Source organism: Myripristis murdjan, chromosome 20 (genome assembly GCF_902150065.1).
Source record: "Myripristis murdjan chromosome 20, fMyrMur1.1, whole genome shotgun sequence".
Classification (NCBI taxonomy): domain Eukaryota; kingdom Metazoa; phylum Chordata; class Actinopteri; order Holocentriformes; family Holocentridae; genus Myripristis; species Myripristis murdjan.
The window spans coordinates 26,900,359-27,044,537 of record NC_043999.1 but is presented as its reverse complement, the minus strand read 5'-3'; the positions used below and the strand labels follow the sequence as shown (position 1 = coordinate 27,044,537).

The 144,179-nt window shown below is 40.2% G+C and overlaps 2 protein-coding genes across 3 annotated transcripts; one reads left to right on the top strand and one right to left on the bottom strand.

Moving 5' to 3' along the window:
• Positions 1 to 15,388: 15,388 nt before the first annotated feature.
• hccsb (holocytochrome c synthase b) lies at positions 15,389 to 28,693 on the bottom strand. Of its 2 annotated transcripts, none has more exons than XM_030079485.1 (8): positions 28,556 to 28,693; positions 26,060 to 26,180; positions 25,903 to 25,950; positions 22,612 to 22,745; positions 20,524 to 20,672; positions 19,451 to 19,570; positions 18,731 to 18,817; positions 15,389 to 17,673 (listed from the first exon to the last, which is right to left on the bottom strand). In XM_030079485.1, exons 2-8 carry the CDS (start codon positions 26,166 to 26,168, stop codon positions 17,475 to 17,477), a joined length of 846 nt encoding a protein of 281 aa, XP_029935345.1. In that variant the 5' UTR covers positions 26,169 to 26,180; positions 28,556 to 28,693; the 3' UTR covers positions 15,389 to 17,474. The 2 variants fall into 2 exon arrangements, with proteins under 2 accessions (XP_029935345.1, XP_029935347.1); XM_030079487.1 differs by having other exon boundaries at positions 28,425 to 28,561.
• Positions 28,694 to 50,339: 21,646 nt separating this feature from the next.
• reck (reversion-inducing-cysteine-rich protein with kazal motifs) lies at positions 50,340 to 137,755 on the top strand. Its single transcript, XM_030079847.1, has 21 exons — positions 50,340 to 50,522; positions 75,668 to 75,726; positions 84,065 to 84,139; positions 89,674 to 89,710; positions 93,475 to 93,560; positions 94,270 to 94,317; positions 95,484 to 95,517; positions 96,746 to 96,943; positions 98,863 to 99,127; positions 100,670 to 100,843; positions 108,275 to 108,487; positions 109,050 to 109,186; positions 110,601 to 110,744; positions 111,699 to 111,887; positions 116,312 to 116,434; positions 118,301 to 118,472; positions 121,399 to 121,588; positions 122,369 to 122,579; positions 123,210 to 123,283; positions 129,075 to 129,230; positions 135,785 to 137,755. The coding sequence occupies exons 1-21, from the start codon at positions 50,450 to 50,452 to the stop codon at positions 135,998 to 136,000; spliced, it is 2,874 nt and encodes a 957-aa protein (XP_029935707.1). The 5' UTR covers positions 50,340 to 50,449; the 3' UTR covers positions 136,001 to 137,755.
• The last annotated feature ends 6,424 nt before the right edge of the window (positions 137,756 to 144,179 follow it).

Sequence of the window (144,179 nt, the reverse complement as noted above, 5' to 3'; positions counted from 1 at the left end):
ATATATATATATATATATATATATATATATATATATACATAAATGTGGCAAAGCTGCAGACTTTCAGCAGTTGCACGACTGACCTGCGATTTGGATACACTGATGTGCAGAATGGGTGGTTTCAGAGACACTTTAAGTGAAGCTGAAGCAGTGAGGGCATGAGCGGAGGGCAGAGGAGGAGCCTATCCAGACCCATACGGAAATTTAGAAAGTTAAACACAGAAAATAACAAAAAGGCTGGCTATAAATTGTATGGTGGAAAGAAGTGCAAACAGTGATGACTCTCACATTGCAAGGGGCCATTGGACTGCAATGAAATTCATGTAATATTGTTCAATGTAGCTGTAAAACTGCAGCAGAAAAGCCTGTTCTTCCATTACCTTCAATATGAAAGAAAACAGCAGAAAAACGGCAGCCAACACAGGTCAAGGAATTAGTAAAGAAAGAAAGGACATTGCATCATTTAGTGATTTACTGGAAAAAATGCCACTATAAACCACTACATCTATACCCAGGGTGGCAAATTAGCACCCAACAAATGTGTGGAAATTACCTGCAAGGTCAGATCATTTTTGTAATCCACCAGCCACAGTGGAAGGCTACATAAAAAATGACGTGGTGACACACACACGGCATGAAAATGTCTGCGGACAGCAAAGAATGAAAACAAAGCAGCAACACTAAGAAAGATTATTTAATCACAGGTGATGAAAGGATGAGAGAGGAAAAGATCAGGGATGGCTGGTGTTTAAAAAAAAAAAAAAAAAAAAAAAAAAGATTTACTGTTTACTGAATTTATGCCTCAGATAAGGGGCAATCAAATTTGTTTTCCATGGAGATAAAAAAAAAAAAATGTTGCCTGTTGTAAATGAAAATGTAATTAAATCTAGCAGACACTGTGGCACGTGGAACAACGGGTTAATTGCCATCCTGTCTATACTGAATTTATATTGATCTTTACAGGACAGAAATTCAACAATATAACAAAACAGACTAAACATCCAATATCTGATATTTACGTCCAAAATTTATTCTATTTTATTAGCTGCATGCACTGCAAAAACTCAAAATCTTACCAAGATTATTTGGCTTATTTCAAAATTTGTTTCTTGTTTCTAGCTAATTTTCACTTATTTCAAGTGAATTTTCACTTTTTCCACTGGCAAATTTTGCCAATGAAACAAGCAAATTTTCACTTGTTTCAAGCAAATTTTCACTTGAAACGAGACAATTGTCTAAAAACAAGTTACTTCTGAAGTGATCATGTCTTATTTTAAGTGTAATGAGATATTTTGACTAGGAATAAAACATTTTTGACTTGAAATAAGACAAATAATCTTGGTAAGACTTTGAGTTTTCGCAGTGTGTAGCCTAGCATACAGCACAGCACTAGCTAATGTTAAACAACACGACATGTCACTCATATCCAAAAGTAAATTTACATATACCACTCTGTAGTATGTGACCTGGTTAGCAATATAATCATAATTACCAATAATTCTAATACGTTTCTGGATAATAACCTGCTCAAAAAGCTGGACTAGAAAACTAGCAAACCGTTCAGAGTGGTGAAGGTTTGCTAGCTTTAGTTTTAGCATCGTGTGAGGGCTGAATGCTCTTCCACCATAACCACGATAAACATCTGGTGCAAACATGAAATCCTTGTGTTATCGATTGATTCATTCATTTATTTATTGTCACAAACATGATCATATTTAAAAAAATGTGACGTATAGGCGCAAAATCTGATAAACACCCGTGTCGCCATCTGTTTTCAAAATGGTTGAGCGCTAATTTCTGGCGGCTACAATGAACGTCTTTGAATTAACTGCAAGGCTGTGCTTATTTGTCACCAAACGACCATACTGGCTTAATCACAGTAGTGTTGTGTATTTCTCTGCCTTTATTCCTGAGTGCATGGTGTAGCATGCTAATGAGCTAATGCAGTCCCGCTGTTACTGCAATTAGGAGTGTGTACAGGCGCTAATGTGGGGAAGTGGTGGCTAGCATCAGGGATAATAGAGACAGGTGTTTGCCAGCTCTGTTCTCTGTCTGCACAGGGCCGAGAGGACACACACTGCCTCGGCAATCTCCGAGGTGCTAAGCCATGTGAAGAAGTGAAACAACAACAACAACAAAAATGTTCTCATTCATTCAGTTTCTTTCCCTGCTTCCTCAGTTCATATCCCAGCACACACTGCACGGAGAGCAGGGCCACACCGCGGACATGTGGCCCCTCCATCACAGTTCTGATTCTCTGTTTCATGAAATTTAACAACCAGAAGGAATGTTTTTATGTACTGTATCTCCTTCATTCTCTCTCTTTTGTCCTAATGTTGTCGTTTTCTTCCTCTGATTCTCCTCTCTCTCTCTCTCTCTCTCTCTCTCTCTCTCTCCACGGGCCCCTCCATCCCCCCCTCACCATGTTCTCAGTGCTGTGACATGCCAGTCTATCACAGCAAATGGTCTGTTTTTATTTCAATTTCACAAAATTGGATTTTAATGAATTCCGCAATGAATAACCAACCAGGAAATTATTTTCCAATATCCTCCCATGATATTCTGCCATCCCACTGTATTAGTGGAATTAATACTTGGAGCGTGCTGGAGATGCTGCATCAGGTGATGCAGGATTTGATTAGGAGTTAAGTTTTCAGCGAATCAGGTGTGGGACACAATCATGTTTTCTTTCTTTAATCTAGGAAAAAGTCCCTCAAGCAGCAGCAGGGAATACTAAATCACTAGATTTCGATTAGCATACCGGGCAAGTGCCTTTGCCGTTTTCTCTCATGTCTTGAAGCGTTTTTAAGGGCACGTGCTTCCGTATGTGTCTTTGACGGTGTGGTGAACATCCAAGAGTTCCAGCATGCTGAAGTGAACGGGGGCTCGCTATTGTTCGTGGCCCTTTCAAGACCTTTTTCTAAAGGTATTGCTCCCTGATTGTGCGGCAGCCTAGCCTGACAAGATAAAGGGCCAAGTGTTCTGCATACCAATGCCTCACAAAGTGGAAATGCAAGTATCTGTATTGGCTGAGGTATATTTGTAGCTCCATGCAGGAGGACAAAATGCATGCATGTATGAAGGTACAGGTATATGGGTATCTATCTACTGTATGTATCTGTTGTATGTATGTATGTATGTATACAGTGGCATCTTGCTCAGTGCAGCATAATGTGGCTTCAGAATAAACCATGGATGTATGACTGCAGGGGGGCCATTTATCTGCTCCCTAGTTACAATCAAGATGCTCACACACAACATACACACACATACAGAGAGAGAGAGAGAGAGAGAGTTATACACACTATGCAAAGAGAAATTCACTCAGCTGGCCACATCTAAGCACAGCAAGTATGCAGCATATGGTCAAAAACAGACAGAGCAAACCAGCTAGAGTGACAGCAATGCTATATGGTCATAGACAGGTGGGCAAACAGACAAATATTCTCTCTCTCTCTCTTTCACACACACACACACACACATACACACATGTCAAGAGTGAGTATCCGTCTACCTCCAGACAAAGAGGGAAGGGTTAGGGTTAGCTAGCCTATCTCTCACCGAGTGCTCTATTTCTTTCATTGCTTTTCCTACTAATCAAGGATGTAATTAGTGCTTTCCAGACAAGTGGTTTCTGGTTGAGCAGAAACAATGGCTAACGGTGATGTGAATGGACGTTTGGTGAATGCAGCGCTCATCATGCATGCATGGGTAGAGAATAGGGGTCATAGTGACAACAAATTGGAATATGAAGAAAAATACAGTACATTTATGAACAGGCAAGAGTGCGTTTGTGTGCCTCTCGGTGTGCGCAGGGAGGTCTACACATTGTTAGGTGTTGTCTAAGAGCGCTGGTACAATGCTGGAACATTGCTGTCTAATTGCTGAACACCGCACCATCACATGTTGGGATTTTCTCTCCGATGAGTTGAACTGCACGTGTGAAAAAATCAGCAGGTTGTGTCAGGCCGGGTGTCCATTCAGACATAATAGAGCTGCAGTGTTTCTGTCCAGCCATGTCTTGGACTTGTGGTTTCAGGCCTGTTCACACTTGGAATGCCAATTCTTACTTGGACTTGCCTCGGTTTCTGCTAGAGATGGATGTTGACTCACAAGGCAGCATCTGTTTTTGTCTGCCTCATCTGACATAATAGTTTTGGCTTTGTGCAGTCCATGAGACAGTCTTAGGTTTGGGCCTGCCACCAGAGCACTGACAAGTTTTTGACAATTCTTTGAAACATGCAAAGCAACCAGGTGTCCTGTGATTTTATTCAACCTGCCACATTTCAACACAGCAGCCAGTACCTCCTTTAACTGTCTCAAAAAAGTGCAGTAAATGAATTTGTATGTAGAATGTGAAAAAGATCATAATATCATATATATTAATTAAACAATTAAATACCACAAGGAACCTCAAATGTAAATGCTATGCAAGGATTACACATTTATTTAGTGTTCACATTTAAGGAACCAAACCAGTGATTTTGCATGTTTAGTGCACTGCAAAAACTCAAAATCTTACCAAGATTATTTGTCTTATTTCAAGTCAAAAATGTCTTATTACTAGTCAAAATATCTCATTACACTTAAAATAAGACATGATCACCTCAGAAGGAACTTGTTTTTGACAATTGTCTCTCATTTCAAGTGAAAATTTGCTTGAAACAAGTGAAAATTTGCTTGTTTCATTGGCAAAATTTGTTTCTTGTTTCTAGCTAATTTTCACTTATTTCAAGTGAATTTTCACTTTTTCCACTGGCAAATTTTGCCAATGTCTTATTTTAAGTGTAATGAGATATTTTGACTAGAAATAAGACATTTTTGACTTGAAATAAGACAAATAATCTTGGTAAGATTTTGCATTTTTGCAGTGTGTGATAACTACAGAATGTATAAACTGTAGTTCATGTTTCTGCTAATCCACCCAAAATAAGCAGTCATAAGAACTGTAATACCATTTTCCTTCCTTTTCTCCAGCCATTAGTTTCCATTCATTCTACTACGATATGAAAGTTTAATTCACAGACTTTAAACTTTCCTCACACCAGTTTTCCATCACTGTCATAAAGCCTTCCGCATTAGTTTTCCTAACAGCAGCAGCACTGTTGTGTTTTGATTTGACTGGAATCGCTTAAAATTGGATGAAGGACTATTTTCTGCCAGCACATAGCATTAACACAGCAACTTATCAGTTCCATGGCTTATGAAAGACAACAGCTTTGTGAGCCACAGAGGCAGAACATTGTAGGCTCGCTGTTTCAAGCAAAAATTCATGTTTGAAAATGGATTTTGATTGCATGTTGTTCAATCTTTAGTAGCCCCACATGATTTGCAAATAGGTTTGTTGCAGTGTCAAATGTGGGTAAACTGTAGTAAATGGGGCAAACATTCAAAATCACTGGTGTGCTCCTGTAGATGGGACTCGATGTGCTCCGGTCTCTTGCTTGACTTGATCTGTAGAGCTTTTGACTTGAATTGGACTGGACCTGGTCTTCATCCCTTCTTGTCTTCCTTCCCTTGTTCCGCTCTTCTCCACTGCCTCCCTTTATATAAAAAGCCTCCTCCCCTCCTCCCTCCTCGCTCACTAAAGGCGGTATCAGGTGAGATTAAGCGACTTTGTAAGTCATCAAGGGCCATGTCTTGTAATATTGATCTGCTATAGAGGGTGAAATAGGGTGATCATTGGAGAAGTAATTATAAAATGGCCCAGCCACTATCCTCCTCCTCGCTGTTTATCGGCGCGCTCATTAAAAGACATTGGCAGGCGGACCGGGCCTATCTCTCCATTTGCCAGTCGACCACACCGTAAAAGTCGGTGGGTCATGGCTCCCGGTAGTGCGATAAGCGGAGAGCGCCAAATTGGAGGAGGACTGATTACGTCCCGAAGGAGATGTGTGATGAAGCTCTCGGCCCTGTCTGCGCTGTCTACTCCCATTTCATCTGGCACTCCATCTCTTTTAGCCTCACTCTGTCACTGCTCAGTTAACTCTGCCTTCACTCTATTGGTCTGCTGGCCTGTGTGGCTGGATGTCTGTCTTGTTTCTCCACCTCACACTGATTAATTTCCCCTTTTGTCCTTTTGACCAGCCATGTAATGGAGGGTAAACACACCTAAACCCAGTCCACCAGTGGTTTTACTGGTGGAATAGAGTTTACCACCTTTTTAGAACGGCATTAATCTTTCACTGATTCTTGGGAATTTGGATAAAACAGGTTTTAATTTTGAAAAAAAAAAGTGCATTAAATTACCAAATCTGAAGGTTTATCATTATAGGCCAAGGTCTTGGCTGTTCAGCAATGTACCAGTGCAACCTCCTCATTTTGCATTTTTTTCATAAAATAGGTTTTTCCAGTTATTAGGCTACTTTGTTTTTGTCAACACCGTCACCGTAATGTTTTTTTTTTTTTAATTTGAAAAACATATTTTTGTATTAAAGAGACTATTACTTTAATAACTCAACAGCACCAAAGAAACATATTGTAAGCATATTCATTTAAAACCAATATAACTGCCTCTGACGGTGGTGACACTAATCTGACGGTGGTGACAGTGGCCTCATTAAAACATACATTTCCAAAATTTATACCACTCAAGTCAATGGCTTCTTGCTTAACACCTTTTTTAACTGTTTGGTACAAAAAAATAACAATCTTGAGCACTCAAGACATTTTCCAGACTTCAGTCATCACCGTCACACAGAAAACCTGACGGTGGTGACGTCTGACGGTGGTGACAAAAACCTGCTCTTTCACATGATAAGCATGAGTTGTTCACATTAGCCAGCTTGTTTTCGCCCTGTTGCTACCTGCATCAGACCTCTTCTTAAAAAGTATACATTTATTCCATAATCTAATTCAATATTTTTTATACAGAAGTGACGGTGTTGACGATTTATGGTTGTGACAGTAGCAGTGTCCAAAAATATGAAGAGATTTAAGAGAAAATAGAAAACTTCCAGGAGCCTGAGCGGTCTTGAAGCATGCAGTAGAGCTGAAGGTTTGAAAAGGGCTCCTCAGGAATGTAATTGACCTTGTAGTTTTTTTATTATTATTTTTTAAATATATATCTGACGGTGGTGATGAATATGTGGGACACATTTTGAGCAACCACAAAATAATAGTAAAAATTGTTCAAAACCCATCGTTTGTAGTTTTTAATACATATTATGATGTACTCTTTCATGTGGTAAAGATATTATTCAGTGAAATTATTACTTTTTGTTGTTTTAATCAAGTTGAAATGATTATCTCCTATCCGAGGACAACTGGTTTTGTAGGGCATGGGCCAACATATAATCATTAAATTAATAAAAATGAAAAATAAACCTATGAAAAAACCTTACAAATGTGCAAAGGACCCCCTGATTATGCCCTTGATTCTTTTTATTCATTAAAATGTTGTAAATTTCCAACAGAAATAGCATTTTTCTTAGTGGGACATGATTTATCCAAATTCTCAAGAATCAGTGCTTTATGACATAAATTTATACGGCATTTAGTGGCATAGTAGCCAATATAGTGATAATAAGTGGAATAAGCGTTAGCTAATTTAGTTAAAGTTGGTGGTTCTTTGACTTATGAAACTTATTCCCACCCTAGAGGTATTACAAAGGACAGGAAAACAGAGGTAAACTCGAGTTTTTCCATAACACCTTTAAAATAGGCCCAGGCAACACAAAATCATCCTTTGGTATGACTGAGATAACACGCACCTGGAACACCTGATGCTGACCCACAGAGTTAGCTCGTGCGAGCAGCCAGGTTCACACACTGATCTGCAAAACACATGTGACAGAACTGAGAGTCACACTTTGTGAGCTGTGTGTGTGTGTGTGCTTGCCTCAGCACTTGAGCTGGTTGAAGCGGTTACTGTCAGGCCGACATCATCTGTCACTTTTTATGCATCTTCGTTGAGTTTAACTGGAACTTGCACTGTGCAGTAACTTACACAGTGCATCATCCCTTACAAACTATAAAATTTGTTAATTATCCCTCTAGTTTTAGCAGAATATTTGTCATTTATTACTACATAACATTAATTGATAACAATAATGGAAAATTAATCATGTGTCAGGTGTAGGCGATCTACTGGATATGATTATTATTTCAATTTAATCTCAAACAGATGAAAAAGTAAGGAAAATGTAAGTCTTAAGCTTTTTAATGTTTTTAATCTCTTTAGATGTTTTAATTTGCTCGTATTAGCTTTTGTGAGTAGCCAGGGGCTCTGCGCTGGTGGCTCAGCCGGAAAGAAAGTGTGTGAGGGCTGCAGGCGGGGCGAGGAGACTGGAGCTCACAACCACTGTAAAATCTTAACTTGATGAGCAGACCGCGCACCGGCAGTGACGATGACCAGCTGTAGCTACCATGGTGGCAAAAAACATGTAAATGCTGTCAGTGGTTAGAAATGTACAAGACTGAAAAGTGTCTGCGTGCAAGTGAATGTGGCACACTGCAAAAACTCAAAATCTTACCAAGATTATTTGTCTTATTTCAAGTCAAAAATGTCTTATTTCTAGTCAAAATATCTCATTACACTTAAAATAAGACATGATCACCTCAGAAGTAACTTATTTTTGGACAATTTGGACGATTGTGCTTTCACGTGTTTCAAGCAAATTTTCACTTGAAACAAGAGACAATTGTCTAAAAACAAGTTACTTCTGAGGTGATCATGTCTTATTTTAAGTGTAATGAGATATTTTGACTAGAAATAAGACATTTTTGACTTGAAATAAGACAAATAATCTTGGTAAGATTTTGAGTTTTTGCAGTGCATAAGATGAGGATAGGATAGGATAGGATCATTTGGCTGTATATCTTACATTTTTGTCTATATATCAGAGTCAGAGTTTGCCTGTGTTTCTGATGTTGCGCTGCTTTCTGAGTGCTGTAATGTAAACTAGATATGGCTGCCATGTGAGTAACAAATTGCTCTGTCTTTCTTTCTGTCCCTGCGTCCATATCTTTGTCTTTCCTCCACATTTCTCCTCTCATCCCCCCGTCTCTCTCACACACACACATCACCATCTGTCATGACGTACAGCCACGAATACATGAGGGTGATGAAGCGAGGGAGCGGCGGCTCTCCGGCGGCCGGCTGAGAGAGCGGAGCCTGAGCCCACATCAGAGCTGACAGAGCCTCCACCCCAGCAGTCCTGCCGTCAAACCCGCTCCTTAAAAAGAAACCCACACCAACACCAGCAGCGGAGTACAGTGCAATGCGGGGCCCAACTCCTTGGCTGGCCAAACGCCTCGGGCCACTCGGAGAGAGCGCATCAATTAAACAAGGTGGATGAATTCTCTTGGCTTTTGTAGCCAAGCTTTAATACAGTCATGTTTACCTTCATGGCAAAATATGGCCGCAGGGCATGAGGCTGCGATATCAGACTCGCCTGCTAATGTTCAGAGAGGCGGAGAGGTGGAGCGGACTGCAGGCGGGGCTGGGAAGCAGGACATGACAGCAGTGCTAACCCAGGTGGCAGCATGTTGCTGATACATGTCAGACTGCTGTGTTTCATCCGGTCTGAGGTGAAACAACACTCCCTTTCATAAAACTTCTCATCTGTGTGTACAGTATGTTCCTATGTTTTTGCAGAGATCTGTTTAGATTTCCACCCCAGGATATGTAGTTGTCTTCCTTTTGTGTTATGTTTCAGTTTGTTCCTGTCTTGCAGTCTTGATGGGCGATTTCTCACTTGATTGTTAAATAACGTGTTTTCATTTTCATCTTTGTCCTTTTATTTAATTTAGTCTAGCACGACGGGCTCACTTGAGGGGCCAGCTGTCTTGCTGATAAAAGCAATGGAAGCTACACAAGACAACTTTACTCTTTGGCTGCTCTGAATGGCTGTGAGAGGCAGCTGAGAAATATGAACTTCAATAAGTATAATTCCTGTGAGCTGACGTCAATAACACACCTCACTTTGTGATTAGGCTTTAAATAAAATAATTTAAAGCCTAATAAAAGAATAAAATCGGACCAGGCGCATTTTTTTTTTTTTTTTTTTTTTTTTTTTTTGCATGTTAACCAATATACCTACAAAATGTATATGCTTCACGTTTCTGATAATATTTTCCCAAAGCAAGCAGTCATATTTCAGAACCCTGATATGATTTTTCCTCCCTTTTATCCAGCCATTGATTTATATTCATTCCACTATTATATGAAAATGAACTTTAAGAGAAACTTAAAGTTTCTTCACACCAGTATTCCATCAATATAATGTGGTTTATGAATGTCAACTTTGTCAGCCACAGAACCAGAACATTGGCGGCTGTTTTAAACGAAAATTCATATTCAGAAATCAAGGGATTTGGATTATATGTTGTGAAATGTTTAGTGATTTGCAGAATGGTTTGCTGCAGTGTGAAATGTGGGAGAACTGTAGTGGGCCAAAGTAACATTCCAAATCACTGGTGTGTCCTTTAACATCATGACAGAATCATCTGAATATTACCATGAGAATTTACAGATGGGAACCACCAGCAGGGCACAGGATAAGGTGTTTATTTTTTATTGATAGTATCTTGGCTATCAGTCAGCCATGATATCAGTTACAGATTTCTCACAACTTTCAAGAGCTATGAAAAACATAAGTGCTCCAAATAATATCTTTATCACTAATAATGATAATGTTCATAAAAAAGATTATGATTGGCAATTGGGTTATTTACGTTATTTGCACAAAAATTCACCTCAGCTTAACTTCCTTCTCCCCATTACAAAAAGAAAGAAGAAAAGAAAGAAGAAAACAAAACAAAAGGAAAGTCCAAGGATGCACAGACAAAGCTGTTTCTTTTGTTTGCTACCATAAGTGGAGGCTAATTAGCCCACCAAATTCAACTGTCATCCACTGAGTTCAGTGAATTCCTGGGAGACTGGCCTCCCACAGAGCTTTCCGCTGCTGTTTTTCCCCCTACCCCAAGTGCTTTATTTCAGCTAATGAGCAAAGTGCCAGACAATAATCAGCTACACTCATTCTCCTCTGATAATATTTGTGAAAGCTACATTTTTCCCCCCTTAGCATGTCAGTAAAAGCGGGTTCAGTGTAAGAAGAGAATGTACTCATGTCAAAGAAAGCTTCCAGGTGGTTAGGAGAGAAGCTGCTGTGGATGTACATATGTCCTGCTTAAGACATGAGAGGGACAGGTAGTAAATATGGACTTTGATTAGCCACTTGTCAGTATCCTGATGACGTGTCGGAGCGATCAGCTGCTTTTCTGCCCTTCTGGTTTCTAGCAGTTCTTTAGCTCGCTGCAGCTGCACCGAGCAGGGTACCACCGCCTACCTTTAGCCGTGCATTTTTGGAACGATTATTTCAAATCCCATATCACTATTGCAAAACTGTCATTGCCATCCAAACCTTAGTAAACATCTTTCACGACAGGAAGACAAAAAAGATGCATTTGTTTTTCCTTCACAGTAGCTGCTGCACCATGAATGAAGAATGAAGAATAATAACCACAATGCAGAAGTGAAACAGGTAGTATCTGCTCACAGGAGTGAAAGAAGAGCTGAGAGGGTTCTGGCAGGATATGTCACGTGCAAACACCAGCTCATAAACTGTACAGCACTGAGCATGTCAAATATTAAAGGAGCACTCAGTGGCTCCCAGCAAAGTTTCCTCTTTGCATTCTAGCCCATCACCATGTGTGGACCTGGGGGTCAGTACTGCCCTCAACTCATGTGAGCTGAATATTATTTCAGGAAATATAAGTTTTTTTTTTATGTGATCTATTTTTGAGGTCTAAAACTCAATTATTTTTTGAGAGATTGTATTAAGTACAGCCAGTCAGGAGGACAGTAGTGGTGCTATCTTCCTCTCATTGTTACTGAGTGCTGGATACTGGCTGGATGCTCCAAATGCTAACTGGTAGCCTCCTACCATTGAGCTGGACTTCCCCCCAGCTAACAGTTACTGGTCCCAGTCATGCTCACCTGCCATAAGTAAAGAGCACAGGCTGCATTTAAAGGAGACTTTCCACCTCTGTTATGCTGTTGTCTGTGTGTTAATGAGACCCTACTGTGGACATAACATAACAACAGATGTGTGGTTTGCTAAGTACATGGGCTATGCCTTTCCAGAGTATATAATAAATAATATTCTGAAGCATAATTAACCTTTTGGTTTCTTCAGTTTCCCCTCAGACTCCAGTTCCACTTCTCCCGAGCTACATTCTTAAAAATAACTGCGCTAATACACTAAAACTGGTAAACAAACAGAGTTTGAGTTTGATGGTGTGTGGAAGAACTTTTACCGTCTGGAATGGGGTAAAAAATGTGGACTGTTTTTTTTTTTTTTTTTTTTTTGCTCTCCAGTAAATATCAATAACAAAATCTATCAATAATGGAACTATTTTCTTGGTCTAAGCTCTCTGCGCTGGTGCTCAGTCACAACGGTGGGAGAAATGTTTGTGACATGTGTGATAGAGGAGAGCGGAGGAAAAGAAGAAGCGAGCCACAACACTATTACCAGCTATCTTTTACAATCTGTAAGAAAGTTGACATTTACATATGTCCTCCAATATGTGTAATTGCAAACTCAAGCACCTCCATGTCTGTGGTGGCTATCACTCCTCTGGTGCGGAGTGATACAGGAGGTGCAGAAGTTACCGGATCTTTCTGGATGTTGCCAACAGGAAAAATATACACTGAGCGGTCACTTTCTCAGGTCCACCTGTACAGTCTAATGCAGTTCAGGTCAGCAGCTCTGCCGTAAATTCTACCTTTTAACAAAGTTTATAATGTTCAGTTTTTGTTGGTATTGTGTGTAAATGTGTACATTTAATTCTGTGTCTATTAATGAGGTTGTAGTTTGCAGAGGTCTTGGACTGGACTACATTATATTGAGAGGTGTTTCTAATTTTTTGTCCTCCCTATTTGTAAACATGTGGAGGACAGAATAGTGGAAACAGCTGTCAGTAAAATGCAGTCCAGTCCAACAGCAGCACTAACTATGAGCTCAATGCCAAACACAGAAGTGAATGAACACCTCTGTTACTGTGACAACAAGACAAGCTGAGCATTATCGGCAGCAGGAAAGCAAACTTCATGGCACAACAGCTGGACTGGATTGTATTAGATTGTGCAGGTGGAACTAATAAAGTGGCCACTGAGTGTTGGACAGTTATTTGAACAAATTAATCTGTCTGCACTTGAATTGTATGTGCATTTTAGTTTCAGAAAGCGATACTTGCAAACTGATGTTAAACCTACTTGGAGTGCGTTAGTTCTTTTTTTTTTTTTTTTTTAAGAATGTTAGCTGGGGGGAAGTCTACCTCAATGGCAGGAGGCTAACAGTTAGCATGTGGAGCATCCAGCCATTATCCAGCACTCAGTAACAATGAGGGGAAGATAGCACCACAGAACAGCTGGGAGGGGAAGTTAAGTAACATCACATTCTTCTATATGGGTGAACTATCCTTATAAGCTGATTTTGTGCAAGTCAGTGATAGTGATTCCTGATATTTTACAGTGCGGTCGGACATGGCCACATGACCACCTATGTTTGCTTCACTGCATCAGGCTTCTTATAGTGCGTTTTCCCCGGTCTCTCCATGCAGGACATTATCAGCTTTGTGATTCGCCTTAATGGCTTTACTTAAACGAACATGTCAAAATCATAATAACTGAGATAAACCTGAAAGCAAATGTATTCCCATCCACTTTTCCATTAGCTTGGTTTGATCGATACGACGCCAGAATAATAGCTTAGAGTTAAACATTTGAGAATTGACATTGCGCCCCCCCCCACCCTCCACGCCCTCCCCCACCCTACTTCCCCACCCAGCAGAAAGATGTCTGAATGATGGGGTGCTGGTATTGATTAGCTGATAAGCCAGCAAACACGCCTCATTGACATAAATGACCAAATACCGCAGTTTCTCTCTCTCTAACAAGATGATTGCCCCCCCTCCCCCCAGTACTGATAGTAAGCAGACAAGTGGACAAAGCTGGATAATCATGAATTAGCGGGTGGCCTGTGGCAGACAGAACGCTAGAAAGGCCTTTCTTTGGTATGTAAATAGGGACTGCAGAGAGCAGATATGATAAAATATCTGACTTTCACAGAGAATGCCAGGGGCTGTTTGGACATCTGCTGTGTGCTGTGGAGCTATCTGGCCTCACTGAAACACATGGGGAATCAACATGCACACATTATTTCAGACAACATACACATGGGGGGAGTATATATCTGCGGTCTATCCACATATTGGTACATTTAGTAGAACAATCCACTCTAAAATACCTAAATGGCTGTTGGTGTACTTGAATTTCTGGAGCTATTTTGTCGTTTGCTGCTGTTCTTCTTATTCTTGTGAGTAACTGGCCAAATGTGGATAGCATGCTGTCATGCAGAGATCTTTCCATACAGTATTTGTTATTTTTGACAAAAATGTCTGTTTATGCTGTCACAAACGGCAAAGGCTTCTTTTCTGAGCAACCATTTTGCACCAACTTTGATCAGGTGGTTCGACACCCTGATATGAGCTGTTCAGAGGCAATGCAGGAAAGCATAAATTGAATGAGGCAAGTTGAGACATTGAAAAGCAAAATCACAAGCTGATTATGTATAACGGCATAGTAGTGTCCTAGGTGGATTATTCCTTTAAAACCAGAATGTCAGTGTGCTTCTAAAATACTCCAGCAGCCTCTCTTGAGCCATTCTCTACAGATCGGATAGGGATGGATGGGTGTAAAGGACGAGGTGCAGCCTAACATGTTTCCAGCTGCTGTTAACTGCTTTGGAAACCAACAAACAAAACATGAGAGGCCTGGTCTTCACTATCCAAGCGGCAGTATGTACCACTGGGAACATAGTAGTTATCCTGCATGAAACACATGCTCAACATACTGCAAGTCACAGAAGGAAAATGTAGTTTGTTCATGTTGCATGTGTGTGTGTGTGTGTGTCTGCATGTTGTTGCTTACAAATAGATCAAAGATACCAATTCTAGTGATATGTCTCCCTCTGCTGTCAAACCTTAAAACTGCATCAGCGGTGCTGGGTAAGTATAGTTCTGGTTTCTCCACATTATAAAAAGGGCCTTCACTTAGAGCAGACTCAGACCGGGAAACCTGGCTGGCCAAAAGTGCTGTCAGGTTGATTAATACAATCAACCTGAAGGTACTTCATATGCTCACATGTTGTGTACAGCTGACTGCATTTGGTCCAGCAGATGGTGCTAAAAATATCTGAAGACAATATTATATTTAAAATAAAATTACAAGGCCATTACGCTAAACAAAAAATTAAGAAAAATCAGAAAAACTCCCAAAAATAAATAACAAAAACAAATACAAAATAGAAAAAGAAATAATAAATTTGGTTAAGAGGGCAAAATTAAAGTCTGCCATGGGCAGAGTGAAGGACAGAGAAACTCATTCCAGAGGCAGAAGGAGCAGCTTTATTGTTCATTTCACTGTTTCTAAAACACAAAAACTTTCTGGGGACTGGAGCATCAAGGTATTGTACACACAGAAGTCTGGAGTCACCAAAAAATAAATAAAAATTAGCATGTATTTCTGACAAAATAATGCACTACAAGTGAAGCAAAGAGTTTTGATACCAATGTAAAATTTCATATAGCTTCAAGGAAGAATCATTGTATTCTGATACAGACCCTGTCTCTGGAGAATCAGTCTGTGGATCACAAAACAAAGTGAAAAATGAGTAAGTGAGCAAAATGAAAATATTAATATTGTCTGAGTTTGACAATTCAGGTTCATGTGTAATGTTATGTTACACAGTGAATAACCGTTGAATAAAAATGTGTTTGGATTTTGCATGTTTTTAATTTAAAAGGTTTAGTCAAATACTAGCTAATGATGTCTTGGCGACTGGTGAGTGAAGTGAGCATGATGTATTCAGCAGTTATGAGGGGCCTATTCTAACTGTCATATGTGCAGTCATGTACAGTGAAGAGGCAGTTTCACAGACTGATATGAGCTTACCTAACCTCAATCCAAACCACTGACCTCTGCACCTAATGTTCATCAGAAGACAACACAGGGCACACGAACCAATACAGGGAGGAGGGGAAGATGGAAGAGTTCAAATATCTCAAAATCACAAGGCTGAAATCCACTCTAATCTTAAAAAAATAAAACTATATCTTGCACTTCTCCCTCAAAACCTAGACTAAAGCAGCCCTAACCCTCACACATTCAACACAGTTTTTTGTCAAACCCACTTTAAGAGTGAGAATAATGATGGAACGTTAATACAGAACTCTTCTCGCCAACAATTTACAAACCATACCACTGCCAGAAGATGGTAAAGTGGGTTTGACTAGAATCTAATTACGTTCTTTACAGTCATAACATACACAGTACAAAGGCTGAGAGATTCATGAATGGCAAAACCCCTTTTGAAGAGAGCCAGTTAGCCAGACCAGGTCACAGCACAGAGGTGGACAGCCTAGTGCTCAAACTGCCACGAGAATCATTAAAACCAGTTTTCCTGCAGCTACCTCCCACTATGACACTCTCCCAGAAAAGCAAAAGTGCATAAAATTGGACAAAATGGGTACAAGCAGGCTGCAAGTGTTTAGAGTGACCCTGTTGGTGTACTGGTTCAACAACCAGTTAAATATAATGCAATGTCATGTGTTCAGTGTATGCAAAGTAACATCTGTTTTCCAACATGTTTTATTGCATTTATACCACAAGGAAACAACTATATCTACAAACTGCCTGTTGGATTCCTGAATTATGACCCAAAATGAAACACCAGTGGTCAAGAGGAGGGAATGATAGACTCATTAAAAAAAGAAACAAACATAAAACAGAAATCCACATCTGTGTGACGCCTGACCTCTGATGGTGAGAAGTCTTTGGTGGCAGGTGATGTCATCACATGTAGAGGACCATGAGCCCTGCTTTTCACCATAAGAGGTCAGGCTTCACAGAAATTTGGGCTTGGGCTGTATTTTTAAACTGTGAAAACAACAACTGGCCAGGAGGTATTTAGTCTACTGAAAACCTGAGGGATTTCAACCAGTGTGAATGTGTGAATTTTCAAGTTGCTTCTGGCCAGCAAGCCATTCTGACGGTTATCCTCATGTGAAATGAAGGCAGCTTTACACAGCTTAACAAGACTGACCCATCTACCCCAGAGGGCAGTTAGACTGATTCCAAATGGCAGTTTGAGACGGACATGCTGAGTAACTCTGTGCTACTTAGACACACAGACTTGCTAACTGCACTGCAAACCTGAAATTACATCTCCCACTGATGATTACTAGATGAAGCTCAATACAGCCCAGCTGACTGAAGCTCTGCTGAAACTACCGATAGATTAGTTCATCTGGATTTTCTTCGTGGGTCTTGTTTATAGTTTCTTTTCACGGCACAACACATTCCGCAAAACTAAAATGAAGAACTCCTTTCATTTTCAAACTCCGCAAATGTGTTCGAACTTCACACAGAGACCATGTATCTGTGTGATGTCTGTGTGTGTCAGAGTCCTTTAGGAGGTCCAGCGCCACCAGGCCACCTTCATGCGATCCCAGACAGCCTCTATAGAGTCAAAGGCCGGACGCACGTCCAGGATGGAGAACTCGTAGGTCTCTTTGTTGATTTCACCGTCGTAGTAGTCGATGACATAGCGCACCTCCTTCCCACAGCGGTCGACGATCCAGTCGTGGCGGTCAAAAGGCAGCTCGTAGCTGGTGGGGGGGCACGTGGAGATAAGTGTTACTTTCTTGATTTGACTTGAAATTGGGTGGAGTGAAACTGTCTCTTACAAAACAGTCCCTGGGGCAACACTGACAGTACAGTCAATTATCAGTTCCGTGGTTTATTGATGTTGACGACTTTGTTAGCCACAGAAGGAGGGCATTATAGGGTGGTTGTTTCAACCATAAATTCAAATTTGAAAATCAAGGGATTTGGATTATACGTTGGGAAATCTTTACTATCCAAGCATGATTTGCAAAGTGGTATGATGTGAAGTAAAATGTGGGTAAATAGTAAGTGGGTCACACACTGGTACGGTCCTTGTTTGAAATTTGATTTAAAGAGAAGGATCAAGTCTACATGGTATTAGGGCTGCCTTACAGTTGCCAAGCTATGAACAATTTGTTTACTTCCATAGCTTACCTCCCTGTCTTCATGCATGTTCTGCATCACTCCAAATGGAATCAAGCCTCGTTTGACTTTAACTGAATTATGCACCGAAAAGAGGAGTGACGGCCACCTTTAGCTCTAGTATGAATGGGACCTGAAAAAAGTTGGCCACTGCTGAACTTTTCTGTCACTGAGCATCATCTGCCAAATCACATTTCTATGCTTCATTGTTTCCCCACTGATGTGGTTGTTTCATGAATCGTAGTTCCAGCTGACAAAACGTTCATGTTCAGCTTTTCAAAGCTCTCCAGCTGTCTACAACTTTTATATCGAAGACTATGTAGCTGCAGATCATTATGTGGAGCCTCCTGCACTGTAGCAAATGGAGTGTTCTGCACTTTCCAAACTGGTCAGAATCCAGCCACACAGGTAAGCACTTAGAAATGCCTTAAATTAGGGCCAGGCTTAGGCCAAGTCTGCCATATCAACACACATTATTAAAACATAATGCTGACTTTTTGCCAGAAGTGCAATGGCAAATGCATTTGATTTGTGAGATGACATTTCAATTAAGGAATAATAATAATAAAAAAATTTGTATTAAATGTGAATGGATAAACAAACAACCAAACAAATAAAGACTCTAAATTAGCTCACCCCATCCAGTGGCGAAGGCGTGCTCTGGGAGAGTATTCTTTGGCTTTACCACCAAACCTTTTCAAAGATGGACCACACGGGCATTCACTGGAGGGAGACACAGGTGTAAAATCAAAAATCACCACACAAAAACTGGCCATTATTTAATGATATGGCAATGTACAGGATGCCATCAATTTTCAGTGAGGAAGAGCAGCTGGATAATGTCAAGTAAATAGAGATGCATTTTTTCTTGCAGTCAAATTCTGCTGGGATACTGTCACAAAACAGACTTGAATCTCCACAAAACATTTTATTTTCTGGTGAACTGAGCTTCATTTCACTGGGTAATGTCCTTGTTCAGGTTTCCAATAACATCTGGAGGGCAAGTACAAGCTCCTGCACTTGTTCCTCTTGAGGGATTTTCGGTACGTTAAGTGCTTTCAAAGGTTTCTACATTCCCAGTGAGTGAACTGGCGCTATTCATCTCCTCCAATGATTTCAGCAGTGGAGCAATAAATATTAAACTTTCTAACATTGTCAACGGGGTTGATTTTGACAGCCAATTCTGATTTAAGTCTTGTTTTTGTTTTGCTCTTTTTTCCTGTAAATTCCTCATTAAATTGTTAGCTGTTTTTATACTCTAACTGATCTATATTCCTCAGTGCAGCTTCTTGTATTTTGTACCCATAATCAGTTAAATGCAAAGTGGAAGGCCAGCTGCACAGAGTGTTGACTCACTGTGCATGGAGCGCCTCCCATTTCAGGATCTCCTGCCAGGCCTGCTCGTTGTTCTGATTGTGTATCTTAATAATGTTGGTCATATCTTGAGGCTCAAGAGCATCATCACGCCAGCGCCACCTGCAGTATAAGAGGAGACAACAACAACAGCTTACCCCTGCCAATGAGCACTTCATACATAGGGTCGGAGTTTGTTTTGTTTGTTTGTAGGTGCTGCTGACATGGACTTCAGCTGATAACTGTCTTTTGAAAGTTGGCGTCATGAGAGGCCTACTAGGCCTACTGCTTGTGAAGTTTCTCAGAGTAACACAGATGGACACGCTTTTAGGTAGTTTATTTCTCCCTGCTTTGCTGTGAAATTCAAGATGCACAGACACACACCTGCCTGATCCACAGTTACTGCACAAATTTTAAAGTCACATTCAAAGCTCTTAATACCTTTTAAAACATCAACAAAGCAACTGAACTTGAAATTCATTTGAAATTAAGAATCAGCTTGGACAACTGTTGTGGGTATGTTAAACCCACAACAGTTCACTCCTTAGTTCTTAACTAACAGTGTTAACTGAAGTAGAACAAAGAGTTATCCCAAGTACTAAAATTCTAAACAGAAGCCTGCTATCACTCACAAACTTAAAAGGTGTCAAAATACCAACAACTAAATCTTCTGTCTCTAAAAACTGCTAACTATCATGATACCCATGATAAATACATTACTTATTTGTATTATACATTAGCTTCCCTTTCAATCATTTCTATCTGGGAAATCCTGACAGCACTGTAATAATTCTTTCTTCCATCTTCCAGTCAATGACAAAATGCAATTAGAAACAAAAATTTTAATGACTGGGAGAACATGACGAGATTTTTGCCCAAATTTGACTGCCCATTACATTCTAATTACAGTTTTCAAAAAATGGACTTTTTTCAGCTTTTGCTTATTGCACTGTGGGGCTGATTCACACAGCCACCAAACCTGTCCTGCTATGTACACAGGTCCTCAGTTTTCACACACAATGAATGGAGGGAAATTATTGGAAATTGCATGGCATAGCGACGTAAGATGAACTGACCCCTTCCGTAGCATGGCATTCCAGAACATCTGTTCAGAGGGATAAACCCAGTTTTTATCAGTGCCGTGTCGGGGAATTTTGGACTCCTCTCTGTTTAGTGGCAGGGAGAAAGGCTGGTCTGGAGCTGGAGTCTGGTTTGGAGGAGGCATCTGAGCATACACAGAAAGAGGAAACAATTCAACAGCACAGGGTTATTTTAATTCAGGACTCATTTATGACATTTAATACTGTCCAGAGTGGCCATGTCAGTATTTAATTCAGCTCCAATTACCTACTGTTTTTTCAGCACGCCCATGGGTCGTCTGATAATTCTAGTCCCTCTGTGCTTCAACTCGTTTGCAGATGATTTAGATGCTATTTGTGATACTTCCTAATTGCCAGTGAGCACACAAATTTATTATCTGTAAGCAGTGCAGATGGGTCAATATGGAAGCATCTGATGAGGTTTTTGCCAGTTTTGCCAGTACAAGCCCACTTAGAGATGTCAAGTTTGAAATGGAAAATCTAACTTTTTCCACACGTGATGTCACCTCCTGTAACATGACTGATGTTTTACTCTATGTGGCAACAAAGAAGAGGGGGGGAAGCGCACACCTGAATTGGTGAGGTGTTGACTAACTGGATACATACAAAGAGGAGGGATGCTGGTATTATCTAAACAATAAATACTTTTGCATCAGAGTTTTGAGTTGGAGGCTTTCCTCTCCTCCTCTACTCTGTGTGGCACACAAGCTGGCAAAACCAAAAGCTTCACAGAATTGGTGGAAGATCACAAATCTGGGACGATCAAAATTATAAACAAATGAGTGGATTTGTCAGCAAAAGAAAAAAGGAGAGGCTGTACGCTGAATGTATAAATAATATCTTTGTTGCTGAATGCTGCATATTAAAATTTGCTAAAGCTCTCATTCAAAACAGTTCAAGTTTTAAGCATCGTGACCACAGGAGACTTTTGTTCTGACTCAGACAGTGGATGCTGCCCGCCTTAATGATTACTGTAACTTTCATCAGATCCTGTTTAAGCCACAAAGCAGTGGTGTTGCTTTTCTGTTTAACTGGCTCACAGTAATAAAAATGCGATTCATGTGACTGCATAGCTTTGTGTTTCACTATTAAAAAGGGAAACAAAAGAAAATAATCGCAAATTGAACTGAGTGAGAATATGCTCTTCCGTTTTGCTGGTCCACAGTGGAAAAACAATTTTATAGCTTTTTGTTTTACAGCTGGCACAGAGAGAAATGATTGATCCAAAGGAACACGCATTAGGAGGAAGTATTCAATGTTTAAAACAAGAACAAAGACAACAAACAAGGCAGGACCATCATCATCATATGACTGTGGAAATGTTTGAAAACACTGATTTCTCCAAACTATTTGAAACATTTCAAAAGTTTCAAACTTGACATCTTTACCAACTACACCAACACCATACACTCGCTGGAGGCTCCAGGAGTCCGCTGACAGAGCTGGGTCCTGCTAGCTGCTAGGACAGTCTAATGTGATGACCACTACAGAACAGGCAGGTTGAACATGGAGAATGTTCAAGCACTCTTTGCATGACAATCAACCTGTAGGATTTGTACCTACTTGTGTGCATCAGGAAATGTGACTAAACACGTCTTGTTTGCCTCTGTGATTTGGCATTGGCCGAAAAATTACGTTTTTCTGGCACAAGTGAATTTTTAAAAAGCTCTCTTTCAGGCTTTACCGGGCAAGCCGTCCACTACAACATCCACAGTCTTCTTTGTGACTTCATTAGCTCAGTGTGGGTTGATACCACCTCCACCACACACACACACACACACACACACACACACACACACACACTCTAACACACATGTTGCTGTGTGGTGCTAGCAGAGTTAGCCTAACATTGCCTGGTGATGAAGAGTGAAGAGTGCCCTCCTCTCTGTCCTAATCTTAATAGTGCACAAATGAGGCTTTAGAGACTGCCTCATGAGCCCTTTATTCATGTCTCTCTTTCACAGACACTCCCCCCCCCCCCCCCCCCCCCCCCCCCCCCCCCTCCCTCCACACACTTTCCCACTCAGTACTATGGTCTTCCAAGGGAGCAAGTGCAGCAGTTACCATGTTTGCAGGGTCGATGTCACTCTTCATGCCCGTTGCAGCTCTCATGGGACACTCCACAAACTCATAGGCCCGGTCCTGGTGAACTGGACCTGCTGCTGCTTGGTGCATGGGGCACTCCGACGGAGGAGACGCTAAAGGAGGCAAGAGAGGCTGATGTGACTCCACTGTTACAACACACAGCATCCACCTGGAGAGTGATGCACGCATGTGTCTGCATTGTGTGTGTGTGTGTGTGTGTGTGTGTGTGTGTGTGTGTGTGTGTGTAAGTGAGACAGAAAACAGGCTTGGGATAAAAATCTAAAATATAATATTAAAACATATTTTAAAAGTGTGAAAGTTTAGCTCAAAATATAAAGTTGACAGCGTAATGAAATCTGAGAGATGCCTGGTACTTGTGTGAGAATGTTTGAGGAAGAGGAGAGATAGAAAATTATGAATCATAAAAAGTTTAAACAAAATCTTGTAACGGCTAAACAACTTAGAACATCCCCCAGGTACTTTTTCAATAAAACACAGTTTTTTGCATTATGCAATCTTAAGCCAATTTGTTTCTGGTATGATTACTTGGAACACTCAGAACAGTGATGTTTCATTCTCAGTGGAACAGACTACATCAGAGTTTTAAAGGAAAATGTTGACATTGTGCATGTGGATGTCTGATCACTGCTGATGGAAAATGTAAACAACTGAAGCAATAACCTCCTCGCTGTGTGCATACTGTATACTTCAGCTGTATTCTGGTATTAATCATTTAAAAAGACCAAAACAATTCACATTGGGTAGTAAAATACTGTGTTGATAAATGTGTCAATATGTGAATGAAATATAAAAGACCCTTTTCACAGCAGCCATTTTGACATAAACAGCAGGGAAACATGGGTGTTACTGATGACATTACTGAGGGTTCTGTTGTGTTTCAGTCTAACAGAACCAGGGCCTGCTATTGTTCATGCTGCCTCACTGGACACACTCCGCTACACTGACATGAACCTTTATTAATGTCATTAGGAACAGCTGTGGTTACCTGCTATTTCATGTCAGAATTGGCTGCTGTGAAAAACTCTCTCTTTTGGTGGGACAATATGAGAAAACCTCACACTATGTGATTTTGGCCTTGTAAACACTGTGTAACTCCTGATTACAAGAAATAATCCACTGGGTCGCTGCCTTTTTGTCTTGTAGCTATTAGCCTTCAAACTCGGCCTGAACAAATCAGTGAATCAGAGGTCATCCTGGGGTCGTCACACACTGTCTAACTGCAGTCCCTGACTGCCACCTTGTGGCCATAGCAGCACACTGAGCACACAGCAACCTGTTCTGCCAGCTGAACACTGAGCTGTGGCCAGACCCAGGACAAGTCAAATCAACAATCACAAGTCCAACAAAGGACCAAACATGTACCTGCTCACTATTTCTTTTGTGCCAAACAGAATTTACACACCTAACCTCACATATACTTCAGGGTTTATATATTTTTTAATGTGGATAACAATAAATCAAGTCCTTTAAAATATATACTATAGTATATGGCCTAGTTTCAATGTGAATGGGCTAAATAATATGAAATGTTAATAGTAATACTAAATATTACATCGCAAAAAGACTCTGGGCCCTATCTTGTGCCACCCGCTACCCGCTGCCACTACCCGCTACCTGTGAATTGTGGATTTAGGAACTTCCGCTATCCCTAAACAGTATCTTGCGCCACCCGCTACCCGCTATCCCTTATGCCGACTCCGTCATTTGCGCCTGGAGGTGTGTCCGTGGGCGTGTTTCATTTCAAATAAATCTTTAAATTATTGTCCGAAATCCACACATCTTTCCGTTTTGCTCTCTACCTGCACTTGGCATAAAGACAATAGCCTACATTTGAATAGCAAAAAAACTTGAAAGCACTCACTATGAGTGTAACACTTTTAATTAATAAAACTGCACAGCGTTGACGCTGAGGAAAACGCTGCCGCGGCAGTTTGCTTAATGACTACTGTGGATTTGACAGCTACAGCAAGAACGTCGGGAGAGATCCATTTACGGTTGCAGTAGCCGCCGCACAATCCGCCTTTGCTTAAACTCCCTAATGCACGCCCCGACGGAGCCTCGCCACGCACACGGTCGGACTGATACCGGGACGCCGCCGGAATGGACTGAGTATATTACTCATATAGACTGTTTAGAGGAAAGACTGTTTTAATTGGACACTTACGCCAGCACGTTTTATTGTTTTATCATAAGCCAGCAGCTGTGCTATATTTTTATTTTTAATATTTTATTTGCCCAATCTACCTTGTCAATAAATTAGTTTACACATAGTTCCACCTCTGCCTCTTGTGTGTGTGTGTGGTGTGGCCCGGGGATTTTACTCAATCAGTACAACCTTGTGACACGTCCACTTGGACACATGTGGCTCCACCTCCCGAATTAACTCGCCTATAATATAATATATAATATGTATATAAAGCCAACTTGCTTTAGCCTCAGTAGAAGCCCTGAGAAAATCTACCTCCCTCTCTCCATCGCGGGTTTAGGATTTAGGATTTAGGATAGCGCAGCCTGCCCTTAAAGGCAATGGCACCTGGCACACTGATTGGTTTAACTGGCGTAACGCCCAAAACACGCCTATCCATAATATAGCGGGTAGCGGAGGTGTTTTGCGGATAACGGGAGGTGCGCAAGATAGCAACTTTTGCGGGGGGGAATGCCTCTTGCGCAATGCTAAATCCTTAAATAACGGGTTTAGGGACTTTGGCGCAAGATAGGGCCCCCTGTGTTCAACATAACATTGGTTACTATGGAAACAGAAAGCCTAAGTAATGGATTTTTATTTGAGTTTACAATTTCACAAGCAAGGTAGCTGTTCCTTTGTCTTAGCTACAACGTGCTGCTGAAAATCCTGTGTGTTTCCCAGAGCTATACTTCCATGTACTAAGAATCAAGGCACTTCAAATAAATTATAATAAAAATAATCATAAAGGGAATGAGAAGAATAATAATATAACTAATAATGATAATTGGAAATTCCCACTGGCAAAGGATTCATTCTGCCACTATTGCCAAATAGATATGTCTTATTGCCAGATGCGTTATAGCCAAAATGAAAGTGAGGCCATTTATTTTGCTGGCACGAATAGTTGCTCTTCCTGATGAAGAAAGCTGGATTAATTGTGTTTGAGAAATGATTCCAGACAAACTAGCTAAGTATGTACTAAACATGGTAGACCAGAATAAGTTACTTCAACAATATTACAGGCTGTGAGAAAGTGCTGGAACTGACTGTGATCTCACACCTACCACTGACAGGCTGGGCTTGGTGCATGGGACACTCTGATGGTGGCGACACTAGAAGGAGGGAGACAGAAACACATTAGGATGTAGTGACTATACACAAACAAATATATTACGCAATCCTATCCTAAGTGAAAAGAATAAAAGCCACCACCACACACACCTTTAACAGGCTGGGCTTCCTGGTGCATGGGACAGCCCTGAGGTGGGGCAACCATTACGGCCTCGGCCTTCACAGTTGGAGTTGCAGGTGTGGACACTGAGGCTCCCATCCTGCCCACAGTCTTGTGGAAACACAAACACAGAATGCATCAAGACAAAAACAAAAAACATGATGTAGGCCTATAACATGGCACTGTGATCACATTCATGAGGATGCATGGATTAGAGGTGAATACTGTGATATTTTTCAATCATTTCTACAATATCACTACAATATCATGTACTTCCGTATTGATTCCGAATGCTATCAGTGCACCAAACTGGAAGGAATACCGAAGAAATCCAAATAACTAAGGTTGTCAGCATCAAGTGCAAAGCAAGTGTCATATATAGTGATATTATTGCATGCCTCCAACGAGGTAGAATATAAAGTGTTTCATGAAGAGAATGTCTAAATTCTGTTGAAATTAATGGTAGTTTAACATTACCTGCCTTACTGTTAGACATTAACACCATACAGAGAAATGTACAAAAAAACTCTTCACTGGTTTTCAACCTCGTCATTATGTATTTGTGTTGGTATCACAGGCCTATATACTTGCAAGAGCAAGACCAAGCAACAGCCACAAAAAAAGACTAATTTCAACCCACAGATGTCTATTCATTTTCTTAACCAGATAAATACTACCAGGCTGAAAGCAGGCAAGTGAAGCTGTAGTATGACTTGCCACTGCCCCTACTTGCATCATCAGGTCTAACAAGGATTTGATTTGATTTGATTTGGAACAGAAGCTGCCAACACAACACACAGAGACAAGTTTGGACATGTGTAATGATGTATGTAATGCCATACTATGCCATACTATGTTTTGTATATAGACATAAGGTTGAAAGGCTCTGAAATTCCCTTTTAAAAGCTTTTATGAATCTGTTAGGAACCATTTTTCAATTGAACATATACCAAAGGCAACAGGCACTTGTTTCAGTCAATTGAAACTGTTACTTTTATAAGTGGTTCCCTCCCACAGCCTGGCACCTAGCAGTGTCAGCCAAGTTTAAAATGTGCAACAGTACTGAAATTAAGTGCTGCTTCTCCCTAACTTTTGTGCACCATCATCAGTCCTGTTCTATCAATTAATGTACTGTATGTTTACTGGTAAGTTCCCAGTGTTTCATGGCTTTTTGAAGGTTAGCAGGGTATGGAAGGTGCTGGCAAACCAAGTAAGTAAATAGTAGGATTTAAAGTATTGATATGGTATGATATCGTATGAAACTAGACGACCTAAGGAACCAAGGTACCAAGCATGTCATGCTAGGTTGTCGGCAAGGGAGCTAAATACTGTTTCAAAGTTAGGCTACATTTTGATGAGGGAAAATCTGGCATGGCCATACATATCGAATTGGCAGCCAAATACTGTGATAGCATAGAGTCAGGAGATGTGCATATCATCCCAGCCCTGGTAAATACGTGAACAGATTTTTAAATTTGGGTCTGGCATGCACTTCACTCCATATCGTAGATTGATAGATTTATATGACTAAGCCAGGCAAACCAGACAAGTGCAAATACAATATCCATTCAATCACATGACAGAAATACAACAATATAATATAAATGGACATCTGAGACTATTTGCTAGCCATTTCCTCCTCGCCTGCTCAAAACTTCCTCCTGCTTCAGTGGTTTTCAGTGCTACTGGAAGTTGATTCCCTTGGAATGCAGCAGTCTATAAAAGGTAGCTTTGCCCATTGAACTCTTCAACCTAAAAAGAATCAAATATGTTGAGCTGCCTCTTGTTGCACTGAAGGGCTGAGTGATGTATTGCTATCTTATCAATACTGGGATGTGAAACTAGATGTCCTGCATTACAATAAAGGGATGCAGTTTCCTGAAGTTATTAGACTGTTTTTATTATTTGCCTCTTCACGGCTGGTCATCATATTCACATTACTGATGACTCTTTAACAAACATGTGATGTAAATATCTTATGAAAGCGTCAACAGTCATCCATACAATATCGTCGCAATATTGATATCGAGGTATTTGATCAAAACTATCGCGATGACAACAGTGATGACTGTCTCTGCAGTGATGAAAGCGGCTGGACAGACGATATGCTGTCTGACAGTCCAATGAGACCCAGGCTACAGTTCATGTCGCCCACCGGGCACACAGCTAGCATGTTATCTAACAGTGACTGCGGATGGTTACCTTACCAGTTGAAGTTTAGTACGTTTTCTGAAATGTAAAGTCCTATGCGTAAATCGACATTCACAACAGACTGGCACTGGATAACCCTAACGTTATAAACTGTCACAAACTAAGTAAAGGTTAGCTAGTAGCAACTCCTGCCGTCTACCTTACCGTAACGTTAGCAGCCCTGCTAGCTTTGCCTTTCCAAGCGACTTAGCGTCTCCTAGGACAGCTCGTCTTGTTTCTCAGGCAGACCCACGGAGAAAAGCTCACCTGGCTCACAAGACTGGAGAGGAACTGACCTGTTCAGATAGTGCCGCTGTGCACAGGACTGAGGTTGAATAACGTTGTCAGCCTACACTCCCAATGTCAACGTGCAGGGCACTTCAGCTGTTACCCACAAGGACTTGCGCAACTATGGGTTACGTAGCGCACTGACGTCACCGGCTACGTAACCAGTTTACAGGTGGTGGACAAAATAACGGAAACACCCAATACATAACAATAAAATATGTGTACCACACGTCTTTAGCCCAAAACATACGCCTTGAAGGTCTTGATAATGATCTTTCATAAATCTCCCCCTTCTATCAGAGAGAAGAAGAAGAAGAAGAAGAAGAAGAAGAAGAAGAAGAAGAAGAATTTAGATTGTTGTCCAAGTAGCTCTTTTTGGCTTGTTTTACAGAATCATTTCTCAAAAAATTTAGGCAACGATTTCATTTAAACAATGAATAATGCATTAGTCGTGTTTAACAATCCCAGAGATGAACATAATATAATTAACTTGATTATCATTTTGAGATTATTTAGAGACTGAAAGCATCAGAAATGCTGATTCTGATACAGAAGAACTTGTTTTTTTTTTTTTTTTTTTTTTTTAAATGGATGGATAAATCAAATTAGAAAAAAATGCTATGCTGACATTAAGAAGTCAAAAATTCAAACCAATACTAATATTTAAAGCCTAATATTTGTAAAATTAAATGATCATAATTTCTTTGGACCTGCAGAGACCCTGTTTACGTGAAAAATCATGATTTGATTTACAACACAACACTTGCTTGATGGCATGGCAATGCTGTGTTTTGCATGGCAGAGTTTAGAAATAAAAGAAGTCAAAAAAGAATGTCACTGAAATACACAAACAGAGGTCAGACGATGTGCAAGTCATCTTGTAGATGCTGGTGGCACAAGTAACCCTGTCAGGTAATAATGAAGTACAAATCAGAATTACACACAAGTCTGTGTTGTCTGGCATAGGCCTGTTGTTTTTTTGACTGCTTCAGTGCCGCATGCCCTGCCTTTGACAGCCGCAAGACCCCCTCCCCACCCGCCCAGCAACAAGGACACAACAGCAGGCACCCCATCCATGGCAGACGTTTTTCTGCTAATGGACGCAAATGGAAAATACCTCCAGAAGAAAAGAATTTTTTCTTGAGCATACGGTTGTGTCCAAATACAAAGGCAGTCTTGGACATGCTGACCTGGACTTGCCTTGGCTCACCAACCACATTGTGATCCACACAGGTACAAATGACCTGTGGAGACAAAAGCTGGAAGTGGCATCATCTCTATTAGAGGACATGGAGAAGGCTCGTCACACTTTTCTTATCCCTCACATCGTGATGTCCACCACATTGCTCAGGGTGTACATGTTGTCAGTCACCCCATCTTCTGATGAGTGATCTCTATGACCATGTGCACCTCCAGAAGACAGCTGAGTCTGTCTTTGCAAAGTCACTGAAAGATGTCACACTGAGGTGCAGTAGAGCAGCTAAGAAGAACATTGCTCAGGAGGACAGACTCTACAAGAAGAGCCAGGCTGCAGACAGGCGTAAAGAGCTCCAGGCTGACCTGCAGAAAGCTCCCTCTCAGCTGAAGCACAGTGAAACAGCTGAGAAGGTGAACGTCACTCAGGAGGACAGAGTGTGCCAGAAGAGCCAGGCTGGAGAGAAGTGCATTGAAGAGCTCCAGGTTGAGCTGCAGAGAGCTTTCAGTCCTGTCAACCAGTAAGCCATGAAGTTCAGGGCATGTGAGGAGGAGACAGGAGGTCTTCATCAAAAAATGAGAGCGCTTAAGGAGGCAGTCATCAAGCAGTGGGCCTCCAATACCAATGATAAAAAAAAAAAAAAGTGGTGACTTGGAACTATTTTGGCAGCTGCAGGATGCAGCAGTATTATTGTACACTGGAGCCTCACTGCAAAAACTCAAAATCTTACCAAGATTATTTGTCTTATTTCAAGTCAAAAATGTCTTATTCCTAGTAAAAATATCTCATTACACTTAAAATAAGACATGATCACCTCAGAAGTAACTTGTTTTTAGACAATTGTCTCTTGTTTCAAGTGAAAATTTGCTTGAAACAAGTGAAAATTTGCTTGTTTCATTGGTAAAATTTGTTTCTTGTTTCTAGCTAATTTTCACTTATTTCAAGTGAATTTTCACTTTTTCCACTGGCAAATTTTGCCAATGAAACAAGCAAATTTTCACTTGTTTCAAGTGAATTTTCACTTGAAACAAGTGAAAATTGTCTAAAAACAAGTTACTTCTGAGGTGATCATGTCTTATTTTAATTGTAATTAGATATTTTGACTAGAAATAAGACATTTTTGACTTGAAATAAGACAAATAATCTTGGTAAGATTCTGCGTTTTTGCAGTGCTGTTAGCAGATCATGATACCATGTGTATAAGCTGATAAGAGCTGAACCAGGACTTTAACCCTGCATGTTCTACCCAAAGCCACTGGCACTCTTTTGAAAACTTCAAGACTACTGACATTAGTGGGACATACACCCACAGTCATGATAGCAGGCTACCACAGATCAGAGGTGCTCAACCTTGTCCTGCGTGTTTTGCCTGCAGCTCTTAGCACACCTGATCTAATTACGGGCCACACACTTCGATACACACCCTGTTTAGGCTGATCTGTTTCAACACAGCATTAAGCCTGTAATTGGTTCTGCAGTGCGGGTTTGAGGGCCATTTGTTTATTCCACTAGAGGACGCTATGCACCAACATTTACCATTATGCCACACAGCAGGTCCACAATACCTGATTCTTTACTGCCTGAACAGCATGTTAACAGGCTTGTTTTTCTGTGTTTGTGTGTGCGTGGGTCTGCATGTGTGTGTGTATGTGTGTGTGTGTGTGCGCGTGCGCGTGCGCGTGCTTGCAAAGGAAATTTCCCAAAGTGACCAAAACATTGCGTGGTTCCAAATCATTGCAAAAAGTAATTGCATTAATGCAATTTACTGAGAGCAATTCATCTAACAATGACATTATTTGGTTGCCTTTTATATTGCCTTGGATTAGGCTCTGTCGTTTGAGGAGGAATCTGTGTAATTACTTTGAGTTCACGCTGTGCCTGGAATGAGAACACAAAACTCCACACACAGCACTGATCTCTTTCAAGCAGCGCGGCACAAAGCGTTGAATTGGTCTGTCGTGTCCCAGATGCAGCGAGGTCAGCTGATGCCCTGTGAGTCACTCATCTCAGTTCCAGTGAATGCTTATATTGCTCTTTATGTGTGGCTTTGTTCAATACTCCGGTCAAATAAGGCATTCTGCGGTCGGTTATTCCTGAATAGAAGAAAAACTGCGGCCTCCTCACAGTACGTCTTTCAATCACGCTTCATGAAGCTTTACTGCCGCTCCAAGGCTCCAACCAGCACAGATGGGGACAAGTTGAACAAGCTTCTTTCCTCCAATCAGGTGACAGCATCAGATCTCCTCACTGCCTAAATGAGCAGGTATGGTGATGAGGCCACAGCTTGACAACAGTGTATTCACAAGAAATAACCCAAATTGGATGGTACATGACAACTTTTCCAGGCAAAGAACGACCATGTGTTGAACTATATTTTGTTCTTTTTCTTCCACACTGTAATAGTAATAATAACAATAATAATAAAACTTTATTTGTATAGCACCTTTCATACAAGAATTGCAGCTCAAAGTGCTTCACAATAAAAAGAAGAACACATTGAATAAAACATTAAAAAGAATAAAACACAGCACAGGGTGGAATTAAAAAGAAAAGGCTAAAAATTGAAATAAAATTTGAAATAAAACAAATAAAACAATAAAAGACAACAGTGTGGAATAAAATAGGAAAACAAACGCTGTAATGGGGAGGACGACCAATACAACTTGACTTGACGTTTGTGATTCATCATACTTGTGATTTTTTTGTTTTTGTTTTCTTTTGTTTTCTTTTTTTTTTTTTTGGATTTAGACAATGACCTCTATTATATTTAGGCAGCACATCATCTGCCCTTGGTTTTAAAAATGTGTCTTTGTTGTCAGCTAGCTAAGAAAGCTGCTCCCATGCATCATCACTTTTGCAGGGCGTCATGGGTAATGGCGCTTTAGGTCAGATGATGAGTGTAGAAATCGCATTGCACTGCATAATTGAACATTTTCCATCTTCTGTCGATGACAAAAGAATGCACTGATGCAGCCCTCGGACAGCACACGTGTCTCCACGCTGAGACACACCAGTGTATCAGGACCAGCTGTTAGAAAATCAATGAATAACCTGTTGCAAGATTGCTTTAACTAAAATTAGAATCTCATATTCAACATAGGCACGTCATAAAGGGCTTTAATGCACAATGTTGAGTCAAAGAACCATGCAAAGCAAAGCAAAGCCTCTGTGGGATGCATTAAAACCCTTCATGCACACCTCAAAGCGGATCATCCCACTTGTACCATGGTCACATGGCAACAATAAAAAAACGGGAATGATAAATATTCATTTTAATAAACATTTTCTACGCACACTATTTCCATCGGCTACATGGCAGACAGCCTAGCAACAGAGATGATTTGGCTATTTAGCTTGACTGTACTGTAGACATTGTGGATTTGCAAAAATTGATTAAACACAGCACATATCTACACAAAAATGGCTTGGCTGAGGGTTTAGAGTTAACTTTTACCGATGCTGTAGAAAAATTCTTTCTCTGCCTTTGACCCATCCTAGCTATTAGGAGCAGCAGGCAGCCTACCTGCAGCGCCCAGGAACCAAGCCTGTTCTATACCAGTTCTATACCAGTTCTATACCAGCGGTCAGAGGCACTGACAGGACAGTGAACCCAGCCTACATGTTTTTGATGGTGGGGGGAACCAGAGCAAAAGCACACAAGCACAGGGAGAATATGCAAACCCCACACAGAGAAGCCCTGCGCTGACTAGGATTTGAACCCCAGACCTTCCTGCATGAGGTAACAGCACTAACCACTGAGCCATCATGGCAGCACAAGGACTTGGTGGCTAGCTCAGTGCTGATGTTAATTTCACACCAACGTTAATTGGTAGAAAACAATCCCAATAGTTTTGAGGTAATCTGTATTTAAAGCACAAAATAGGGGCTGGTGGCTAAGAGATAACCTATATTAATTATATTATATTTCTATCACAGAACTTGAATGGAGTAGAACGCCCTTTCCCATTCAAATCAACCACTGCCATGGTACCAGGCAAACTTCCATATAAATCAATTTCAGGTGAGCTGCTGACTTTCTCATTGGCATTTCTGTTAGCCATTCAAAGTTAGCAAACACTTTTATACTTTGTATAAACTTGTTTGCTATATCTTGTTACCAATGTCAGATTTCACTTGACTTTTGACTGTTGTCTGAGCACATATGTAACACAGCAAGAAAAACTGATTCAAATGTTCACTATTCTTTTAGTAATGTCTGTTTTTATGAATGAATGAATGAATGAATGAATGAATGAAGGCTTTATTTCGAACATGCGCAAGTTGTCCAAAAAGAAAAAAAAAAAAACAGCAAAACAGCAAAAGAACAGTTGAAAACAATACTAACTTAACATGTTCGAAAAGGAGTAGGAAGAAGCACAATGCTTATTGAATCCTACCCCCTCTCCACTTAGTAATTAATCAGTTTACCTCCTGTGTATCCTGTTTTTTTTTTTTTTTTTTTTTTTTTTTTTTTTTCTGATCACATACTCACAATCATAAATAACTCAACATATTTACCGGTGCCAACAAAAAAATAAATAAAATAAATAACAAGTAAATAAACAATATGTGAGAACCCTAGTGTTCGTCACAGCCTTCCTCTTCCCTATACCTTGTGAATACCATGTGTTTGTACCACTGTTTGAACTTGCTCATGCTTGGACATTGCCTTAGCTCCCCCGTCAATCTGTTCCACAGTTTCACTCCACATATCGAAATGCAAAATGTTTTTAAAGTTGTTCGAGCATAAAGATGTTTTAAATTTAGTTCCCCCCTGTTACACGTAACAGCACATCTACACATTTCTCAAGCAAGTGTGATGCACTTTACGGGCCTTCTTGCCACTGTAGCAAAGAACTTCAAATCACCATTTTATTCTGTACCAGCCAAAAGGCCATAGCAAACTCAGCAGTGACCTTTCTTCTCCGTTCAAGTTGTGTGGCTTTAACACACCGCCTCTGGCCAGTCTGAAATGAGTTTTCACCCAGACAGCGGTATAATGCTGTGCAAGCGGAATAATCTACTCGGAGGTGGTCTGCTATTGAAAAATAATGACCTTCGTGTTGTCTCGTGTTCGTGTTGCCTCTACTGATGTTGCAGAGCTTAGTCCACCAAATATAACCTGTAAAATTTCCCTGCCAAGCATTTTCTCAGACTGGAATTTTAGTTAATTGAGTTCATTTTAGAGCTGCTCTGAATACAGAAATAATCTCGTTGGTTGAATTAAACCTAACAAGTTGGGATACATATTTGCTTCAGAATTCACCTGCAGTGTTGGCTGCTTGACTAAAACTCAAGCTGCTGTATTTTCACTCCACAAGGTGTCAGAGGACAGTTCAGCACACAGTGCATGAGAAGCTGTATACATGTAACAGCCACCATCCCCAGGCAACATTTAGAGCCAATGCACATGGGGAATTTCACTCGCGATTGTAGTTCCCGTCTCTGCTGCGAGGCAATTTTCCATCTGCATTGCTTCATAATGTCGCCCATGCATCATAGCCATGTTACAGTTGTCATGGCCTTAAAAGGATTCATCTGTGCAAGGATGGGGAATTAGATTTATGGATATCATAGACGTTTTCTTAACTCTCTGCATTTCAGTTTTCAACAGCGTGGTTCCCATTGACTTCTTCTACTCTCTTCCTTGGACTAGAGAGAAAGAACAAGAGACCCAGAGGTTAGGATGGAAGAAGAAAGTCATGAGCAAAGTAATGTTTCTATGGAGTGATTTTTCTTTCTTTATCATGCAATAAAACAAAAGAGGTTTGCAATGAAAAAACGGATTTGAGAGCAAAACTATCGACACTGCAATCAAAAATTATTTTATTGCAAGTAAAATAAATTTGTAATTAAAATGGAAATCAAAAACTTTTGTTTGCAAATCCAAATGTTTTGCTTGCAAATCCAAAGTTTGCTTGCTGTTGAGTTCAATCTTGTGAGCAGGACCTACCCTGAAAGATGTAAGACATGCCTTTATTGGTCAGTCTCGACTTGAGTGACAGCTTGCCAACATCCACAGTTCCAATGTACTCATATTACTCCCACCATGTGGACAGGAGTGTCCAAATGGCCACTGTACTATTATATTTTTACTGGGGCTCTTGCCAAGCTGTTTGATCTCTGATCGAGCTTGGCCAATAGAAATGTGTCTTACACCTTTCAGTGTAGGCCCCGCCCATAAGATTCAGCTCAACAGCAAGCAAAACTTTTGGATTTGCAGGCAAAAGTTTTTGATCCAAATTTTATTACAAATTTATTTTACTTGCAATTGCACTTTTTTCGAAGTTGATAGTTTTTCACTCAAATGAATTTTTGATTGCAAACCTAGTCTGTTTGTTTGCCTAATAACGATGCAAAAATCATTCCGTAGTCCATGCTACAGCCAAAACATGTACAGTGATTGCAAATTGCAAAAAAAATAATTTAATAGCAATAAAGCACAATATTTTTTCAAGTTTGTTTCACATTTTAATTGCATCAGATGATTTAAGTGTCAGACTGAAAACTTACATTAGTGGTGGCAGCACTCTGATTTGGTTATTCAAAAACATCGAACTTCATATGACATGATAGGTGAAGGATTTGGATTAATATTTCAATGGAATAATGCAACATGATAAAAAAAAAAAATTTGCAAGTGTGTTTTGATGTATGAGTTTGCATGTGTGTGTTAGCCATTTACTTTATGACCTAAGCCCCATCCCCCATCCCCTTCAACGCTGTGGTCCTCCTCCAGTGTTAAAGTGTTCCGGGGCATACCATTACACAACTCCAGTTGGGGCTGTTAGTCTTGTGAGGGTCTGACTGAGCATGGAATCACACCAGCCAAAAGCCCCAAACCCTTCAAACCACAATCAATTAAAAGTGGGTGAAACTGAGCGGCGGCTTCACTGATTAAAACCTTGCCAGATGCTCTTGGACAGGTTGCTTCATTCTTATTGAACATATTGAAGTGGAAGAGTTTCCTAATGTCTTCCAGAAGTCTGAAATATACAACACACACACACACACACACACACACACACACACACACACACACACACACACACACACACATCACATCAAGTCAAGTCATAGCCAAGAATGAGACTGTAATCTAATGTCCTTTTCCTTTGGAGAGACACTTAACGTTTCTGTGTGTGTGTGTGTGTGTGTGTGTGTGTGTGTGTGTGTGTGTGTGTGCATGTGTGTGTGTAAGCAATTATATGTTTTTTGTGCATATCATGTGGTTCCAAGAGTGTTTGCGATCTCTCCCCATATGTGAAGTTACTACAATGCTTTGCAGTAATTCTTTTATAATTACCCCACACACACCCCTCCCCCACACCACACCACCACAAACGCATACAGGCACACAGACACACACACACACACATACATACGGACCCTCACACAACCGCCATCTGCTTTTTGTTGTGTCGCTCCAGGTGCTTTCATTCAGAATGTTTTGAAGCATTATGCAAGACACACACACACACACACACACACACACACACACACACACACACACAAATGCATACACACAACTTGCCATTTACACAAGTGAAATCAAATGGACTATAATGCACCTGCCACAAGAGAAATACAGTAAAGCTAAGCCACTCCAGCAGTCAGTAAACATAAGGACACAGGGGATAAGCTGTGGCTTGTGTCTATAGGCTGATTTATTTCAGCACATAAAGCATACAGCTAAACACAAAGCACATCAAGCAATACTAACCCACATCCAACCTAGCCCTAACCCATAAGCACTACTAACCCTAACTCCCAAATCAGACCCAAGCCATACCTTTAACCAACCTCAGCCATAAATATTAGCCATTTGTATCATATATGATACGCATTTTCAATTCCGTTTTTCGTTTTCAGTTTAATCAATACTGTTGTATACCTTTGAACACTTCCCCTGTTCACCCTGGACCATACCATTGGCACTTCAATACATATCATATATCATACACCAGAAAGGTCGTGTAATAACATATTTTTTAATTTTTTTATTTTTTTGTATATTTTGTTATAGGACTAAATAAAGGGTTCAGTTTCAAAAAATTGGAATTTTCTGCCAATTCTTTCATAGTTCAGGCTTTATAGGGTTAATTTGTAAAGAGAAATATCACCATTCCTGTTCTTTTCCCCTACTATAACTGCCAGTTTGTTTTAAACTAACCTTAACCTTTACAAAACAAAGCCATAATCAACCTTAAACTGATTCTCATCCATTGTTAACTCATGCAAGTGTAATACATCCACCCAATCAGGTGAAACTCTTTCCCTGGTGCAAGAACAGGAGCTTCACAGGGAGTGTGCTGATCCCAAATCAATGACAGAGATACAGACCAGAAAACAACTCCATTTTGAGTGGAAAAAGTGTTCTGAAAGATGTGCAGCATATTCAACCAACAGGGTGACATAGCTGAGCAAAACTGTTGTCCTTGTGCACTCAGTAGTGATATGTGCACTTTAGTTTGGGAAAGTGACTCTTGTAAAGTGATGTTGAGCTTTTGAGAGGGTCAAGCCTGTTATTTTTCAGAATGTTAGCTGGGGGGAAGTCCAGCTCAGTGGCAGGAGGCTAACAGTTAGCATGTGGAGCATCCAGCCAGTATCCAACACTCAGTGACAATGAGAGGAAGATAGAGCCACTACTGTCCTACAGAACAGCTGGGGGGAAGATGAGATAACTTCAACTTTTTCAAAACAGATGAACTCCCTTTTTAAAAGGGGCTCAGTGGAAATGGGGGCTACAGTATGTCTTATGTAGAAATGCGTTGTGATTCCAATGTAATGTAAATGTAACACGAGGGTTTGGTGCACCCCTGCTCTCACCCATCACCCAGCAAGCTAGGTTGCCACTAGACGCAAACCCAGTGTGTGTTATTAAAGGATACCTAGCTCCATCAGATCCAGCGTGATGGTGTATGAAAGCAGCCCATAAACAATATGGTATTTTGTAGAAGTTTAACAAGCGTTCTTTGGCTCACATCAGAGAACCTTGTTTCTGCTTCACTTTGTAGTCAGGATTAATTCCAGTGCATCCACAGCTGTTACTGAGATTATAATGAATGTTATTTTCAGCTCGCTGTTTTTGAGATGGTTCTTTCGTTCACTCTGTCCCTATGTCTGTTTTCTGTTTCCCTCACTCTGGCTTTCATCAAACACATGAGGGGACAGGCATGTCTCATCTGCCCCCTTTCTCCGGGAAAAACACAACAAGAGGTTGTAGTTCCACAGAATGGCCTATAGAGGAGGATAAAGTACTTTGAGTTCAACAGAGAGAAAAGGAGTGTAACTGAATGGCATTGCTTTGTAGCATTATGATAAGAAGGTGGCCCTAAAGGGATGTGATCTGGACTAATATGCATATTCACTGAGCACATAAAGCGCTGGGACAAATACATACATTAAATACCATTAAATCTGCTGGGTGCACTCATCTCAAACATGTCCCAAGGGTTGTCTGACTGTGTTACTGAACTGTTATTACTTTGAAAGTAAAATGATGACAGCTTTTGAATTTTTCCCTCAGTGCAGTTGAGACTACATTCATCTGAAAGTTGACAGCCTGTGCTCAGACCTCACTGTGCTGTTTCAAATTCAAAACATCACATGAATATTGAGCCAAAATATTAAACCATGCGTTGCAATTCAAATGCAAATGCTTTTCACTGTATATTTCACTGGAAAATAACAGGGTCAGGGTTTCTATATTTGCCTGCTCTTTCCAAAACTTGCTGACTTTTGCCTGACCCAGACAAAGAACAGAAAAGAATAGAATATATATAACCGCAAGTGGCCTTTAGAGGGAACAAAGTTTACAGGGCAAATGTTCTGACAACAATAATATGGACTCATCATAAGAGAAAAGGTCTGCCTCCACAATAAACAATGAAATTTGATACAGTACGACACACCAGAACATTTCAGGGACTGTCCTGCAGCTGCAGGCGAAATGCTGCCCAACATCTTACTATTGGAAAAAATTGTGCTCATGCTTATGCTTGTATATACTTTTATATGTGACAACATGTTGGCACATATAAAAGGCGTTCATTCATTTCTATGTTTGGCACTGAGCTCATAGTTAGTGCTGCTGTTGTTCTGGACTGAATTTTACTGAGGAGTGTTTCTAATATTCTGTCCCCCTCATGTATATAAATAGGGAGGACCAAAAAATATAAACACCAGTGTAATGTAGTCCAGTACAAGACCTCTGCAAACTACAACCTCAATAATAAACATAGAATTAAATTGACACATTCTGCACAATATCAACAAAAACTGAACATTATAAAATTTGTTAAAAGGTAGAATTTATGGCAGAGCTGCTGACCTGAACTGCATTAGACTGTACAGGTGGACCTGAGAAAGTGGCCTCTGAGTGTATGTGTACATACAGTATATATGTGTATACAGAATCAGTTAATGGAGATTAGTCTTTGCCATCAACTTGTTTTTGTGAGCCAGGGCCAAATGGTACAAGTATCAAATTTTGTGAGACAAAGATGATGTAAGCAGTTGAAATGTGCTGCATATAAAATTTGGTGGCAATGAAGGCAAGCTTGTAGGAGAAACTTAAAAATAGATTAAAAAAAAAAATAAATAAAACACAGTAATACAGCTATTGCAAAGCATGGCGCTGAGACGAAGTGGACATCTGCATGTCCAGTGGATTTAAGTTTAGCCAAGGAATCTGAGGTTAAACTATTGATTTTAGATCTGACAGCTCAGGAGTCAGTAAGTTGACTGTTACAGCACCACCATCTGGCCGATTGGGGTAAATCTTGTTGCCTGAGAGGTGGAGAGATTTTGGTCTGTGAGTGATGGTGTGTGTACGGATTGTTTTAGGGCAGAAGAATTCTAACAAAAATAATGGAGTTTCAGACCTATGGGATTGAACTCCCCAAAGATGCAAAGTAAATAAAATCTTCACCCTAAAATTGAATATTTGGGTTATTTCTGGGTTGAGGCAGTCTGGCTACAATCACACACCACAAAATGAGCCTTGGTTCAATATGTGATTTTTGCTGTGGCTTGGAGCATCCCAGTTTTAGACTTAAATTACTGCTCATGTGCTGTCAGTGGAGGGCAGCCCTGAAAACGAGGGTTTGGCTTGGAGGCAGTGGTGGGGCATCACAGGTCCACTGCTGACTGTGTGCTGTTTTTTTTTTTACAGCAGTATGGATGGGGCTGTCCACTAGCCTTGTTATCTTTTAAATCAAATTAAGGAAAAAAGAAAGGGAATCAAGGACCCTCAGACGTTGACTGTGAAAGATTTTTAATGCTGTGATTTCAATATGAACATCTTCATTAAAGGGAAACAAAAAAAAAAAAAAAATGAGACAAAAACTGAACTTCACTTGTCCGTTTCAACAGCCACAATTCACTTTTTTTTTTTTTTTTTTTACTCTAGGTTAGAATGTTTTCCAAAAGGACATTTAGCCAGCTGTATCTGCCCTATTTATACAACACTGGGTTAAATATAGCCACACAGTGAGTAGGGAACTGGCAATTGTGGCTGTAAAAGTGTCTTTTTATAGATGTTTTTAAACAGAGGTTTGAGACGATGTGGCAAGATGTATTATTTGGGACACTGAATGGATGTAACAGGCAGAGGCTTCTGAGAGGGCAGCTGATGTCATTTGTTATGCTAAAGCTTGAATCTGTGGGCATCAAAAACCAACACAGCAGCAGCCTGATGCATTAGTTCAAACATAGGCTGAGGGCACAGGCGTACAACATCAATTTCAAGTTTATTCATGACTAAAATTATCAGCTGCACCAACTTAAGTAACTGATGAAGAACAGAGACGTTTTGGCGGGGCGGTTTAGGGGGTGGTGGAGCCGTCAGGGCTCCTTCATGTGCACTAGTTTAATTTACTTTGATTGGAGGTGCAACAATAATAATAATAATTACCAAACCAGAACCAGGAGCTGCTGCTATATTGGTCATACAATGTGCACTGCAAAGCTATCTTCTTAACAGCAGATCTCCTACAAATCATTCATTTTTATAAATGATCATTTTTTCCTCTGGTTATGCAGCCAGTCAGCAGCAGATAGCCTCAGTGCTCGTGGAAATCTTCTGAAATGTTCATAATTTTATGACCATGGATTTCACGTCAGCCTGTAACCCTGTCTTCATTATAAATATCGGGGCTGTGTAACAATGTCAGCAATCGTCTAGTTAGTAGTAAGTATTTAGAATCAAATATACTGGTCATTTTATAGCATTCAGCCTCACTGACCGCAACATATTTTACTATGTTGAGCAAGCACTCAATACTGCAATCGACAAAAAACTGTACTGCACTCATTAGTTATTTATTTATTTATTTATTTATCTTTCTCTGTCTCACAGCAATGACTTTGGCTGGGTTCTCTCTCTCTCATGCTCTCTGTAGAGAGATCATGTCTGTCCTGTGTTCCATTCTAATGATAGAATGTATATGTTCAATCAATCAATCAAACTTTATTTGTAGAGCACTTTTCATACATGGAATGTAGCACAAAGTGCTTTACATGTTAAAAACACAATGTAAATGTAAAGCCTACAGTACTATAGAGAGAAAGCCCGACTGAGGCCTCTGACTGCTGTGAGACAGAGAGAAGGTGCAGTAGCACACAGTCTCAGCATCTTGAATTTGTCCATAGGGTTCCACACCATGCTGCATTCACTAAAAATCAGACAGTGGACAATTGGACATTTCAGATCAGCAACAACATTTTTTTTTTTTTAAATTATTAGATCATCAGAAGCTGGGCCATCTAACCCCACCCCATGGCGCCCCCTATATACACCATTTTTTCTCCTCTGTCAGTGATAGGTGATAGAGGTTTCTTCCTGAGCTGCACATTTTACACTATTGTAATTAATGCTCTGTATTAGTACAAATATTACTCGTTACTGTCATTTATGGTCACACTCTCCTCTGCTCTCTGTGTTTCAACGTTCACCCATGCACAAACGTTGTGTAACGTGCTCGTTGCAAATGTTTGCTGGTTAAGGTTAGGGAAAGGGGTCAGGAAAAGGTTATTGCATGATGACGAACTGTGCTTGCACATCCAACAAGTGTTTCCATGACTGTTGATTTTTTTCTGATATCAGAAACATGGCTGCAGCCATCTATTACTGGACTTCAACTAGCAAGATGCACGATGCTTTCTATTCTCCCCTGCACCGAAAGGACTGAGCCCTAATTTCGTTGCATTATTATACGTATATGATTGTGCAATGACAATAAAAATCTATCTATCTATCTATCTATCTATCTATCTAACTTTAAACCTGAAACAATATAAAGGATAAACTATGCCTCAAGTATGTCAATGGCAAAGCTCAAAAATAAGGCCTGCAGCATGCTATCTTCTTACCTAATGTGATTGTTAGAGATTCAGTGCACTACAGGTGAGTTATTTATGACCACATGAACTGAAACTTGCAAATACTTCCAAAGAGAATCAATGCCTCTGGGCTGAAATGTTCTGAAACCTGGCAGTTTACACCGCTGAGACTAGCCAACACGGTGTGTCATTTCCACAGCAACAGCTCTCTTGTACTGAAGTGTTTCTGTCAGCTTTCTGTGGCTTGATCATGTGTAGTGTAGCTCCATGCTGATTTTGTAGAGCAGGACATCAGAGTATCACGTATAAAATTTCACCAACACAGTATTTACTGTGGCAGCTCAGGAAAATAAACGCTTTCTTCCTTGATGTTCCCAGTGGAGGAAATGAAGAGTTTCTTCCTCTTGAAAACATTCATTTCTCCCAAGGTTACATTGGGAACGCTGTGTTATCGCAGTGATTAAAAATGTACAAGAGGGATATTCAGCTGTCATATTCTCATGAAAGCAGCTTAGTTGTCTTTAAGGTTGTTGGGTAAAGAGGGGCACATTTATATTTATTTGTGCCCAGTAGTTTACATCTGATATTTTCATGTTATTGTTTTTTTCATTTGGGGGTAAATAAAAAAAAATATTTTGTTCTGATTTTCATTTTCATAGAGCTTGTTAACATCATCGTTTCATCATTGTCACAAACAAAATGGTCATCATCAACTATTTTTCATCCAAAATTTTGTTGACAAATTAACACTGGTGCTGGCATTATTTGAACTGAAATTGGAGAATCTGGAGCTCTTAAATGATATTTGAATTTCTGACTCACATTTCCATTTTGGATGACCATTTGGGTTGTTTATGCGCAAGACATGGCTTGTTTTTAATGAGTTATGGGCCACTAAACACATACAGAAATTCATTTCCACACACACTGATTGAAAACCCACGCAAGCAACGAAAAAAATCAGTTGCATGCGGCAGATGTTAGTAACTATTGTGCTCAGTGTGGATCAGTCACTGACAGAGTAACAAAATGGATATTTATTTGTATGAAAATGTTGTGAATTACTCTAATCATTCACAGAAGAAATTACATAAGAAGCATTGATGAGATACAAGCATGCAGGCAAGGAGAGGAAATCCAGAACAGCTTGTCATGTGGTTTACAGCTGTCTTGCGATAAATAAGATAGTGCTGAATAACTATTACAGTTTGTCAGGAAACCCAAATTTCTGGAAAACTCATTATGGCGCACACTTATTGTGCTGGAGGCAAATTTGTGGAATGAGGATAGCTATATATTTGCAACATTTTTTTTTTTTTTTTAGCTTTCTCCATCCCAATGAGATCCATCACTCATTAAAACCTGTCTTTGATGGATGGACAAATGAAGTGAGAGTGATCTACAATCCCAAACAAGAGGGAAAACAGGAAGCTGGAGCAGGAGTTCATGCCAGCCCAGATGTGACCAAACAGGACTGGGCCTCCACATCGGTGTCAAATTAAATGGGACTCAATCACTGTGTTCTGGCTCATTTAATGGCATCCTGCACCCACAAAGAGTCCATATTATGTCTCCTGTGTGGGTTTTACCTGTATGTGTGTGTGTGTGTGTGTGTGTGTGTGTGTGTGTGTGTGAGGAGTGCTTTTCCTACATAGTGGTTCTGAACACATTTGGTTCACATATGGCCCAGGGTCCCCACCCCCATCCCAAACCCACACACACAAGAGTGCCTCTACTTGAGCCTCAGCTCTAGTGGGCCACAGGTGGCTCATGTTGTTTTCCTTTACTTTAAATTCAATGGCAGGGTGAGTGGTGGCCTATCTCAGCCATGTCAAACCTAATGCCTAGAAACTAAGCCAACAGCCCAGTGACAAAGGGAGATTTACAGAGTAACAATAGCAAACCATATGTTCCTGATTCACATCCATCATGGATGACACCCACGTCCTAAGAGACCCCCCTCTCTTTCTCTGTTTCTGCTTTCTCTCTCCCTGACACACAAGCATTTCACCCCACAAATACAGGCACTCTGTAGGCTTGACTGTGTGTGTGTGTGTGTGTGTGTGTGTGTGTGTGTGTGTGTGTGTGTGTGTGTGAGAAAGACTCCATGGAGCTCGAAGGGAAACATGCTGTAGGTGAGCTAGTGTGAACCTGACAGGTGCTGTTTGCTTTGGGAAATGTAGGGTTTCCATTCACACCTACTGTAACTCAGGTCTGCGTGTGTGTGTGTGTGTGTGTGTGTGTGTGTGTGTGTGTGTGTGTGTGTGTGTGTGTGTATGAGAATGCACTTCCACTCATTGACAGGTGGTGAAAGGCCGTGCAATGCTGCCTGAGGGGCATACACAAAGACACTGGGACTGAGGTTGCGTAAGTGCGTGTGCACACACGTGTGCGCACACACACACACACACACACACACACACACACACACACACACACACATACACACACAGCTCTCCTTGTTTACTGTATAGGTGTGAATGGAAGTCCCACACACAAACACAGCTCATGTATTGCCTTTGTTGAAAGGGCAATGAATGTAGCTGCCTTCACCATAACTCAAACAGGCCTTCACTTGTCAGCATCATGGGACAACTCTCAAAGTTGTTTTTTTTTCCACACATTAGAGGACATTGTCACTGAGGGCTTTCAGGTAACATGACACACCCTCTGGCAGCCATATTGGAAGTCCTCGCTACTTTGGCAAGTAAACACCAGGTTCTCATTGTGTTTTTAAACACATATGTCAACAGAACTGGATCGACATGGATCATATCTGTGCTGTTTTTGCAACCCTGTCTGCTAAAAATTATGTTCTCATACAACTAAACTGCATTCCTTAATTACATTTGGGGGGAAACATATTTTGTCATGGATTGCATTTGTTTCTGATGTATCACAAATATGTTTCCAATCAATGAATCTGGTATATCATGTCAGACAGCATTTTAGGCATTACCATTACTTTTAGTCATCAAAACTACTTGGTTACGGAAAAGGTTTATGCATAAAAACCAGCTGGTTCAGGTTAGGGAAAGGTTAGGTTTAGACATGAAAACCAACAAACACCACTCTCACTTTGCGCTCACTCAGGTCTCTTGGGTGAAAGTTGGTTGTTTGACCCATCCCCACCCCCGTCCCTACCCACCCAGGGCTCATTTTGGACTGACAGCTATGGAAGCCCATCCTCACCACATGAAAAAAGAAAAATGGCTGAACTGTGAGTTTCATGTCACATTGTTACTTAAAGGATCCCACCAGTGATATTGAATGTTTTGCTCATTTACAGTTTACCCACAGTTTACACTGCAACAAACCATTTTGCAACTCAGACAGGGGTACTGAACATTCCTTCATTTATAAGTATAAATTTTTGTTTGAAACACCCACCTCATATTGTTCTACTTCTGTGGCAGACATTATCATCACCACTCATAAACCACAGAATTCATAATTTTCCGTGAAATGGCAAGAGTCACCACTGTGACTCCTCTTTCCACAACACAATTTGCAGCCAGCCTCTTGTTATTGCCGGGTTTGAGCTTTCTTAATTTCTGTATCAGCCCAAGATTAAGCCTCCCCTCTGCCCTCCTCTTCAGCCCCTTACAGTCTCAGTGCCATTCAAAGCATCTCTGAAACTGCAACGGGTAGATTTTTTTCCTCAAGTGAATGCATTGCATTTCCATAGAATCTGATCAAAATGTCTCAGAATCAATCAGTTGAATGGTTGAGGGGGCAGCCAATGCAGAATTCCATAATTGCATCATAAATATGTCATTGTTGATGGCTTAAAGTGGACCATATCTGATTTTTTAATAACAGGCCAGAATATATCGGTTTAAACCCCAAAAACATGCTCATTCACAGACAGACAGCTGTGCAGTGCAGATACCAGCCATTAATTGAAATTAAACAACATCTGGTTAGTGGAGACAGTTTCAGACCTAAAGGGCAACAGCAACACTGAATTTATTATGGTGACTCACCACATCTGCCCCGACAATGGAGCTTTATATTGAAGCTTGGAGACAGTTGGTCAGCCAGTAACTGATGGTGCTGTTGGCCTGAGGGTTTGTAGGTCTGGCTACAAACAAGGAACTGTCTCTTCCACAGGCCGTGTTTTTTGCTTTTAAATGGTAGGCAGCGATTGGTGTGCTAGCGTTTGGAGATGTGTGGATGTATTTGTATGCCATTCACTTTCCCACAGTACATTTTTGTTTATTTTCAAATGAGTGGAACACATTGAAGAGGTGCATACAATGGTCTGCCGCACATATGGTGCACAAAACAAAGACATACCGGAGGCCAAAAAAACTATAGAGTGATTTTTGTTTGTTTATTATGCAAAAAACAGGATGGATCAACTTTGCAATCATAAAATGTTTTATTGCAAGTAAAATAAACTTGTTATCAAAATTCAAATCAAAAACTTTTGTTTGCGAATCCAAAAGTTTTTCTGTTCAACTGCATAATAAAGAACTAAAAATCACCCCATAAAAAAAAAAAAAAAAACGTTATGCACAATACACACCATACAGCAATGGCTGGGTTTCGGTGGTGGTATAGCATCCAGGGGAATTCCTGTTCAAAATGATTTTAAAATGTTTGCCAAACCTAAAAAATGTCTGCGTAGAACCATGAGAAGACTGCTTCAGTTTTTCGAGGTTTTGAATGTGCCATGACCTCCTCCACCCATTTATGCAATGGTGGAGTTGTGGCTTTCCACTTGAAAAAGACAAATCGTCTGGCTAGGGGTCTAGAGAAGGCCATGGATTCTGTCTGGGCTGCACATAGTGAAATCCCCTCTGGGACTGTCCCACATATTCACTATCACAGGGTTCGGGACTACTTCCTTGTCACAAACCCAAGTAAATAAGCTGAACATGAGTGATGAGAATGTGGCAAACTCCAGACAGGAGCGGTGCATGTGTCCAAGGCTGGCATCGACAACAGGTTGGATTGATATCTGGGCAGATATAGTCTGCAGAGTATGATAATGTCAAGCTGTTGTATGATTGTGCACGTGTACATATCTGTGCTGTGTTTTTCAGCTGCACTGGGTTCACTGCAACTAGAAAGAAGGCTGAGAGAGTCATAGCCTGGGTATCTTTGTACCATTCACTTCCAGCGAGAACAATTAAAAGCTACAAGTTGGAGGTGTTCACACTTTCAAACTCAGTTGAGCTTGTAAAGACTCTGTAATTTTCTGAAGGCTTAACACACAGTAACTTTGTGATTGTACATTTGAATTCATGTTTTGCAGCAAACCAAACATTGCAGTGTCAACCACAAACCAAAACTTAAGGGACCAGCTCTGTCCTTTCACAGCATTTTAAAGGGACAGTTCACCTACTGTGAAAAGGGGTGAAAAGGGGTCCACTGAGGTGGACTTTTGGACCAGGGCCCACAAGCTGACAATCTCTGACATTAGGTACATCCTAAGTGATGATGTGTGAATTCAGAATGTTGTAGTGGGTTACATTACAAAAGGCAAGGTTATACTTGATTAGGCATTCAAGTAGAAGATCCCATCACAATAGGTTATAGAGTAGATTACAGCATGTAATAAAGTAATCGATTATTATTATTATAATGGGCAAGAAGCAGGAGATGCTTACAAAAGGTAATAGAAGGTTATAATACAATTGTTAACATCCTAAGCACCTCTGTTCAGATCATCTTACATGTTTTGGTTTGCAGATAATCAGTGCTGAGGAGCTTAAACTACCTAATTATGGAGTCGCCTCTACTATTTTAGCTTTGAGTCGTATTGCTACATCAAAACATGATTATTGTGATCCTCTCTGATGCTAGTGGGCTCTCTCTAGCCCCTCATTATTCACCTCTGCCAACAGCTTGATGGAGCCACATGGAGCCACAGTGCTGAGTACAGCCCCTCACATCCTCTGGATTTGTGACCTTTGACCCATTTCAAAGGGGGCGTGTCCCTGGACACAGATTCCCCCGCTGTTTGACGGCCTGGCAGCACAAAAGGCCAAGTGGCCCTGTTGACACGGGCATTAAGATGGACAAAGAGGAGACAGACTGGGAAGCCCCATGGAAAACGCTTCGTGTCACTGGATGGCTTTATCGGCAAACTCAGATATTGATCTAACCTTAAATCTGATTTTTCAAAATCTGTCCACCAAATGGCCATACTCTGGCAGACTTAGGTGTTAGATCAAGCGTAGAAGAAGAATTTTCCCCAAAACAGGCGTATTTTTCTTGGCTAAATTTTAAATCACTGTTAAAGAATAGCAGAAATTTTGGAACACAATATGAGACAAAATGAGAAAAGTATATGATGAATAAAACGTGTGATGTGTACCATTTAGACCCTTTACATTGTAATATCTATTGTAATGTTACATTGTAATATCTTTGATTAATTAGAAGAACAATTAAAATTTAGTGTGTTCTCCTTTTTGCCCCCAGGTGCTCTTTATAGATTTCTTGAATGGGCATCAATAATGCCAAACACCTGTGGGGCCCCAGGGCAAAATGGACTGATAACTAGTGTGAAGGACAGCGTATTCCCAGACATCTCAGCCCTGGCACACATGCCAAGAGCTTACACTGGTTAACAATGTACACTTGCGGTCACATGGACGTTTTCATCTTCTACACAAAATCATAAGAGCCTTGCTTCATATCTTATCCATTCTGTGCAGACACAGTTCCTGTCTTGAGTCCTTTGGACAAATAAATAAATAAATAAATAAATATGTGAACAGTGTTTTTGAATCAACTGCTAGGCTCTGTCCATTCACTTGTAAACCTATGCCTCCAGATATTTATCTCATTTAGTTTTCACACCTTTCACTTTCAGCAGTCTAGACCAGACTGACCTGGCCAAAAAGAGTTGGACAAACTGAATACAATTGCTATTTTGAATGAATAGAAGAGACATATTCCTGATGTAATAGACCTAGTGAGTGCAATTGGGTGTAATCTCATCATACAAGAAAACATTTTTTTTATGTTCCTTTTTCTGGAACATGAAAAAGGAATTAATATACTTTGATCTGTATGTTCTTTTGAGTGGCCCTAATAAGTCGCAGCTATATTAAGTATCACCTTTTACTTGTGTGAAACTCAGGTAAAGTGCCACTAGTTGTAGATGGTAGATGCCAGGGGTATGCTGGGGTTCTTTTTCCATCCTAACAGCTGCTTTGTCGCAGTTAACCCGGCCCGTTCTCCTTTCTGCGCATGTCCTCTGCAGCCCGTATGAACGGAACACCGGGGCCGCAGACGGAGAAAGACAGAGAGACCTAGAGAGAAACAGGGGATCCCATGGAGCTTGCCACAGCACCGCTGTTTTCTATGTCTTCTTATCCACGATGCACTTTAGGATTTCAATAAGATGCGTGTGTGTTTCCAGATAATCAGTTTCCTCTTCGCCGTAAACTTTTATTGCCAGCCGCTCCGAGCTCAGGGTGAGTCTATGCTTATGAATTCAACTCCATAACTGTAACTGATACAACCGTCTTGTAGTTTGTGCCCGCTTTGATGTATATTTAACCTTTGTTTGTCTGACAAATTAACAAAGATAACATGGAAGAGTTTCTTAAGCAAAACGCCATGGTTTCACAGGCGAGTCTGGATGTTGTGGGCTCCAATTCCACACTAACTTGTTGATTCAGTGACAGTTTGCATCCTGTTAACCCCGGTATGTTTCGCTCTCATGATGGAGAGCTGTACGCCGAACCCAACTTAGAAATCTCGCGATTTAAGGCAGACTTGTTTAAAAGTGAAATTACACATGTCGTAGACCACGCCTTGGGATTATTTCTGCATTATAAACGTCTTTTGGCCAATTCGGCGTACAAATTGTCCACCAGCTATCTCATAATTTCAAGCAAACCCCAACTTTAATAACTGGTTCACACCGCTAGCTACCGCCCACTACGGTGTATGTTCATAGGGGAACAGTGTGGGAATAACGGGTTAAACAAACCTAACAGTTGTAAAAGTTTAGATTACATTTAAATACGTGGTGGTTTTTGCATCAGATGTATGCTGAAAAACGAATCCTTAAAATTCGAGCAAATGTAATTTGCCATGTTGTTTGAAGTTACTACCTTTGTCGGCAAGCAAGGTAACATTATCTAGAGTTTATTTTGGAATGGAGTTTGGCGCACCGTTCTCCCCGACCAAGAGAACGGCGCCTACAGTATTGGGTCTAGCGTCCCGTAGTGTGTCTAACCACAACGAAACCGTTTGTGAGCCATTATCAGAAATAAATTGCAATATTTGACTACAAGATTAGGTATTTCCCCACTTAGTTTCAGCCTAGCATTTATTTGGTTAATTCTTGTTTGAGACGGACCCATCGAGAGGAAGGAAATAGAACTGGCTGCCTAGCGGATAGGGATGAATTAGCTCGAGTTAAAAAGAAAGACCGGGACGCCAAATTCCGTTTAAATTTTTTAGTTTGGAGAAACTTTGATTTTCGACAAATATATATACACGTTGTATAATATCACACAAGGCATTTTAGGAATCAGTAGGATCCACTCTTCAATACGGCATACATATAATGCATCAACCAGTCCTTTCTCCTCTCAAAAAACATGTTTTGTAAGTGTTTTACCGGTTATTCCCTAAACCCTCCTGCAAAATAAAACGTGTTGGGGGTGAGTAAACGGTGTTAGTCAATTCTAAAAGGGGTTTTTATATTTATTTAAAGCGACGGTTAGTGGAATGGGCCAATTCAAACAATTCAAAAGTGTCTTTTCATCTTCTATGAGGTGTTCACTTTTACCGATGAGCACGGAAACATCAAACTGCCAGATGTTCGGAGTTTTGCGCGACTAGCGTTGTGCATTCAAGTGTGGCTGAATCTGTTAGTGTTAAAAAGTGTAGTAATCCTTCAGGGTGCTAATTAATCCACACAGACTTGTCAAGGCGCTTAGACAATCAGAGAGGTGTGGATTGGTGTTGTAAGGCAACTGGCCTTGAATTTGCTTTCACTTGTTAAGTGGCTGAGTCAACATGGAGCTGACACTTTGATACTTTGTTGCTACATTTTCCAGCCATTTGGCAATAGGCATCTTCTCCCAAGACCTCCAGCTGCTGTTAGTCTGCCATATCATTTTGGCCAAAATGCATCCCTCTCTCCCTCGGCAAGTGGCTTGTTTTATCTGATGGTTTTTGATGGCGGGGCTATAAATTGGTGTTACATGCTGGTGTGTAGGTCTTTGATGTTCAAGTCCACATGGGTGCAGGATGTGGATTTGCCCTGGTTAAATATCACTTTGTGCAGTTTCGTCTGACACATCTGTCCTGAACATGAAAGAGGCAAAGTTCTTAGATCCTCAGTTGGGGTGCACGCTGTCTTCCAGAGCCCTGCGTCTGTAATGAAGGTTTCAGAAAACCCCAGAAGCTTTAGGTGTGATAAATAACAACATGTGGAAAAGAGATCAGCCACTGGGCTTCTCAAGAAAAGAACCTACACACCACTTTCTCCTCTCTATTTCTGTCACCTATTTTGTGTGGAAATTCCATACAGTTTTTTTTCTGTCTTGTGTCCCAAGCTTTGGGAACCTTCTCTCCTTTTTCGTTTCTTCTCATGTTGAGATTTGGGTATGGAGGCTAGCCGTGAGAGAATGCATCTGGAACCAATTTGAGTCCTCAAAGCAAAAGGGGAAGAGGAGGGGACACAGTGAAGTGAGCAGCAGCCCTTTTTCTTCCATGTCCACTGTTTTCAGGCATGGGCCTGAGTCCCTCAAGCCTAATTATAGCTTTGCTTACACAAGATTAAAGCGCAGTACGGTGCTGGATTTCTTTGCTGTTCCTTGATTTGATGAAATGTTGCATTGAATATCAACTGTAAGTCTATATTAAACACAAGCTATTTTTTTTGTTCAACCCGACAAACCAACCCTAATTTTTGTTAAGGATATATGCAGTATAAACAACTGGAAGTAAACCCAAAGCATTTAAAAGGAAACAGCATGTTGATTGATAATCTCCCACTTATATCTTTTAAATCTTCAGGTCAAATAAGACTGAAAGCCACCAGTGGAGTCAAATTGTCTGTCAGTGTCAGTACAAATACAGTATTTGTGGCCCATTCTGGAATGAGATATTCACCACTGAAAAAAGCAATGTGACACCTACCTGTCAAATATAAATGCTGAATTGAAATCTAACTATAGATTATTATTGATGTTTAACTAATTAAAGATGTGTATTCATGAATGGCACCATAGTTGTAGATCAAATCACTTGCACTTTAACCCTTTTTTTGCTTATATCTGATATACAGTGTTTTGTAACTTAATTTTTTACTAGGAATTGACTTTTTTTTTTAAGACCAATACTGATGCTGATATTTTTCAACAGAAGCTGCCAGTAGCTTATACTTTGTGTTAATAGTGTCTGTGCATTTGAAAATGACTAGGAAAAAATATTCAGAAAAACAGAACAAACAAAAAAAAAAAAAACCTCTTGTAAAGTAAATGCTTGAACAAGCAAAATTTACAAGACTGTTGCAAATGCAAAAGAAGAAAATTTTAGACTTTAAAAGAAGACTTTAAAAAAATCTTTCATATTGGAAGGAAGACATGGACACACCAATATCTAATATTAAAAAAAAAAGGCAGATATTGGCCCGATATCACAAAACCAATAAATTGCTCTAGCCATATTAGAGCAATTTATTTGCCTTGACTGCTGACCCGGTGACTTGACTGTTTTCCCTGGTGATGCTCGTCACTTCAAAGGGCTTTCCTGTCCAAGGGAGGATGAGCAGTCTGCTCATAGCTGGGGGTACATGCTAGTAAACAGCTCCACCATTTGTGCAGCAGCAGGAAGGCTCTTACACAGCAGGCTGGTTACAGTGAATGCATTATATCCAGAACTGGAGTTCACGGGCTTGTTCTCCCATCAGTGTTTGTAAACCCATAAAATGCAGAGCAGTTATAGTCTGGAACTCAGTAACAACGAGAGGAAGATAGCACCACTACTGTCCTACAGAACAGCTAGGAGGAAGTGAAATAATCACATTTTTCAAAACTGGTGAGCTAAATCTTTGACCACCAGCCAGCTGGCAACTGTGATCATCAGTTTAACCCAAGAGTATAGTGGTGCTGCTAAACTTAGTGCAGCTTCCCAGATTGGCAGATAACAAAGCTGTACCTCAAAGAAGTTAAACTGGCTGGTGAACCTCTCAATGCAGTTGCTATTGTGACTGGTTGACCAAAGTGGTGCCCATAGTCCACACTGTCATTGTCCAGATGGTTGCATTTTAGTGGCAATTTATCCATGCACTCCAAAGCATGAAATCAAGCATAAAGCATGGATATAGACAAGCACAATTCGAAACTGACAATTGATACAGGTAAATATGTCGGTGTTATGCATCTTTGTTATTTGAACCACAGTGAAAGAACTTTATTTCTAGCAGGCAACAAGAATTCCAGTCACGTGACATGCAGTCATATGATATACTATTCATAAAAGTGTTTATTTCTTTTACTTATTGTAGGGAATCAGTGATTTTTTTTTGTAGTTGTAGTTTTGTAGCAAAAATGAGATGAGAGAAAGTTATGAGATGTAAAAACATAAAGAGGAAGCTTCATTCATTGGTCTATTATGAATCTATGGAAGTAAAATCAAAAAGAATATGGAGCAGAAATTGTGCAGAGATGGGAACCGTCTCAGCAACTGTCTGGTTAATAGAGAAAATGGACATAAACCTGGTATGAACAGTTTAAAAGCCAGTAAACAGTTTAAACAAACAGAAATAGACTTGAACCATAAAAAGACAAACTGTACAGAGCCACTTATTTTGCACACTGAACAGATGCTGGGTGGCATGTAGTTGACTGTCAATCCATGAAGAGTCAGGGTAGTCAGACTGAGGATCTTTTCTTCTTGTCTGTTCATTTACTGCCTCTGACAATTTGAAGGGCCATTACATCAAAAGTATATCACAAGAAAGCTCTTTTCAAAGTGTAATGAAAAGGCAAACAAGGGAGAATAAACAAGAAGAAAAAGGAAGAAAACATTCCGGACTATAACTGCTCTGCATTTTATGGATTTACAAAAATTGATTACATTTAAATGGATTAAAATGGATTAAATTATGAACAAATGAAATCAAATGAACAGCTGACATGGTTTGAGTTAATAAGTATTTAAATCATATTTCAGTGAGCTAATGTATATCAACATTGCTTTCATGTTTTGGTGGGAATTCCAGCGGGTGTTTTGTTTGGTTTTGTTTTTGCTGACTTAAATCATTCAGTAATGAACTCTTTTGATGAGTCTTTTGATTCAGTTTCCTAAAAACACACAATGTGCATGCCAATGGTTACTTAATATTGTTACTTGAAACTAGACTTAAATCTAAATTTAAGTGAAAATGAGCGTGCATTTAAAAAGCTGTGGCCCTATTTAAGCTATTTGTGTATTTTGCTTCATAAATAAGTCTCAGTGAAGGACGAATCACAGGGGACACAGGGTGGCACAACAGCATAATGATCCAATAAAGGAACACATTGCGACCCCAACACATGCAAGGATTAGCAATGTTAACACAACTTTGCAGAGATATATTGGACATATTCTACTGTTGTCATATCTGTTTGGTCTTTAAGGACGGTTTGAACTGGCTCACTGGGGTTTATGTTGTGGTAAAAGACAGACGACTCTTGTTGATTCACCTGTACATTGGTGGTTCAATGAAGCAAAGACTTTTTGACTGACTCAATCACATCCGGTGGTTTCAATCTGTCTCGTACACTGAATGATCCAGTCTTGCTCAGTGAGTGGGACAACAGCACTACTGTTCCCAACTTTATGTGCGGGATTGAGTAGAGTTAGCCTGGATTCAGCCCTCATGAATTATGCCCACATATTTGAATTACGTGGCGATTCCAGAGATCTGGAACTGCTCGCATTCCTGGGGGGCTAAATCTGGCATTTTCCTGTCCTTTACAAATGTTACACCATTGATATAGACAAAAAAAGTTGCTGTTGTTGTGGCGATGCATGATGACTCAATCAGTTAATCTAATATGATTGGTTTAATGCTGATCAATCATCTTCACCCATTAGGTGGGACAACCTCTGACTTCGGTAAATCATCTCTGATAGAGACATGGGTCCACACCGCTGAATTACAGCGTGATTCATGGGGTCTGGAAAGCAGGCTAGAGTTGACTCCTTTTGTTCACTGAACTGCATCGTGTAGGTTGAATCCATCTCAGTGAATAAGACTGAGAGCGGTTCTGAGTCAAACCTGGTTGCTGGGATTGAACTGGGTCCTTTAGTTCACCGAACCGCATCCAGTCTGAGGTTTTGATGAAGTTCCTTACAGTCACTCGTCAAATCCCATTCAGTGAACGAGAACGCTGCCATGCCCAGCTCGACTTCTGGGATTGAATTGAGTCCTTTCATCCAGTGACCGAACCACATCCTGTTTGTTGTTTGATTCGGTCTTGTTCTGTGGATCGTCTGGACATGCCAGAGCATTTTAGACACAGAACTGATTGAAGACGCAGCAGGTTGAAGTTCACTTTTTTCCTCTCTCTCTCTCTCTCTCTCTCTCTCTCTCTCTCTGTAGTGACTAAGTCCTACACTCGAGCTGCTACTGGTTGCTAATTATTCTTAAATCAAATATACTCAGACCAAAAATCATTGCACACTGAGCACAGTCAAAAACTGTTTGATTCCCTTTGATTAGCAACACCTGTGATTTGTGGCAATGAACTTAAATGTCCTGTGCCTGGCCTCGGCCTTAACCATGCGCCACCTAGTGTTATGGAGGAATACTACGTCTCATTCCAAATCAGATATATGGCTCCTACACTCTCCTTTTTAGATAGCATATTATTTGATAGTGAGAGTAGAGAAAGACAGGACAGGCAGGGGAAAGAGAGGGGATGACATGCAGCAGGTCTGTGCTGTGGTTAGGGTTAGGGTTTTTATTGTTCTCCTGCTACAGTCTCTCTCTCTCTCTCTCTCTCTCTCTCTCTCTCTTCACTCCTTCATACAGCTCGGAAGGCTCAGGCTATATTTTAAAATGTTTCATATCACCCTAATAGCAAAATTCACTTCATTTCTTTTTATTTTACATTTTTGAGGGTAATTTTTTTGGAATTGTTTTATAATTTTAACCTTTTTTGTTGTTGCTAATTACAAGGATACAAGGATACAAGGAAGTTTATTTGTCATTATACAACAGGTTGAATAATGAAATTAAAGTGTGGTTCCCTCTTGATTGATTAATTGATTGTATAGAAAATAAAATTATTAAACATGGAGGAGTTCAGATGGTGCATTTAGTAGTCTCACAGCCTGAGGGAAGAAGCTGCTCTGTAGTCTGGTTGTACGGCAGCGAATACTTCTGTATCTTTTGCCTAATTGTACAGTAGCCTAATGTTTTACTAATTTGCTGGCAGTTCTTTCTGGCAGTCAGTCAGCAGTTACATTCAGAGGGGCAAATCTCCAAATCTTTTGGGTGGATCACCATGAATTTTGGTGACAGCATTCATGATGGTTAGAGGATAAAACTTGGCAATTTTGATGACCCCATGGCCTTCCCTGAAATGCTGCCAGCAGGCTTAGTGGGGCCACTGTGTTCCAGATAACACACTTGTTCCATTACATATGCTGCACACACACACACACACACACACACACACACACACACACACATACACACACAAAACAGGTCAGCTCTATGTCCTCTTTTGATTCTCCAAATTGAGTATGAAATGAGGGGGCTGAGCTGTATCTGGTATCTGAAGAGTGTGTGTGTGTGTGTGTGTGTGTGTGTGTGTGCGACATCTGTGCTCTTTCTGATGGGATTCAGGTGCTCCGGAGGTTTGGTAGATGCGTAGCTCGTGTGTATGGCTCCATGCTCCATCCAATACACACCTGGTCAGCATATGGCTGGAGTGGTAACTCCTACTGTTTACATAACCGTACCGCGTGCGCACACACACACACACACACACACACACACACATGCACACACACGCACAGCCGTACTGTTGTTGAGTCGTTATAAACCTTGAGACAAATTCCTGTTTTTGTCCAAACTTAAACAGTCCCATCAGGGTCGGACTTTTCAAAGCCCAGCAGTGACACTGATATTTTTAGCACGACTTTTCCAATATCTGACACTTTGTGCTGACATTCACTATCTTTGAATTTGACCAAATTCAAGCCACAAACTAACAAGGATTTTCAGGACTACAGGTGGGCATCACAGACACAGTATAGGAATGGATACTTGCCCTGATCTTTACCAGATTATTCTCATGGTCACATGGCATAGCTGATCTATCCCATGTGAAAACAAATCCTAGATTTTACCCAAACATAGTAGTTGCAGATATGGCGAGTGTCATGAGAGTTCATGACATTTGTCTCTGATTTGTTACATTGCTAGACTTCTAGAATCAGTGACTACGTATGCACACCATATTCCGATTTGGGTCAAAATTCTGGTTAAGGTCATTTTTATGCGCTGCAGCAACTGGAATATTCTGTTTACATGTTACTTGGCATATTCCCGTGTTTTGGTGAAGAAGAAGAAGAAGAAGAAGTCGCTATTCCTGTGTTTTCTCCCATCGATATACTCCATGATATTTAAGTCTTTCATCAGCTGAAGGCAGACTGCAGTCTCCTGGTCTACAAAATGTTTATGCTTCACATTTCTGCTAATCTTTTCCCAAAGCAAGTTGTTCTGTTTTAGAATTCCAGTGTCTTTCCTGTGTGATTTCCACACATTAGCACACATTTATAATGTGGGTAAGTTGTAGTAAATTGGGCACACATTCAATCACTGGTATTATCCTTCAAAAACTGAATCGTGACCCCAAGAATTAAAATGAAAATTAAAATTATGAGATTTGTCAGCTTCCCCACACTAGTAAACTGATCTGGCATTGGATGTAAATATCAAATGTAAATGTCAAATTTTGATAAAAATCCATCATGAGAAGGTTGTTAAATAGCTGGACACTGTCCGGCTCCTTCAGGTCCATCCATGTCTCCCTCACAGATGTTGATTTGAAGCATTTGGAAGAAGATATTAGTTTTATATTAGGAACAACGAAATGTTCCATTCATCAGCAGTTCCCCTGAACATGCTCTGTTTTCAATGAAGTAACTTTCATGGATACACAAAAGTTTTTAATTTATTATCGCATTTATCTCCACTTGCCAAATGTTTGTTCAGTTTACTCAGATCGTGGGACACGGATCTTTGTCAATTAATTTGCCAGAAGAAAATGCTTGAATGTGATTTGTTTGTCTAGTCGTGCTTCTAAGTTTCATCTTTGCTTCATAAAGAACTGACACAAAGGGTTATATTTCAAAAGTGAGATCAGTCTAATAAACAGTAAGCTATCTCAGTCTGCTTTGATCTTATGAATGATGCTCTTCAGTATGGCTCAGTTTTTCAATTTCATCTGTGTAGGCAGAGATATTTTACAAGAGTTCAGTCAACTGAAAATCAATACAGATACTTTGTGAGTCTAGTCAGCGTGGAAAAAACTCTTAGTAAGTCATTTAGTCTTGTCTTCAGTGTCTTCAGTCCTGTTTTTCTGCATATAGAGTAAAAAATATGCCAGTGTGATGAAATAGTCCCAGTTGTTTCCAACAGTTTCACTGGTTTCAGGACATTCAGTATAAATATGTTGGAACAAGGCAGAAAAAGTCAGATCAGCCAACTAGGATCAAGAAAACACTTGATTCAAAAATTCAAAACTCTGGAAACAAGTTGATAGTCATCAGAGACGAGTGGGATTATCTCATCTCAGACATATTTTTTACCTTATTTGAAGAAAAAACAGATTTGAACACTGAAGATGAGACTGAAAGACTTGTTAAGATGGAGATTTTTTGCAATAAAACAGCATAACTGTAGGGCACTATAACTGTCGGGCCCATTGAAATCCAGGATAATAATGATGATGTAGCTTCAATGAAGCATTGCAATCAGCAGATGCAGAATATGACCGTGACACTGTCATACAGTATGGAAAAGCAGTTTAAGAATGTTAGCTGGGGGGAAGTGCACCTCAATGGCAGGAGGCTAACAGTTAGCATGTGGAGCATCCAGCCAGTATCCAGCACTCAGTAACAATGAGAGGAGGACAGCAGCACTACTGTCCTACAGAATAGCTGGGGGGAAATTAAATAATATCAGTTTTTTCAAAGTGGATTAAGTCTCCCTTTAAAGCCCTCCCACAGACAACTAGTCAATATGTAATCAATTAAACCGCTTCATATCCATTGTATTAGCCTGTCAGTATTGCCCACCAAAAAAGCCATTATCACTCCACTATCTGAGCAAAGCAATATATCAGTCTAACCCTACTTCAAACTCTTTTAAAGACTTCCCTTATACTCCCAGATAAAGAAAATTAATACCATCCATTGCAAATTTATGTATCGGCTTATCTCTTTATATGAAGTATGACTACACAGAGAGAAAAAAAAAAAAACTGTATTTTTCTGAATCTTCTCTCCCATTTTCTTCCAAACGGCACAGTTGATCCTTTAATGCTTGAACGCTTATTGCAGATCTCTATTAATCAATGCACAGGAAGTGACCTCTGACCTCCAGCTATTAAACTCCCCTAGAGAGTGTGCTCTGGCACCGAGGAATGCAGGAAGTAGAGGCAGCATACAAGAGGCCCCTCTGCAGAGGGTATGTGTGTGCGTCTGCGTGAATTCCTATATACACTTAAACGCATTTCATGGCTGTAAAATGTGGAAACCTTTGTATGACTCTTAGTGTTTGTCATTTTATTCACTAACATTAAAAGCTCAGTTAATTCTGCTGATTCGCTGAAAACAAATTATAAACATTCTCGATAATTTACAAAGAAAAATATAATAATTAAAAAGGAAATAAGTAACTTTGCACGATTGCTTTTTTCCCATATAGCCTAATCTTATCAGGTCAGGTCCTACGATTAAAAGTCTTACGTATTTCACCATGCAAGCAAAGGTTTCTTTGCACAGCATGTGCCCTCTTAGATTAATACAGAACAGGGTTTATAGTGTAGTTTGCATCATATCAGCTTTTTATCTGACTTCATGTCCCCTAACAATTAATGTCCTGGTTACCTCTTTTTATAGTATCCAATTATGGAATTTTAATTAGCTTTGTTCAATTAGAAATACTTTTACCGGGTTTCTTTTTTTCTGTGTTAAAAACAGCTCCAGCTAGTATCAAAAATGTCATAAGCAGTCCTAAATTTTCACTCTCTGAAACCTGTAGATACCAGAACATGCACTTTCTCTTTGTCTGTCTCCACATATACACACACATACAGAACACATCCACACAGGAAGGTGGCTGGCAGGAAACCCTGAGTAGTGTTCCATTTAAAGAGAAGGGGATGCATTGAAATTCCTCTCCTTATCATCTCACTGGCTGCCTCCCAGTCACGAGCATGTCTGCTATTTCCAGATTGTTTGTCATAGTTTAAATAGTGCTTCATTTCCCCCGCGTTTGAAGTGGGACAGTGCAATCGCTCTGGTGGTTGGCGCTTTGGTGCTGTAAAAACACGGCGTAAAAAAATCTTCTACTACAGCTGATACACCAGGCTGAGTCGGGCTGCTGACTGTGCAGACAATTCACACGTTGGAGAATATTATTATCTCTTGTCTTGATGTATTGAGTCGTGCCCTTCCCTGTCTTGTCCTGCCTTGTCCTCTCTTGTCCTGTCTTCTCTTGTTCTGTTCTGTCATATGCTGTTCTGACCTGGTCCTGATCCTGGTCCTGGTTCCGGTCCTGTCTTGGTCCTGTCCTATCCTGTTGTCCTCTCCTCTCTTCTCATCTAGAGTGGTAATCTGTGAAATTGAATTTTTTTTGTCAGCATCTTTGGTGCTGAACACTCATTGCTGTGGTGTTTCTGCATTGCACTTCCCAGAGATCACGTGTCAAACAAAAAGTGTGGTCAGTGCTGTAATAAACTGATCCATACTTTATGGATATTGACCTATAGTTTAAGAAACCAGGCAGCCATCTTGTTTTGATGGTCTTATCCCTTCTGTAATCATGTTTGATTGCCTTTACTGTCAGTGGATAACTGAGTGGCCCTGAATGTTTTCATACTAACATCAGGACATCGTCCTGTATGTTCTGTCTTGTCTTGCCTTGTGCTGTTCTGTTCTATTTAGTCCAACCCGTCCAGTCCGATACAGTCTAGTATGATCCGGTCCAACCAACCCAGTCCAGTTTGGTCTGGTCTGCTCCTGTTTGGTGCAGTTCAGTTTGGCTCTGTTCTGTTGTGCCTGGTCTTGTCTGGTTTGGTCTGATCTGATACAGTTTGATTTGGCTTAGCTTTGTTCTGTTCTGTACTATTCGGTCTAGTCTGATATGGGCTGCTCCAACCAGTCTAGGCTGGTTTGGTCTGACCTGGTACAGTTCGATTTGGCTTAGTTCTGTTCTGTTCTGTTCTGTTTGGTTTCATCTGGTCTGGTGTGGTCTGTTAGGCCCAGTCTGGTTCAGTGTGGTTCAGTTCGGTTCCGATCTGTTCTGTTCCATTGCATTCCATTCTGTGCAATTCTATTCTGTTCTCTAGAGTAGTTTGAGATTGTCATTATTTTGTTTTCTCTCCATTTTGGTACTAAACACTCATCGCTGTGGTGTTTCTGCTTTGCACCTCCCAGAGATCACATGTCAAAAACAAACAGTGTGGTCAGTGCTGTAATGAATTGATCCATATTTTACAGATTGTGACCCATAGTTTAAGAGACCAGGCTAGCCATCTTGGTTTGATGGTCTTGTTCTTTGCTACTCTGGTTGGTGCTGTTCTGTTGTGGTCTGTTCTGTCCCTTTTGGCCCGGTCCAATCCAGTCCATCTGGTCTGGTCCAATCTATTGTGGCAGCTTGTGGTCTGGTCTACCCCAGGTCTGTTCTGTTGTGTTTGGTCCAGTCCATCCAGTCTGGTCCAGTCAACTCTGTTTCTTAAAGTCCAGTTAAGTCCAGTTTCGTCCGGTCCAGTCAGGTTCTGTTCTGTTAAGTTCAGTTCAGTTTAATTGGTTCAGTTCTATTCTGTACTCTGGAGCAGTAATCTTTGAGATACATATTATTTTGTTTTGTCTCCATCTTGGGTGTTCAGCACATATCACTGTGGTATTTCTGCATTGCACTTCCCAGAGATCACTTGTCAAACAAACAGTGTGGTCAGTGCTGTGACGTACTGAGCCATAGTCTACAGATTGTGACCCATAGTTTTAGAAACCAGGCTAGCCATCTTGGTTTGGTCTTTTCCCTTCTGTAATCATGTTTGATTGCCTTTACTGTCAGTAGATGACTGAATAGCCCTGAATGTTGTTTTCGTAATATCATCAAGATATTGTCATGTATGCTCCGGTCAACTTGGCAGGAGGGATAAGTTTTGGCAGAGGAAAAGAAAGTCAGATCATATTGCTTCTCGACTTATTCACTGCAATGCAATGTTGAAGACACTTTTTGGAATGTTAATGATGACCCTAACAGCATTCAGTTTCCTAAATCTATTAGACTGTGGTTTAAATGTGCACTGTAAATCACAGATATTGTTGAGTGTGAGAAGTTTATAAATCTTACTTATGTGACAGTCTAAATTGTGTATTCTGAATTCTAGTTTCCCATGGAGGGACTCAGTTCTTTAGTTTTGGAGACTTTTGATAATAGGGTTCCTACACTCAGAGGTCAGGAAAAACTTGTGAAAAAGGTACAGATTGATGCATGATGAATATGTCTCCCATTAAGTGGTGATGTTGGTTGTTTTTTCAACTCTTGTTTTGCTTTTGGTAGAGATTGGGGTGGTCCAAGGAGAACAATTACCCAAATAACACATCCACAAAAAACTGGAAGAAATACTACCAATAGGGAAATACAGTAGGTGATTCCAGAATGACATTCAAATGAGATATTTGAGAAGCGAAAAAATCCACCCTTGAATATGTTTTACACTGTTAAAAATCAATATGATTTACAGTTCATTTATGGAGTTATTTTGTCTTAAAATGTAATTGATTTTTTAGTGTACCCACTTTCCCTCAATCTGCCTCATCCACCAATACTTTAGTTCCTGATTGCCTACATTTTCCAGAATGCCTGGTATAGTGGTATTTTATGTGTCTTTAGCACCATCAAGGGGCTAGTCTCATGCTCATCTGGATACAGACTCAAGAGTATGGGAATTATAAGATAGACAGTATTTAATTTATCATATTTAGAGGCTATATTACATACCACAACACAGACTTGGGTTACACATAAAGTTACTTATGTTCCAAGGAGCCACAAAAAGAATCACAATGCAGTAGGGACCTATTCACAGCAAGTCCAGATTTTTGGCACAAAAAAACATGCACTACAACATGTTAAAAAGAAATAATACATCTGAACTCTATGAACTCCTTCATAGAGAAAACTGAAATATCCCATTGTGAATATCTGCCTTTTTATTTATTTTTTTATTTTTTTTTTATATTATTGTGGGAGGCCAAAAGAAAACTCCATCCAACCAATCAGATTAGCTTTTTGGGTTCAAGATTGACTAAGATCTAATAATGCTTGTGCCTGCTAAACAATGATTACAGCACGTCCTTACCAGTTAGGGGTTTATTGCTTATAGCATTCAGAAGTGCTGGTAGTAGCTAGTCCAAACAAAACTGAAATTTTGTTCTCAAAAAAGTAGTAGCCAAACACTGATTTTGACCAATACAGGTCATGGAAGATGTGCTACATACCATGGAATTTAAAAATCTGTAGCATTCCAAACTTTAATTATTTTTCTTTTTCCTTCAAAAACTGCAGCGCTGTTTCCTATCAGAAACCCGATATTTCTTTCACCCCACTCTGGAATGTTGGTGATGATAGTGCAGCTCCACCCTACAGCTAGCTTGGCTCAAAGATGGCCACCAGCTGGCTGTGTTAACCATTTACACCGCATCCATGTTGGCATCAGTTCAGTAAGAGACTTCAGATTTGCGGGCAAACGTGGAACGCAGCTTTTGCACTTTGATCATTGTCCCTTTATGGTTGTTCTGCATGTATAGAATCAATTTATTTCTTCCCCATTCCCATCCCCAACCTTTTCTGTAAGTCTTCCATGCCCCTTTGTTGTTAACTTCTTTGGATTGTCATCTGTTAAGCGTCAAGATGTCTTCTGATGAGCAGCCACACATGCAAACATGCATGTATGCTCACTAGGCTTTGACTGATATAGATTTGTAGCTGCTGGTATTTTGTGCTGGCATTCATTTGTGTCTTAATTTGACATTCCCGCAAAAAATAACTGTGTTTCTCTCAGAAAGTAAGTTGTGAGGGTGAAAAACCACTGAACAGCAACCACACTGGAATCATTCCTCTGGTAAGACATCAAATATAATAATACTAATGGTAAAACAAATTCACTGGCTGTGGTCAAGGAGAAACCCCCATCAAATCAGAGTGGACCACACTGACTGGACCAAATCCCATTTTTAAGAAAGGGACAGTATCAGCTCCATAAATCATAAACCATAAATCCTACATGCTAGTTTGATGAAAAACTCATTGTAATCATTGGATTGATGCCTTTTTCCTTTATTATTGGGCATTGGAATGCCCAAACACACACACACACACACACACACACACACACACACACATACATTCACACACACAATTCGCAGAGTGAGCCCTCTAGCACACTAGGCAGACACTAAAGGCAGTCTCGTCTTTCAATCTGGGATAGTTTCTCTCAACTGTATCTTATCAGACCCCTATGCACGCACAGACACACACACATGCGCACACACAGACACACACACACACACACACACACACACACACACACACACCACTGTGTTTTTGTAACCTCCCACAGCTACCCCCTCCCAACCTCAACACAGTCCTGAGACCCCATACTGACACTTTTCTTATCTCTGTGAGTGTGCGTATGCATGTGTGTAAGTGTGTGTTAGGCAGCTTCTCATGCAGCTTCAGTGCCACAGCTGTTGGAAAGTTAAAGATCCAGGTCAGCAGCTTGTTGCACCACTTATGAAGTTCTAACATAATGTAGTATAGCATTAAGTCTGTCTAAGTCTGTGTTGATGCTTTACAAGATTTCCAACTTAGACTTGAGCTATAACTTAAAACTTACAAAAGCCTCCTACCAGGTGCAAAGTCCTCCATAAAACTGATGTTGACACATTGGCAAAATGTGCTGGAGGAGAAACAAATCCACCTCGTGTTATGTTGGTAATACTTTGTCATTGACACACTGCATCCTTTTGATCTTATACTGGTGCTTTTGTTTTCCCGGAGTTGAGATACAAAAAATCATATATCTTTTAACTACTGACTTGCAACAGGATATGGGCAGGATGGACCCTTCCTATGATGAGTATTAACTTACATGCTTGTCTTGCCAGGACAAAGCTGCACAGTTATATCTTAATTATACTTACAACATGAAGTCATGCTAATTTAATCCAAAGGTGAAGTCATGAACATGATGGGAATGGTTGATTTCATCCCATAAATACAGAGACATTGATTTTGTCAGCGGACAGCATGTTACATTTCAGTTGTACTAGCTGCATTACTTTTAGATTGTGTATATTATGATAATACAGGAATAAGGTCATTAAAAGGTAAAATATTATTGACTGAATTTATTTGATGGGTTCCATTTTCATACATCAGCAGTTTATTACAGAGAAATCTTACAATATAATATTTCACTAACTATTTACAGAGGAAATGGAAAATGTAGAAGGAAGTGGAAAAATCTTAGGGACAGATACATGAAAGAGAAAGGGGCAATCAAAGAGTAGCAGTTCAGGGCCAGAGGAACATGCCATATGGAAATATTTTTCTATAATGACCTTCTAGGAGCCCCATGTGAGAGAAAGGGAAACATCTTCAAAAATGTCCTGTGAAGAGAGACCCCACAGTCCCCCGCCTTGTTGTGGACCCATGGCTTCCTCGGTCATCATCTGGTCCCCTGCCCAAGAAGACATTACCCTCAATTTGACCTCGGTCCCACCTAGCCCGGACCCTTTTAGCACTTTAGCCACCCCTGAATGTCTTCTCAGTCTCTGCCAAATCTTGAACCTCTGGCCTCAAATATAACTTTTGGGCCCCTGTCAGTTCAAGTGTCCAGTGTCCCCAGATCAGGGGTGGGCAACCATGTGCTATGGAGTTTTTCCACCAATAAAACACTACGATAAAACACATTGTTTATTTTATGACCCAGACAAAAATCTGCTTCTGGTGGCATCATAGGAATCAGTCAGATCATCACAAGGATAAAAGATGGCCATGCAGCACAGCTTTGGGTCTTGAAGCCGGGAATAAACATTAAAAGCTCAAATTGAATTTGACTGACTTGCTTATGATTGTCACTGGATGTTTGATTCAGCCTCTAATAGTCCATTGTTTTAAAAACAGTAATCCAAAATCGCAAAAAAAATCATATTTATATTTTGCAGTAATTCCAGAATCGCAGTACGTATCAAATCAGCATCCAAGTGTTTTGAGTCAAGTCATGTTGTGAGGTCCCTGCTGATTCCTGTCCCGACTAAACACACAAGTACACATCTTTTACAAAATGTGCTGCCAAAAGGAAGGCATGTTTTCTTGTTATATCCATCACACACAGTTCTGTAAAATAAATAAGTCTGAGTAAAGGAGTACAGTGTGTACATTCAGGTATCTCCTTCCAGGTTTTGTATTCACCAGTTTCAGTAACACCACTAGTGACAGTACTAAATATCAAGCGCTTTCTTAGTTAAGCTTTTATTCTTAGTATCCAAAAAGTTTTTCATTTCCTTCTTTGATTGTGACATTTCTACAAGTCTATGCCCCTCATCTACATTGATCAGCTTCTCCTTTTATAGTAGTGATTGCTTATTCATGGGCTGAGGTTTATGCTAAATAACAGTTAGGGTTTTGTAACAAAAAGGTATATTTAGAAAGAGCTATTGTCAGCTACACAGAGAATATTGTTTCAATTAGCTGAAGTCAGTTGCTACGAGGGCTGCATGATATGGAGAAAATTTCAAGCCTCAATATTTATGCGAAATATCTCGATAGCAATTGGATATGACTGTGGGTTCATACACACTTGTGGCAACAGTGAAAATAAAGTATTCTTCAAAAAACAGCATAATAATGCCAACTGGGTGTAGAAAATGTAGTTACTTCATAAAGTATTTTATTGACCAGAACAGGCCAATCACTGATTTAGGCTGCATTAAAAAAAAAAAATAATAATCCAACATTTTGCTGCAGCCTCTGGTTTGGCACAGTTCTTCAACAATATTGTTAATGTAACAGTGTGCCTTTTGAGAAATTAATATCACACGTTTCAATCTAGATAACCACATGATAACAAAATATATCGTTCAGCCCTCGTTGCTAGCTAGCTTAACAGAAGCAGAATCCCTCAGAGGTGATTCATAATCAGCTGGTTGAATAATGGCTCTCGACCAATCAGACTGCTTGAACAGAAACCCCCTTTGTATAATTGATGATAATGTGAGTGTAGTACTCATTTATGATTGGCTGGAATTCCTCAACACGTAGATGCAATAAAATCCAGTTTACCTGCAACATTCATGAATGCTGCATCAGTTTTTAGTCCAAACGTTTTTTATGTGCAGAAATGCTCACAAGCTAATCTGTCTCCAGCTCCAACCCCAACTCCTGCCCTGCCCTGAGCTGACTGGATGCTCTGGTATGTAACTGGCCTCTGTGCTGCTCTGGGCCCAGTATGTGCTCTATTGTACTGCTGTGTGAATGCTGAGCCAGAATGGGGCCAGTGCTCATTAGCAGCCAGCTAGGGGCCTCATACTGTACATGACTGAATGGCCTTCATCATCTGCTCCCTCCCTCAAATTATTATGTCACCTGTCATTGTTTGGAATAGCTCTTTTGTGTGTGTGTGTGTGTGTGTGTGTGTGTGTGTGTGTGTGCAACCAGTAATTGAGAGAGACTTCATTCACTCTCCATTCTGGCTTTGTTAAGTCCATTCAGGCAAGAAATGCAACAAATGAACAAAACGAGCAAAGAGCAAAAAAAGGTTGCAGAAACAGTTACACTTCTGCAGACAATGTACTTTATAGGAGTTGGTGTGTGTGTGTGTGTGTGTGTGTGTGTGTGTGTGTGTGTGTGTGTGTGTGTGTGTGTGTGTGTAAAAATCATTGTGCAATCACTTACTATTGCAATTGTGATTTGAATTGCTATATGCTTAACACTTCTTGACTTCTTTCTTTGTTGCAAAGCTAAAAGCCCAGATTCAGTGATGCTCAAGAAACACATCATTAGAATGGCTATACCAGGATCATAACAAATAAAACCTTACAGCGTGTTTTCAGACATTCAGTTAGTTCAGCTGATGCAAAAATATAGCCGTCAAATAATATGCACAACCTAAAATAAACAGACAGAGCTCAGAATATTTTCAACAATACTGCCTAAAGCACTCCTTGAAATCCATGAGCGGTCAAATCCCTAAACAATGAAATAAACTTTTCTTTTACTTTTTTAACTTTTTCTTTTTTCCAGTTTTTTTGTAGGGTTGGTAATAGGACTCCACACCGTTGTATCAAAGTCACCGCCAAAGTAGATTCCATTCACTTCCATAGCATGGCAAAATAGTTCCCAAAATAAAACCTTTAGCACCAAAAACAACAAAGCAGATTACACCAAAATAAAAAAAAAAACAAGTCCCAGTATCCACTTTGTGTACTTTCAGTTATTTGTCAGTGTACTATCAGGTCATTTCTTCCTGGCCCAACATTATTAGTTGGACTAGGACAATATGCTTATCTCCCAATTTGATACTATCACGATGCTTGGGTGCCAATTCCACATGTATTGTGACTCTTAAGTATTGTAATTCTACAGGTATTGCATTTCAATATTATGATTTATTATGATTTTTTTTGTTTGTTTTTCTCCTCTAGTTTGTGGTTGTAAAGTTTCATGAGATTGTGATCATCCTTAAGGTCACATCAGGTCATTTTATACAGTGACGTCAAGTTTCAAAAAATGGTTTTGCGTCAATGAAATGGCTGCTATGAGGGCTAATATCATCACACATGAATCAAATGTGGCTCATTGAATCCACAAGAGTCTCAGCTTTCCAGTCAAACCCAATTGATGCAACTCCAACACTGTTTAGGCTCCAGTCTGCACAAACACAACATTTTACAACAGGCCAAAAGAACACTTTTGGACTGCAGGGTTTGTGGCCCAAACTACATGGGATTAGCAGAAGGTGGGCATGTGTGCAAAGGGGAGAGCCATGGCTGCCCAGAGAACCCATTTTCATTCAGACAGCTGGAGGTCAGAGGTCAAGGGACCTGAAATTAGCCATGCTAGATTTTTTCCCTTCCAAAATTTTGCCTAACTTTGGAGTGATATTTAGCCCTCTTGCTGACAAACCTAGCATGACATGCTTGGTACCAACAGATTCCTTCAGTAATAATTAGTGGGCAAGCTGGCAGCCCACTCATGTTCTTCCTACTATTTCTTTCTTTATTTATTATTCTGTATGTTTTTTTTTTTTTAGCACGTAACTCCTCCTACAGCTTTCGTTTTAGGCCCACACAATGAATTGGAAAATGTGCGGCCCGAATGGGAGAAGTTTGCTATTACTTTTATAAGGAATCCGACTTACGGAATTTTCGCAATTCCAATTTTACGGAAAATTCCGGCCATCTGAAATGAATGGCCAAAACTTCGGAAGGCTCCAGCGTGCAGAGCTTTTGACCTGCGTCCATGCACCAAATACGAAAAACATGTGTCTTGTGGAGAAGAAGCGGTGTGTCCATTTTCAAGGCGCTCCAACTTTACGTTTTTGTGCAATTCCAGTTTGAAGTCGAAATTTCGGACGCAATACACACTAATGGTGGAATGTTGGAGTGCCAGAGTGAGTGACATCACGGTTAGAGTACAGCAGCCCTGAAAAATCGTCTAAAATTTTTTTACTTGCTCCCCTGGCCACAATTTTCACTCCACATGCATAAATTTGGGTAAATTAGTTGGAAAACTAGTTTTGGTTTGAAAAATGTACATACAAAACTAAAGTAGCTTAAATGTTTTAAACGCTGACACTTAACGAGGCAGGAGAGCCAGCTCTCTCCCCCATAGACTCCCATTATATCTGGAACCCAAAATGTGGGGAGAGAAGGAGAAACACACACTTTTTTAACTCGCTCTAGGGCAGGCATTTTTGGAAGTTGAAAAATAATTTCGACACAGTTTGAAAGCCCAAAGCCTTACCTTTCTCATGGTACATTTTATTTTCTGCTCGGACTTACTGTCATTGAGAAAAAAGCATTTGTTTGACCACTACTTTCAGGAGATTCTCTCCCAAGCACCACTGTCACTCTTCAGCTTGCCCACGCAGTTTCCCCACAAACTGCACTTTTCTAGTTTCATATATCTTACATCATTAAAATGATTCTGTAAAATGACAGCATTTAAAAAAAAGGCAATTACCAAAATATTAATCACAATACTTAAATGAATACATTTTTCCCCACCCCTAATTACTATGTGGAAGCTTCCTGCAGACTCTACCTGCCAGATCTACTTTGCAATTCAAATAGGAATATAACAAAAAAAAGGCCTCTTTGATTTCCTCAAAAAACCACATCAGTAAAATCAGTAAGATCTTGGTATGAGGTTCAGTTTGTGGCCACGTCAGGCAGGACGGTGCTCAAACCTGAACTCTGGGTTGTCACGCCTTCATTCATTCTCTCCCTGCTTTAGTTTTACTCTCAGCCGCTCACTCATTCACTCACCCATCCGCCCTCCCTGTACCTCTCTCTCGCACACACACACACACACACACACACACACACACACGATGGAAACCTGCTTGTCTTTAGAGCATCAAAGATGTGTGTAATAGAGCCAATGATGGAATCCAGAAAGTCTTGTGTCAACCAACCGAAAACACAGTGCCAAGTGGCTGCACACACACACACACAGATACACACACACACACACACACATACTGATAAGCGGGTGTTGTGGTATTCATCTGTCTATGTGAGTGGTTTGGTCAGGCCTGTCAAGTACACTCACTCTCTTTTAAGTCTCATAATGCCTGCAAGAGAGTAGACACACACAAACACACACACATACACACACACTGTTCTGAGGGTTTCACGAGGTTGTCGGCCATTGCAGGGGTTACATTTGGAAGATGGGTGGGAACTAAAAAAAAGAGAAGAAGGGATGAATGGTGTGGTTTAGAGGGTAGGGGAATTCCTTTGAAGTGGCTTGTGGGTGGCATTATTTCTATTGCTTTGCAGGCACAGTAGACAGTAGCAGGGAAAATTCAAAATGCTGCGTTCATGTCACCAGGGAAAGACTGTAAATACCAGTGTCCTGCTGGAAAACATGGTTCATTTCAGTGTTCAACAGTTCAACGCTACTTAATGAAGATTTACTTTCGTTTTAGCCTCTTCAGCTCCAACTTTAGCATGGGTGGTTCATCACTGCTGTGCGGCCAAGCTTTGTTCACACCCACAGAACTTTATTTTGTTAAACACTCGCTTATTGGAATTTTGTGTAAAGGATGCACTCTCAACATAGGTTCAATCATGGAACCCATCGGTTATCATCTGACAGCCAATTTTTCAGGGTGTCCAGTGAAGCTTCCGTTTCTATGGTGCATTTACTTAATCCCGGGGGGTCGGGGGGGACAAGACCCCTCCATCCATAAAGTTGTCCTCCCCAGAAAAAAACATTGTTAACACTAATAAATAATTTTGAATAATATAAAATATTAAAAAAAATTGGTATGGTATCCATTTAAAACCATACTGAGTAATCTCGTTGGAGTGACATACATTTGAGACGGGCATAGCCTCCGACTTGTGCCAATTTATCTTATAACTGGATAATTTTGAATAGGAGTCAACATTAGTTCATTACCAGTAATACTGGTAATGAACTTGCTGGCTCTTCTATTAAGACCAGAATGTCGTCTGCATACATAAAAGCTTCCGTTTCTATGGTGCATTTACTTTTTCTGTGTATTTTATTACACAAGTCAGACATTTCTCCCCACAGTACACAAACACTGATACTTTCTGTGTGTGTGTTCAATCTCTCGGCTGCCCCAGTGGTTCACTGAGTAGAGCACAGACCATGTAATACAGAGTGTAAGCCGCAATGGCTTGTGTTTGAATCTGAATCCATAACAAAAAAAAAAAAAAAAAATACAAGCAAAAAATTGCCATACAAATTTACAAAAACAAACAAAAAAAAATCCTTCAAAAAAATATTTCTAATTATTATGATTATATTTAAAATTAAATTACAAGAAAATTACCATGAAATCACCATAAAAATGTGTAACACCTGATTTTCACTTATTTTTTTCAGTGTATTCTATAGAGAAATGTATTCAAAATGTCACCCATTTGGTAGAGATTGCTTGCTCAAGAACTGTATGGCCATTTCAAAAACAAAATTGTTAATAATTACTAGGGGTATTACAAAAAGTCAAGAGATGTTGTTGTTGTGCTTATTACTTAGTGTTAACATTTAGGGATTAAGTTCAAGGAGTTGACTGAAGGAAACTACTCTCTAGATTTTTCATTTGCTGTCGAGACTGCACTGTTTGCTTTGGCATGAACCATGAGTTCAAATGCATCATCACCATACAGACACATACAGAACGTGTTAAATGTGATTTTCAATCCTGGGTGGACTGCTCCTTCAATATTAATAAAGTGATGGAGGACGAGGCAGAGGTAGCAGCTGACAATGGACCATCCACTGCTCCGCTGTCTACATGTCTGTCTGTCTGTCTGTCTGTCTGTCTCACTGTCTGTCCCACTGGTAAGACTCCAGCTGGGTGCTGTTCTGAAGGGTGCTGTTGTGAAGTCAGGAGGCCAGGAGGTGGGATCAGTTTGGGCCGGTTTGTTGACAGAGCTCCCAGCCAAGTCACTTACTGGAAGACTAGGCCGGGCTGTGGTTTGGAGCTATGCTTTAGCCAACATGTTTGTGTATGTGTTTGTGTGTCTGTGTGTCTGTTTATTACTCCAGGTTAGCTATGAGTGCATGTGAGTTATTTCTGCTATATAGATAGATTGACATCAAAGAAAGAATTGGTGACATATTCACACAAATAAATTGTCATTTTGCTTCTGTGTATGGCTGAATGCTATAACGCCATAGTGATCCAACCCATACTCATCCCATGAAAGCTTTTACATTTGTTCCTCATAACACTCAGAGTCTGGTAGCTCTTTCCTGGGAAGAATCCTCTGCTGCACATGAAGTGATGCATGTTACATTGTGATTTTTGCTTTTACTAAACTACAGAATGAAACAGAAGAACTGAGCAGTTAAGAAAAGGCAGTGATAGCAACCATGACTGAACAGACAAAGAAAAGGCTGACACCACTGCAAGTATATTGGGATTGAGGCTGCTCATAGCTGACATTTTGGGCCCATATTTTGTATGTTTGAAGTCACAATGAAATGAACAGTAACTTTTTCAACTTCTTAACCAATTTCCCAAGCCTTTTTAACAACAAATTTACAAGAAAATACTAAAATTAGATTTTTGTTTCTCTTACTCTCTCTGCTGGAAAATATTCCGTTGGAGAGAGTGTTTCACTCCTTCCAACTTAAAGGCATCAAAACACAACTGTGCTGCTGTTAGGAAAACTAATAGGTATGTGGGTGGTTGCTGGATAAGAAGTAGGAAAAATGATATCGGACTTCTGAAATACGACTGCATGCTTTGGGGAAAAATTAGCAGCAATGTGAAGTGCAATTGTAGATATTACACTGAACATGCAGAATTATTGTTCCAGTCTCTCCAGAATGTGGAGAATTTGAAGTAAATGGGCCAAACATTCAAAATCACTGGTATAGTCCTTTAATTCAGAGTTTCTTCTCCTCTGTTTTCACTTTGGGATGGTTTAAACATTTTTTCTGATTCTGAGGATGATGTTGAAAAAGCTGGTCATGAGCACTGATATCCCTTGTGTCAGAGGTGGATAAAACTGACTGGACCAGAGTGCTGCTCTGTGTGTCAGTGTAAGCTTTGCTGACTGTCCATTGCATCATTTGGCACACGGTAAATGTATAAAAACATCACATAATAGGCTACAAGGTGCATAACTGGCACAAAACACTATATGAGTCACAGCAATAACTTGTCATTGTCTCAATGTCCTAACAATTATGCTATGAGCAAGAAAACGGTCCCATGACATCTTAGCATTCTCCTCTTCATTATTTAGGCTTCTCTTGCTAACATCCGCTCATATGACACTATTTCTACCATAGATTCAACTAAGCCCATAGGCAGAAATCCCGGGGGGTCAGGGGGGACAAGACCCCTCCATCCATAAAGTTGTCCTCCCCAGAAAAAAACATTGTTAACACTAATAAATAATTTTGAATAATATAAAAAATAAAAAATTGATCAATGGGGAAAGAGCACAGCCTTGGCAATTCCCATGTGAAAGGTGAATGAAATTGGATGTGAGACCATTGGTTAATACAGCTGCTCTTGGATTAGAGTATAATATTTTAATGTCCACACTGTATTAAACTAACTGGGTTCATCTCTGTCTGCAGACCCCTCCTGCTGCCACCATGCTGCCGAGCTCTCACCATGTAGAGAAGCATGTGACCAGGTATGAACAGACACACACACACACACACACACACACACACACGTCAACCCAGTCCTCAGCCCATTATGGCAGGCCCATGAATAGAGGTTTTTGAAGCAGAGTGTTGTAAAGTTTTTTGTCTCTCTGCTCTTTGAAGTGCAGAATAAAAGTTCTCTCTCGGCCCATTTCGACTTGAGAGCAGGTGACGCTCTCTCTCCCTCTCTCTCTCCCTGTCCTTCTCTCCTTGAATCATCCATCTCCTTCTCTATGGTAGCAAGACACGGAGGAGACGTGAAAGAGCTTTTCTCTGCACTCTGACGCAGAGTTCAAACCTGATTCCCTCTTTTCAAGAGGGGGACAGACACTTAGAGAGCGCTTGGGGTGGGGCGGTGGGGGCCGGGCAGACAATGACAATATTTATTGTGTAGTTTGCCATCACTATCCTCATAATTATATTTCCTCAATTGATATTATCATTGGTTCAATTAAAGAAAGAAAATGGGAAAGAATCTGAGAAAGAAAGAGAAGGAGAGAGAGAGAGAGAGAGAGGGAGAGACAAAGAAACTGAAAAAAAAAATGATGGAAAGATGGAGCAAAAGTAAGAGAGAGAAAGATTAAACAAATTGAGATAAACCAGTACACACTGGTGTTGAGGAGGGCAGGCTACAAAAGACGGAAAAAGCAAAAGATGTGAAAAGAAGATGAAGAAAATAATGATGATGCATTGGAGGAAGAGGAGGGGGATGGAGAGTTTTAATGTCCATTAGCCATCTTTCTAAGGTGTAGTGGCTACCTTTCAGAGAGTGGTGTGTGTAAAAGGTGTGTACTCTGTGTGTTTATTTCCCTGAAATATGTCTCCAAAAGTGCCAATGCCGACACTTGCTAGGCCATTGTTGTAAATAATAATGTGTTCAAGTTTAATTAAAATGAAGCAAAACCCCACACAATTTATCTATACATACATTTCTATGCATTATAGAGAAAAAAATCTCCAAACTGTTAATAATGGTAATAATGAGCAACATCCATCACCTCCCTTAGCAAAACCATGTGTGGTGTAATTTAGATTATATATGCCAATCATTTTAGACGTTTTCTGAGGAATACTAGCGCAATTGAAATGTGTTTTTGTTCAACACAATGCTCCAATTCTATATATATTATATGATATTTGAGTAACCCACACATGGCTAGGATTGGGTATCATTTTACATTTTATTGAATCCAGTTGCGATTTCTGGTTCTTATTGATTCTTTTCTTATTTCCCGAGAACAAAAATAAATCAAATTGGATTAAAGCAAACAAATGTAGTGCTGTGGTCCCTTCTGAAACACATTATATGAATAAATCACATATCTACAGTTAGATGCTACCATATATCCTATTAGCAATCACAAAAATACAGAGCTATACTATATCATAGTGATTTTTAACAAATATCAGTACATACACCACACATATTCCTCACCTAAACAGAGAATGAGCAGTAAAGAAATGTAATATCTTCAGAATAAACCTTCCTACAGTTTCAGGCGTAGGATTTTGGATGATCAAAAAGATGTGGGCTTCCCCTTGTGGCAATTTAAAAAAAAAAAAAAAAAAAAAAAAGAGCAACACAATATAGCAGGGGTTTTCAATTAAAATTCAAAGAGGTCCAGTTACGAAAATTTCCTCCCAGCAAAGGTCCGAATCTTAAATGGCTACTCAACCCGTGGCCCGGGGGGCACATGTGGCCCGTGCGTCATTTTTATGCGGCCTGTCACTGTCATATAATAAAAATATTGTTATTCTATCTAATTACTGAGTTTCAGTCTGTGGACAAATCATTTCTATCAGTAACATGTTGTGAATGAAGCCTGTTTATTTTATAGACCTAATGTTCCAAGGGAGTGTGATATGGCCTCATACCTCTGAGCAAGCTGCCCATTCTGTCCACATTTTGGGAATGAAGCCTCATTTTGTTGTCACTTCATCATTTCATCATTAATCATTGCATGACAATCTTTTATTCAGTGAGTTTTGGCCTTGGATTGAAATGTTTTCTGTATGTTTCAGTAATTTTTAGACTAGTCATGTAGCCTCTGACAAAATTATTGTTTAAAAGTCCAAAATAGGACAGACATTTTTAGCTTGTGGCCCTTGGACACAGCTGAATTTTGCTGCGTGGTCCCTGAGCCATCTTAAGTTGAGTGGCCCTGGTCTAAATAGTGTACCCTGATGTCAATAACTCAACAACATATGCACATTTCTATATCATCACGGACTTCTGCGGGTATGTTTCCTCAAACGATCCGTGTTTGGTCTCATAGTGATGCTTAACGTTGTTACTTTTTTATTATCGCCACAGTTTCACAACCTGTGAGACACAATGGTTTAGAAGTGGATGCAGGCAGAATGAACATGTATTGGTCCGTCCATTCATCTTTAAAAGTTCGGTTTTCACTCTACTTTTCTCATTTTGGAGCCATTTTCTCATCTCATCTCCTGCCTTCCGCTATTCTCTGGTGCTAAAAGGTAAACAATCGTTTTGATTGGCTATTGATGACGCTCTTGTCGGATAAGCTAGATTAGCTGCGCATGCAGTTTGTAGCTTCGACCATCAGAGAAAAAATAACAATGAATGATTTATATATTAATATTAGAAATGTCATGGGTCCGGACAGAACCGTTACTGGGTCCGTGCCCGGACCGCGACCCGCCATGTGGTGATGCCCACAATATAGGATTGTGTGTTAGCGAGCAAGACAGCTTCTTCAAGCCACTTGTGAGGATATTCGTAATTATCCCCATTTATGATTATCCCAATAATGGAAATTCACCATGATCAACTTTTGTGAGTGTTTTTTTTTTTTTTTTTTTAAATCATGATATGCAATAATATCCTTTATCCTCCCATCCCTTGTGGGGGATACAGGCAAGGTGAGCCTTCACCCATGGTGACAGGCTTAGGATTTTGGAAATGATATCAATATAGAGATTTATATTAGTGATCTAAACAGCTTTTTCAAATCAGTTGTAAGGGCATTTATGATTATCCCAATAATGGAAATTTACGATGTTCAACCTTTTGGGGGTGTTTTTTTCTATCATTATAGATGATAATATCCTATATTGTCCCATCCCTTGTAAGATCCCTAGCGAACCACATCTTGGTATCTTGGGTAGCATGTAGCCATAATTAAAATATTTCAAAAGCATTTGATAGCAGGTGTAGGGTCACTGTTGTCGTTCAGACTCTTGAGCCTTGAGGGCATACAATTGGCAAACCGTTGCCATATAGAGCCCTTTTTGTCAAGTACACTGCTTTGATGAGCCTGGCTCCATCCACATTGAAGAAAAAGCCCATCAGTCTGCCAGCCAACACTTATTCACCTTTCAGATAAGCGAGAGAGTTTAACAAATCGCCCGCTTGCCTCGTTGGTTTTCAGGGTCGGCCTTTTGTTGCATCAGGCAGATATCGTCTTTGATTTAATGCCATCAGTTTTGCTTTGTTTGTTGTTGTTGTTGTTGTTGTTGCTTTTCTGTTGGTTGGGCCATGGGATTTGGAGAAGGTGTAGAAAAAATTACTGTCTGTCAGCATCTACTGCATTCCACTGCTTTAGTTGGCCTCTCAATCAGCCAGAGAACACCTGATTACAACCACATTATATGCTCCTGCTGCCTGGCCTAAAAAGGAAATTTGCCTGGTGAATGAATAACCTCCAGCTTGACAGCAGCACACAAACAGAATCAAGCACTCCAGCTGCTGAAATGAAACATCCTCCATCTAGCATTATGAATACCGGTATGTGCAAAATAATAAGAGAGTATAGTGAGACAACAAGAAACACACATTTTTGAAAAAAATGCTCATTATGAAAATACTCTGAAAGAAAAATGTCATAAAGTGTGGATACCTCATTTATATTCACTGTACAGATGGAGATGTACAGTTCCTCTGATATTCCCATTAATTCTTTGTATTTACAAGAAATTCCCCCTAAAAATGTTTTTTCACTGTTGTGCATCCCCACTCATCATGAAATTGGACTGACTTCGACAGGTCTACATTCACAGATTTTGTTGTAGTGCAGTGGAATCAACTGCGAGGATTCCTTGTCCTGAAACATACAGATACTCATCTGAACACCAGTTCAGCCCAGGCAGGGCCAGAGAGGACATGATTTTTTTTATAAATTGAAAAAATTAAATAAGATTTTAATAATTGATTTATGTAGTCCATCATGAGCGCCCAGTTTGTCTATGTCCCAGTTGTTTAGAATACTCGAAGCTGCAAAAAATCATAGTTAATTGTCAGAAATCCCTGATCCAGAATACCACCAAATTTAGTCAACTGTCTCTTGGGCCAAGTTGGCCACTCTATCAGGTCCACCTGTTCAATCTAGCAGTTCATGTCAACAGTTCTGCCATAAATTCTACCTTTTAACAAAGTATATAATGTTCAGTTTGTGTTGACATTGTGGAGAATGTGTTAATTTAATTCTATGTTTATTACTGAGGTTGTAGTTTGCAGAGGTCTTGAACTGGACTACATTATAATGAGAGATGTTTCTAATTTTTTGTCCCTCCTATTTATATACATGAGGGGTTACAGAATATTAGAAACAGCTCTCAATAAAATGCAGTCCAGTCCAACAGCAGCACTAACTGTGAGCTCAATGCCAAACATAGAATTGAATGAACACTTCCATTACTGTGACAACAAGAAAACCTGAGCGTTACAGGTATCAGAAAACAAAACTTTATGGTACAACAGTTGTATTGGATTGTGTTGGATTGTACAGATGGATCTAATACAGTGGTTGCTGAGCGTATGATGTGCTTGAATGTCATTTTTATTTTGTATTTTTTGTGAAATGCATATGCAGAACTTGGAAAAAATGCTAAAACTATTGTTGCACATCCAACCCTGAACTTGAACCTTTAGGAAAGAGATTGTCAGTATTCAAATATAAAACAACAACACACAAACAAGAGATCGTTTAGTTCCAATACACTTAGAACTGAAATGAAATGAAACCTTGAAGGCAGCACATTATGCTTGAAGAACTGGAGGAATTTGTTAGAGCCCTTGGTGGGTGTGGGCTCCATCTTCTCCATTCACATCTTCTCATCTTTGCCCAGCATGCTACACTTCAGGGACTTCTTCAATAGTTGAGCCATGTATTTCACAATATTAGCAGTCCTAGCCATCATGCTACTCTCTGTCTGGGCCCACTCTTGCCACTTCTCAACGAGGGCCTGCTGGGTCTTACTTTTGCCCCTGAGGAGGCAGGTTCTCTCCTCATGCCACTGGAGGAAGCAGCTCTCCAGATGCTGCCATGATTTTATTTCTTTCAGCTCTTTCCTCTTCCTGCTGAGCAAGCTGGGAAGCCATGCACTCCTCCAATGCCCTGTGGGCCTCTCCTTCCTCTTTTCTGAGAGTTTCCTTAGACTCCTTTATTTTCAAGGGAGCCTCGCTGTCACTGATGTCCTTCACTGAGACTAGAAGATCCGGATGGTTGCTTCACTGTTTTCTGTAGCCTGGGTGGTCACCACTTTCTCTTTGTGGTGCATTCTTTCAGCTCTTTCATGTCATGGTGAAGAGCTTCTTTCTCTGTCTCCTCTTTGTGGAGCATTTCTGTAAGCTGAGAGCCTCTCTCTCTGCTTCCAAGGCCTTGAGCTTGACAGCCTGCAGCTCTAGATCATTTTTGGGCAACCTGGGCACTCCAGGTATACTTAAAGGAGACGTTCCTTTCCTCTCTGGGACATTTGAGCTTGATAGCTTGTTCCAGGAACATCACCTGTACCTTTTGTGTCAGGAGATACAATGCTTGAATTCTTTTCTCTGAGGCCTGGGTCGACTGGGTCTGTCGACTGAAGGCCTTGTTCTCTGTCTCCGGTGTTGTCTCACTGTGTCTCAGTTTGATGCCGAGCATGGGACATGGAACAGCATAGGTCATCTGGCCATCAGGCTTCTGCTTGACCACACAGACATCAAGCTGCCGGACAACCCACTTTAGGGGTTGGGTCTAATGGGCTACTTCGGCACCATCTCCTGACCTCTCTGTGGGTGAAGCCTGGTGTCCTGTTTGATGTCCTGTGTAATTTGGGAAGTCTGTTGGCAAAGGACCTGTTGGGTACTTTGGGAGCAGCTGTGTCTGTTTTCATCAAATTTTTGTGGCAGTTCCATTTGTCCTCCTTCCATTTTGGCATTCTTTCCGGACCTTGAAAATGGGTTGGATGCTTGGTCTTCATCTGCTTATGGGCTGTCTGGTAGGCATCCTTCTCTGCTGTGCTCTGGGGAAAGACCTGGGTATTCCACTGCAAAACGGACAATCTAGGTCCAGTTGGATGGAAATGGATTTGCCAAGTAAAAACTGGATGTGCACATAGGATTTAATCACATGAGCAGTTGCTGTTTGACCTCTGATCTCAGACAGAGTTGCCATCATGGCAGATGACTAATGTCAGCAGGCACAGATGAAGAAATCAAGACATTTGTCTTATATATGCAAAGAATTGAACAACTATATTGGGAAACAGCAATGGCAAGCTTACCCAATGTTAAGCAGCTGTTGATAGATTTGCATAGATTTGTAACAAACCAACTGGTTGCCCATAGAGATCATGATGATGTGTTAGGATACCTCATCATTCAGCACTCACAGGAGGCTTCATTTCTATACTGAAACAGATGGTATGGAAACACACTTTAATTTGCTTGATTTTTTCAGCATTTAATTATTTGCTTGCCATTCATTTGAATGTTTTATGGAAATGTAGCTACTGACTGCAGACCATTAAGCATCTTCAGTAATTTTCCCATGCGTTGTTTTTCATCACTTCAATGTCTTGTGGCTGTTCCACTGTTAAAGAGAGTTCATGCATGCATGCAAAAAATAGCTTGTCCTCCAGCACAGTGACTGTGTGAAACTGTAAATCTCACCCAGTTCATTTCATGACTTCACACTTCAGCCAGAGACTGTTGGCAGTGTGCGGATTCTCCCAGGCTCTCCCCTTGTGTTTGTGCACACCACACTTGGACGTCTTCATTATGTCTGCGTGTCTGTGTGTGTGTGTGTGTGTGTGTGTGGGTGTGCATGTGTGTGTGTGGTGTGAATGCACACCACAAGCTTTCGAGCTTGGATGCCTCCATGATGTCTAAGTGAGCATATCTTTGGGACTAAACAGATGATCCACCATTTTCCCATGGCCTGAACATTCCTGTCTGCAGGAGCAAAGTAAGATCAGGTTAAAGTTGCAATAAATCAGAGCTTAGTTTTCCATACCGCCATGATTTATCTAAAGGGGCTTGATAGGGTTATTGATTAATAGCTATGACTCAATGATTCAGCTTGGCAAGGTGCTTAGATTTCTGACTTTCTGTCCAGTTAATCCCTATCAATCCCCAGCATCAGTGTAGCAGCAGTCATTCAGTTATTCATTTTGCTTTTTTTTAACTCTGTGCAAAACACATAGAATATGTGTGAGTTTGTCCTTGTTCATCCACTGCATATGCTGCAGTCCCCTAGCAGAGAAAAGACAAACTGCTTCTCACAGGCTACACTGACTTAATAGTATGCACATAAAATAAATTGAATTTAATCTTTTTTTTATTGCATACTACAATTTGCCAAGGCAATGATCATATGATGCTTACACAACAAAACTGTAAATCATAAGTAATCCTACATATTAGTGAGACATAAAGCTTCAACATTTTTAAGGGAAGCATTTTTTTCCTTACAGGTATTTTTTTTCCTTACAGGTAGTAAACATTGTAACTTGGCTTCACCTCCTGGATGTTGTAGCACATTAAGTGCTACAACAACAGAGTCCAGCAAAGAACTTAAACCAGTGCCACAATGTTTATACATTAACATGGAGTAGCATACCTGCAAAACACATCAAATATGTGTGGAGTTTGTCCTTGTTCATCCACTACATATACTTTAGTCCTTAACTTTTTAGAAAAACTGCATCAAAACATTTTAAAACAGTGCTAGTAGATCATATAAGACAGGAATGCATGAAATGCACCATATTACCATCTCATCACACAAGTGAGACAAAAAATATGACCACATTGTGAAATTGCTGTTAAGCATTTTGCATTATAGTAACAACTTAGAGAAAAAACAGCGTCCTGTAGGCTGGCAGAGGGACCACTAGTAAGGCTGTTAGACTCTTTAGCTGTCAAATGACTTGACAAAATACGAACTCAACTCCACTCACACTCAGACATATATAATATATAGAGGAATATTTTAGTAAACTCCAAGTATATGCACAGAGACATACTGTGCAGTATTTTTGGTGCATATCATCCGTTTGAAAGCCTCATGATAACGCTGTGCTCCTCTACCTGTCCTGCAGCTCGCCACGATAAAGAGTGAGTCTCGTTTGAAGCATCTTCTCCAGAGGTTACCCAGTTACTGTCCAGAGTCTATGGTGAGTCTGTTTTCACTGGTTACATCTGCATCCACAGAGAACTCCCTTCTGAACATGGCCACTCATCAACCCTTTGAAACTTGAGCAAATTCACTTCTTTCAAAAATGTGAAAAAAGTGATGAGCAAATGAATTCATAAATTCAAAGGTCTGCAATGAACCATGAGATGAAATCTGATCGCGCACACAAGTCATCCCATAATGCGTTCAGCTTCAAGTGCAGCCAGACCCTGCCATTATGCACCAGCACACTGACTTGGCAATCTGCATGGTTAATGGTTTCAGCATCCACAGCCATCGAACCAAGCACAAAGCATACTGAGCCTACACACTGTGGGACAGCAAAAGAAAATCAACAAAGGAACAAACAAAACAGAGCAAGCCAAAGTCAGCCGCATCAAGCACAGCTCCAGCAGTGTAACCAGATCATTACACACCAAGCTCAGGCTCAAAGAAATCTTGTTTGCCTCACATCATAGCTCAGAGTTGAGTTTATACCTTATGACATCCCACATTAACAATTATTTTATCCTAATAAATTTATTGTGAGTGCTATAGTTTTCCTCAACACACAACATTAAATCCACAGCTATATGGGGTTCTGCAGGACCTTCAGCACCCCTGCATCACTCAGTTATGTACTGTGTGTGTAATGACTAATGGCCTATCGGCAAAACATTATTTTTTACATGAATAAATATGAATGCACTTGATCATCTTCATAACAAAGGGGTTTGCTCATTACACACTCCGGTAGACCATATGAGATGGGTTTTACTGCTGGTGCTTGTTATTAAATCCATGCTCCCTCGATATACTGTGTTTTATTTTTTATTTAATGGAGCACAGAAATGCAAAAAAATCACACCACATCAGGTGAATGTTTTGCATATGGAAATTTACATACAGATTTTTCGCATATTCATTCCACATCCCTACACCGCACAGATGTGGTGAAATAGCTTTAATTTTTCACTCAGGAAAATTGGAACCATTACCATTTTGGTACCAAAACATTTCCATAAATCACAAGGAGTCAGTGTTTCCCTCAAAACTGTATTCTTTTTAGCATGGAAAAACCTCTGGAACAGAATGTAGACCGCTGCATCTGGGCTGTCCATACAGCAACCTCCAGTGTTTCACTGATCAGCTAGGCTAGACCAGTACACAACAAGACCAGTATTGCCCCAGTATCATCAGTCTTATCAGGGATCCCACAGGTCATGGAATTTCTTGACGGTCATGGAATTTTGAAAAGCAAAATGAATCATTCTTGTGACAAGTCATGGAATATATGGAATATCATTTTGTCAATCTCAGTTGAAAAATAAATCAGTAACTAGTTATTCACCAAATGTAGTATTTATTTTCTATTGTTTCCAGTGTTCCAGATTAAAAACATAATTAAAGGGTACCCCTTATCAAGGCTGATAAGGGGTACCAGGGGTACCCTAACCCTAACCCTGACTGCAGTGTTGTGGGTTCAAATCCAAGCCCTAGTGAATTTTCTCAGGTTTCAAAGGGTTTTAAACTGTTTCAGTGTCATACTTAAACACTGACATATCATGGTGAGATCAAACCAGAAAGAAGAAAATGTTAAAATGATCCTCATACATCTTCTGTGGACCCCTTGGGGTCCATGAACCCAGTTTGAAAACCTCTGTCCTAAACCAGTGGAAGCACTGCCTGTATGTGTCTTTTTGCTAGTGGGAAACTCATGGCCCTCAGCATCAAATCTCTTATTAGGCTTACTTAGGAAGTCTATTGCTGGTTGTGGTAAAACTTACCAGAATGTTGCAGCACCTGATCATACCACGCATGCACACACACACACACACACACACACACACACACACACACACACACACACACACACACACACACACACACACACACACAGAGCGACTCACTTCTTCCCCCCACCCAGGCTAATTACAAAGCAGGGAGGCTGGTGGCTGGTTCAGTTGTCGTCAAGGTTCTCTCCAAGCAGCCCATTAAGATCAACACACTAGTAATTACAGTTAGTGAGACTGAAACACTTGGGGTTTCATTTATCAAGTATTTGTGGGTCTTTTTCATGTGCAAATAAGACAAATATGGCCTGTCCTTGATATACCAAGGTTCCGCAGTGCAGGTTTGTGCTGGTGAAATCAAAGAAACGCAGCACTGCTGAAAAGCGCATGTGCCTAATGCATATGTATTTTAGGGTGCTCTGATGTTGAACCACAAAAATATGGGAGGAGTGAATGGAAATTCATTTAAATGACCCGCTAAATCTGATTTATCATGATTAGCAGCCAGGGTGACCAAGGAATCTGCTTCTGTTATTTACCACCTTTGAAAAGCATGCCTTGATACAATTGGCTACCTTGCATTAACTGTGAGGAACTGTAAGGATCTTGGTCACTCGATAAATCAACCCCCGATCTCATTTGGATACGTCTCCCTCTCATTTCAATAATAGGTGGCACTTTCTATGGGTTGTTCCATATAGATATTTAACAGAATGTCAGCTTAGGGGTCCCTGTGGGCAAGATTCACCCACAGGGTTAAGGTTAGAGTTCTGGTCAGGCAGGAGCTTATGTCAAGCCTGTTTTAGTGAATATAAGGAGTTACCAGCCAACAAATTGTTATGACCAGTCACGGCGCTGGTGGTGTATGTTGCCCAGAATTCTGCTAGGATCCATAATAATGCTTGATAGAGCTGTTGTTGAAATGTTATGTATGGCTCATTGATATTCTCCTGACCTCTTTTTGATATTTAACTTATATAGAAGTTGGCATTCTGTTGAATATCTATAGGGAACTATCAGAAGAAAGTGTGACCAAACAAATTGTTGTAACGCTGTGAGCAAGATATACATGCACACATAGAGTTACACGTGTGTGTACTTGGTACTTGGTTTCATTTGTTGTGTTAGTTTGTCAAATCTCCTTTATCAGCCTAAGAAAACACAAGAAAGCAATAATGAGAATACTTGTCAAAAGTGTTGACAATGTAGATGGGTAGTTTTAATGAAAGAATAAATATGAAAATCTCTTTCCAAATATTTTTTGGCATGAAAATGGTCAAATTTAAATATTCTCCTCATCATGGCCTTCACACGGCCACAGACACACACAAACATGCTCAAATAAAGGGCCTTGCTCTTGGGCAGACTGAAGGGATTTCTGCTTTGCTCTGCCCCTGTGCAGGCTAAAAGCTCTTGGACTTGACCAAGTGCAGCTAAAACTACAACATTATTTTGCCTGTCATGTTCATGCCATATGCCCCCGCCCCGCGCACTACCCCCCCACTCCCCATTGCAAATCATGTTTATACCTCATGTAAAGATATTGTTTCTCCTCGGTTGGCCTCATAAATGATGTTGACGGCCGCTGACGGGAAACTTTATTCCCCAGCCAAGGGACACGGGGGGAGTGTTTACAGTGACATGCAAGGTATTGAGTTGATGGTCTTGTGAAGGCATTAAAGAGATGGGAGGGATGTTTTAATGTGGGACTTCTTCTGCTCTTTCTTGTTGTGTTTCTCTGGCCTTATATGTTTGTGTCTTTCCATTTGTGTCTCAGAAGACCTCGGGCAGAGAAGACAAACAAGTTTGTTTGCCATTATTAATCCCACAGGACTTCACCACACAGCTGACAGGGAGTTTCTTGGGGCTTGTATTTCCTGGATTTTCATCAGTGGTTTGGGTTGAGGAATGTGAGAGATTAGTTATCTGTGAAACAGGATGAACTTATCAAAGCTTGCTCATCAACTTCTGTTTAATATATTGATATATTGATATATATATAATAACTGACTCAGTCGTGGCTAGCTCTGAAGTCATTTTTTTTTCATACAAGGCCAAAAAATCACTTCTGATTGGATAATTGTAACCCCCGCCTCAACGGCAGCCCTAACCCCATTTGCCGCAGGGCCTCCCATAATCACTAAACAACATAAAAAAGTCAAATTGTGATAAAAATGGTGACAAAATGAGTCAGGTACATGTTTCACACACTAGGGCAAGAGTGACACCACTGGGTGCTTTTCCCTCCAGAGGTCCATCTGCACCTGCCAGAAAGAAAAGATGCAGCATTTGTTTAATTTGAATAATCATAGTGAATCACTTAACCTTTACTTATGATAAAGCATGCACCAACTGTTTCCTAGTCATTTTTTGTACAATTTTTTCCTTTTTCTTATTCTGCAATCCTGTAATTGTTTTGTACTAGTTTTCAGTTACTTTTCTTGTATTCATTTATTTATTTATTTATTTTTCATTCATTCATTTTTCATAGATTTTTTTTTTTTTTTTTTTTTTTTTTTAACAATATTCTTGATATAAAGCTCAGAATAAACCTGATTAGCTTATTTGAATGAACCATCAAAGCTTCCAAGACACATGGAAAAAATGTCTAGAACAAGATTGTCTGATGTTTTGGGGGTAGATTTGGCTTTATTGACGATCACTCTCTTTTATATATACCAAACAGAACAAAAATTATGAATATAAGTGAACAATAATGAAGTGAAATACAAATTGATACCAAACAAGTGGTATAAATTTGTCTTTCAGTTAGGCTGCAAGTAACAAGTAGCAGCAGCCTCTGTGACAAGAAGCTATGGGGTTGAAACATAACTAAAACTATGAGGTGTTTAGCTGGTTTGGCTAAGAGAATAGCAACATTAAATAGCGCTGTGCTGACTTCTGACTAGAGTTCTCATCGGGCCTGAAAATTAAGACCCGACCCGACCTGGGCCCTACTGGGCCAGCCCGAGGCCCGACCCGACCCGACTAATTAGCCGAACTTTAGGCCCGACAGCCCGATAAAGCCCGAGAAAAGAAAAAAAAATCGCCAAATTCGCCATTATTTAGCAGAGCCGGTCGGCCGCGGCACCGGGGCACCATCAGTCGGTATCAGGCGGGCCGGCCGCGGCACCGGCCAGCATCAGGCAGCTCACCTGTCAGATACGGCAGACCTGACGGGTGGGCGCGGTATCGGACGGTGCCGCGGCCGGCCCGCCTGATGCCGACTGATGGTGCCGCGGCATGTGCGGGTCAATACGGTAGTCTAGAAAACTGGAGATTTTTTTTTCTCGTGCGCCCCCAAGTAGATTGCGCCTTGGGCAGTTGCACTGCCCATAGCAAAAACCGTCCCTGCTGCCAAGTCTGCCAGCACAGCGGGATCCTGCTGCAACTCTCTCTCACTTGTTTGCGTTGCGCACGCACAGCTGTTTGTCTGTCTGTCACTGAAAGTTTAGCCTCCAAATCCAATCCAGTCTCTCACCACTCCACCAGTCACATAAAAATGAAACGTCATAATCAATAACAGAACACATAATTCTATTTTTTTATTTAAAAAAAAAAAAAAAAAAATCCCCCACAGAACCCGAAGCCCGACCCGCCCCGCCCAATTCACGTAAATTTTAGGCCCGACCCGACCCGAAAATGTCGGGTCGGGTCGGGTCGGGTCGGGTTCGGGCAGAATATGAGAACTCTACTTCTGACACTAACCTGATCTGTCCATATCCTGTCCTCTGTCTTTTAGAATGAATTGTGGATCTGCATCAACTCCACCCTTCCTGGTAAGTGAAGAATACTTGGCATTAAACCATGAAGGACAAGAGTCCAACTTTTATACAAAATCTGTTGGGTCTGCAGGACCTATGAAAAGTCTTGAATTGTTGTAAATTTGTTACATAAATTCAAGGCGTTAGGGATATAAAAAAGTCTTAAATTCAGTTTTAAAGCAGAATTGAAGGAGTGTGGTGGCGTGTTGGGTTGTACAGTCACTGGTTGTGATATGAGTCCATATGGTGTAGAGTGCAGATCAGGCCACATATTTTTGTCCAAACCCAAGACGGAAGCATAGTAACTGAGCCCGACCTGCACCCAACAGGCATTCTTTTTTTGTGTCTAAACCCAACCTGAGCCCCAGATTTTGCTTGTCCTCCATCGCTAGGCTACATTTACTGCCTGAAATAGCCTAAGTGTTGCCTTCAGTGTCGTCACGTTCAGGTCAGATATCCACACTCTAACATGGTGGTGAAATATTCTCATTAGGTGCTCTGTGCTACTAATCTCCAATACTAGATATTTGTGTCTCCTCATTCACATCCATAGCAAAGATAAGGCTGACCCGAAACCTTTGAAGCTTTGATAGTTTTTAGTTCGATAGCCTTGTTTTTTGGCAAAAAACACTAGAGGACAATGGGTTGCTATGGTGATATTGTATTGTTTCAAGAAAAAAATAATAATTATTAATTCATTCATTAATTATATTGCACAAAATTGTCTGTTTTTTGTAATTATATTCAACAATATTGGCACTTCATATAGCTTTAAATTTTCTGTTAACATCGATTGTTGTAAGTTAAGGTGTCTCCATCGGATTTCAGACACTGGCCATATAATTCTGGGTGTTATTACATGTGGATTCAGGTCACCAGGATATCAGGTTATACATTTCAATACAACGACAGAACATGAAAGTTAAAATACTCCAACTTTTTGTAATGCATATAATATATTGGACTGTTACACAGCCTATGTGTTGGACTGCTTACCCCCCCCCCCACCCACCCACAACACATACACATGCCCCATAGTGAAGCTTCAAATACTAAACTAGAATTGCTGCCAAAGCTTCAAAGGCCGGAAAAAAAAAAAAAAAAAAAAAAAAAAACGGTATTCGGGACAGCCCCAAGCAAAAACAGCCCCCAATATAACACTTTTAGCACCCAAACCACACAAATCTCAGTACCCATTTTTTCCATGCAGTTACAATTACTTGTCAGTACTGTCGTTTCTTCCTTGTGCAAGGTTAATATGCAGAGGTCGTTCATTTCCTCACAAAGGGGGAACTAGCACTATTCGTTTTATGTATTGGCATAATCCACATTGTTCACATTCATTTATGTGGTAGACATGTTATTTTGGGAGCATGTTTTGGCACGGTATGGAAGTGAACAGAGAGATATAAATACAGTATTCTGGATTAGCAGCCCAAAGGAGCACAGAGCAACTAATGAGGAGATTTCACCACAATGTGGACTACTATCATATCCAGGGAACTATATAACCCAGCACTCCACCAAAGTTCAGTGTAGGCCAGTTCAGATCAAATTTACAATTAGAGGAGGTGAAACTGCTAACCATGAAAAAAATCTTTTGTTTTTTCACCCTTCCCTACCTGTCTGTATGCACTCCAAACTCTGCATAAACACTTGCAACTGGACAAGGCAGGGGAGTTGGAGGATCCTCACAAACACATAGAGCCCAGTGTTACAGTTCCAATCGCAGGAAACACCAGGCTGGGATCAGCACTAGTGTCTCAGCACACTTCCACTAAATCAAACTCTACTCAACTTTTCAGAGCCTGAGAAATAGGTGTTGATTGTGTATGTGCGTGTGCGTGTGTGTGTGTGTGTATGATTAGTCCATTGCTCAAGTTGGCAGCCCAGCAACCACCTATGATGAGTCATAATACATATTACATTACATTTTTTTTTTATATAGGATGCTGCATTTTGATCGGTTACAGAAACATTACTGTGGTCTATATATCACACAATGGTGCACAGAATTAGACAAGATCAGTGTCTTCAGTTGCTACCAAACCAGCTTCAAATGATCTGAGATGGGTTAATTCAGACCTCAGTGTACTGGAACATTCATTGAAAAGGCCTTAAAGGGATAGCATACCCATTTTGAAAACAATAAAATGATATCATTGCCCTCCCCTCCAGCTGTTATGCAGGACCATAGTCCTAAAAACCCTAAAATATTTGCTTTTTAATGATATGATGTAGACAAGAGCAAGCAAACCTTAGCTTTTTGAATCTGTAACCTGCAAATATTTGGCTTTTTGTCATTAAATGACTAAAAGGAACAATGAAGTATCGACATCAATTTTTTTTTTTCTGGAGACTGACAAATCAGTCCATCAATTAGTCATTTCAGCTTATACAACATACTAAAGCGAGACACCTTGTCTTGCAATTCTACAAATTCTTGACATGAAACATGCCATGTGTCCGGAGCCTTATCAGCTGTGTGTATGTAGCAGTGTGAGCTGAATCGCTCAGCTAGGGAAGCTGTAAACACTTGTGAGGAAAGCAGACAGTGGATCAAAGGGCTAAATACTGCTGTCTGTGGAAGGAACAAATCCTCCTGTCAGAGCCTTAATGGCTTCCAGATAGGGAGGTATTGTTATGCTTACCTTGTTGCACACACTGAGCCCTTAACTCCCTGTCCACAGAAGTCCGGACAGCCTCAGAGGTCTGTAAAGGTTGGAGCTTTTAAAGGCAAAGCCTTCTGGTTTTCTTAACATCACTTGTGTCCAATTTATGATGTTCAGTACATTCCAGGAGTTATTTTGTGATTTATTTTTTGGTGTATATGCTTGCCTTCATCAACCTCTGTGCATGTTCTGTATCCCAGAATTCCTTTCAACAACCCCCAGAGAAGGTGTGTGAACTTTATGCTTTCAATCATGGTTATAGGCATGCAGACATATAAATATAGCTAGCTAACTAATTAGATCATAAACATATGGGGCCATCTTACACCTCACACAAAGCAGAGCCCAGTTCAACATGTGTCTTTCTGGTAGTCTCCAACCGGTGCAGTTGTGCTCATGAACTCGTGTCCATCTGAGCACCCATGGGCGTGTTGCTTTTAAACTGAAGGGTTGTTAGGCGCATTGTTGATGCATGACTATCTTGAGGCAGTTGAAAGCGATCACGTGATTGAGCAACAAAAAGCAGCTCTGAAGTCAGTGCTGCAGTTTTCTGTAATTTAAAGCTCATTATCAATATAGCAATGGGCGCCTACATAGGGGGCGCCAACGTGTGTCCACTCTGCTTGTTCCACACACAGGGACGCTGTTTCACCTCAGGGAGCGTCAATGGAGTCCTGCTGTTGATGTAGATGATCTGTTCGTGCACTTTCACTTGGTGCACAAATAGATCTGTTTCCTCTGCAAGCCTTCCCTCTTACCTGGCAAATGCACCATTATGATAGCAATCCACCAAGACGCAAGTGCACCTAGCTTTTAAAAGGAATGGGAGATGGCATTCTGATTGCTAATGGGTGTGTTCCTAAAACATGATTAAAGAAGAGACTAAATGCAACCCTTTGAACCAGGTGCCTGGCACAACAACCCTTTTTTCTGCTGTTAAAATAGCAAAAGTGGACTTGGACACACCCTATATGCACTTGTACCATATATATGTACATAGGGTACTTTTGGGTGATTAGTAGGATAGTAGAACATCACTTCCTGCTGGGCAGAGCTGTCTGTGGAGCATCAAACCCTGTGATTGTGTGGTGTTTCTTTTGTCCTCAGGAGTATCCAGGAAGTCAGATGGCTGGGTGGGTCTAGGCTGCTGTGAGCTGGCTATCTCAGCTGAGTGTCGCAGGGAATGCAAACAGGTGAAGCATTTCAAATATATCCTCACTTTTTCAAAAAGTGATAATGCTGCAGTCAGGTTTTCTTTGCCAACTCCAAAGAAGAAGACGAAAGAAGACTAAGAAGACTAAAAACCTACCTTTTCACTCTAGCCTTTAACTAGCTCCTATTTCATTCCGCACTGTGTTGTGTTTTATTGTTTTATTTGCATCTTTTTTATTGTTTTATTTGCATCTTTTTAAACATCTCAGTTTTAAACTCTTGATTTTAGCCTTTTCCTTTTTCATTCCACCCTGTGTTGTGTTTTATTCCATCATGCTGTCTTTTTTAATGTTTTATTTAATGTGTTTTATTATTATTGTGAAGCACTTTGAGCTGCAATGCTTGTATAATTCTTGTGTGCTATACAAATAAAGTTTTATTATTATTATCAGTGGTAAACTTGCTTGCCCAGTTTACCACCTTGATGGATGGGTCACAAATTTATCTCATGTGCACTCATGGTATATATCATAGAAAGTAGTGTCAAACAAATTTAAAGCAATTTAATCAAGAGTATATATTAAAACTTTTCTGAAGTATAATTGGTTGCTGCTTATATTGATGGTTGTTCGGTGTATGATAACTACCAAATTATTATGTTATGCTTCACTGTCTTTTTCATGTACCACTGCATCGCTTGTGATATCATTATGTTCTTCTTCTTCTTTATGTATTTGTCCCTCCCTACAGGCATCATCCAAAAATGATATTACAAAAATATGCAAAAAAGATACAGAGGTAAGTCCAAGAATTGCATAGGACAATATGCTGATCAAGTGGTTGTCAGCTGATAAGGAATTTATGAATAGACAAGTGCAATGACATCCTGTAAAAATGGGGCAAAAATAAAATAGTTAAGTCTAAAACCAAAGTCTAATCAAGTAAGAGTAGAAGTAACAATTTGTGTAGAAGTAGAGGCAGCAAGCATTTACTTAACCACAATAGCTATAGTATTTGTAATGAATTGTCTTTGACTTTGGTAAAATTTAACTTGATGTGGTAAACTGCTTGTAAGGCACTGGAAAGCATCATAAGTCCAATCATTAGGTTCAACTGGTGGTTCAACACTTAAAGAAGTAACTGTCTAGTTTAAAACAAGAAGTTAAATGTAATTTTTCTGATTTTTTTTTTCTCTTTTCTGGTTGTAATTTTTTAAGAAAAGTTTATTTATGCTTGTCTTCTGAAGTCAACAACCAGATCTCACACATCCTTGACCAAATTTTATATAAAACAAGGCTAATTCAAAAGCGAAAAAATGACTTTTACTTGTTTTTTAAAGTGTTCAATTAGTGACTTAATATGAAAGGATTCCTCTGGTGTTTTCCATATTGGCTTCGTTCTCTTGAGAAATTGCTGTGGCTGTTTGCCCACCATTGCTATGCACACCACTGTTAACTTTTTAACATTTTAGGGCCACTGTGAAAACAATGAAAAACAAAGGATTTTCAGACTAAAGCATAATATTATTGTTAGAATTGTATTAGAATATTACGAGAATAAAAGTTGTAACTTGAGAGTTTTTAGCTAATATAAGGAGGTTACAAACTGGAGAGCAGCCTGTGTACATGTCAAAAATGAGGGACGTGGAAGATTTGAGTGGTGGTTTGTATTGTACACCTCCATCCACAACACAAAATAACTATGTCAATCAAAGCAGCCATTTAGTGTGATACTTTAATTACCTCCCTAAAAAATGCTATCATGAAAAATAGTTGGAGCTACTGATAACAAATTTCAAAAATTATTTCTGATGGCAAAAAATGAGAACAGCAATTTACTAAGGGAAAAATGGAGAATGTGGAGAGCTCTCAAACACCAGAGAATTGAATTGAAGTGAATTCTTCAAACTGGACAGCAAGGCTGAGGCTGTTGTGACCAAGGCTTTTTTTATCTTCTCATTCCAGAAACCCCTCTACAGCTGCATAACCAAAAATGAAAGTAAGTCGTTGCTCACTTTGTCTCCTCTTCCCTCTCTGTCTCTCATTTTTGTCCTTCAGGGTTAGACTGATATATAGGGCTCGTTTTGATAATGGGGGACCTTTGTTAGTGGCATCGTGTGAGTAAAAGAGGGTGTCATCAGCATGGCATTAGAGGAAGATGAGCCTGATATAGATCAGTGACATGGAGAGATATGGAGTGAAAGTGTAATTACAACTTTATGGGATGGTAAACTAAATCATGCAGTTTTTCATTAAAATGGTTATGTCATGGTGGTGTAGAAGTAATCCTTCCAGTCCTCCAGTCCTTTTCTCCTCACTCAAACCAGAGGCTTTGCTGCGGATTAAAAAGTTACCCTCACATGTATGAGTGGGTTAGAAGCCTTTAAACTCTTCTGCATTACATTACTCACTTTCAGAAAGTCTCAAATCTTCCTCGATAACAAAGAGAGAGCTCAAGAATAATACTAAATAAGAAAATCCCCTTTTTTATCTCAGTTTGCCATCCCCTTAAAACAACTCGTTTCCATTTCTCGGTGTGTGCAAAAGATGTGTACACAAGGCCAAAGTTTCTGTGGAGGCACATATTTCCACATCGTCTGCTTTTTTTTTTTTTTTTTTTTTTTTTTTTTTTTTATATAAATTGTGTTTGTGTATGGAAAATGTGCATGTTTATACTTGTGTAGATGCAGCATTGACAAATGAGTCCTAAGGTTTTTGGGCAGGTTTATGTTTTCTGTTCAAAAGTCTACATTAAAAATAAGAGGACCTTTGATGGTTGTTCCGAGGCTTGTAGCAGCACCATGAGGTTCCTAGTGGCTGTTTCTTAGTCTAGATTTAAGTAAGAGGCTTTTCCTGTTCATTCCAAAGTCAAAATGAAAAACAAGAGGTTCTTATCGGCCGTTCCAAAGATTTTTACGGTTTACTTATGTTTTTTGCCTTGCTTTTATATATTTATTTCAACCTTGCTTTCTTCCCTTTTGCTGTTAGGATTATGAGGTTTTCCTTTTTCAACTGCCTTGGAAAGCACAGAGTGTTTTTTTTGAAAAGTATTACATCAGCAAAGATTGTTTTACTTCATTATATTGCATTAATTGGTGAAAAAAGGCTTAATGCTTTATGTCTTGTTATATTTTGCCATAGGGCAGGCTATGTGACACTGTGTGTTCTACATTCAATGTGTGTGGGTGTGTGTGTGTGTGTGTATCTGTGTGTGTGTTGTTCCTCAGTGGGCTCTACGTGCTGCAGCTATGCAGGGCGTCACACCACCTGCAGGGAGTACTGTCAGGCCATCTTCAGGACCGACTCATCGCCCACCGTCTCCCAGATCAACGCCGTCAAAGAGTATTGTCAGAGTCACAGCTCTCAGCTTATCAGCTGTGTCAGCAACTACACCAAGTCCTACCCTATCCGCAGCCCTATAGACAGTAAGCGCATTGACATTTTTCATTGTAACCACTGAACTGGCCCTCTTTTCCAGAGCAGTTTTGGGTTCTAGGGATCAAGCGATATTGATTTTTCAGTGCTGCCTTGGATAACCTACAGCCATGGCCAAAAGTTTTGAGAATGACACAAATATTAATTTTCACAAAGTCTGCTGCCTCAGTTTTAATGATGGCAATTTGCATATACTCCAGAATGTTATGAAGAGTGATCAGATGAGTCCCTCTTTGCCATGAAAATGAACTTAACCCCCCCCCCCCCCCCCCCCCCCCCCCCCACACACACACACACACACACACACACATGCACACACACACACACACACACACACACACACACAAAAACATTTCCACTTCCACTTCAGCCCTGCCACAAAAGGACAAGCTGACATCATGTCGGTGATTGTCTCGTTAACACAGGTGAGAGTGTTGATGAGGACAAGGCTGGAGATCACTCCGTCATGCTGACTGATTTAGAATAACAGACTGGAAGCTTTAAAAAAGAGGGTGGTGCTTGAAATCATTGTTCTTTCTCTGTTAACCATGGTTACGTGCAAGGAAACACAGTGCAGTCATCATTGTTTTGCACAAAAAGGGCTTCACAAGCAAGGATATTGCTGATAGTAAGACTGCACCTAAATCAACCATTTATTGGATCATCAAGAACTTCAAGGAAAGAGGTTCAATTGTTGTGAAGAAGGCTTCAGGACACCCAAGAAAGTTGAGAAAGCGCCAGGAGGCAGGTGTGAGTGCATCTGCACACACAGTGAGGCGAAGATTTTTGGAGGATGGCCTGGTGTCAAGAAGGGCAGCAAAGAAGCCATTTCTCTCCAGGAAAAACATCAGGGACAGACTGATATTCCGCAAAAGGTACAGGGATTGGACTGCTGAAGACTGGGGTTAAGTCATTTTCTCTGATGAATCCCCTTCCCGATTGTTTGGGGCATCCGGAAAAAAGCTTGTCCGGAGAAGAAAAGGTTAGTGCTACCATTAGTCCTGTGTCATGCCAACAGTAAAGCATCCTGAGACCATTCATGTGTGGGGTTGCTTCTCAGCCAAGGCAGTGGGCTAACTCACAGTTTTGCCTAAGGACACAGCCATGAATAAAGAATGGTACCAAAACATCCTCCGAGAGCAACGTCGCCCAACCATCCAAGAACAGTTTGGTGATGAACAATGCTTTTCCAGCATGATGGAGCACCTTGCCATAAGGCAAAAGTGATAACTAAGGTGCTCGGGGAACAAAACATCAAAATTTTGGGTCCATGGCCAGGAACCTCCCCAGACCTTAATCCCATTGAGAACTTGTGCTCAATCCTCAAGAGGTGGGTGGACTAACAAAAACCCACAAATTCTGACAAACTCCAAGCATTGATTAGGCAAGAATGGGCTGCCATCAGTCAGGATGTGGCCCAGAAGTTAATTGACAGCAATGTCAGAGCGAATTGCAGAGGTCTTGAAAAAGAGGGGTCAACACTGCAAATATTGACTCTTTGCATAAACTTAATGTAATTGTCAATAAAAGCCTTTGACACTTATAAAATGCTTGTAATTATACTTCAGTATACTATAGTAACATCTGACAAAAAAATCTAAAAACACTGAAGCAGCAAACTTTGTGAAGACTAATACTAATACTTGTGTCATTCTCAAAACTTTTGGCCACGGCTGTATATGTACAGCTGATATTCATCTGTAAAGAAAAAAGAAAAAAACAGAAAGTTGAAGCAGAGCCTCCACACACACCCACCGGAAGCCAGTAAAAGTTGATCAGGAGCAATCAAAGTCTACAGAAAACCTTTATCTTGGAAAGTTGATGGATTCAAATGGGTTTGAACACATGAATGAAACATAGTCCTGTGAAATATCTAGAGGACGCTGATCAGTCCCTTCCTCCTTCTCAGGTTTGTACTGCTGTGACCGGGCAGAGGATACCCACTGTCAGGTGGCCTGTCGGCGGATCCTGCGTACCATGACTACAGAGCATGAGATTATGGAGGGTTTGATCGAGGAGTGTGGCTCCCAGCCCCTCCCTCAGGACCCTCTGTGGCAGTGCTTTCTGGGCAGCGCCCACCCTCCTGCCAAGACTGACGTGGAGGCTTCCCCCCCTGCCAAGATGGACTGTGCTAAACTGCACTGCTGCTCCAAGGCCAACACCTCACTCTGCAGGTACCACCCAGCCGCCTGCCACCTGCTAACACACACACGCACTCATACACACACACACACACACACACACACACACACACACACACACGCACGCATGCCTGCACACATGCACACACACAGACATACACACATATTTTTAACCCTGCTTTTAAACAAGGAGTTTTGAGGAGTGTTAAGGACAGGCTATTCAAGCAAATGACACAATCAAAATGAGAAATGTATTGGAGCTGTGTTGTAGCTTTGCAGATAAGCAGCAGAATCCTCAGCACGTTTCATGTGTAACCAGTGATCAGAATTTGCAAATTGGAACAGAGCGGTGAAACACCTGATGGTTAAATGCAAGTTCTTTGGCTGGATATGTGTTTGGATTACATGTCCCCGCACCTTATTTAAATGACAATAACACAGGGAGAAGAATCATCTAAAAATAGCACTGAGTGTGCAGATTGAAACACCTTGTTGCCCATTTGTTTTATTACAAAACTGAAGCCTAGCAATGGTTTATGACGGAGTTATAGTATATAAATTACAGTATATCATAAGCTTTTTATATAGACTGGTGAGCTAAAGTAATAATGTGTTCGCTTATTGTCTTGGTGTGAAAGGTCTGTTTGTTGTTACATTAAAAAAACTGTGCAGCCTTTTTTGTTTTGATAACAGGCCAAGTTCAGTCATATGGTTTTGAATTAATTATACTATACACCATTTTGAATCATTCTGAGCTTAATCTCCTGCATACCCAGCACTATTTTTATTCATTCGTTTATTTTTTACTTCTGACCATATTACTGTTATTCCAACACTTTGCGGGAACATGAAATCTGAACACATATCCAGCCAAAGAAGTCACATTTAACCATCGGGTGTAGATGCACCACACTTCTATTCTGATATGGAAATTCTGATCACTCAGGTCACATGAAACAGGCGTAACCATGGCCAAACCAGTGATTTGAATGTTTGAGCCATTTACTACAATTTACCCACATTTGACATGGCAGCAAACCATTTTGCAAATCATGTGGAGGGAACTAAAGATTTCACAACATACAATCAAAATCCCCCACTTTTCAAATTTAAATGTTTGGTTTAAACACCACCTTATAATGTCCTGTTTCTGTGGCTAACAAAGTTGTGGCCGTTCTTAAACCCACAGAACTGATAATTGGCTGTGGAAAGCAACAGTTTCACTCGGCCCAGTTTGAAGTCATCAAAACAAAACAGTGCTGCTGCTTTTAGAAAAACTAATGTGGGCAACTATATGATGGCAATGGAAAACTGTTGTGAAGAGAGTTTGTAGTCTCTGAAAGTTCATTTTCATATTGTAGTGGAATGAATGGAAACCAATGGCTGGATAAAAGGTCTGTTTATACATTTTGTAGATATTACAGTAAACATGCAAAATCATTGATTCGGCCCTTTAAAGTTATCTTTAGTTAGTGCAGGGATGTAATGTGTTCTCACACACAGCACAAGTTCAGTACAGATGTATGGTGTTGAGCATTTCTTGTCCAAGTATAGCCTCTTCCTCTGCCCTGCCAGGGACATGTGTCAGGAGATCAGCACTAACTGGGGCATTCAGACGTGGCAGGAGTTTGACCAGCTCTGCGAATACAACCCGGTGGAGACGGAGCTCATCACCTGCCTGGCCGACGTCAGAGAGCCCTGCCAGCTTGGCTGCAAGGACCTCAGCTACTGCACCAACTTCAACAACAGGTCAGACTCCTGGCTACTACTATGCATGGGTTAAACCAATATGGACTTTTTTCCATGAAAAAGTCAACTAAATTTTTATTTTTCATGACTTAAGTTGTGACTGTTTATTTTGTTCTGTTAAGACTTTGGTTGTACTTCCAGGTTTTAGGGTCACAGAAATAAAAGGGTTACCACTCTTTCCAGAGCTTGGAGTTCGTGAAATCTCTCCATCTTTTAAACTGTTTGGTTGCCCAACTTTGAATACATAATAGCCTGCAGTTGTCCACTTTTAAAAATAATTTGCATTTCATACTTGGAAATGTGCATTAATTCACATTTCCTCTGCTGAATTTTCAAAAAATACACTTAAAATATGGGTAAAATTTGGATGGAAACATAAACGCAAATAAATGCATGGGACCACCTGGTGAGTGGTCTGCAGAAAGTCTGTTTTTTGGGGGTAAGGCCCCTTGATCTGACCTTAGGAGCTGTCAAATAAAAGCCCTGGGAGTATGTATGACAAGTTCCATATTCATGAGCAAAAGTGGGGTGAGGTCAGATGGTGGTTTGGATCTGTAGTTTCACTTCGTAAAATTCTTTGTGGACAAAGATATGTGCTTCCAAACAAGACTGCCATGATGTCAGATTTTCACTCCATGATTATTGTGGGGTAGCTTTGTCAGAAACCATCCAATCATTTCAGTTTTTCCTTGTGCCTCTCTCAACTGGCTTTGAGGTCAGTGCTACTCTGCAGGTCTATAAGCTCCATTTGTAGTATATTTGGAGCACTGTCCATATCAAGGGAGAAGGATTCTGCAAATATCTGGAAACTGCACTGAGACATACTCATCACCGCTGATTATGCATGAATGAATGAATAGTTTATTTTCAGTCATTATAAAGAACAATACACTTTTTGTGAATTTACAACAAAATATTATCATACCTGTACACACTGATTCATTACACACAAAAAATTTCCCACATCAATGACCAAAAAAAGGGAATAGGCTGAAGCCATATAATGGTACAGTGATTACCATATAATGTTCCATTAGGGCCTTGTTTGTTGGGCGATGGCTGAAATTTGCTATCAGCTGGCTTCAACTGCTGCATCACATTCTCTTTTTGCTCACTGAAAGAGTGTTTGCTGCGTAGACACGTCTCTCCAAAGTCGAGCAACTCATCTCTCCCTCCCTCATATCGAGCAGACTGCTCTGCATGTCTAGCTAGAGAAATGCCATTTAAGTTTGTATTTCTCAACAATGGCAACTTTGTCCTTGCGGATGAGGCAGGTAGCAAAAAATCAGTAACTTAAGTGTTAAGCAGTATTAAACCAGTCATAGTAGGTTAACTGATTGTATCATCAAATATCGTTCTAACAACAGCAACCTTTATTCTAGCTAATTGTTTGTCTTTTAATCTATCAATGCTGTAACATTTCTAGAGAACAGCAGAAATCACCAAATGGAGCTTGATGTCAGTGACAGCACAACTCTTGATGGCTGCTGCTGTGTTTGTTAACTTCTCAAAGCTCACTGTGAAGGTTTCATCAGTGAATTTGACAATCTGCCAATGAGGCATCTCACACAGATTCCCCCAGGAATGAGAGTAATTCTAGACCTCAGGGACTGCCTCGTAATTCAAAAATGTGGGCGAGTTATTCGTATGCAATGTGCTAATCATAACTTACTCTCTGGCCTAGTAAGACATGGTCATCACGTAGGAATGGGTCTGGAAGACTTTGGTACTTCAAATTTTAGTTAATCTCTCTCAGTTGTCACCACCTCATTATGGACTTTCTATAGGTCGAGGTGGTAAATTTGTTGTCCATCGCTTTTGTCAGTTCACACCATCTCCAACTTCCCACAAATGGTCCTTGCTGATATTCTCATGTGCTAGCGGACCCAGCAAATGGAGTTTTGTTTGCGGTTCTAAGATGTAGTGAATTTTGTTCTTATGACCTTCGTTCCAGCATTCCTTAATCACTTCCAAGATGACTCTTCAGCCAAACAGCAACTCAAACGGGTAAATCCAGCAGAGGCCTAGAGAATCCTCCACACAAGCAAATAACAGAGGATCCAGCTATTGACCCCGATTTTGGCTACACTTGTTAACAAACTTGAGAATTATTGCCATCAGGTTCTTATTAAAGTTTTGAATCCAGCCATCAATCTAAGGATGATAGACATTAGTCTGAATGTTTTTAATCCCTGACAGTTGGTTGAAATCCCGCAGATTCTGGCACAAATGCCTGCAGTGAGAACTTTGAACCACTACCCAACCCTAGCTGAATACTAAGAATATGTAACAATGTTACATATTCTTAACATAAAAATTTCAACTGTATTCTGTTAGGTTACCCACAGAAATAAGGCATTCTGACTACAGATTGTAGACCATTTAAATGGCAGCACAAAAGAAAATTTGTGCTTGTATAAATGTGCTGAACTTTCTGACTTTTAATTTCCAGATAGATAATTGTCTTCAAGAGGAAGTTCATTATCTGCTGTGTAAAATTTTCATTCAAGGCTGAGTTTCACGCAGTGTTTGAATCTCTTAACAATAACCCTTTCTCATCGTGAACCAGATTTTGCATGTATAAGGGGCAAACATACTGCCATTGAAGTGCTCATTCAAGTCCCCCCCACAGAGTACATTTCGATTTTATGCTAAGAACTTTGTTATTTTTCCCAAAGGAGACACTGGTCAAATCTTGGCCTTAGATCCCACAGGGGCACAGGGGCTCCTGCTGTGGCATTGTGGGATTTGAAGTTCAGGCAAACAAACTGTGTCTGAGGCTCCTCTAGTTTCCTTTGATGAGGCCCAGGGGACCCTTGTGTGGGTCTCTTCTCCCCTGAGGGGTTCAAAAGCTGGGCTATGTAGCCAGGAGCAAGGCCCTTGGCCAAAGAACCAGCATGGAAGACAAACACTGGGCTGGAGGTAGTCTGGCAGGGCTGAGGACCATAGTGCTAATATGTGTTTTTGCATGTGTGTGTGTGTGTGTGTGTGTGTGTGCGCATGTGCGTGTGTGTGTGTTGTATTTATGACAGTCACACCATACTATGGTTAGCTATAGGCTGGAACAATTCATTGAAATATTATCGAAATCACAATATTATCAAGTGCAATATCCAAACTGCAGGAGCTGCAAGTTTTTGGTAAAGATAAGTAGGAGAGGGTCTCATGACTTATATTGACAGGTGTTTTCAACACAAACTAGCTGTACGAATGGGGAATGCAATTTGTACTGTAGCCATGTTAACTGTCTATGAGTGTTGGTCATCTTTATGCATCTCCATAACTTCAAAGTGTTCTCTTACTGTTCCAAGTGTCTGATCCAATCTAAATGCACTGAGAAAAAGCTTCAGTCTTCCAGGCTGTAATCATTCATTTTCCAAGCTGCTTATTGTAATTAGGGTTGCAGGGTGCTGGAGCCTATCCCAGTGCTCACCAGGCAGAGGGTGGGGAAACACCCTGAACAGGTCGCTAGTTCATCACATGGCAGACACACAGACAGACACATTCAAGCCTAAGGGCAATTTAGTATCCCCACTTCACCTGACTTACACCCATGGGAGGAAACTGCAGCTCCCGGTGGAAACCCACACAGACATGGTTAGTATCTTCTTGCTGTGAGGCAACAGCACTAACCACTGCACTCCACCTGGGCTGTATTCTCATTTGTTAAATACTGTTTGGGATGAAACAAACAACCACAAGATGAGTTGTTGTTCATTGCCATGATTTCAGTTCATGTCTTGTGCACACAAGCGTGCATGTGGGTGGGAGCAACTTTGACAAAGCACTGAATCTCAGGTGGATGTTGAGTTGTTTGAGCTCAAAGTTTTGACAAAATTCTGCCCAGTCTAAAGTTACCTACACAAGCTTTAACCACTTAGAAGTTAGTGTCAGGCAGAACATAATGTTGGGACAGGTGTGTAGGTAGCAGCAAAGCAGGGAGGAGTGCCAACTTGATCTTGTCTTTTAGAAAGCTGGAGATGGGAGATGGCCTTGGCTGAGCACTGAATACAGGAAATTACAGTAATCTAGTCATTATGACATGAATGCATGGATGACTTTTCAAGGTCTGCTTGAGATAGGAAAGTTCTAACTTTTGCAATTTTCCTAAGCTGGAGAAAGCTTAGTACGACTGCAGTGATTTGTATGTCAAAACAGAGCTCACAGTCAAAGATTACACCCAAATTGTGGAAACAATGCTTAACACTGGGTGACAAGCTCCCTAGATTTTTTACAAGTCACAGACCATGTTTGGGGGACTAAATAAAACAATTTTTCTAAGTGTCATTTTTGTTGATTCTAATACTGCACCATGGAGAAGCTGCAAAGTTGTGACAGATTTTTTGCCCTTTGTTCCTCTTAAGGGGGAAAACTAGACTTGATGGGAGACTATAATTCCCACTTGGATACTTTAACAACTCTGATTGTAGCTGCTTATGTGTGGACAGTCGTGATGATTCTCCACGTTACAGTTCATGAAAGAGCTGAACTGAATTGCTGTTAATAAGAGTCAGCAGATTGCTAGTGTTTATTTTTGGTATAAGAGGAAAACCACAGAGACCGCTGGCCTTGTAGGGGTTGAAGTCAGGTCAGGACCCAGGAATGAGGCAAAGACACACATTTACAGTCACACAAACTCACCACACATGCACACACACACACACACACGCGCACACAGATTTTGAGATTGTAAACAAAGCACCCACTCATCAGAGGCTGAATGTAGCGGTGGAGCCACACCCAAAACCTCTGCCTGGAACCTTCTCCCCCTAAACCCTCCAATTAGCTGACTCACTTCAGACCAAACCCACCAATCAGACATCAAAGACACTTCCTGGTACAGAGTTAGAGGAAAACAATTCTCACATCACCTCTCTCTAGAGGGCTTAGTGCCCCCAGCTATTGTTCCCTTCTCTGGGGTTTTCTCTCCTGTTTAAGCTCATTCATTTGGTCATTCACACACAGTTTTCATACACTTTGAAGAGGGAAATCCACACATCTTGTGTTCAGACAGACAAAATGAAGAAATTAGCTTCTTACAAGGAAATACAGATCACCTTAACCTTTTTGCTGGTAAATTAGATTTGGGAACTCTGAGTTTAAAGGACCACTGCAAGATCACTGGTAAGTGATCTTGCATGTTTAGTGGACAGTAATATCTACAAAATGTATGTATGTTTCTGCTAATCTCTTCCCAAAGCTAGCAGTCGTATTTTACGATATGAAAATGAACTTTCAGAGTCTTCAAACTTTGTCACACCAATATTCCATCACTTTTATAAAGTCCTCCACAGGAATTTTCCTAAAAGCAGCAGCACTGTTGTGCTTTGATGACTTGAAAATGTCTGAGTGAAACTGTCTCTCTGCTGGAAAGTAGGCCCCTTGAAGCAATGCTGTTGTTATAGGACATGTCCTTTATGGCCAGTCAGTGGGTTAGGGTATTGCCCTGACCCTTGGTCAGTTTCCCCATCAGTTTTTGTGACGTTATGTGTATGCATTTGGAAACCCCTTCAGGCAGCATTTAGGCAACATTACCCCACCCCCTTTCAGCAACAATCGATAAAGGGGGCCCTCCCGATTCAAGCAATGTTGTCATCATAAGACGGGCCCCTTTCGCTTCAGCCAACTCATGACCAACTTCTTTGCCTGGTTTTGTGATATTATGTGAATGCATTTGGAAACTATGGTCCTGTATGTGCAAAGCTCCAGCCATTGCCACACCCCTTTGAGGCTGATTGGCTTGAAAAGTTGATTGTTTCTTGCTGACCAATTTTACCACTAGGTTTCATGCAAATCTGTCCAGTAGTGTTTAAGGACAGATTGACAGACAGATGACGGACAAGGGGCAATCACCTAACCCTGTGCGGGAGGTTTCACCTCCTTGGCAGAAGTAAATGGGGAATCAGTGCTCAGAGTGCTTTCAAATACTAAATATGGATTTTGCAATTCAGGGTCCCTGTATTCAAAAGTAATGATGACTGGGATGATATGTGGACAAATGCCAAATCCATATATACATGCAACTGTACCACACCCATAAAACTCAAAAACAGAAATGTTAAGGATTTAATCATGCTAAAGGAAATGACCTCATGCATCCTAAAAGTAGTTGTTGATGACAGATACTGGTAAATATCAGCCTAATTCTTGCCCAGTAGTGCCTTTTCACATTATTGCCTTAATCACATTAAAATCATTTTTTTTCATGTGCACATAAACATGGCTTGTGGCTGAAAAATCGAAATCAAAGTGAAATAGACAAGCGTAACATACATAAAAGGTTTTTGTGTGACTTTGGAGCTCCAGGTGAGTGTGTCTTCGCCAGCTGAAGTCACAAAAATAACACGGAATGCCTGTGCCTGTGCTAAGATGTGTTCTGAGGAGACGGCATATTTTTGGATACTAAATTTGTGCTGCTCCACCCGATTGGTATTAACACTCACCGTTGGTGTGTTCCTCCACCCATTTTGGTGCACTTGATGTCATGAAGAGCCATGAAATTACCAAGCGGGTGCAAGTGGGAAGAAATCCATTTGCACCCAAGGGAATTACCACTTGATGTGCTTAATTACCACTTGATCTGCACAAGCACAAAAATAGGCCCCTTAATGTTCTTAAATATGATGTTAAACACAATCTTATACCAGTCTTTTGCTGCATAGCATAACTATTCTCTTAGATAAATGTTTTAGAGTTCAGAGACACTGCATAACCTTTACCTGGCCATTAACCTCTATGATATGATATTACAATCATAACATACAAAACAAAATAATAACAAAATCACAACGTAAAGTAAGTTGTTTTTTGAAGTTTTTATATTCTTTGAACATCCATTGAAAATAATTGCATTTACACATCATTTACACTTTTTTAGACATTATTTACACAAATATCAGCCCAACGTGGGTGTCTGGCATTTTGAAAGGTTTCATTTCACCTTTATTTCTTTTTGTTTTTAATGTTTGAGTGATTTTTTTTGTTTGTTTGTTTGTTTGTTTGTTTGTTTTGTCATTTTAAACTTTTTTTGTGTTAATTTTGGTAATTTGTGGTAATTTTCTTATAAACTAATTTATTATTAATATATAATATAATAATTATAAATATAGTGGTGCTGTAATTTTATTATTATTAATTATTATTTTCACAAACATTTGTAGAAATGTTTGTGAAAAAAAATGTGTAAAAATAATGTCTTGTAATTTTACTGTAATTTTATGGTATTTTTCTTTTGCTTTTTTTGTATGTTTCACAGTAATTTTCAATCTTGATTTCTGTTTTTTTTTTTGTTTTTTTGTTTTTTTTTTGGAGTAATTTTGTGGTAGTGGTATGATAATTTTCTTGCAATTTAATTTTAACTACACAATGTTGAAGGATGTCAAGTGAATTGGAGGGGTTCATCTAAAAAGATGTCCCTCTGATTTTCTATAGGCCAACAGAGCTGTTTCGCAGCTGCAACGTCCAGTCAGACCAGGGGGCCATGAACGACATCAAACTGTGGTCCAACGGGACGATCAAGATGCCGTTCATGAACATCCCGGTCTTGGACATCAGGAAGTGTCGGCCTGAGATATGGAAGGCAGTAGCCTGCTCCCTGCAAATCAAACCCTGCCACAGCAAGTCTAGGGGGAGTGTCATCTGCAAGTATGTGTACCAGCCTACATCACCATGTCTGAACCCTGCTTTCAAAATGACGCTACCTCAGATGTATTTTTGTTATAAAAAAGCGTCAGCTTTTCAAGAACAAAGAAACAATGTCTGTATTGAAAAAATTTTCACAAACCCAACTTGACTTAAATGTAATCTTCATTTCATTCAATATTAATGAATGAAAAGTCAGATAAAGTGAATTTAAAAGGCCATGATTTACCAGAGCCTTTTAGTGTGTGCAAAATTAATGGCATTAACACCTAATTGGTCAAGAGGTCAAGAATCAGATCAAGATTCATATTGCATGACTGTGTAAACTTGCATCTTTGTAACCAATAAGTACACAAATTCCACATGCCAGCTATCAATCTCAGTGTCAGCACATCAGTGGGACATGGAACTCACACCTTGTTTTGTTACAGACACACAGAGTCAGTTACAGACCTGACTTGAGACTTTGACCTTCTCCACATTTGTTTAACTCATTACTATCGTTTGTCAGGGTTACAACTTCTGTACTGCCTTGTGTTTATTTTAATCCCTCACACCCCGTCAGGTCAGATTGTGTGGACATCCTGACACAGTGTGGGGACAGGAAACGTTTCCATGAAGGACAAACACCAGAGAGGATCTGTGACATGCTGTCACCCATTGATGACCCTGAGCGCTGCATCCACCTCCACAAATACCTCAGTTAGTAACAATGTGCAGTGCAACATACATGCTCAACACAAAGTACAGATAAGCAAAGTGATAAACAAACTTTCAGTGTTTAGACATCTAGATGTAAAATAAGATTCAAATAAAAAATGGTTTGACCCATCATAACTCAGAACAAAGGACCGTATTGCTTAAGTAGTTATATTATAACTGTGAACAAATGCTTTAAACCCTCAAAATTTTGCATACTTTCTCCGATGAAAACCTCCGTAAGTCTTAAAATAAGATGTAATATCAGAAATAGTGTGATAATTTATTGATGCCCTTGTGGAAATGCTCTTTTTGTTTTCCCTCTACAGGAAGGTCAGAGGTCAGAGTCAGGGTCAGGGTAGTGATCCAGTGTCTTTCTTGAGAAGATTTCATTAAGGCAGATGGGCAGAGCATCCTCAACCTGGTTCATCCAGGTGAAGGACGGCCGCTCTGGCTTCTAGACCTTCATGCTACTTGTTCAATGAAAAATGAGGAATAAATGTTTTAAATCCTAGGGATTATTTTCAGCCAAAAATTCAGCCATTTGAGGGGAAACAGCGTTTCACCAAGTGTGCCCCATACCATAATGAATGATTCTAAAATATGTTCATTTCAATTATGGGTGATTTGAGGGCAAAGTATGCAGATTCTGAACTTCAATTGTACATCTTTTAAACTGTTAAATATGTATATATGTGTACATACATACACACACACACACAGACACACACACACACATACATATTTTGTCAAAGTTTATGATCCTCAGCCAATTACTTTCAAAATGCTATTTTTTTCCCCTCATAAATGTATATATGGAACTTTTTAATGAAACCCTCCCATTACAAATTGAGACTTTGATGTTTTTTTGCTGGGCAACTGCTGTTTATAAAAACAGGACCTCGTCTAAATTCATATTACAACAGTGTCTATGTTGCATTCAGAATGTATGAAGTCATTCAAATTGAAGAGTCCATGTGGCTGTTACATGAATGTTAAGTAAAGGGCTCTGCTGAGTGTGGTTACATGCAGCAAAGCAGTTGTATCACTCATAGGATTGTTCTAATAGGTAGAAGCTGTGTTTTCAACCTCACTAGCAATTATATTAACACCACAGAAAGTAGTCCTTTAGCTTAATATTCTACTAATAAATGGGCTGTCAAGGGTTTATAGCAACCCTTTTATGATAAATTAAATTTCAAGTCTTGTGTGTTTGAAGTGGTCATTTTTATTCTGACTGGATCATTATTTTGTTTATTAATTGGGTTATTAGGCACCATGTAAATAAACCCTTTATGTAGTGATGGAGCAGAATACATGTTCACGGTCTCACCAACAGATACTCTCATATATGACATAATATTTATGACTCTTACCAGTTTTCAACCCTCCACAATCGCACACTGTCTCTCTCCAGTCCCCAGTTCCTTAGGTAACAGCATCATCGAGGAGGTGATCCATCCATGTAACCCCAACCCCTGCCCTAGCAACCACGTGTGTCAGGTCAACAGGAAGGGTTGCCATGACGAACTCAACTGCCAGCCCTACTTCTGTGTGCCAGGTAGGACAGACACCCTAAAGAAAGCCATGCAGCATCATAGCATGACAGTCAGTCACAAGGTTTGCATAGCCTCCCCCCAGACTGACTGTGTATCAACAGTATGTCTGTTGTCAATGCTTAGACCCCAACAGATGGCCTGCAATAAGTATTAAAACTCAAAGGAAATTCCATTGCTCCTGCTAATTGTCTTTGGAAAAATGATCCCGCTGTTTTCCATAGTGCAGTATTTTAAGAAAAGTCATGCAGTATTGTAGAACTGAAGAACAGAAATTACAGAATCACCATACATATCGAATTGGCCAACTCTGTCTCCTAAAAATTACATTCTCACACAACTATTTGTTCCAATACAATTAGTTGTATTGGAACAAGATATGTTGATTGGAAACTATTATATTTGTAATAAGTCAGAAATGAGTGTAGTCTGACAAAATATGTTTCCTTTGAAATGTAATTGAGAAATGCACTTTAGTTGCATGGGAAGGTCATTTTCAGGCGACGAGGTTAGGATTGGCATCCTTGTATTGTGAATTATCTTGTATCAGGGGATCCCTGCCAATTCCCATCTCTAGTAGAAGGACTCTGTTTTGCTGTTTCATGCCAACATGGCTTTCTTCCTGACATTACCAGCATTAGAGTAGCTCTCCAAGTATTTTAATCAGAAGTGGAATAGTGATGCATTTTATTCAATATATAGGTATTTCCTGCCTCACAAAACATGAAATTCAAGGTCAAACACTGAATACTTGTAATTTTTTGGAATGCTTGGCATGAAAATGCTCAAAGTTAAAGATGCTGAACGTTGCCACAAAAACTGTATTGTCAGTTTTAATCCAATATTGCCTTTGAAAACCCCTGTAGGTCAAACCCTAATGATCATCATATCACATTCTTATTTTGCACCTTTATTCCTTCTCTGTGTGTCTGTGTGTGTGTGTGTGTGTGTGTGTTCAGGCTGTAAGCTGGGTGAGGCCTCAGAGTTTCTGGTGCAGCAGGACGCTCATATCCAGGTCCCGACTCGGACCGGTCCAGCTGGGTGTTATGAGGTCTGTAGCTGTGGTCCCAGTGGACGTCTGGAGAACTGTGAGGACATGCCCTGCGTGGACACCACCAAGTCCTGCATTGTAGGAGGACAGAGGAAGAGTAAGACCAGCCAATTAATTTCCCATCTCAATGTAGAAGGAGCAAACTCCTTATTCTGTCAGCACCGTATGGTAGTCAGATTGTATTCTCATGAAAATTCAGGCACATTTTTGATGATAAATGTAGCCAAATGTAGAGAAATCACATTTGAAAGAAAGTTTTATGAAATGCTAGGTATAGATGGGGTCCAAATATCTTCTTTGTATACTTCTTTACACTGACCTAAAATCCCACCACCACTTGGATTTGAGCTCGGATAAACTTGAATTTTAGTGTTGTGTTCCAAAAGAATTAATTGTCAGCTTTGGCTCTGATCAGCAGCGGTGTAAATGGGTGACCTGCTAATTTGTGACCTGGATGATACAGGACGTGCTCTGTATTTAACCCTAGCTCTCAGTGTAACGTCAGTTTATATAATATGATAAAAATGACCAATGAATCACCCTCTTTTATAGTGTTGTAGTAAAGAGAGACCATTGTAGAAATAGTCTCAGTTGAGTTGAAAGATTATGACACCAGTTAACCTGGACATGAAATATGTAGTCTGATATGTAAGTAGTGTCGCCTGCTTTTTTAAGGTGGTAATAACAAGGGAAATGAGCATCCGCACACTCATTTTACCTGTTGCAAGCTTTCAGTCGGAGACCTTCTTCAAGGCATTTTCACTCCACATACAAATATATGTGGGATGTTCAAGATAGCCCAGTCAAAGAACATGTCAGTATACTTGGTGTTTGATGGTCTTGATTTGATTGTCAAAATCTACAGCTGTACATATCATCATTCTCAAGTTTCAGACACCATCTGGCCAGACTTCTGTGTTATGGTTCATATTCTGATTTTGATGATTTCAAGCCTTAAGAATCATGACAAAACTCAATAAAGTCCTCTGAAATGTGTGCAGCCGAATGGTGCGGCACTTTAAATGTAGCTGCTGCATGGAATTACACATCATTTCCTCAGCAGAAAGGACTAGTAGACCGCAGCCACTATCTCTCTTGTTTTGTCATGCATTAGCTATGTGATGGACCACAGTACCTTTGATGGATGTGTCACAAGACTCTTTGACACAGGTGTTCTACATTTGGGCCATCTTGATCACTCTAGATATGTTTGAACAGGCATTCACTGCCACTGAATGCCTGGAAGAAGGTCTCTAACTGAAAACCTGTACAGGACTACACTGATTGGGTGATATTGGATTTTTGATGACTTCTGCTGCTGTTGTTAAAGAAAATTGTCATGTGTAGGAAAATCATTAAAGCACCCCCCTCTTTCTCTGTGAGAAGGTGTTAAATAACAGGACAATAAGGCATTTTCCATAAGGTGAGCCTTCATCCTTCTTCTAAGGATGCAGTCTTCTCTCACTCACTCTCTCTGTGTCTCTGTGTGCCCCCTTGTGGTCATATGTCACATGTGCACCTAGCAAATCCACCATAGATGCCAAAGCTCCTTTATATATACGTGTGTGTGTGTGTGTGTGTGTGTGTGTGTGTGTGTGTGTGTGTGTGTGTGTGTGTGTGTGTGTGTGTGTAATCTGTTTATGTCTTGGCCTGACAGGAAAGTATTTAAATGCTCCTTCACAGTAGTACATGGTATGCAGGACATTATGTCATCATGCTGACATCTGTCTGTCAGCCCATGAGAAGAAAATAATTAAAACATAAAAAGAGAAAACATTCAGCTGTTCCATTCAATTAATTAGTCATCCCTTTTATAGAGAAATGTAGGATGAACATGCGGTGAAGTTATACAGCATGTACTGTACGGTTGAGGTATATGCACACACACACACACACACACACACACACACACACACACACACAGACACATACACACATTTTTGCCATTTAACTCAAATCTGGCTTGTGCATCTCCATCAGTTTGAACCCAGAGAAGTTTATTGCTCTTTTAGATTTTTGCTTTCATGCACTTCTAAGCGGGGGCAGCCATTCTGCTCTTATTGAAGACAGATGTTTGCTTGTACGAGATACACGCTGTTCTGTCTTGTATGGAGCCAAGCTCCATTCAAGAATCTGGTAATTTAATGCAGTATTGCTTATCAACAGTACGCACATCATTAAATATTACTTGATACCTTTTCTGAACCCTGCTGGGCCTCTCTTAAATTCTGCACGTACATGCCACAAGCAACACTTGCTTCAATAACATCTCAACTTTGACAGTTTGCGCAAACTTAGTTTGTGTTTTCTTCCTCGCAGAAAGATAGAATTCTTTTTTTTTCTTCACTTTTTCATTCAGTGCATCTTTTTACCATAAGTGCAGAGAAGCACATGTTTTTTTATGGTTTGTTATTCCCACAATGTTCTTTCACAAAAACACACCGTGGTAAGTGATGGCAAGCAGTGTGATGAAATATTTATTGAAAATATTCTGCTCTTAGTTGAATATTTATATGTTTTGAGAAATATGAGGAATATTTGTTTGCATGGTGGACCATATCAATGCATCTCATATTAATCATATCATATCATCATATAAGTTATAGAATATTAAAGGACCCTAACAGCTCAAAAAGGTCTTAAATCATGTTCTGCAAGGTATGTATGTCTGCTGATAAGCAAGTCCACATGAAACTGCCGGTGTTTTAAATGGATTATAGTATTACATTCTCTCCCACACAACATGTATCCAGTACAGGTTTGTATGTCAGACAGCTGGAGTGTTGCTGACTTCAGTGGGCAGATGTCATGCCAAATATCACTGCTGGGTCTCATTCTGTGAATACTAAGAGTGAGCAGCTCTTTGTCCCAGAACCAACCGAGGGGCAATCCTGTTGATAGCATTTTCCACCACAGAGGATGATGGCTCTGGCCTATTTCTCGCTGTGGTTGATGGTTCATTGTTTAATTGTAAATTTAAAAATTAATTTAAAATGAATTGAATTTAAATGAATTTTAAAGGCCATTCAGCTGTGGGATGTCTAGAGTGGCTGGTTTAAGATGTGGTTGATGGAGCGAGAACAGCCTTCCATTTTACAAAACTGTCTCCAGTGTCCAGTTATATTATTTTCACTTCAACTCAATGTGCTTTTTTGTCATCAAAGTTAAAAACATTTGCAAAGCATCACGACAGAAATCAACTTGTGCATTTTTTATGATATAATGATATAATGAAATTTTGTGATATATCAGCAATGACAGCTGTTCAACACAATACAGTATAGTTAAAAATGTACTGTATAAACATCAAATGACAGTGATGGTGTACATCCTATAACAGTGGTTGTCAAAGCTCTTTCAATAAGGTACCCCTTTTGAAATATTTTTTTTTTCAGCCATGTACCCTCTGACCAGTGCAAAAACAATATGTATCTGTGTCAATTTCAGATCTAATGTTACATTCCTTGATCCATTGTCACCATGCCCTTGAAATATCAGGCTGGAGTTTAAGAATTCAAAATTATGATTGTCCTGATACCCTGTGTAATTTTTTCATATTTAGTTAAAGACAGAATGAGTCAGATTTGTCGGTTGCAGTTTATAAACACAACATCCAGAGTTGGCCCCTCCCTTCTGTCTCAGCTAACTGCTGGCAGCCAGTTTTTGAGTTCAAGTTTTCGTTTCCAAGGATTTTTCCCAAGGTTTTTTTTTCCTGGGGAAAAAAAAAAAACATTAGTAAAAAGAACCTTGGCCTGCCAGCACCCACCTGTCCAACAGAAAACAGGCCAACACTGCTTTGCCTTTTGGTCTGTGTCTGTGACTTTTGGAGCCTCCTATGGTGCAGATATTGTGCAGGGTCTGTGCAGATACACACACCAACACACACTTCCAGTGGCTCATCAGTGATGACTGAGAGGGATTATTTTTGTATGAATCTATATATTGTTTTGAAGGAATATCCTACTCATTCTGCTGTTATGATCCTTTTTCAGGTACACATGCACCTGGAAGGCAATGCATATCAAACTGCATGTATGACCATACAGCCATACATCAAAATACTTCACTCCTTTATAGCTGTGCATTATCAAAGCCCATCACTGTACCTGTACACCATGAAAATACATCACTTCTATGCACATGTATACTATCAAACCTAATAAAGTGAACACAATTTAATTAACTGGGGCTTGGCAATCTGGACAGAATCTAATATCACAATATCCTTGAGCAAACACCTTGATATCAGTATTGGGACCATATCATAGCGATGACTGGTGCTTTCACAAGTAATTTTTGATCAACAGACATCAATAATGTGAATATGATGATCAAGCAGGTGGACACAAATCACAGTCTAATAAGTTCAGAAAACTGCTTCCCTTTACTGTGACTGACCGATAAACTGTTTATGAATTTCCTCTGTGTAACAATTAATTACTGAATCAAACTTTACAACATGCATCTCGGTTTGGAGTGGAGTGGATGTCATTTTGCTGTGTTGTTGTGTGCCTCCACCAGGCCATGGGACGTCCTTCAGGGTGGACTGCCACACTTGTTCCTGCTTTGCCGGAGAAACCATCTGCTCTACCAGACAATGCCTCAGTGTAGACAGCTCCGATGAGGACCGCCAACGCTTCACCGGTCTGTGTGTGTGTGTGTGTGTGTGTGCGCCTATCTGTTCGTCATATTGCTATTAATTAAGTAGGATGGGAGACTGAGTGCTGTTTGGGCATCTTGACAGGTCCACCACTGTTTATTAAAGCTGAATCCACACAGGATCAGGCATTGCAGCAAAAACCAAAGGAATCTCATTCATTTTAAATGGGGGTAGTGTGTTTTGGCTGCGGCAGTGTTTGTTGCAGGCGGTTCAGCGAAAAACACAGCAGCATCCAGAAAGAAAATGGGCCAGAGTCAAATTTTGCTATAATGCTGCGGTGGCCAATCGCATAGCTGTTGGTCACATTCAGGGGACATACAATGGACAGATGGGCAGACAGCAGACAGACAGGCCATGCAATGTAACACCCAAAAAATGCACAGACCTGTGGCCTGAGCCTGTGTGAATAAGCCTTAGGTGTGCCAGACACTGAATGATTTCCTTTCATTGTGAACCCCTGAGCTACCTGGAGAAAATGAATGGGAGAGGATGTACCTGAAATTGACTCACAAGGCTGCAAAATTCTGTGCTCTTCAGTGTTTACCACATTACTAAATTACCATTTGCTGTTGGCCTGTTTGTTGTAGGGGTGTGTCCTTGCTTTGTGAGGCTAGCATTCACAAAGCAACGAAGTCACGGCAACAGCAACAATGGAGAAAGGCAGAAAGAGATGATAAAACAGCAAAGCTAAATATGCAGATAAGACCCACTATATCTTTATCTGAATCTTTCATGTGGCATCAGCATTGAGGGACATGAAAGAGCTGAGAAGCAGCGCAGAGCCAGCTGGTCCTAGTCTTGTCATGGTTGTTGCAGTCTGGGATGTTATTTCAATGATGTTGCAAGATGGCGATGATACTTGTTGCTATGGAGACAGTGCACAATGCACCATCTTCAAAAAGCCACGCCCACCGCAGGGGAAAACAATCTGTGCTGATCAATGGAACCAAATGTAAAACAGCTGCCAAAATACCTGTAGCTAGCTAGTTTGAGCATTTCTAACAGTCATTTTGACGCCCCGAGAGGAAGAAGAGCTCAATATTGTTGGAATCACGCAGGCTGTTTAAAGTCCACTATTTCTCAAAATTCTCTACAGTTAACAAACAGCAACAGGTAGGAGTAAACTATGTTGATGTTCACAACAGAGCCACCTTAGTCACTGTGTAGATGATCATGTTAATTAGTTAATGACTGGAGGAGAGTTAGCTCAGCGGTAAAGGCACAAGCTAACCTTAAGCAATGTGTAAGAAAGCTAACTTGCAAATACAATACAAATTTATCCACATTCAACTACAGCAACAGTTTAATACATTAAAAATGATTTATCTTAAAGCAAATGATTTATCTTAAAGCAATAGTCTCCCCCCTGGCATGTCACATCTTATTGCATGGCTCCACGTCTGTCCTGTTAAAGGCTCAGTTTTGCTGTGTGCAATCTTATAAAAACTTGATTCTGAATCCTTGGATTTGTTTTTAGTGATTCCCACCACACATCAGACATTAGGCATTTTTTTCCTACATTGTTAATAAGCCAGTTGCAAGAAGACGCCATCACACAATATAAAGTCAACGGAAAGTGATGCAGTGTTTTCTTCTCAGTGGTGGACAGTCTTTATTTTACAAGGTTCTTTGTGGGGAAAAATGTCACCAGGAAAACAAGCCAATCAGTATTTGCCCCAGTTATTGTGACATAAGTGGACCTCATAAAAAACAACCGGTCATTTAGAATCTTAAATTTGCTTTAGCCACACTGCCTACCAACACTTAGTCCCCATCACATCTGATGTGATCAATCCTTTCTGACGCTGTACTGCCATTTCATCTAATCTCTCTCGGTCTCCGTCCTGCAGGTCTTCCCTGTGGTTGTCCGGACAGGTTTGTCCCGGTATGTGCTGCTAATGGGCGGACTTATCCCAGCGCCTGTGTGGCTCGCTGCATGGGTTTCCAGGACCACCAGTTTGTCTTTGGCCATTGCCGCCTCAGTGACCCCTGCGCCACTAAACCATGCCAGAGAAACCAGAGGTCACTTTAACTGTCTGTGTCTGTGTGATACTGTTTTGAATGGGTTCAGTGCATTTTTGAATGCCAGTACTTACACACTGAGATTTTTAATAAACATTCATTCATTTGTAATGTGGATATGATGACCAAGCAGATAGAAGCAAATAATAGAACAGCTAGAAGTCCAGTAAGTTCAGAACCCCCCCACCCCCCACCCCCCCACCCTCCCCACTGCAATGCAGCCTTGAGAAACAGAAAACCATATGCCGTATCACAATATTACCACATCCAAGAATAAAATAAATAAAAAATAAAATAAAAATAAAATAGAAGGTACATAGATGTTCCCAAGCAGTGAAAGGTACATATACTGTATGCATGTACTGTTTCCTCTAAATGTTAAGGTACAATATCAGGAGACAGTGTTTGTTAGTCCAAATACAATGAATTAATACGTAAATAAATAAAGGATTAAATAAATATATAAATAAATACCTAAATAAATAAATTAGGTAACGTATTATTTGAAGGTAGATTTTAATTTGTTGGCTGTGATTTGTGGACATGAAAATAAGGTCATACAATGAGCCAGTCAATAATGTAGTTATAATATAGGAATGAGACTGCTCTCTGCAAGCTCCAAACCACAAGGGGACAAATAACAATCCAATGTCAAGGGTATAAAAGCTGCACCTTAGCGGGTCCTGCCCCAGTGTACCCCCAGAGGTGCAATTATGTGCTTTATTTTCTGAGAGGGAACATGATATTTGATCAAATGTCTCAAATGGCTTTTCACAAACACCTGAAAAAACTAGCCAAACCTCTACATTTGCTCGACTTCCCTTCTCTCTCTTTCTCCTTCTCCTGCTTTTCCTTCTTCGCCATCTCTTTTTCTGCAGCTGTGATTGACAGCCAGGTTGTTTTTTCAGGTGGTTGTAGTTGTGCTAATTGGCCACAAGGCCCTTATCAGTATGGGATCTGTTATTCCATTCCATCCAGGGATCACTAGTGACCTCCCGCGCCATGACCTCTGACCCCTCACCCATACTCTAAAATATGTTTGGTTTTTTTTTGCCCTAACAAGAATAAAAGTACAAAAATATCATGTTCAGCATTTCAACACCTGAATCTAAAAAATTCTAATGTTCTTGAAGCTTGATCTGCTGTTGTACTGATTGTTAGTCACTCTGGGCTGGTAGCTAAACGGATTGTTCACCTATTTTGAAAAAACTGGTATTATTTCACTTCCCCTTAGTAGTCCAGTCATTTTATGAAAAAACCTAGGACAAATTGCAAGAGAAGCAAACTCAACTGATTTTGTATCCTCAGTTTGTCCTGAGTGAGGGAAAAAAAGTCCCAAGAAATCCCATTGGTGGAAAGTTTTGAAAATCACCTATTTATGACCACATATTACCAAAAAACATTGTTTTTAACACACAGGGGAAAGGGATCAAAATTTTACTTTCAGATATCACTATAAAAATTCACAAGATGATTACACACACAAAGACAAGAAAAAAAGTCAATTACAAGTTCTTTGAATTATTCTGTTTACACATGCATATCACACATTATCTGATTTGATATGAGCTAATAAGGAATATAAGGAATAAATGCCAGAACAGATATTTAAACAGTGAATTAAAAGGTTACTATATATATAGTAACCTTGAATTAAAAGGTTACTATATAACAGTAAATTAAAAGGTGACTAAATATATAATAACCTTTTAATTCACTGTTTAAATATCTGTTCTGGCATTTATTCCTCATATTCCTTATTAGCACATATCAAATCAGATAATGTGTGATATGCATGTGTAAACAGAATAATTCAAAGAACTTGTAATTGACTTTTTTTCTTGTCTTTGTGTGTGTAATCAACTTGTGAATTTTTATAGTGATATCTGAAAGTAAAATGTTGAACCCCTTTCCCCTGTGTGTTAAAAACAGTGTTTTTTGGTAATATGTGGTCATAAATAGGTGATTTTCAAAACTTTCCACCAATGGGATTTCTTGGGACTTTTTTTCCCTCACTCAGGACAAACTGAGGATACAAAATCAGTTGAGTTTGCTTCTCTTGCAATTTGTCCTAGGTTGACCCCAATTTTGGCCTAAAATTACTGGACTATAGCTGTTATTAAGACAATAGTGGTGCTATCTTGCTACCACTGGTACTGAGATAGTTTGCTATCATTTGTCAGAATGCTAGCTGGGGCGAAGGCCACCTCAATGGCAGTTAGCATTTGGAGCCTCCAGCCAGTATCCAGCAGTCACACAGAGTCACAAAAGACATGTAAGCAGATTTGTCACTGGTGATGATGAGCTGAACCAACCAACCCACCCTCCCTCCCAATACAGCTGAATTAGACCCACAACACCTCCAGAGGAATAGCACGAAGCTCCTGCTCTGCCTCTGTGTCTATCAGATGGCTTGCTGTCAGACATGGGCACAATCACACATCATAATGTACGGATGTTAGAGCTCTGAAGTCTGGAAGACATTGATTCCGCTTATCTCACATGCACACACACACACAGGAGTTTCACACTCTTCATCCTCGCCACATGCTGAAGCCTTACCTCACAACAAATTTCATAAATTCTCTCTTGGCTGTCTGTTCAAAGACCTCACACACTCTCATGCATGGAGGTATGTGCATACACACAAACATGCCCACACGCACACACACACACACACTCGCTTCTCCACAACATTTGTTCTGGTGGTAAACAAGGCAGTAAAAGTTAGCCAGCCAACCCAGGGCCCCTGAATACCTGATTGGTGCTTGGCCTCGGAGACTGGCTCGTTGCTATGGCAACAGAGCAGAGGTTTTTGTGTGTTTGTGTTTTGTGTTTTTTTCTTTTTTTTTTTTCTTTGAAATTGATTGGACTATGTCTTATCAAGATGTACTCGTAACAACTGTGTGTGTGTGTGTGTTTCCAGGTGTGTTGCAAAGCGCCGGGTGTGTCTGAGTGACTCGTCCGACTGCCTGCAGTACGAGTGTGTGGGCCGGCCGGCGGTCTGCGATAAGAACAGCGTAGAGCCGGCCTGTGACACCGATGGCGTGGTCCATGCCAGCCTCTGCCAGCTGCAGCAGAGCGGGAAGACTCTGGCGTACATGGGCCAGTGCCAGGTGGGATCCACAGCACAGGACACACACACAGGATTTATGGGGAAAGTACTTGTACTTTTGAGAAACACAAAAGGCTACACAGTGCACTGCATATAGTAACATTTTTCACTTCATTCACATGGCAGCCATATTTGATTTATGGGGATTTATGGAACAGCCCAGCCAGAGAAGCAGCACTGTTTCCTCTGTATTGTAGAGATACAAAAGGTGTAGGTGTGTATGCAGCATTTTCAAACATGATCATATCATTGTCACATCAACCCTTGGAAACCTGAGCAAATTCATTTGATTTCTTTCAAAAACCTGGAAAAAAGGTGATGAGCAAACTAACAAAAAAATGACCTGAAAATTAGCAACAGAACTAGTCAAACTATGGGAAAATGATCAGAAAATAACCTCAGAAATATATAACTCAATAAAATTGAAAAAGAAGAGGAAGAAAAATAAAACATATTAACAAAGCATACTAATACTACTACTAATGATGATGATGATGATGATGATGATAATAATCATAATGATAATAACAAAAAACCTATCAGATAATTCATTTAAAATGGTTAGGTTAGGGTTAGGGTTAGAAAAATGTGAAACATTACAGGAACATTTGCAAAAAAATGTTTTTAAATATTTATACTTATTACAATTATATACTACAATTATTCTAATTGTATATTGAAAAAATTACAAGAAAATGACTGTAAAAAAAAAAAAATTTAAGAAAATGTGAGTGCTTGTGTTTCTCTAAATTGCCAGTGTGTGTGTGTGTGCTCTCCTCAGGATGTGTGCAGGAGGCCACAGCCGGTTTGCGGTCATAACGGTGAGACCTACAACACGGTGTGTGAGGCCTTCTCAGACCGGGTGGCCATGGACTACGAGGGCCCCTGCCACGCCGTGGGAGCCGTGTCGGCCCTGGCCTCTGACTCAGCATGCAGTTTGATTCCCTGTCCACCTCTGTCCACCCCGGGGTGCGTCCCCGTCACCCCACCCGGTGAGTGGACCCACACCTCCCCTGGACGCACCACTTCCTCCATCAGTTGTAGGAACAGGTGGCGCTATGGAACTGTGCTTCAGTAGCCATGTTGGTGCAAAATCTGATCCACATACCGTTAACTCTTTGAAACCCAAGAGCCTGTTGGCTGGCTAATATTTCAAAAGGTTTTATTTCACCCTCATAACAAAACTAATTTTATCATTTTTAATTTTATCATTTTATTATTTTTTAATTTAATTTAATTTAATTTAATTTAATTTAATGTAATTTAATTTAATGGTGTGTGGGGGGGTGTTTTATTTATTTATTTTCTTAATGCATTTTTTTTTTTTTTTCATTTTATATGTGGCAATTCCCTTGCAGTTTAACTTAGCTATATATTTCTAATTATTATACATTTTTATCTTGTCACTATAATCGTCTTTCCTTTTGGCTAATTTTCCAGGAATGTTTTGCTAATTTTTTTTTTTTCAGATATTTTCTGTTCATTTTCCTTTGTCTTTTTCTTAGTAGATTCCAAGTCATTTGTTTTAACCGTGACCTTGCTCTGACAGTTTATGCCATATCATGTGAATCCAGCAGTATTTTTCAGTGGCTGCAGTATGATGAGCTGACCTCTGTTTCCAGGGGCCTGTTGTCCTCTGTGTGCCAGCATGCTGCAGATCCTCTGGAACAAAGAGCAGATGAACATTTTTTCCAAGGTATGCCTAAGACCATATTTCACCTTCCTTTTCATTTCCATCCACATTGTTGACTTAGTCACAGTCCACCTAATTAAACTAACAACTGATTTCCTTGCAATCAAAGCACACAAAGCAAATCAAGAGCCACTATTCTGTACTTCAATTCAACAGCTATCACTATGGAAAAGAAAATACAGGCACTCATAAAATCACTGAAAACATCTTGAGACATTTCAGAAAACAGTTTTAGGAGCATTAAAGTAAATAAATTCTGTAGCCTATCTGAATGCCACTAGTGATATGGTAATGACAGGTGTTTGCCACTAGAGAGGGCTATCAATCCAAGCAGCCCTCCACTGCAGTCCGTAACTAGAACTGAAAAACAACCTCCTCAAGTACAGTTGTCATTGATGACATTTTCCTCAAACAGAAGTTCTATTGCAAATTTTACTACTTTGATGAAATTTTACACAAGTAGAAGTATTTCTTCTTTGCTGAAACTTTACTCCAACAGAGGTTCTATTAATTTGCTGTAATGTCCCTCAAACAGAAGTCCTGTTGCTTCAGTGAAGTTTCACTCAAACTGAATTTATTTGCAATGAAATTTTAGCTAAGTAGAAGTACTCTTAGTTAAATCAAAATTTTAAACAGATGCAGAGCTCTTGGCTGGTACTCACTTCATACCAGGAGTAAAGTTAACCTTGAACTTTTCCCCGGGTAAATACAGCACTAGATTATCCTGTCAGATTCTTCTGAATCTTCTGAAAGTGCAGTTAGAGCCTTTTCTTTGCATGCACCTTGGGCAAATTGCAAAATGAGTTGAATCAGGCAAAATTACCCCCATTAAACACTTGACAAAATTCACTACAAAAATCTTAGAGTATTGTACAGGAAACTTGCTTGTGTTTTAGATAATCCTGATCCTGACAAGCCTGACTGTGAAGTGTGTTACAGACTTTGATGTTACAGATCAGTCTGCACATTTAACTTCCTTGTTTTGTGTAAGTGAATGTTAGCTTTTTGCTGCCTTCTTGACCATGGCTTTATGAAAGAAGAGATATTGAATCACAGGGGAGGCTTCCTGGATAAGTAAAGGATAAAATATAATAGAATAAAAGAGAATAAAACGTCACAGAGAAAAAGCTTGAAAAATAGGTACATGAACAAATAAAAATAGGATAAAGTAAAACAGGGCAGCAGATTATTCACAAACAGGTTAACTGTGGCTCAAGGCATTTCATCCCTGTATGTTTGCCATGCCTGTTGAACAGCCTAAAGCTTTGTGATGACTACATGCTGACATGTTTGTAACCATTAAGCCTCATCGGCATCTCTTTCTAATCAGCTTAATTATGCGACAGAGCCCTTTGGTTATTAGTCAGCTCGGCTGTAATCTCCTATACAAATACATTGTGCCTTAAGCCTGCTAATACCAAACAAAAGCAGTGTTGATTTGATCTGAAGCTGCCAGGATACATGAGAATATTAGTTTGACTGTGTTACTCTGACAAGGCTTAGGCCCCTTAGAGCCCTTCTACCTTGCCTATTCAACAGCCTGTCTGATTTCATGTCAGCATGAAGCTCTTTGACAGGCTATCTGGGGGTCAGGAGCGTTATATCAAATCAGGAGCAGTATACAACTGCTGCACACCCACACACTCACCCACTCTCACTCAACCTCCTTGTTGAATAAGCTTGCTATGAAACAAATCCTATTACTCTTATTTGCGGCTTCGTCAACTTGTGAGTTACCTATACTGGGCTGCCCCTGGATATATATATATATATATATATATATATATATATATATATATATATATATATACACCGAGGTTGAAGGAGACACAAGACCACCCAATGGGGCGAGCGGGGAATTTTTTTTAAAAAATATAATATATAATGCTCAGTTTTTGTTGACTTTAATTCTATGTTTATTATTGAGGTTGTAGTTGGCAGAGGTCTTGCACTGGACTACATTATATTGAGAGGTGTTTCTGATTTTCTAATCCTATTTTCTAATCCTATTTATATACATGAGGGGGACAGAATATTAGAAACAGCTCTCAATAAAATGCAGGTAGCATCTGATAAAGTAGCCACTGAGAGTATATATCCTGTGCATATATCTGACAATGGATAAACCAATGTGTGGTAAGAAAGCTAGAGTAAGGAAAGGATTTGTTTTTTGTTTTTTTACACAAGTGCTGTCTACAGTGCGGCGCATTTAGCACAGAAATGGAATAAATAGAATCGGCATTGCATAGGGGATTAAATAGTCGGTAATGGGCCAACTGGCAGCCACCACATAACTTTATTGACAGCTCCATCACTACATAACAAGCATTATTAACAGGATTGATAATGGAGGATAACTTCACTGATGAGGCATGCAGTAGTTCTAAAATTTGTCAGTTGAAGGTGTTGCTTACTGCAGCACCCATCCTTTGCTCAACATTCCTAGGCATTTGCAGGGGTGGAGCAATAAATTGATAATGCAGTGTACCACAGTACCTGCTTTTGTGATAAATTATTGAGCCAAGTATGGATATTTGAGTTTTCAGTTTGCACTTACAGCACATTTAAGTTTGTGTGAGGCGTATTTGTTCCTTGCCTTTAGGATTTTATTTTTTTATATATTTTTTTTTCTTTCCTTTCATGTCCATGTTGCAGTCACATATTAAAACACTGAAAAACATGAGTGATTCCTACTTCTTTAAAATTATTTTCCAGGGTATTTTTGCTTCTTCTGTTACAGATATTTTAACGTATCATAGCTGATTATCTCACAATAGCCTATATCTCATATCCCAAAATCACTTGTATTGTGATACGATCACTATTGTGGGTAAAATATCAAGATAGTGGCCTCTGCCAGAGGGTCCTGTTCAGGAGCGATTTAGCATACACTGGAATGAAGCTCAAAATTGCACTCAGTCTTTGTCCCATCTGGCAGTGGGCATATGTGCTAAGAGGTAGTGGACCACTGACGGCCTGGTGATAAAGGCTTTGCAGTCAGCAGTCAGAACCTGAGGTGTTGTGATGTGTTGTTGGTGAACCTCAGGGGATATCCAGACGAGCCAGTCTGGCCTGGCTGGTACTGATAGTGCAGCAGTGCCAGATGCTGGTATAACCACAGGAGAAGGTTTTGGGCCCACAACACAGGTTGTGTACAGTGAGGCCCATAAGACCAATGCAGGCCCAGGGTCCTCAGTGTTCCTGCCCCCAGCCGCTCATCATTTAAGCTCTGGCTCTCACACTGACACTAGTTCTGACCCAGGCTGGCACTTTGGTGATGACATAGGCTCTAAGCCAGTGGTTCTCAACCGGTGGGCCATGGTCCAAAACTAGACCACAGGTCAAGTCTGAGTGAGAATGGCAAGTGGCGGAAAAAAAAGAACTTTGTTTTAAAGTCAAATGGAGAGCCAATACACCGCTTTTATTTTAATCTACATTTTCCCACGATTGTAGCCCTGATTTTCTTTCTTACCTACAGTTTTTGGAGCTCACCAACAAAAGCTTCAGATCAGAGACACATTGGCCTTGGCCTGTGCTCACAAATCGGTGGTCAAGCTCTATGTGTGAACTGTTCAAAGACGCGAGGCGATGCTTCGCCGACACACATCCCAGATATCTAATTATCTGGATCGCTTGGCAAAGAGCCACAGCCAATGATCCAATGAGAGCCCAAGACATGAGGGCTCCCTGAACCCAGTCTTATCATCTCTCTCTCTCTCTCTCTCTCTCTCTTTCTTTCACTTTCAACATGGCCTCACAAAAGTCTTTTTCATTCAGTCGTTGTATTGGGCCAAGGCTTGCAGCCCTTGGCTGCTATGAAGTGAAAGAAATCCAGCGGTAGATCTGTTTGAGAGTTGAAATCATCATATAATAGAAGCACATTTCATCTTTATGGCCTCTATTCACTGACTACATGTGTGTTCAGCTTTGCAGCAGTTGTGTCATGTTAGGGTCATGGATGTAATGTCTACAGGCAGCATGGCAGCCAGATTTAGTTAGTTTGAAATGTTTTTCTGAATGTCTTTGGTTTACCTCGGCTGTGGCTGAGTCATGCCTCTGTTGGAATAAAGATTCACTCTAAAAAATGTAATTGGTCTCCCCCCTCACATTTTTGTGTAAGTCTGTGGATTCAAACAGGAAACTGAACTCCTGATGTAATAAAAAGGCTGCCTTGGGCTGTATATTCAAATAGACACAGAAGTGGTAAGACAGGTAACAAAAAGGCAAAAGGAATGATCAAAACCCAAGAAAAAAGATACAAAAATACAGCCTAAAAACAAAGAACAAAAAAATGCTATGATACTCCAGTATATGATCAAGTACAATAGTCCCATGTTCACTGAAAACGTCTGGGCCAAAATGTCGGCATCCATACTGCACCTGGTGGACGCAGTAGCACTGAATGCCAGACGAAACATGCCTGGTGGACTCTGGCACTGAGTAAGAATAACCCTGCTATTACATTTACAGCACTGTTCACTTTGAGTCATGATTGTCTCTTGTCTGTTACTCACTCAGTACACTAGGAATGTATCAACTTCAAAATAAACGGCAAATATCAGTTAACACTTGTCATACTTCTTTAGTCCATCTGTGCAGTGGCTCTTTAATTAAGATTTTTGGCTGATGTATATTCAGCTCCTACAGCTAAAGTGTCGAGTGACTCCCTAAGGCTGAAGTTAGTGTATAAACAGAGTTAAGACATTCATTTTCTAAAGTGAAACAGAAAAATCAGTAGTGCAATTTTCTGTGCATCAGTTTGTGATATGCTGTGTGTCTCTTCACAGGGTATTTCCTCTACCATCCAGTTAATTTAAGAAATAATTTCTCAGACTTTCATAAATTAGTCTGATCTGATACTTTTATATTTGTCTCCAGTTCTCCATCCAAGTATGTTCAAACAAATTAGGTTCTCAGTTAGAAAAGCTGAATGGAAGTTTAGTGAAGAAATGGCACAAAAAATCACATTGAAAACAAATTTGTGGAATGAATGTAATAAATGAATGGTGTGGTCTTGTTGCAAAAGCAGTTAAAATGTTGTTTTGGAAGCACCAACATGTCTATACCATATCTGTTCACCAAACTCCTGGACTGTCTCGTTCAGACTCTGTCGTTTTTCAACATCAGGTCTTCTAGTGCTGTGTTTTTTAAATGTTCACTATCTCCAAAGCTGTGGAACACCTTGCCCAAAGACATTAGCCAGGCAGGCTCAGTGGACACTTTTAAACAGCTCAGAACAGCTAGTTGCACTTTTCATTTGTCTATTTTTATTTGCAACTATTATTTTATTTTGATATAATAACTTTTTGTATATATCATATCATATTGTTTACTTTTTTTTTTTTTTTTTTTTTACATTTTAATGCTTATAAATGTTTGAACATTTGTCCACTGTTGACTTAATTTGTCATTTCTTGTTACTGTTTTAAATTGACTTTAATTCATTTTTTAATTCAATTCAATTAATTCAATTATTCATTCAATTTTAATTTCATGTTGTGTAAAGCACTTTTATGTGCTCTATGAAGTTAGTAGTAGTAGTAGTAGTATTAAAAGTAGTGGTAGTAGTAGCGATAGTAATAGTTGGCATGCCAGAATTATTGGCAAGTGCATCTTTGTTTTCATTTTCAAATGAAATATGGCTGAGACCAGTTGAGATCAAAGAACAAAACCAGTCTTTCCAATATTTACCAGTTTGTGAGAGATACTGTGCTCTCTGTTGAATATGGTTTTTGCCAACTGCGTTCGCTCAGCAGTTTGATATCTAGCTCACCATGTGACTCTTTGTCTCCAGTTAAACAGGAACCAGCCGGTGACGGTCCATGATGTCCTGCAGATCCTTCGGCTTCATGTCTCAGTGCCACAGTGCGACGTCTTTGGTTACCTGAGCATCGACCACGAGCTGGTTGTCCTCATTGCTCCAGTGGATCAGCAGCCAACACCACTGCAGGTAACATACACACACATACATTTGTAATCTAATTTTGATGTGCGTGGCTTTCATCAAGCTCTCCAGCCCATACCACTACATAGGCCGTTTGTTCCAGTCCACTAATAGAGTGATTCCCAAACTATGGTACGTGTACCACTGGTGGTATTCAGCTTTGCTAATCAGTATTCAGCTTTGCTGAAAGGTGTAACAGCTTGTGTGAATGAAATGAAAGCTAGACTAATGAAAATCCTTTAGGGTCACTTCCCACCAGATGTTTTGTAGGACAGTAGTGGTGCTATCTTCCTCTCATTGTTACTGAGTGCTGGATACTGGCTGGATGCTCCAAATGCTAACTGTTAGCCTCCTGACATCGAGGTGGACTTCCCCCCAGCTAACATTCTTTAAAAAACTGTTTAATAGCCTGAAATAGCTGGAAAAAGGTTCACCATCACTGTCCTACATAACACCTATGGGGGGGAGTTAAAAAATATAAAATTTTCAAAATGGGTGGATTTTCCCTTTAAGGCAGGATGAGGCAGTTTTCTTTTAGAAAAGAAAAGGAAACAGCTATGGATGAGCACACATTGTGTCAGCTTTGGTTTTGTTTACACTGGTTTATGCTTAAGCGGGATTGCAGCGTTGGTGGAGGTGAACCTCTCTGATACTCTTGGACACACTCACGGTAGAGAGTATTTGCTGTTTTGTGTGAGCAAGTTTAAGACCTTCAGCCACTTGAAACCTCTGCAAGACCCACTGCAGGATGATTCAAAAACACTCGACCGTCACTCAGGAAACAAGCCTATTCTATGATCCACAGGAAGTGATTTTTTATTTATTTATTTATTTTTATTTTTATTTTTATTTTTTTTAGAGATGCATGGTTTGTGTTTGGCAGCAGTGACAACAAGCACTTTCTCAGTCTTTCTGTGTGGACTGGCACACTCATACACACACATACACACACACACAAATACACACACAGCTACTGTAAATGCAAACACATCCAACCCCCAAACACAGTATTTAAGCTCTGCTAATTACCCACCTCTCCTCTCCTTCTGGACATGAATATTCATGTGTTCAGTGATTCCAGTGGTAAACTGAGGGGGAGGAGGCGTCTGTCTCTTTACCTGCTTACTGCACTTTCTCAGTTCATCCAGGTTCAAGCCTAAAACAACAGCCTCATACCTGCAGACCATATTATCTCTTCCAATTATGTGGCTTGAATACTGTTACACTATAGCATATAATCACAACCTGTACGCACAGAAAATCAAAATATGGAAATACTAAAAAAAAAAAAAAAAAAAAAATCATTGTAGTGGTTACCTTCCCGTAATCAGATTCTTTGATACCGCGTGATTTAGTCATGTTATGAACGAACCAGTGAGCAAATACTCTCTCTCTCTCTCTCTCTCTCTCTCTCTCTCTCTCTCTCTCTCTCTCTCTCTTTCCCTCTCTGAGCTGTCCTCAGGCTAGTGCTAAGCTGCTCTTTGAAATCTAATCTGATCCTAGACCATAATCAATTTGTGCTCAATTGCCCTCATATAAAAGCGACTGATCATCTGATAAATTAATATGTTGGGAAGGGGCAGGAACCAGTGAGCGGGAACTGAGACAGTGCAAGAGAAGAGGGAAGGAGGGAGGAACAGAGGAAAGAAACTGAAGAAAATGGGGGAAATGAAGGAGAGAAAGAAAACAAGATACAAAGTAAGGGGATAAGATGGTGGATTAAACAGAGATTTGGAGGGGAGAAACACACAAGTCAACTTTTCACATCTAAAGCTAAAAATGGCAGGTTTCCCCATTAAATGTGATTTTCACTGCACAACAACCATAATTATTTAAAGATTCTGCTTCTATTAAGCGAATGTAGATCTAGCAAATACCCCTGTATTCTCACTCAGATCACCTGCTTCCACACGTGACTTTGGTCAATTGTAGTGATCTATATTGAGAACTAGGGGTGACTGCAAAATTGAAACTTGAAATTTGAAAATTGAACTTTGGTGGAGTTTGGGGTTGTCCTGTATAATTGCTGGGTGTGATATGAGTCCTCTGGGTGGTGTAATATCATTAGTTGCTCCGTGCTCCACTGGGCTGCTACTACTTAAACCACATGAATGAACACAAACAAAGGATTAAGCCAATAAAAAAAAAAAAAAAAAAAAAAAACAGCACCCATTTTTTCAGTGTAATTACAATTATTTGTGAAAATGTTATCAGGTTGTTTCATCCTGGAGCAACATAACTATGCAGAAGTTTTCTGCAGAATCTGCAACATCTACTTTCTAATTCAAATATGAAAATAGCAAACATTTATTTAAACATTTATTTTCCGCAAAAAAAAATGACAAGACAGGTATTAACCCCCTGAACCCCAAACCCGCCGGCGGGATAGAAAGACATGTATTTTTTAAAAAATCGCCAAAATTCAATCATTTATCATAGCTGGAAGCGTTAAAAACCTATTTTTTTTGTCGGAGTTTGAATTTTCCGACGGTCCCTGAATGCAACATGTCCGACTTCGGTTTAGCGGTAGAAAAAAGGACGAAACTAAGGCTAAAAAAGCGATTTTTCATTCGAATCATTTTATTATACATGCTTCATTCAACAATTCGCCAAAAAATAGTCGTTTACTCAATCCAGATCATTCAAAAAACAGAAAATTCTGTGGTCTTCAGCGGATCTGAGACATTTTGATTGATTCAGGTGAGCCCAACAGTCGCGTGACAAAAATTCACTGAATTTCAGTGTGCAGGCAGCAGTAGTAACATGGAAGGGCGCAAGGCGGTAAAAACGGCTAAGTTTATACAGGTTGGAAAAATGTTAATATTTCAGGAAATAAATCATGTGAAGCCCTACTTTTTTTTTCCTGGATCAGTGACACTTGTGGGCACCTGAAAAAATGTTCTGTACGTTTATTCCAATGTTTCTCGACTTTTGTAAAATAAATTATCAAAAAAAATCAGTTTGCCTTTTTTATTTTTTTATTATTTATGGCACTATAACTCTTTCATACTATGTGAAAGACATTTTTGAAAACACCCAAAAAACACCCAAAAACTGCTTGGGGTTCAGAGGGTTAAAGATAGCTCTATGCATGAGTAAAGTTTCACAACAGACCTGTGTCTCAGAGGGTGTCGGGGTTCCCAAACCGCCCTGTCCTCCTGCACTCAGCACCACGGAGAGCTCAGCTTGGGTGAGGTGCTTGTTGTCATTTTCATTTATTTCAGCAATTGTACTTCCCTCTTGCTGAGACAACATTCACACCATCACAGATTTTTTTTTTTTTTTTTTTTTTGCCGTAATTGGCTTTCTGACTTTCCTATGACTTTTTAAGGTCATTTATTCAGTTATTCAGTTCAGTTCAGTCTTTTATTGTCCCAAGGAGGGAAGTGGCCTCGGCTCAGCACTCACAAAACACACAATCCCAGTCAGCTTTGATTTCAGCTGCTGACGTTCTCAGCCATGTTTAGGTAGTGGACATCTGTCAGAGTATTTTATACACGGCACAGCAGCTGCCCTTATATAGTGTGGGGGGGTGTAACCTTATGCTAATAACAGAAGATCAGACACATGCCTCCCGTTTACCAATAGGTGGGATTCATCATTCAGCAGAGCTGGGTGAGAGCAGATTTGGATGGTTATGACGAAGATGCTCTCATGGTATACTCTTCTGGTGTCCTGCGTGGGCGTGGCCCTCTCACACCCACGTGACACAGACACAGGAAATGACTCGACAGCGAGCCGTCTCTTCTCTGAACTCAGTTTTAGAGTGTTTGGTGAATCTGAGTTGACTCCTCATTTTTTTCTCTTAAGAGAAAAATTAGAGCAACGTAAGAGAATGTTGCTGCATCTGGTCTAACAGTCAGTCATAATCAACCTAATCATATCCGTCACACCAGTGATGGCTTGAATCCCATGACACAGAATGAACAAGACCTGTTTTTTTGTTTGGTGTTGTTTTGTTTTTTGTTTTTTATCATGAAAGGGCAGTATCGGCCCTATAAATCAGTCTAATCTTTCTTTTCATGGCTTAAGAGACCAGGACTTGTGGGAGTGGAATGCAAGCAGGATGTCCCTGACGTTCTATTTAGGCTTTTGTCGATGAGCCTGACTTTTTTTTTAATCTATTTATTTAGTTGTGCTCAAGGTCTGTGTACCCTGCTGAACAATAAAGCCATTCAGAAATGCGCTGACCTTGCAGCTATTTTCCCGGAGGAGGACGATGTATTGAAAAGAAGCATAAATATATAGGCCTTTGGCGACAGAGAGAGACTCAGAATCATGTCCAACATGTTTATCTCTAGTACAGCAAAAGACAAAAAACTCTGAATGCACAAGATTAATGAACAAACACAATAACAAAAAAACGTACAATTTCCATTGTATTGTTTTTTATTGCATTTGCATTTTTTTTATTATTAAAGAAAGCTGTATTTATTATAATTATATAATTAAATATATATAATTAAATAATTATATAATTATAATTATTTAAGTGTAAGATCAGTGATGCTGGATTGATGTCAGAAATGTTACCAAGAAAGTTACAAGAAAATTGACAGAACATTACCACAGAAACAAATTGTAAATGATAATAATAATTATTATTATTATTATAATAAATATCTAGAAAGAAAAAATATTTAGAATCATTGTAAAGACATATTAAACATGACAAGTACAAGACAATTTACAACCGGCCGTGGTGATGATGAACCGGACTGACCGGCATGAGCAAGGCACCAAGTCTGACAGGCCCTCCTAAAGTTTTAGCTGCATGTGTAAGACAAAAATCTGACTTTGAAACTCGCTGGAAAGAGTGCATCATCATCATCATCATCATCATCATCACACTTCACCATGAGATAAGAGACAGAGAGTGAGAACAAAGTGGAGGGAGAGGAAAGGCACAAGAAAGATAAAATAGCAGGGTTTGACCAATCTGGGTTTTTGAAGGCAGATAAAGAATAAAGCTGCCAGGAGATGATATGTGAGCCCACATTCATAATCTTTGTCAAAGAAAATATTTTTTTTCCTGATTGTTCAACAATGTCACATTGAAGATTTCTAGATGCATCAGTTCCCTGTAAGCCAGCAGGACATATTTGGGATCACTGGACACCTTTTTATCTCCACTAGAATTTCCAATAATGTTCGGGGTTCAGAGGGATGGAATTGAGGGTTGAAGAGGTTACTTCAAATATATAGCTGTCCTATAAATCTGGATATGTGGCTGCAATATAGAGTAGCATTCCTTTATAGATGCTATAGATGTGTCCTTCTTGCCTTCTGATTGGGTGTGGTGGCTGGCACGAAAACCTTGGGTTTGGTCACTGTGGGGGAAACGGAGCTCGACTATGGTCCTGTCTCTGGTTGGGTTCAGTGAAAAATATGAGGCCCAATCCACACTCTGATTCAGACTGAATAACCTCTCTGTTTTCCACTCCATTGCTCAGTCTGAAATAGTCCCGGAGTTGGCTGATTTTTGTAGGCGAAGGGATTTGAATCCAGCTGACCAACCAATCACTAGTGATTGACGTGTCCAGCTGCTGTGACGTAGTTTTCAGCCGACACAGTAGTTTATTCACCTCACAGTGCTACTGCAAATTAGCCTAATTGAGTAACGTACTCACTGACATTCAGTAATGTGTGGAGGTTTTGTGCCGTTTATGCCAAGGGAATTTGTTGGTCAATTTGTTGGTTCAACAAATACAAGAGTTCTAGATGGTCAAAAAACAGCTGAAAACCATTAGGAAGAGTGATGCAGTGAAGTCGGGCTCATTCTAGCTCTGTTCCAGGGACTTAGTTTCCATGGCTAGCCTGTTGTTAGCCTAACCCTGCACTAACTGAGCTAGGCTAATTCTGACAAACAGACCAGCAGGATGATGATAAATGAAATAGCTGATAAATGAACTTTTGCCAAATCCCATCAGTAGAGCGCAAAAAAACCTCTTCCCCTCTCAGAATTGTCATCAGTGCATGGCGTTGCTCTGCTTTGAGTGTTTTTAGTTTTAATTTATTTAAAACGTTGACAGCAGCGCCTATAACTTTATCATCCATTTTATCATGTCAGCCAGTGTTATCTAATATGCTGCGATCTGGCACTGATTGGCCCAGGTAGTTTTTCATCTGAGAAATCACACTTGAGCCACAAGTGACCCACTGAATGTTTTAAATGTGAACATAAGATTCATGGGTCTGGAACCAGGCTGGCCATTTTAGACCAACAACATGCACAGTTCCTGAGTGAAGCTTTAACTGTAAACTTTGCCATGGTGAAACACTCCAAAGACACGCCTCTGACTCAGCATTCAGCTCATGGGTCACTAAGACTGAACCCCAGTACTGTGATGCAGCCACATTTTCTGCATACTTGTGAGGAATCTGATCAATCATGGTAAGGGCCTCACATTGACTGTGAACTATTGATCAATTCCACAGTAAAAATGATGTTTTTGTGGCACAAGAGAGAAGAAGAGAGGGGGTCAGGGGACGAGCTAGTCGGAGGGAATCAGAGCAGGGATCATTTTCTTGTAATTTCTTGTGTTTCCTCTCTCTGGCAGATCGAAGCCTGCAGTAAGGAGGCTGAGAAGATCGATTCCCTCATCAACTATGCCAGTCCAACGCTTGTCTCCCACGTTCCCCTCTCCGCTTTCCTCACCTCCGAGACCAAGACCTCCACCATTCGCTCGTCCGGGCCTGCTCCCCCCTCGCCTCTTCCTCTGGGTCTGTGCCTCCTCCTGGCGCTCCTCCTCTCCGCAGCCTCGGTCCTCCACTAGGCCTGCTGCTTCTGCGCCTGCCTGCCTCCCCTCCACAAACTCTGGGGTATGAAAGCATGGATGGTGTGGGACATCATGAGGAGAGCGGTGGGTCCTGGCCACGGTTTGGGTTGGGGCAGCTCGTCGATTGAGCAGGAGACAGCAAGAGAAACCTTGACATGACAATCATTCCTATTGACTGTGACTCACCTGCGTTTCAAACAATCAAGGTGGTGGAAAAGCTATTATTATGAAAAGCTGTTGTGTGAATGGTGTTATTGAGTGAGTGAGAGTTAGTCACTGGGTTTGCCTCCAGTGAAGTGTGTGTGTGTGTGTGTGTGTGTGTGTGTGCATGTGCGTGTGTGTGACCTTTAGGAAACAATTGACTTCGTACCAGCAGTGTTTATCCATTAATCCCAGCAGCAGCCTCTCCCTGTAAGCTGTTATGTGGGAATGTAACTTTCATTACTCGCTTTGTCTCGCTCTGTGGCTTTGTGAGTGTGTGAGTGACTGTGTGCGTGTGTGTGTGTGTGTGTGTGTGTGTGTGTGTGTGTGTGTTTGTGTGTGTCGGCTTGCATTTCTGAGACAGACAAGGACGAAGTATTGCAGATGTCTACCAGCACATCTGCCTAACACATAAGCCTTATTCTCCTGCCCACACACACACACACACACACAAACACACACACACACACACTGATTGGTAATTCTAAATTCAAACTTTTGTATTCAATGATGAATTTTGATCAACATTATATGTTTAAGTGACAGTTTTAACATTATGATAAGTTAGAGAGCACAATCTGTACCACAGTGCATTATGTACATAAAGGTGGGCTTTATTTGAAGCTAGAGTCTGAACCTCTAACCTCAGCAGTGTTAGAGCCGTGCTCGTGGACTGAGCCGGCTCACATGAACTTAATCCATTCCCCAGTCAGCTGTCGCCACCGACCAAATAAAGTGTCCTTTAAAGTCAGACATGGTCAACTCCAGACTACAGAGGCATAATGCATTCACTGAAGGAAAAAAAATCTGCCATTTTGTTTGCTCTTTTTCAGAGGTAATGACATAACTCATATCTCAGACTCAGAGGTCTGAGAAAAGTTTTCACTGAAAAATCTGCCCTTGTTTTCTAAATTAATGAGAGAATTATCTTAGAATTCTGGGGAAACTTTTCAGCTCTGCTTTCCTGAATTAGATATTTTTCTCAGAATTCAGACAATCATCTCAATTTCAGAGAAACAGGGAAGAATTTTTTCGATTCAAGTTTTCTCTCGGAATTATGAGATTATTATGTTGTTAATTCAGGAAAACAGGCAGACGGGCAGATTTTTTTGTTTCTCAAGAGAAAGCAATGCGTCTCTGTACCAAACAGCCTGGATCACGGCGGCGTCCAGGTGACGCTTCATGTTTGGTTTCACACGTGACTGAAGCAGCTCAGAGTTGGAGCGCTAATCGAGGATGTGACCGACGTTCAGGCCATTTCTCAGTTCTACCTGATAACATGGACATGACCCACCCAGCAGTAACCCTGGTAATGCTGAACAGGACGCAGTGTTCCTAATGCATCACAAGCACAGTTAGAAGCAAGATGATAATTATAATCAGAGCTGAATGTTGTCAACAGAAGTGGAGAGGTCGGATTTCTGAATGGGCCAAATATAAAGCTGAAGGTAGTTTTCTAATATTTGTTAGATTATTATATTGTTAGAAAACTTAAAGGGCTAGTTGTGTGAAAAAAAAACTGCTATTATTTCACTTCTTTCCCAGCTGTTGTGTAGGACAGCAGTGGTGCTGTCTTCCTCTCAGTGTTACTGAGTGCTGGATACTGGCTGGTAGCTATCTTTAAGAATGTTAGCTGGGGGGAAGTCCACCTCAATGGCAGGAGGCTAACAGTTAGCATTTGGAGCATCCAGCCAGTATCCAGCTCTCAGTGACAGTGAGAGGAAGAGAGCACCACTACTGTCCTACAGAACAGCTGGGGGGAAGTGAAATGACCTAAAAATTTTCAAAATGGGTTAATATCTAGGCTAATTTTCTGGTAATGGGCCTTTAATCTGCTTGTACTAAATCTTACTGCATTTCAAGTGAAGTGTTCCAGTGTTGTGATTTGGTGTGTAAGGCGATGTGCTTGTGATGCCTTATTAGCACAGCTTTTAGCTCAGTGTTTCCCAGGACGCTCACAACCCCTCAGTCCAAACGGACCATTAGGACTTCAAATGGTGTTAAAGCCACGTTGTCACTTCCTCTGTGTGAGGCCAGTAGCTCTGAACAGCATTAAAAGGGATGGATGCCGTTCCTCTCTCTCTCTCTCTCTCTCTCTCTCTCTCTCTCTCTCTCTCTCTCTCTCTCTCTCGCTCTCTCTCTCTCTCTCTCTCTCTCTCTCTATCTACATATCTGTATATCTGTATTTATATAGATATTTAGATATGTTCACGCATATATATAGAATCAAAGGAGGAACATAGCCATTTAATAACATAACGACAATCAACTAATCGCTGCCCACAGTCACAGTGGGCTGAGAAAGTTTCCACAGTATGCCTCGCATATAAGTCTTATATGAAGTAATGAAAATGCAATAACTTTATTATTGTAATAATAATTTCTGAAATGTCTCTATATTTGATATGTTTCTGAAAATGGATGGAGATGATGATCTCTTATGTGCCATGTTTTTTTTAAAACAATGGTTTTTATTCTTCATTGCATGTTGACAATTATGAAGTGTTTTTTACTCCAGAATGTACTATAGTGTGTGTTGTCCTGTTTCTATGTGTTCGTCTTTGCCTATATAGCACAACGTGTCCCAGTCTCTAACAGTATTACTGTGCTAGGCAGCTTTGTAGCAGGGAACCCTCACCACGGCTCTCTCATCTATCATTATTATTATTATTATTGTTATTGTTATTATTATGATTAATAATATTGTTATTATTATTAATATGGTTATTGTTATGTTATCTGTTTGTGTCCTCTGGAGCCAACATTGTTTTCCAAGGTCCACTTGATCATTTCCTCAGTGTCTGAGCTGCATCCACATCATATGGGAATAACTGTCAGAATAACGTGTGTTAACGTCCTCACTCTCCTGAAGCGGCCTCTGCTTCCTCTTGATCAGCTTTTCCACATTTAACGAACCATACCAGTGAGTCGGCATGCTAGCAAAATGTATATTCTTCATGTTTCTGCTAATCTTTACCCAAAGCAAGCAGCCATATTTTAGAACTCCAATGTCATGTTTCCTCCCTTTTCTCCAGCCATTGGTTTCCATTCATTCCACTAAGATATGAAAATGAACATTCAAATACTTTGCTTTCCACAGCCAATTCTCAACTCTGTGGTTTATGAATGGCAATGACTCTGTTAGTCACAGAAGCAGACCATTACAAGCTGGGTGTTCCAGCCAAAAATGAATATTTGAAAACTGAGGGATTTTGATTATATGTTGTGAAATCTTTATTGCCCCTGCGTGATTTGCAGAATGGTTTGTTGCAGTGTGAAATGGTGGGAAATTAGAGTGAATGAGTCAAACATTCAAAATCACTGGCATGGTCCTTTAACGTGTGTACCCAGAGACAATACGTTTGCGTTCATGTTTTACAACGAGTTTGTGTTTTTTAATTTCCACCCTAAACCAGAAATCCAGCACACAAGTTGTGCGTTGCCATGGTTTTGTAAGACTTGATTACACAATCATTGTCATCAGGCTTTTCAGCAGAGGGTATTTCCTCATTGGAGATGCCAGAATTCTGGATGTTGGAGAAATCCCTTTCCAAATCCTGAGCTCCCGTGTAGGATTTAGCAGCTGAAAGCTTGGGCCAGTGGTGTTTCTAGTAAGAGGCTCACATCTCTGCTCTTTCCCATATAATGTGAATGCAGCATTATTGAGCTTGCATGGCACAATCAAACTAATCAATTGTCCTGAAAATGCAAACCCTTAGGCAGGCTAGAGGAATCAATCCAAGTAGCTGAGGTGATTTCCATGAAGACTACACCCAGGATTTGTGTAAGTCATTACCGCTGTGTTGTGGTCGTACCTGATGTGGTATCTGTTTCCAAATGGTAAAGGCTTTGTAAGGATGGTTGACTGATCATTTTAAATCTTCTCTGCATTGCATCAACACCATGTTTTACTCTGTAAAGGTACCATGACTTGCAAAAATGTTGGGAAAAAAAAATCAGCAGAATGCATATTTCATGAAATATAAAAAGCAATACTACAACCAAACAGTGTCTGTGCTGCATTTTCATCATGCACTGCAGTGAGGCATCTTCCAAACAGCCTCACAACAACCAGAAGAGCAAAGCAGAGTTTCAGTTTTTATTTTAGACCTAGGCCACAGTCCAAAAATCCAAATCCAGCAAAGAAAAAAAATACTCTCTTCAGTGAAACTTTGTCAAGGTATCTTAAAAATTCCTCCATTCATAAATGAAACCTAAGTGTATGAGAGCAGAATGAGCAAGGTCACAATGTTACGCTTATTAGATTGGGCTTTAATCTTTTTATCCAGTGAGGCACAAAAGCAGAGTGGGAGTTAAGTTCTAAAATTACACTTTTAAAGTGATAACTGTTAATATAAACCCATAAATCAACCACTTTTCCCCTCTCTCTAACTAAACTTCAGAATTAACACATGCGTCTCCAAAGATTGTTCAAACTTCTCCCTAGCTTTTTAAATGACAGAGATAGATCTTTGTAAATATGAATTGTGATCTGGTCAAAATCTTATCTTACATGGTAAAAGCCAATAAAGAGCATGGCACCTCTCTGGCCTTCACCTGAGCATTGGGTGATGGTTACAGGGGTAACCTTGGTCCTGTTGAGCAGATCAACACACCCCTGCATGGCTCAGCCTCGCCCACAGCGTGATCTGTGTGAAGACAGTGCAGCTCATTGGCCTCCACCAGCCGTGGATAAGCCATCACCAGCTTTACATTCAGCTCAAGGTCCACGCACATTCCCTTTAGCCAACTGAGGGTCACAGAACTCCCCACGCCAAGAGCCAGGTTGTTGTGCATAGAGCCAAGGTTATTCATGTAACCATCTTGTCACCATCTTGTTAACATGCAACTGCCTGTGTCAGCACAGCCAATCAAATCAGGACAGGAACAGGTGGCACATGCACACTGTGCTTCAACATTAACATTATTTTATTAGTTTTGATTTTTTTAAAGGGATGGAGAGGGAACAGGGAGAAGGAAGGATGTGGAGGGGAAGGAAAAAGAATGAAAAGGAAGGGGAAAATCTGGCAATATTTTTTTTTCATTTCTAACTTATTAGTAAATCAAGTAGTGGATTATACGTGTTATCCAAGAATTTGATTTATATCCGACATAACTCTGAACATTTACTGTTTTTCTGTATTGTGTTTGAGCATATGACACAGCTTTATTATTGTCAGAGGCTGAATATAGCTCCTGTTTGGTGAACAGAACTTCATGGAATTTATAGAGATGCACTTACAAATTATAAATTACAGTGTTGGCTAGAGTACAAACTGGTCCTCCAGTAGAAGTACTGTTCCTCTGCTGGTATGTGACTGCAGTAGAAGTAGAAGTAGTGCAGTAAAAATCTCCTGCAGTAAAAGTCCAAAGTGTCTCATGTCAAATGTCCTGGCAGTAAAAGTGACTGAGCTCCTTTTTCCAAACAGTAACTGTGTTAGCTGGGATCTTTTCCCTGCAGTTAGAAAAGGAGGAGAGAACACGCTGCACACTGCATGCTTTTAAAGGGGCATTACGCTCAACTGAAGTGAGGACCCTGTAGACTCAACTGACACATGCGGAAGACGCACATAATGTGCTGCTTGAGTCTACATGGTTCTCATTGTCCACACTTATTCCACATTTTTGTCAGCTGAGTCTGCATGGTCCTCGCTGCAATTTTTCTTTGTGCAGCTTTTATTTTGAAATTTGTAAATGACAAAAAGCAGAACCAACAAAGTCGAAGCAAGTTCCTCGTCTCATCTTTGCTGACTGAGCCTTTATTGTGAAAAGTCCCACAATCTGCTGTTGATCATTTGTTCTCTGTAATGGACATGATTGAATATTTAGTGAAGAAAAAGTATGAGTACACACAAAAGCTACTCAATTACAGCACTGTGTTGCGTTACTTCCAGCTCTGATGAAAGCTTAAGACCACATGACTTGATTTCCATGGCCTCAATGCAATAAAAGGAAACCTTTGAAGTTATGCTGCCTTAAATGTACACATTCTTAGATGCTTTGAATTTGCCCTCCTGTTGATGAAGCCTTCACTTCAGATATAACGCAGAAGACTCTCACAATATATCCTCATGAAGGACCTTACCAGAGTACAGAATGTATCAACTTCATCTTTCTGCAGATCTTTTCTGAAAGCAAGCAGAGGTATTGTAGAACTCTGATAATCATTTTCCTCCCTTTTATCCAGTCATTTGTTTCCATTCATTCCACTGAGATAGAAAACTGAACATTACTTCAAACTTTAATCACCTTAGCCACAGAGGAAGAACATTAAAAGGTGGCTGTTGCAACTTGAAACTCAAATTTGAAAAAGGATTTTGATTATATAAATCTTCAGTACCTGGACTGGATCTACACAGGCATTCCAGGCTCATGCCCAGGACCTTCTTCTTCTGCTCCTTCTTCTTCTTCTTCTTCTTCTTCTTCTTCTTCTTCTTCTTCTTCTTCTTTGTTTTTTTTTTTTAAACGAAGACAGTTCTTTCTGTCGGAAAGACTTGACAGTGATTGGATGGGAGCAGTTTTCAAACAAATCAGTGAACCCAGTGCGTGTTTTTTTATTGACAGTCTCTGCTGGTAGTTTTAAACTCAGACCTGATCACGGGGCATCTGAGGGATTTTCAGAAATCCTAGAGAAAATTGCATTGTCATTACATGCTTGTCATCTGGATGTCAGGAACAGTTTCTTTCGTCTTTTTGTTTTGTCACAATTTCCATCTGGTTAGTCACTGAGGATTGGAATGTGTTGTTTTCTCTTTGAAGCGCTATGTGTGAATTTAAGAGCGTAACACCCAGCGCCTCCAGACTGATACAAGCCAGGACGCTCAACATCTTGCTTTCAATTATTACAGAAGGAAATTTGACTTGTCACTACATCATATCACCCAAAACAAATCATTCTCATAGAATACAAAGTAAATGTTGACTCTGGCTGCTAATATAACATCTGAACTAGCCCATGTTTATCATCCTTTAACATCTAAGGAGCTAAATCTAAGAGGCTAAACAGAATGTGTAACTCCTCATCCCAAAATCAATGAAAATGCTATAAAAAATGCAATACCCACAGTATTTGTATAATTGTTATTTGGTGACAGTTGTTATCTGTCGATGTCAATGTTATTTTTTTGTGCATCATCCTTGTGAGCAGTGTGTCTTTGCAGTGTGACAAATTTTACCTCTGACAACAAAGCATGACAAACCTTGTGTCAAAGGTGTGGAAAAAACCTGAACAACCTGGAGAGGGCTGCAAACTAATGTTTATGAAGGCCAATGCAGGTATTTTGGAATTGAAGCTAACAAGAAGTGATATTATGTGTGGGTGCTGAGTGTCTTTACAGTTGAAAAAAAAAAAAAAAAATTCAAATCCCCGAATTAAAGAATTGCCAGTATTTCCATGGAAAAAAGATTAAATGGCCTTCTGCTCAGTGAAAGGGTGAAAATAAAAACAAAACACCAATTAAAGCACTTACCTAAAGCCTCATATTACTCTTAGGGAAATAAACTAGATTAATATCACCTTAAGCATTTACCTTGATAACCTTCGTTTAAGTGCAGAAAGCCTTTCATATACCCACTGTGGCAAATGTGGCCAATAACTTAATAAATGGTGCAAAATGGTTTAACATGAAAAGTTACATAAAGAGCGCCTCATCACTCAGTATGTCAGTTATCCCTGAAGTATTAAAGCCTTTTCCTTAAGAGGCTGTTCCCACCTGGCATTAACAACCATCCTGAGAAATCCAATACAAGTGGACAGCTGCCAGTCCATCTGTACACACCTGGCATTACCATGCATCTCCACATTCCCTGCTCTATATGCAAATACATTTGTAACATTTCAGAGTGAGCCAACAGATCTATCCATTATGCCTCATAAAAAGCCTCATTCATCTAAATAAAGCTTTAATCAAGAAAACAGCAGGCTAATTTAACTTAATAATGACCAATTAAATCCAATCAGTTACATCCAACTAAC

Excerpts from the sequence above, each read along its gene's own strand:
- hccsb (XM_030079485.1), bottom strand. The coding sequence starts at position 26,168 with ATGGGAGCCTCAGTGTCCACACCTGCAACTCCAACTGTGAAGGCCGAG. Across the intron at positions 22,746-25,902 it reads CCAAGCCCAGCCTGTCAGTG|CGTCTCCTCCGTCGGAGTGC; the intron begins GTAGGTGTGAGA and ends TGCCTCCTTTAG. Across the intron at positions 18,818-19,450 it reads TGGGAGGCGCTCCATGCACA|TGAATGCCCGTGTGGTCCAT; the intron begins GTGAGTCAACAC and ends GTCTCCCTCCAG.
- reck (XM_030079847.1), top strand. The coding sequence starts at position 50,450 with ATGCGTGTGTGTTTCCAGATAATCAGTTTCCTCTTCGCCGTAAACTTT. Across the intron at positions 75,727-84,064 it reads GTAGAGAAGCATGTGACCAG|CTCGCCACGATAAAGAGTGA; the intron begins GTATGAACAGAC and ends CCTGTCCTGCAG. Across the intron at positions 95,518-96,745 it reads CTGCATAACCAAAAATGAAA|TGGGCTCTACGTGCTGCAGC; the intron begins GTAAGTCGTTGC and ends GTTGTTCCTCAG.